The sequence below is a fragment of the Oryx dammah genome, unplaced genomic scaffold (genome assembly GCF_014754425.2).
Source record: "Oryx dammah isolate SB20612 unplaced genomic scaffold, SCBI_Odam_1.1 HiC_scaffold_25, whole genome shotgun sequence".
NCBI lineage: Eukaryota > Metazoa > Chordata > Mammalia > Artiodactyla > Bovidae > Oryx > Oryx dammah.
Window position 1 is genome coordinate 13,723,903 of NW_024070209.1, and position 132,304 is coordinate 13,856,206.

The 132,304-nt window shown below is 45.6% G+C and overlaps 1 protein-coding gene across 2 annotated transcripts; it reads left to right on the forward strand.

Moving 5' to 3' along the window:
- Nucleotides 1–9,568: 9,568 nt before the first annotated feature.
- On the forward strand, nucleotides 9,569–121,296 carry TGFA (transforming growth factor alpha). 2 transcript variants are annotated; one of them, XM_040224569.1, is made up of 6 exons: nucleotides 9,569–9,790; nucleotides 46,196–46,249; nucleotides 103,324–103,441; nucleotides 117,151–117,300; nucleotides 118,442–118,551; nucleotides 120,411–121,296. In XM_040224569.1, exons 1-6 carry the CDS (start codon nucleotides 9,751–9,753, stop codon nucleotides 120,416–120,418), a joined length of 480 nt encoding a protein of 159 aa, XP_040080503.1. In that variant the 5' UTR covers nucleotides 9,569–9,750; the 3' UTR covers nucleotides 120,419–121,296. The 2 variants fall into 2 exon arrangements, with proteins under 2 accessions (XP_040080503.1, XP_040080502.1); XM_040224568.1 differs by having other exon boundaries at nucleotides 9,592–9,790; nucleotides 103,321–103,441.
- The last annotated feature ends 11,008 nt before the right edge of the window (nucleotides 121,297–132,304 follow it).

Consider the following 132,304-nt stretch of genomic DNA (forward strand, 5'->3'; position numbering starts at 1 on the left):
CAAGAGCAAGTAGCAGGAAGTATGCGTTGTTAGTGACCATCAGTGTGACACTCTCCCACACAAAAGGATGACAATGTGTCTTTGCAGTTCTCCTTACGTTTCTAATAGTTTTGACCAAAATAATCTCGTTTATATATGAATTCATTGTTTTGCTACAAACTTTAGTTTTCTCATTACTATGTCACTAGTTTTCTTTTGGTTTGTATTTACAGTTTTTTATTTTATATCACTGATAGGTGAGTTTCTCAGCTCTAGTTGAATTTTATATTTTAAAATCCTAATTAAAACTATTCCTTTTAAACTGGAATATAGAGATTTGTGCCTATTTCTGCCATCTGATTGTTCTCTTTTCCTTCTGACTCAGTACCTCTCTCTCTGCTCCTGGTTTTCCTCTAGAAATTTGGATGTTAAACATTCTATTTTAATTCTATTACTAGTTATCTTTAAATTTTTGAAAGAATTTGTATATCTAAGAAAATAATTTTATAGTAGTTGTTAATTCTCTTTGATTAACAATAACAAAATAAGCACATTTTTACTTTCCCTTCTATGCCATCCTGTCCTCCCAGTTTCTATAACAATAATCTGGGCCTTTAAATATAGATTATTATAATTTAATCCCTATTCCTAATCCATGTCTATATGTTTTCTTTCAAGAATTACCTTCAGTAGTTTTATTAAATTTCCAACCATACCATTAGCTTTATCTGACAGTGGCTCAGAGGTTAAGGACATTCAGTTACACCATATAGAAAGGCAAGTGAATGGAGGCAGGTCTACGGTTGGTGCAGTAGCTCTAAAATCTCAAGGTGCTATGTGGGTATCTCTCAGGTTCTCTTGGTCATCTCCTCAGGGTCACAAAATGGATATCACACTCCAGATACTTTATCCTTAGACAACCATCTTCAAGACAAGAAGGAGGTCAGGCTATGCCACTGTCTGTCTTTATCAAAAAGCAAATTCCTAATAAACTTAACCAAGAAGGCAAAAGACCTATACTCTGAAAACTACAAAACACTGATGAAGGAAATTGAAGATGATACAAAGAAACCAAAAGATATCCCATCCTCTTGGACTGGAAAAGTTAATGTTAAAATGGCCATACTACCCAAAGCAGTCTATAGATTTACTATAATCTCTATCAAAATGACCAACCTAGACAGCATATTAAAGACCAGAGACACTACTTTACCGACAAAGGTCCGTATAGTCAAAGCTAGGCTTTTCCAGTATGGATGTGAGTTGGACCATAAAGAAAGCTGAGTGCTGAATAACTGATGGTTTTGAACTGTGGTGTTGGAGAAGACTCTTGAGAGTCCCTTGGACAGCAAGGAGATCAAACCAGTCAATCCTAAAGGAAATTAGTCCTGAGTATTCATTGGAAGGACTGATGCTGAAGCTGAAGCTCCAATACTTTGGCTACCTGATTTGAAGAATTGATTCCCTGGAAAAGACTCTCATGCTGGGAAAGATTGAAAGCAAGAGGAGAAGGGGATGACAGAGGATGAGATGGTTTTATGGGATCACCAACTCGATGGACATAAATTTGAGCAAGCTCCAGGAGTTGGTGAGGGACAGGAAGATCTCCTGGATTTATTTTATTATAAAATAAAAAAACTGGTGAGCTGCAGTCCATGGGGTCACAAAGAATCAGACATGACTGAGCAACTGAACTGAACTATCAAAATACCCATGACATTTTCCACAGAACTAGAATAAATAATCTTAAAATCCATACAGAAACACAAAAGGCCCCAAATTGCCAAAACAATCTTGAGATAAAAGAACAAAGTCTGGAGGTTATACCTTCCAGACTTCAGACTATACTAAAAAGCTACAGTAATAAAAAAAAGCATGGTACTGGCACAAAAACAGACACATAGATCAAGGGAACAGGCTAGAAAGCCCAGAAACAAACCCACATATCTATGGTCAATTAATCTATGATAAAGAAGGCAAGAATATACAATGGAGAAAAGAAAGTCTCTTCAACAAGTGGTGTTGGTAAAATTGGACAACCATGCATAAAACACTTCCTCACACCGTGTACAAAAATAAACTCAAAATGGTTCAAAGACCTAAAATGGAAACCATAAAACTCCTAGAAGAGAATACAGGCAGAATACTCTTTGACATAAACCATAGCAATATTTTGTTGAATTGGCCTCCTAAGGTAAAAGAAATAAAATAAACAAATGGGACCTAATCAAACTTAAAAAGTTTTTGCCCAGCAAAGGGAACCAAAAACAAAATGAAAAGAAAATCTATGGAATGGGAGAAAATATTTGCAAATGATGTGTCTGACAGAGGGTTAATATCCAAAATATACAGGAGCTCATACAATTCAATGCCAAAAAACAAACAACACAATCCAAAAAAATAGGCAGAAGACCTGAATAGATGTTTTTCCAAAGAAGACATGTAGATGGTCAATAGATACGTGAAAAGATGCACAACATCACTAATTATTAGAGAATTGCAACTCAAAACAACAATAATATATCACCTCACACCTGTTCCAATGGTTATCATTAAAATGACTGCAAATAACAAATGCTGGAGAGGATGCGGAAAAATGGGAACCCTCCTACACTATTGGTAGAAATGTAAATTGGTGCAGCCATGATGGAAAACAGCATGGAGGTTTCTCAGAAAACTAAAAATAGAACTACCATATGATCCAGCAATTCCACTCCTGAGTGTTTATCTGCAAAAAAACCTAAAACACTAGTTTGAAAAGATACCTGCTCCTCAGTGTTCAGATTGGATTAAGAAGTGGTGTACGTGTGTGTGTGTGTGGATAGATATATATGTTTTCCATAATGGCTGCACCAATTTACATTTCCACCAACAGTATAGAATGGTTTCCATGTATATATATATGCACACATACACATACATACCATATATTGTATATATTTATGTATTTGTGTACATATATATATATAAACACATACAATGGAATATTACTCATCTATAAAAAGAATGAAAGTTTGCCACTTGTAGCAATGAGGATGGACCTAGAGAATATTATGCTTAGTGAAATAAGTCAGAGAAAGAAAATACTGTGATATCACATATATGTAGAGTCTTAAAAAAATACAAATGAATGTATATGCAAAATAGAAACAAATTCATAGATACAGAAAATAAACTTGTGGTTACCAAAGAGGAAAGGGAAGAGGGGAAGGACAAATTAAGGGTATAGGATTAACAGATACAAACTCCTATGTGTAAAATAGATAAGGAACAAGAATATGCTACATCTGTGTGTGCTAAGTTGCTTCAGTCGAGTCCGACTCTTTGTGACCCTATGGACCTTAGCCTGCCAGACTTCTCTGTCCGTGGGATTCTCTAGGCAAGAATACAAAAGTGAGTTGCCATGCCCTCTCCAGGGGATCTTCCCAGCAATCAACCCCCCACCTCTTGTGTCTCCTGCATGGGTAGGTGGGTTCTTCACCACTAGCGCCTGGGAAGCCATAGCACAGGGAATCATAAACCACTATCTTCTAATAACCTATCATGGAGTATAATCTGCACAATTACTGAGTCACTAAGCTGCACACCTGAAACTAATATAATATTGTAAATCAACTATCTTCAATTAAACAGAAAAAGAAACAGCAGCAAATTTCTTCCCAAGAAGCCTAATAGGAGACTCTCCCTAACATTTTATTGGCCAGAACTTTGTTACATGCCCAGCCCTAAGGCAACCATCAACAGACAAGGAATTGTCTTGCTTCATCCTCTGGGTCATAGCCTATTGTCAATCACACAAAATTGGGATTCTGTTAGTAGGAAGAAAAGAAAAATGTTCATTCTATTGGGATCTAACAGTGGGTCCACAATATATTAAAAATCAGGAGTAAGTCTCGACAGTAAGTTTTGATACAGCTTTATCAGTCACTGCTTTACATTCTTTTATATTATTTCTTATACATAACTGAGTTTATTTGCTTGACTGAATATTTTCTGTACAGTCTATTTATTTTTTCCGTTAGGGTGGAACATGAATGGTTTACCTTTTTTTTTTTAATAGCTTCTTGTCTGAAATAGCTGGAGAAGAAAAAGAATTTTGTGTTACAATCATTCCCCGCCGCCAGTGTACTTTCCAGGCCAACTGCTTTGTTGATTTTGGCATTTATGTAGCAAACATGATGATGATATGATATGATGATGATATGTTTCCTTCAGTGGTTACCTGATTCTTCTGCCTGCATGGTTTCACAATGAAGAGAGTACTTAATTTGTCCATTGTTGAATCCTTAGTGCCTAACCCAGAGCTGGGAACATAACAGGCTTGTCATGGACATGTGTGGAATGAATGGGTGAAAGAAAAAAAGAACCAGTTGTCTGTGGACTCCTGAAAGAGCCCCTGCATTTCACCTGCACGTTGAAGAGTGTGTGTAACCACGTAACACTAGCTGGGAGCCTGTGAGGCTGCCCTAACCACTGCCCCCACTTGGCAACGTTCTCTCTGTGCCAGGCATCAAATGTGAGCCCCCATGGCATCCCTGCCCTGTGTGCACCCCAGTACCTGGACACTTCCTGGATGCTTCAAGAGGATGGAGATTTGCTCATCCTGACTTTCCTGTGATTCTTTTTTTCCTTTTTCTTTCAACAGCCTTTGTCGCAACCAACCTTGGAAGCATTGCTGGGTTCTAGCAGGGGTGCCTCCCTAGAGATGCCTTTCTTTTCTGTGAGGGGAATTGAAGGTTGTCAAAGCCTTCACTCAAACTGGTCTCATCTGCGCTGTCTTAGAGAAATTCCTTGAAATGTCTGGTATGTGGGTGGAATCCTTTTTCAGTTTTGAACAATGACAGATCTCCCCCATCATTATTTGCCTTTCCCCGTTTCAGTGGGGGTTTGGAAGACAGGCAGGCTGAGTTCAATGTGATGGTTCAAATGTATGTCACAGAATAGAACCCTGTCCTTGCTCTTCTTATTATCTCAAAATCTGTGCCCCTCCTTATAGATCTATGGGATGTATACCCCCTCCTCTTATCGCCGACCCCTCCTGTCTTGGGGCACAAGAACAGTTTCTCCTCTATCAGCAATATGCTCCCTTTTTAGGCTATTAAACATATTTTGGATATCCTGGCTTTGTCTTTCTCTACCTCATATCTTACCTCTCATATTTTTTTCCCTTTTCCTCTGAGTGTGGGGAGAATTTCTTGAGTTTATCAGGCAGATTGATGCATCACTAAAAATATTAAGCCCCCTCTGCAGTTCGCTTTGACTTTTTTTTCTTTAATTCTGCACATTTCTTTTTCCTGTCTCACTTTTGCATCTCTTGGTCATCACTATCCTTTCCCATCATCATTACTTTCACTTGCCTAAGGATTTCTGGTCATTTGATTTAGAACTTTCCCCCTGGCACTCCTGAGGATTTGGGGGCCAATCTTCCCAGTCTTTAGCATTCTCTGGCTATAAACGTGTAGCTTTTCTGCCTTCAACTGTGATTAATGGAATGGTTTGACATCAGCTGTGTTGATACTCTGGGTACCTCTCCTGAACACTGGTCAGCTAGGCAGCTTGTAAACTGTATGAGGAGATTATTTTAGTTGTAGCAGCCATCCAATAACTCTGAGTCTTAGATACTCTAACTAGTACCTTGACATCTTGGAGCTGCTTGGACCACCCATGGAAGCATCAACCTCCAGACTTCAATACTGGGTTTTAGAGCCATCCTGTGATATCCTTTGGGAAGGAAGGATTCATGCTGAATATACAACTTGAATGTGAATTCCCAAGGTAGATCTGAGAGCAGGGGAATGGAAGGTATTAAGCAGAAGGTCAGACCAATCTTTGGACAACACCAGCATGAAAACCCCTCAGGTAGTTGAGAACAAAGCAAACGTCTCTGATGGCTTATTACCTCCCCCATTACACTGGTGATGAAAACTGTAAAAATGGACTCAGCATAAGGTTTCCAGCTTTTTCTTTTGGCTGGAGATAAGGAATACACTAATAGCTGAGGTTTCACAGGGGACTGGTACTGGAACAATACTTTACTTTGGATTAGATTTCTTTTCCTAAATCCCTTAACACATTAAAATCTCATTCTGCCCAAACACAGCTCTCCAGAGTCCTTTATAAAACCTCTCTCTCTCTCATACACAGATGACATCAGATCTTTGACATCTTACTGAGTCAGGCACCCTTTCCCTTTCCCCTTTGAGTCCCCCTGTTCACTGCTGCCACCAAGGCAGCTCCTGCAGTCACCTGAAGCCGTCTCTGCTCACTGCTTTCTGAGGCTTGTCTGCAGGAACTGTAATTCCTTCAAGGCAGTGGCCCATGACTGTGCTTCCTCCCTGAGAATGTCTGGGCTGTTTACTCACTAATATCTGGGTAATTGCCAATCCGAACAGCGGGCTCTGCTGGCCTGAATCATTCAGAGAAGACTCTGGTGCTGGTGGCCCCACAATCACTTCCACAAATGAATCCGGAAGGAGGGGGAGGCTGATTACAGTGAAGAAGGAGGCTCTTTAAACATACTCTCTGTAATAAGCAGGTAGAAGAAAGGACAGGGGAAACTGACAGTGGGGTGGTACTAGCCTCTGAGTAGAACACACTGTGGTTCTCCTTTTGCACGGGGAGAGGCTGTGACTGGCTCATTACAGAGGGATCATCCTTGAGCCCAAGGCCAGCTGAATCAAGTGTTCAGAGGCAGCCCAGACATCATCCTAGCAGGAAGGCCACACACTGGTCAGGCTCCACACACACAGAAATGGGACCTTCAGTGGCCATGGGAGACAGCTATAGCGCCTGTAGGTAAAGGACCGCAGTGGCCTATCTACGAAGATTCCAGGGGATACTGCTGGAATTCCAATCAGCTTGGAGTGCCATGTATTCCATACTGCTAAAATGCAAAGACATCACAGCATTCTCTAGGAAAAATGACATCCTCCCTCTAAATCATATTCTATAATTTTTTTTCTCATTCCTCTCACGCCACAGGTTGAGAAACAAATTCATAGCTTCTGACTTATTTTGAAACTATCCTCTGTAGGAAGGTGTACATGTGCACCAGCAAAGGAACTGATATGGAAATGTTTTGTTTTGTTTTTTAAAAAAAGGTAATGGTAGAACATTGAGAGAGGGGAAAGTTATGTTCACTAAGAGTTTTTCTTTAAACAATAGTGATATTCATTGATATTAAATAATGTGCTAAGCATGCAAGTAAATTCTTCCATTTAGTCCTTGTATCACCCAGAGTTCAGTATTATCCTTGTTAAAAACATAGGAACTGAGGCAGCATAGCACACAGCCCAATACAGAGGCCCTGGAACCAGCTCAATTGTTTTCATATAAAAGGAGGATGGACTTTTACCTCATAGGGTTGTTGTAAAGATTAAATGAGATATATAAGATGCCCAAGTCAGAGTGTTAATATTTTAGTATATTGGGTTTCCTCCTAGCCCTATAAATGTTCAAAAATCATTTTTCAGTTTACAAAAAATGGTGTGGATATTTAGAAAAAAACTTCAACACTTGATTATCTGTTTGACTTGTCTGAGTTGGAAGGTTGATAAAACTACAGATATGAACTGGCTATTGGAAATACTGTTGATTTCCAAGCATTAGAATGTCCTTTGATTTGGGTCCTCTTTAGGCTGCAAGGTATCAAATTATCTCTTGATTTAAAAATTTTACTGTCACGAAGGGGACAAGCTCATTGTCTTGATTCTGCTGCTACTTCCCTCAAGCCATGACTTGATGTGCAGGCAGAGGGCAGAGGAGGGGAAACTGCTGAAGCTAACTCTGAACTTGAAGTGTGCGTCCCAGCAGGAAAGAAGGGGACAGGTCAATTCTCCAGCCCGAGCTGAGGGTCCTGAGGAACAGGAAAAGGATGTGGAGAACACTTGGTTTCTTTCCTCCTGTAGCCAAGGCAGGCTAGCCTAGGAAGGAGACGGAAGAGCCACAGGCACAGGTAAGAACAGTCTGAAGGGTGAAGACACAGATGCTGAAGGGAGTCAGGCACCGCTCACCAAAGGCAGTATGTGTGCCCTGTGCCTGCAGAGATGTACACTTAGGAAAAGATGGACCCCAGGACTTAAACCCTCACCACCAGTCACTGAGTTGAAAAAGCAGCAAAGCACCCTTCAACAAATGTATTACAAGGAATGGTTTCTCAAAGTAAATCTACACTGTTTCCCAAAATCCTTTTCTACACTGGTATTTCCTGCTCAAACGTCAAGGCCAGTGGCCTGCTGCTTCCTATTTGAAACTAGGCCCCTTATCTCCTATGCTACTGCTGCTACTAAGACACTTCAGTCTCGTCTGACTCTGTGCGACCCCATAGACGGCAGGCAGTCCACCAGGCTCCGCTGTCCCTGGGATTCTCCAGGCAAGAACACTGGAGTGGGTTGCCATTTCCTTCTCCAATGCATGAAAGTGAAAAGTAAAAGTGAAGTCACTCAGTTGTGTCGGACTCTTAATGACCCCATGGATTGCAGCACACCAGGCCTCCCTGTCCATCACCAACTCCCAGAGTTTACTCAAACTTATGTCCATTGAGTCGATGATGTCATCCAACCACCTCATCCTCTGTCTGTCCCCTTCTCCTCAGAGTCAGACATGACTGAGCAACTGAACTGAACTAATCCCTGAGCTGGGGGCATCTGGAGAATACACGGATCACTGCCTCTCTGGAGCACACTGTCGCCCATGAATGGTCCCCAGGGAACCTATGATTCTTTCTTTCTCTACCCAGAAAGTCTTCCCTCTGCCTCTCTAACTTCTCCAAATTCCAGCACCTGGGGCCAGCTAAAGGCCACAAATCCTTGAAAAAACCATTCAGGTAGCTCCAGCCCATTCAGCCCTCTCTCAGACACGTGGCTGCATGCTACCTTGTTCTTGGTCTCAGCTGACTGTGGCAGGATGGGGTGGGGTGGTCTAGGGTACTGGTGGTGATGGAATACCAGGTGACCCATCTTCATCATCAGCACCAGACCAGGTGTACGAAGGTCTACCGATCTTCACAACGTGTGGGCCTGAGAACTTGGGGGTTGCCGTGCTCCAGGCGGGAGGCATCCGGAGAATCCAGTGTTCTCTCGGATGGGGGCGCAGGTGGCGAATCTGGTTGAATTTGTTCGATTGTGGGGCGCACTTTCCCTGAGCCACGTCTTGGCAAGGGCAGGCGAAGCTCGCAGGTCCCCTTCCGGGCCGCGTCCCAGTTCCTTGCCCGGGAGAGCCCTCGGCAGCGGCCGTCGGCGCAAATGATAGACGCCGGGGCGGCTCCTCTCCTGCGCGGAGATCCTGGAAGCAGCCGCTGCGCCCGGCCGCTCGGGCTCGGATCTGAGCGGCTAGTCTGAGGGTGGTGTCTGAAATCGGGCGCTTCCTGCCTTTCCCTCGGCCTGGATGCCCGGCTGGCTCGGCGGGCTCCGAGATTCCCGCGCCGCCCCACCCCGCCGCCCGCGCCCCGCACGGTGCGCGCCGCGTCCCCGCCCCAGCCCCACCCCACCCCGTGCCCTCAGGGGGGCACCCCCACCGGGGCGGGAGGGTGGTCCGCCGCGCCCGGTCGCCCAGTGGCGGAGGTGACGGTAACCGCCTTCCCATTTCCGCCCGGCCGGCGGCGCGGCGGCGCGAGTGCCAGCAGAGGCGCGCGGTCCTCCCTCCGCCCGCCCGCGCCGGGGGCTGGCCCTGCCTCGCCGGCGCCTTTTTCCCCCGCACCGCGGCGCCGCTTCGCCACTCGGGCACCGCAGGTAGGGCAGGAGGCTGGAGCGCCTGCCGCCCGCCGCCCGTAAAATGGTCACCTCGGCTGGACAGCTCGCCCTCTTCGCGCTGGGTACGTACGCTGCCTGTGGCGCGCCCGGCGCCACCTGCCCTCCGGGACACCCTGCTTTCCCCTTGTCCCCTCCGTTTCTCTGTCTCGGGGGTGTTCTTCGCTCGCGTAGGAGAGGAGAGGGAGGCGAATGCTTTTCGAGGCTTGCAAGCTAGGAGGCAAGGGGAATCACTTGTGCCTACTAGGGATTTGGGGAGCCTGTTCCAAAGAGGGGCACGGTCGAGCGCTCAGCCGTACCCCGGGAAGTGGCCGGCGGGCCGTGCGTGAGAACGCCCGCCAGGGAAGGGGGAGCGGTGTGTGAACGCGCTTGAACTTTAATCCGCCGCGGCTCGTACACTTGCCAACACCTACCTGCTTACCTGGCTGCTTCCAAGCCAGTCTTCACCCGCGTATGAAGCGCGTAGAATTGGAGAGGGTGGCCGGGGTCGACCCTGCGGCCAGACCTTGGCTGCTTCCTTTTCGTACTCTGCCTACCCCTGAGCCCCAGCGACCCGCAGATGTTCAGCAGCAGCAGCGGCGCCTCGATCTTCTAACTTTGCGAGTTCTGGAGCTTTGGGGTGGGTTTTGGATTTTTGCGCGGATTAATTGTTCTTTTGATTAACTTCTCTGGGAGAAGTGGTTTAAGTGTCAGCCGAGGGCAGGAGTGAAACCCTAGACGGAGTGCTGCCAGTTTCCTTTGAGTTTGTTCTTGGAAGAGAACGAGGGATGGGGGAAGGGAGGGGAAAGCCCAGCAAACCTGGGCCGGGTCTGGGGAGCCGGTGAGTTTTTCAATGGTGAAGGTCACTGCCCGACCAGCTCTTGCCCCTTGCGGCGTCGGGTCTCTCTGGTGTTGAGAGAACAGATTAACAGCCCAGGTGTCCCGGTCATTGCCTAGCTTCCGTGAAGTGAATTGTTCAGTCACTGTCTCCTCTGTAAAGCAAGTTGCTTGCTACAAGATGATTTATTAGAGCTCGAGAAAAGCTATGGAACCCTTCCCCTTCCCACCCCTCACCCCTCCACCAAATGCCCAGAGTCTCAGCCCCACCCAGTTCCGTGTACACTTTCAGGGGGTTCACGGACCCGCCCGTAATGAAACGCTGATTAAGAAGTGGAGGCATCATCTAAGGGAAATACGCGGCAGCCGTGGAACCGGATTCCACAGCAGCTCCGAGGTGTACCCTCACCTGAAACTTACCAACAGGTGGCATGACTCCGAGTGGCTTTTTTTTTTTTCCCTTTTCGCAAGCCTTTTTATATTTTTGTATTGATAGTTCTAATTTTAGATTTTTTTAAAAAAGCAGTTAAACATTACCAATACAGTAGAAGTCTCCTGTATTCGGGTCCCTATTATGATGTTGTTTGCAAATGCTGAAAGTAATAATAATAACCTCACTATTTGAGCACCTACTCTGTGCCAGGCACTGTTCAGAGTAATGTATGTGTATCAGTTTAGTTAATTTCACACCAACCTGATGATGAAGAAGGTATTACCATCCCCAGTTTATGGACGGGGGAAGTGAAGCACATAGGCCCTCAGTAGGTAGCTGGGTCAGAATTATGAGTGTAGAAGGAATGTTGATATTAAAAGTCAACTTACTGTGGTTACTGTAGTCCCATCTCCTGGACTGGGGACTTTTTCACCAGTAGAGATGGATGAATACCCTGGAACTTGCGTTAAACAGGGTTTTCTTTCGGATTCACAGGATCTCAGGGCGGTCTCAGGTTATTCAGTGAACAATGAAATAAGAAACAATGAAAGTAAGCAAATTCGAGGAAGCTTTGTAAAGCTGCTCCTGCCCCCACAGCATAGGACTTGCCCATGAAGTGCGTTCATTCATCATGAAATTTTTCTCTTTTGCCCGAGTTCAACTTAATCTTTGTTTCTTTCCTTAACAAAAGAGTGTATAAACTTACAAAGATTGATCAACTGGCCTATACAGTTCCAAGCAATGAGCAAATGGAAAAAGTAGAGGAAAAAGAAGGCAAGAGTAATTTACACCAGTGAGGATTCCTTCATATATATATATATTTTAGCCATTAGTTCTGTGCATTGATTACAATTTCTGCCTCTCACCTCACTTCCCACTAGATTGCTGAATACCCATCAATGCCATATGCATCTTTATTCTGCACATTTCCTCCAGAGTTGCTTTCCTCTCTAATTTTTCTTAAATTAGTTGAAGGCAGTTCTAGGCCAATCAGCCAGTGTTCTATCGGTAATCAAGATCTAGAAAAATGAGGTCTTTCCCCTTCTTCCCCCATGTCCGTGGGGACAATCTAAGAAGGAACTGTTAGGATTCCCTGTTGATTCTTCTGATTACTTGATTGGTGTTTTGGTGGAGAGAGTGTGGAGACTGAATTCAGTGCAACATTGGGAACTTAATCTGGGTTCCTGAGGTGCCTGCCCTCTCATGTCAGGCTCTCCTCATTAGCTGGGCAAACTGCATAGGGTCTTGGTTCTTCCAATCCCAGGTCATCCTGCTGTCCTTAAGGGACCAAGATGTGTAATTTTGGGCAAGTTACTTAGCTTGTACCTTGTTTTCTTCATCTAGAGAACAGTGATATTAATAGGATCATTGAATATAATTAATGAACCTCAAACGGTGCCTGACACATAGTAAGCATTTAGTCAGTCATCATTGTTGGCACTTTGAACTTCATAGAATTCCAGATATCATTGCAGGTTATGTCCATTCCGTAACTGAGAGAGTCTTACTTATCTCCCAGTTCCTCACCCTTCCTAAGACAGAAAATACTACCTAAACTAAAAACCTTAGAGAGTTTAGCAAATCTCTTTTGGCAGATGACAAATTCAAGAAAGTTTGGGAGTTCTCTTGAACCTAGTGAATTCTTTTGTTTTTGATGCAAATATTTTATTTCCTCCTTACTGTTCAGTGGTCAGTTGTTTATTGAAGTCAGCACTAAGTTCTAGTTTCCTTATCTGTAAAGTGGAAACTCTACACACCTCTACACAGTGGGTTGTTATGAGAATCAAATGAAATGGTAAATATGGAAGCTAGTTATAAACTTTAAAAATAAAGGGCTACACACAAAATGACATTGATTTTGTAAGATATCTTATAATCCAGAAATAAACATTACTACTTTTATGACAGCTCTCAGAAGTAAGACTGGATGTAGACTAAAGAAGCATGTTCCTGGACACAAAATGCCATGAAGGATGGGGAGAGAGGAAGCGAGTCAGCTTCCCAGTGGATTTGGGGCAGAGGGACCAGCAGGGAGCATGAAGTAAGCTGGTTCTCTTCTCCATTACATAGAAATGATGTCTTTTAGAGCGAACAGTGGAGCTTTGCCCAGGACACATGTTTTCCTTATTGGACAGTCATAATTAGGGAAAGTTCACTTTGAACAAGGGCTGTAAAGGTGTACATGGAAGACTTAGAGGGCTGAGTTTCCTGTATTTACTTTTCCAAAATTTGGTTTCCTAGGATCAAGTGAAAATCTTTCTGCAAATACTCAGTGTCCCCTGCAAAGAGGACCTTTCTTATAGGAGTAAATGATGCTTCATGTTCCGTGGTAACATACGAAAAATAGATGGTTTTTCCATTAGACCTATCTCTAAAGACCTTTTGAAAGTATGCTTTGAACAGGGCCCTGCTCTTTGGGCTGCTGGCTAAAAGGGACAGGCAATGGGAAGTGGAGATTGGGTCAGCCAGATTGGAACTGGCTTAACGAACTGGGTGTCTTGTGCCTGCTTCTCCCTCAAAATCTCTGTAGTCTCTTCCACAGCAGTGCCCTCAAATCACAACTGCTTGGAGGACTTGGTACCCTGTTGGCTGGGTAGGAGGTGGGCAAGTGTGCCCGCCTAATGAGAGTCCTCCGTGTGGCTTGTGACTGCTGCTGGTGGGGAAGAGAGGGAAAGGACCCTTTGAGACCCATAGCTGTACAGTCAGTGCGGTTAGGGAAGCTTCTCACTTCACCAGTTGTGTTTTGTCTGAAGTATATTTGGTGTTATAAATGCTGCTGTGCGTTTATGAGCATTATTAAAGGCACTTCTGCCTGTCCTGTTGACCAGAGCAGAGTTAGAAGTCATGCTGAGAACTCTTAACCGTCCTACATGTTCTTGTACTTTACCTGTGGAAAATGTAATGATCAACTCAATATTAAACTCCAGCAGACCAACGCTAATCATGTCATGCTTTTTTTTTGGTTGATCACCAAAAATTGACCATTGTTTTCCTGCCATTTCAAATGTTTTTCATCGTCTCATTTAAAGTATAAACTTAATTCTGTGCTAAAGCTAGTATGTTTCAGATTGCTTCTAGATAGTGGATTGGGGCACTTGTATGGTGACTTTTGTTTTGCGATTTTTTAAATCTGTGAAATGTTAAATATAAAAATCCTTTTGTAGAATCAGGAAAGGAGCCAGAAATCTAGGCTACTAGAACCATTTCTTAGGAACTCTTCATTTCGAGCATAAATGTATGTTTCCCTTCAGACCAATTCTAAAAATGTGGGTAAATTCTTTTGAAGCATTATGAATTAGTTGGGTTAAATATGACTTAAATAGTTGTTATCTGGGCTTAGAAAAAGTTGGAATTTCATTGAAATCAAATTGTATGCATTTGCTAGTACTTTCTTTCTCTTAAGTCAGAGGAAACAAACTTTTTCTTCACTGGATTCCCTGATGGCTCAGGGAGTAAAGAGTACCTGCAATATGGGAGACTTGGGTTCAGTCCCTGGGTCAGGAAGATCCCTAGGAGATGGAAATGGCAATCCATTCCAGTATTCTTGCCTGGGAAATCTCATGGATGGAGGAGCCTGACAGGCTACAGTTCCTGGGGTTGCAAAGAGTCAGACACGACTGAGCAACTAACCCACTCTAGCCTGGTGTATTACATGCCCAGGACTTTTGGCTTTAATAGTTTGCTGTCCTCTTACCTTGAAAATCTTTCAGTTTTCCCCACTTACATTTGTGAAGTACTTGTAGCTGGTTAGGGCTTCCTCAAGGAGGGATTTGACTCATAACTCCTTTGTGTAACAAGCTTGTGTAACTTTGTGGAAATTGCCTCTCTTCTGTTGGTTTTAATTTTTGACCGTGTTGACTTTTCTGGCAGGGAACCTTGATACACCTCCATGTCCTGTCTTGAACTCATGTGGGTTGGTGCTTGTCCCCTTTTCCCTGCTGATTTGAGGGCTTCTGGAGGGCAGAACCCCTTGGTCTTCATCTTTGCACTTGGTACCCGGAGCACAGGCTGACCTTCCGGGGAGACCAGTGAGCATTTGATGACTCCTCGGGATGCCCTGTGCTGAATACTCCAAGTGGAAACTCAGTTGGCAAACACTTGGCTGGGCAGGTAACATTTATCCTGAAAAGCTCTTTATTGTGATCATCAAGGTTGGTTGCATATAAATGCTTGGATGCAACTTGTTTTCAGATAGTGTTTTGTTGTTTTTTAGTAGATGATGATTTGTTTTAGACTGCAAAACCATATTTTTTTCCTCTGGAACATAGAAAATTTAGGGAAGCATAAAAGAAAATGTATTTTAATGGCCTTTAATTCCACCACCCAAAGATAACTATGATTAACATTCTGTTGCACAGTCTGATGGATGAAAGTATGTGTGTGTGCATGCATGCTTACTTGTGTCTGACTCTGTGACCCCATGGACTGTAGCCCACCAGGCTCCTCTGTCCATGGGATTCTCCAGGCAAGAATACTGGAGTGGGTTGCCATTTCCTCCTCCAGGAGATCTTCCCCACCCAGGGATCGAACTGGCATCTCCTGTGTCTCCTTGCATTGGCTGGGAGATTTTTACCACTGGGCTACCTGAGAAGCCTTCAGATGAATGTATAGAGCAATAAATATTCTGTAAAAGCTTGTATGAATTCTGAGGGACTCACTTTGTTTAATTTATTTGCTTTTTAACTTAAAAATCTTTCATAATAAAGCTGTCATTAAATATGTCATTAAATATTCTCCCATAACATCATCCATAGTAGCTGGGAAAAATAATCCCTTGATTGTGTTTACTATAATTTTGAAATCCTTTGACCATATAGATTCTTCTTATTTCTCACTGTTATGAATAATCCACACACTGTTATTGGGAATATAAATTGATACAACTTTTCTTGGAAGTCAACATGGCAATTGCTATCAATTTTAAGTGGGTATAATTTGGGTCATTGATTTCACTTTTTGATATATATATTTATAGATATGCAGATGACACAACCCTTATGGCAGAAAGTGAAGAGGAACTAAAAAGCCTCTTGATGAAAGTGAAAGAGGAGAGTGAAAAAGTTGGCTTAAAGCTCAACATTCAGAAAACGAAGATCATGGCATCCAGTTCCATCACTTCATGGGAAATAGATGGGGAAACAGTGGAAACAGTGTCAGACTTTATTTTTTTGGGCTCCAAAATCACTGCAGATGGTGATTGCAGACATGAAATTAAAAGACGCTTATTCCTTGGAAGGAAAGTTATGACCAACCTAGATAGTATATTCAAAAGCAGAGACATTACTTTGCCGCCTAAGGTCCATCTAGTCAAGGCTATGGTTTTTCCTGTGGTCATGTATGGATGTGAGATTTGGACTGTGAAGAAGGCTGAGTGCCGAAGAATTGATGCTTTTGAAGTGTGGTGTTGGAGAAGACTCTTGACAGTCCCTTGGACTGCAAGGAGATCCAACCAGTCCATTCTGAAGGAGATTAACCCTGGGATTTCTTTGGAAGGAATGATGCTAAAGCTGTAACTCCAGTACTTTGGCCACCTCATGCGAAGAGTTGACTCATTGGAAAAGACTTTGATGCTGGGAGGGATTGGGGGCAGGAGAAGAAGGGGATGACAGAGGATGAGATGGCTGGATAGCATCACTGACTCGATGGACATGAGTCTGAGTGAATTCCAGGAGTTGATGATGGACAGGGAGGCCTGGCATGCTGGAATTCATGGGATTGCAGAGTTGGACACAACTGAGCGACTGAACTGAACTGAACTGACTATACTTATATAAATACTTACCTGAAAGTACAGAGAAAAATGTAAATTAAGGATGGTTGTTGACTTGTTTATAACAGTGACAAGTTGGCAGTACCACAGTTATAATTTTTTTAAGGAGATTCCTTACATAGGTTTTTTTATATATGAATATAATGATTTCCTATGTTCAGTTCAGTTCAGTCTCTCAGTCGTGTCTGACTCTTTGTGACCTCATGAACCGCAGCACACCAGGCCTCCCTGTCCATCACCAACTCCCGGAGTTTACCGAAACTCATGTCCATTGAGTTGGTGATGCCGTCCAACCATCTCATCCTCTGTCATCCCTTTCTCCTCCCGCTCTCAATCTTTCCCAGCATCAGGGTCTTTTCAAATGAGTCAGCTCTTCGCATCAGATAGCCAAAATATTGAAGTTGCAGCTTCAACATCAGTCCCTCCAATGAACACCCAGGACTGATCTCCTTTAGGATGGACTGGTTGGATCTCCCTGTAGTCCAAGGGACTCTCAAGAGTCTTCTCCAACACCACAATTCAAAAGCATCAGTTCTTCTGCACTCAGCTTTTATATTCCACTCTCACATCCATACATGACTACTGGAAAAACCATAGCCTTGACTAGACAGACCTTTGTTGACAAAGTAATATCACTGCTTTTCAATATGCTGTCTAGGTTGGCCATACCTTTCCTTCCAAGGAGTAGTGAGTGAGTGAAGTCGCTCAGTCGTGTCCGACTCTTTGCGACCCCATGGACTGTAGCCTACCAGGCTCCTCCCTCCATGGGATTCTCCAGGCAAGAGTACTGGAGTGGGTTGCCATTTCCTTTTCCAGGGGATCTTCCCGACCCAGGGATCGAACCCGGGTCTCCTGCATTCCAGGCAGATGCTTTAACCTCTGAGCCACCGGAGTAAGTGTCTTTTAATTTCATGGCTGCAATCACCATCCACAGTGATTTTGGAGCCCAGAAAAATAAAGTCAGCCACTGTTTCCCTGTTTCCCCATCTATCTGCCATGAAGTGATGGGACCGGATGCCATGATCTTAGTTTTCTGAATGTTGATATTTAAGCCAACTTTTTCACTCTCCTCTTTTCACTTTCATGAAGAGGCTCTTTAGTTCTTCTTCACTTTCTGCCTGTGTACCTATTTTCAAAAAATAAAGGTTTCTTCAAAATTTTAAATTCAAAAAGGCAGGTTCTAGAACTAGATGTATAGTATAGGGCTACAGTTTGAATTGATTAATTTTTTATAACAATTATATATTAAATTTGTAAGGCTAAAGTCAAGGAACATAAATGATACAACAGAAATTCTTGTACATAAATGTTTGGCTCATCTTTGATTATTTAGGGTAAGTTTCTAGAAATTACCCTTCTTTCCCACTAGCAGTGTGTGAATGCTCATTTTTGGGGCCCTTCTATAAGCAGACATTAGTTCTAACATTGGACAACTTGACGGGGGGGTGGGAATCTCAGCCCAATTTCATCTTTAATATTTGAGTAAGTTTGTAGGTCATCTTGTTATTTGCATCTTCATCTTTTCAAAATTTTTCCTATTGATGGATCATCCTTTTCTTAGAGCTTTATAACATACTTTATATAAAAAGGTTATTAATACTTGGTAAGTAGTCCCCATTTATTGTCCTTTACTGTTTTATGATATTTTTGACATGCCTATTGGTTTTGATTTTATGTAGCAGAAACTATAAATCTTTCCCCTTAAGCTTTCTACCTTTGCTTGTATAATTAGGAAAACCTTCCCTATCTTCTAATTCTTTTGTGGTCTCATTATGTTGAACTATTCTACCTATAATTTGTTCTAATGTGTAGTGTGAAGTCAGCTCATGTTTTACTTTTTTAAAACAGTCGACCAATTAATATTCTCAATTGTCATTTGTGGAATAATCTATTCCTTCCTACTGTGGTTTGAAATTCCATTTTTTATCACATGCTGAATCCTTCTCAGTACTTGAATTTGTTTGTGAAATTTCAGTTTGCTTCTCTTATTTTGTATTTTTGTCGTTATTCTGAACTTGCTCATTCATGTAGTCTACAAATTTTCATTGAGTACCTATTCTGCGCTGTAACTGCTTCTAGGTACTAGGAAATTGGCCAAGAATGATTTCCTGTTTTCATGGATCTAGTGGGTGAGACTTTCCCCCCTGATTTGGTTATTGATAATATCTAAAAGCGTTTTAGATATCTGTAAATTATATTTACAATTGATCCCTGAACAACACAAAGGTTAGGGGGCCAACACTCCAAAAATCTACCTTTAATTTATAGTTGGCCCTCACATCACAGGTTTCTCTATATCCAGGGTTCCCCACTGGCAGACTCAATCAACGCTGATCATGTAGTTACTCTTAGCGACCCCATGGACTGTAGCCCACCAGGCTCCTCCATCCATGGGATTTTCCAGGCAAGAGTACGGGAGTGGGGTGCCATAGCCTTCTCCGAGTTCTTTGGTAGTTGCTATCAAAAAGAATTCACACATGTAAATGGACCCACACAGTTCAAAGCTGTGTTATTCAAGGATCAAATGTAATTTGTAATAGGCTTTGTCAATTTTAATAGTCCGTCAGCTGATTCTCTGAGGTTCCTTGCATCATGTTATCTTCAATAGTGATAACTTTGCCTCTTTTCTTTTATATTTTCATCTCATTGCACATGTGAGTGCTCAGTCCATCCGACTCTTTGAAACCCCATGTACTGTAGCCTGCCAGGCTCCTCTGTCCATGGGAGGATACTAGAATGCTTTGCCATTTCTTCCTCCAGGGGATCTTCTCAACTCCTGCATTGACAGGCAGTTTCTTTACCACTGGGCCACCTGAGAAGCCCTTTCATCTCATTACTTTTTCTTATCATGCTGGCTAAAACTTTTAAGAACAACACTTTTTTTTTTTAAAGCAGTGGCTATCCTTGTAGTTTTCCTGACATACTGTAATGTTTATAGCTTTTAGCAATCAAATAACGGACTGATTTTTCAGTTATTTATATATAATATACATATGTATATCATGTATATTTTTCTATGTGTATACATACATATAAACTTTCATGTTAATAAAATATGCTTCTCTTCATAAGTTACTAAAAGATTTAGTATTTTGATTTGTTTTTTAAAGCAGGGGAGATAATGTGTTGGATTTTTTTTTTTTTCCTGAAATGTTTTGAGGATATTTGACTCAAATAAATTAAAGCCATTCTTTTAAATTCTTGGAATGAACCCTTCTTGGCCATATGTATTATTCTCTGTATCTACTGCTAGCTTTGATCTATTTGGACCCTTTTTTTCTTTTTTTAGGTTTTGATATCAGTGTTATGTCAGCTTTATAAAATAAATATTAAATTGTTCCATCTGTTTTATTCTCTGGAGTACATGAATTATCATGGAAATCAAATGTTGCTGTGAAGGCTTGAAAGAAATTGCTTATGAAACTTCTGAGTCTGGTCTGTTTTTAGTGGTCAATTCAAGTTTTCTACTGCTTGAAGCATTTTTGGTAATTATTTATTTTCCTGACAATCTATTCAATTCAGATTTTTAAAGCTTTAGCATAGATTAATAAATGATCTCCTTTTAATTAAAATTTTTCCTTTTGCACCTGCAACCTCAGTTAATGTGGCTTTACCAAATATGAAACAAAAATAAGCACTTTGGCCCCCAACATACATTGTTAATTTGTTTTTCTTGATAATTATAAAAACTTCATTTTAGTCATTAACCAAGTTCAAGTCAAAGTTTCATATCTGATAGTTTATTTGCATAAAGGCATGTCGAGTGTTGTTATAATGATGTCATTTCTGATTTGGATGATACATGGCCCGATAACTTCTAGCAGAGGCTGCTAACTAGCTTCCTGATGGTTTCTTAAGCTTTAAAAAGTTCTGTTGTTGTTGTTGTTGTTCAGTCGCTCAGCCATGTCCGACTCTTTGGGACCCCACAGACTGCAGCACGCCAGGCTTCCTTGTCCTTCACCATCTCCTGGAGCTTGCTCAAACTCATGTCCATTGAGTCGGTGATGCCATCCAACCATCTCATCCTCTGTCGTCCCCTTCTCCTCCTGCCTTCAGTCTTTCCCAGCATCAGGGTCTTTTCTAATGAGTCAACTCTTTGTATCAGGTGGCCAAAGTATTGGAGCTTCAGCTTCAGCATCAGTCCTTCCCGTGAATATTCAGGATTGATTTCCTTTAGGATTGACTGGTTGGATCTCCTTGCAGTCCAAGGGGCTCTCAAGAGTCTTCTCCAACACCACAGTTCAAAAGCATCAATTCTTTGGTGTTCAGCCTTCTTTGTGGTCCGATTCTCACATCCATACATGTCTCCTGGAAAAACCATAGATTTGACTATGTTTTTAAAAGTTTTAAAACCTCCAAAAACACTGTTGTGTTCACTAGATGCTATTGTAGTGTTTGGAACAAGATAGGAGATTTCTATTGCTTGCTCATTTGCTTTTTGTTGATTGATTGATTGATTGATTTGCTTTTAAGAGAAGTACTTCTAGTTGAAAAATGCTGTGTTCTTACAAAGAGACCATGTCTTCATCTTGGATTTTAGGTCTTTAATCTGAGTTTGAACGAGGTTAGTAAACAATTCTCCTGGGTACTTGGAGACTAGGTATACCTTGACGGCTCTTTCGTCATCTCTCTGCAGGGCTGAGGCCCTCTCTGTGTAATTATTATATTTCTAAGAGGCCTGGGAGATTAACTGGCTAAATGGCACACATACTGTGGTGACACAAAAGCAGCTGAAGCTGATAAACGAGAGGTTTGCAATTACACACTCTGTTTCCCTCTGCCAGGCCTTGGCAATGGGGAAGAGACAAACTTCGGATACTTTTCTTGGTTGAAAGAAACCACGTAAGACCTGTAACTTTCACCGAGGCCGTGGCTCTGAGGAATTGGCATGGGAGCTGTGGAGGAACGCCACCTGGTCACTTTGTCACTGAGCCCAGCCTAAAGCTCTGGGCTCAGGAATCTGTCACCTTGGGCGGGTTTCTGGGTTAGCACTGCTGCGTTGAAGGAGCACCTCAACAGGCTGGTTTGCATGCTGTACACACTCCCTGCCAGCACATTTGAACAATGACAGGTGGGTTTTTGCACAGAGCAGACCTTGGGTGTTATAATTAAGGTTTGGGGTGATGACTCATAGGTCCCTGAACTAGAATGTAAGCAAGCCCGGGACCTGAGCATTTCTTTTAGGGAGATGAGGTAAACTCACAGGTAGTGTAGGTGGGGAATCCTTCTGGATCTGAACACTCCCTAAACCTCATCAACCACTCCTGTGTCCCCCCTACAAAGAAAACCCCCCAAACAAACACACCTTTTGTGCTGACCCGAGCAAACCACTTATTGTTACCAGAACACGTACACCCTCTGGTTCCACCTCCCCATGTGAGCCACTCAGGATACCCTCCTTCTCCGTCAGCCTTGCTAAATCCTACTCATGCTTTTTCCACAGTGAAATAGAAAATCAGAATCTACAAACAAGAGTCTGAAAAACACCCTCACATTCAATTCACCAGAGACATTCTTTTTTGAGGCTTAACGGTCAGGGCTCTTACCATATCTCTTTCTGTGTGTGGTTACAGATTTATTTGTATATTCACTCTTTTTCCTTCAAAAATGGCACTGGGTATTTTAAAGTCTACTTTTCACTTACAGTATATAGGGAAAATGTTTTTGTTGCAAAGATACAAATATGTCTATCCATCTATTTTTAATGAGTAACACATTCCATTAAACAGCTCTGGCATTGTTATTTATTCACCCATTTTGATAGAGATATAGGGTGTTTCAACCTTTTAAATACTCAAACCTGAAATTAAAATGTTTACAGCTAAATTATTACCAGCATCTTTGAATTATTTACTATGATCAAATCCCCAGAAATGGATTACTAGGTCAAAAGGTACACACTTTTCCACCTCTTAATATGTTTTGACAATCTGCCTTTGAGAAAAGGCTGACAAATTCATACTTCTGTCCTGTGTATGAGTGCCTATTTATCAGCAAACTTGCCTATGATGAACATTATGATTTTCAAGACTTTGCGAATCATGTTGATTAAATGATATCTCATTTTAATTTGTATTTCTTTGGCTAAAACCAAAATTTGCTACAATTGCATGCTTTTTCATGTTGAGTATTTGAATTTATTTTCTTGAGACTTACCCATTTCTGTCCTTAGGTCATGTTTTGGGTAGGTGAGTTATTTTCTCATTGATTCATAAGCAGTTTTTTAAAAAAGGTATATGAAATATTTTCCTTGTTTTGTCATTTTGCTATTTAAATTTACATATGTGTATATTTGGGTTTACAGAAGTATGGTTCTGTTTTTGTTTTTAATTTTTAAGGACTTAAAATTGTTTCATTATTTCTTTGTGACGTCTACTTTTATGTTGGAGTAGGAAGAGATTTTCTATAACTCTCTGATCTCTCATTTCCTGTATACTTTCATGTTGTTGCTTTGGGGATTTAAATTTCACTTCTTTGGGAGTACATTTTGGTTTCAGATGTGAGATAGGAATCTAACTTGCCTTTTTGTCAAAATGATCTGGTTCCTCAAACACCATTTGTTGAATAATTTATTCTCTACTCACAGATTTCGAATTTTTGCCACTTGAGACTTTCTTAGGAGTACTTGAATCTGTTTTTAGAGTTTCTGTTCAGTTCCATTAATCTGAGACTTGTCCTGTAATGAACCATTCACTGGGGCTGGGAACGTGTGCTTGCCCTAGGAAGCTGGGGCAGAAAAATCATGAGAAGTAGACAGGCATCGGGTGGAACTTGGGTCTCACTATCCCGAAAGGTGTGGTGAGCTTGCCTCTGCCCTCCTATTCTTTCTGGAACTTTGTGCTTTGCAGGAATTTGGGGTCACGAGGCAGGCCTTTGGTCCTCCATGTGACATTCAGTCCTCCATGTGACATTCAGGTTAATAAAAACCATATATTTTCAGGTCCACTTCTCAAACAAGAGTACCGGGGAGTCTGCCGTGGCATACCTAGAGTCACGCACAAACCTGGCACATCTCCCAGGATATAGTAAAAGAAATAATTAAAGAATCAGAAAAGAGCTTCACTAGACAGGCGTAACATTATTTTCTATATTAAAACAAACTCAAATATATTAGTGAATAGAATGCAAGATTGAAATATCAAAATTAGTTCTCCAGGTATAAGTCTTCAGATAAATTGTGATTTTAAAATTTTGATTGTTTCAAGCTATATACTTGAATGCCCCTATACTCTAGAGGAACAGGTAAGAGTTCCTTCTCTTTGCCATTTTGGGGGTTTTAATGGAGAAATTTGAGAAGTACTGTCCCAAGGGGATGACCAATTTTCAGATACTTAGAGTAGGGCAGAATAGTAACTAAAATGAATGACTTCACCATTCTTCTGCTTCTGTTGGATATAATTTCCCTTTCTTTTTCTGAGTTTTCCTAAGGTAAAAACTTAATTATTGATTTTAGATCTTTCTTCTTTCCCAACATAGTCATTCAATGCTAAAAATTTCCCTGTAGACTCTGTTTTCACCTCATCCCACAAATTCTGATGAGTTGGTTGTGTTCCAATTTTTTTTACTTCAAGATACTTTTGACTTCTCTTGAGACTTCTTCTTTGACCCATGTTTTATTTAGAAATGTTGTTTACTCTCCGGTGTGTGGGGGTTTTCTGGCTATATTTCTGTTACCTAGTTTACCTTCTTTATTGTCTGAGAGCAGGCATGGTATGATTTCTATTCTTTTCAGTGTGCGCTCAGTCGTGTCTGACTCTTTATGACCCCATGGACTGTAGCCCTCCAGGCTCTTCTGTCTATTAGATTCTCCAGCCAAGAATACTGGAGTGGGTTACCATTACCTCCTCCAGGGGATCTTCCCGGCCCAGGGACTGAACCCTCCCTCTCCTACATTAGCAGGCGGATTCTTTACCACTGAGCCATCTAGGAAGCCCTTCAATGTATCCAGGTGTGTTTTATAGCCCAGGATGTAGTCCGTGTTGGTGAATGTTCATGTGAACTTGAGAAGAATGTGTATTCTGCTGTTGTGGAATGAAGTAGCTCATAGATGCCATTATATCCAGCTGGCTGATGGTGGTGGTGAGTTCAATTATGTCCTGACTTATTTTCTGCCTGCTGGATTTGTCCATTTCTGAAAGAAGGGTGTTGAAACCTCCAGCTATAATAGTGGATTCCTCTGTTTCTCCCTGCAGTTCTGTTCATTTTTGCCTCATGTCTTTTGGTATTTTATTGGTAGGTGCATACAGGTTCTATATTGTTACATAACTTCATCATTCATTAATGCTTTTTAAATGATTCAGGATCTCCCAAGAGCTAAAGATCTTCACTAGTAAACTCTTTCTTCCCATGTGGGGCCTATGGTGCAAAACTTGCCTTACTACCTGTGAAATGAGGAAAGTTTTCTTCCTGGCTTAGATATGCCGATCTCAATTTTAACTTTCCTTGTGGGGAGAAAAAAATATAAAAGGCATTACTCCAAGTTCCTGAACTAAGGCTCTGTTAGGATCAAGATAGTGGGACCTTCTTTCATTGAGGGCATCCTTTCAAATCAGTTCTTATTTTGAATGTAGGATGTAGAAGGTTTCCGTGAATTGCTTATGTCCCTTTGAGACATCCTTTGAGAGTTAGAAATTTACACATAGGAAAGTAGCATCATCTCACTATGTAATATGAGCTTATGCTCTTGTGAAATGCCCCTTTCCCTTACTGTGGAATAAAGGGGAAAATAAAAGCTCTTCTGACTCAATTGGATTTTTTTTGGATTTCAGATAAAAGGCAGAACACTTTCCTTTTAGCAGTGATAACAAGCAGTTGGAGTATCTCATCTGTCATCTCATGTAATACATCCAAGTGATCAAAGAGTTGTGATTTTTGTGAACTGGGCCTGACATAACGTTTATTCTTAATTCACCCAAGGAAGCTATTTTATTCACTTACAAAGCCAAAGGATGAGTAACAAAAATAAGATCTGACAGCTCAAAGTGAAGGATGCTGCGTGTTTGGTTAGGTTATATTATACTTGGATTGTTCACTTCAGCAAACATTTAACTGTGTATCAAACCTTGTGCTGAGTTTCGTGATATTAATTCAGAAGAAAGCCATGACTAGTCCTTGCCCCCAGCCCCTGCATTCTTTGTAGATTGCAGCAGAAGCAAATGCAGGTTTTCACAATATGACATGAGATACACAGTGAACACCTTTGGCTCAAGAGGAGAGCTCTTGAAGAAATTCCCTGGCTGACCAGTGGTTAGGTTTCTGCACTCTCATTGCCGAGGGCCTGAATTCAGTCCCTGGCCAGGGAACTAAAATCCCACAAGCTGTGCAGTGCAATCCCTGCCCACCCCTCACGCCCTTACCCCCGCCCCCCACCAAAGGAAAGTTCTTTGTATGACAGGGCATGGGAGTCTTCAAGAAGCTAATGGCCATCACTTAGAACAGTGATGGGTAATTTCTCTAAGTGCCTATTATACAGAGTCAGACACGACTGAAGCGACTTAGCAGCAGCAAGCAGCAGCATTATACAAATTCCTTTAACCCATCTAGCCATCCTATGAGATATTGTGATTATCTCCATTTTATAGATGAGAAAACTGATACACAAAAATGTTAAGTGAATTGCTGAGGCTCCTATAGCCAGCAAAGGGCAGAACAAGGATTTGAACCCAGGACCCTTGCCTGCTATCCTGGGCATTTCCCTGTTCTGCTTCTCTGTGTCATCTATGGAAGGCTGTGGCTCCTGAGGGACCTGGCTTCACTCCTGTGAGGGCACTGTTTTGTAGCAGACATTAGGTGTAATTAGACTTTTAGACAGCTACTCCTCTAAATATTTACCGTATTGACAGTTATTGCCATGAAGGCCAAAAAGAAATATTCTGCTTCCCAAAGCATGAAATAGAAACAAGTGTGGTAGTTGTTCTCCCCTTCTTTGATCAGAAGTTCAGTTGCTCAGAAGACAGATAATCACAGGAGGTGTGTGTGACACGTTTTGTTGCGACCACAGAGCCTCTAATAATAAATTCGCTAATAGAGGCCTGTTTGCATTTCTGCCACACATTTTTTCAAAAGTGTTTGTTTTAAAGGGCGATCTCTTTTGTTTATGCAGGCAGCCTGTCTCCAGTGGGTGGTGTGCCTGAAATTCACAGTGCCTGGGCACTGCAGCCTGAAGGCCTCTGCTGGGGGGCTGGCTTCACCCTCCTCACCCTCCTTTCACGCCTCCCCAGTTGACATTTCTCCCAAAGAAAGAGCAGAAGGTGAAAGAGTCTTTAACACTTTTACTTTACATTTTTAGTTCCTCTCAGTCCAACCAAAGATAGAATCTGTGTTAGCAGGTTTGCTAATAGCTGGCTCCACTTTCGGACTCTTCACCCCAACTGCAGTGATGACATCTACCCACAGACAACACAGGCATCTCCATGGACCTGATAGAATCTCAGATCAGGACGCAAAGAGCATTTACTGTTTCAGTTGTATAGGAACTTCCTTCATTCAGCTGGACTTCCCTGGTGGCTCAGACAGTAAAGCGTCTGTCTACAATGAGGGAGACCTGGGTTCGATCCCTGGGTCGGGAAGATTCTCTGGAGAAGGAAACGGCAACCCACTCCAGTACTCTTGCCTAGAAAATCCCATGGATGGAGGGACTTGGTGCAGGCTACTGTCCATGGGGTCGGGCATGACTGAGCCACTTCACTTCGTTCAGCTGGCAGCATTTTCAATGGCCTTTGTACCTCTGAATAGGTGGTTGAGTATCAGATGCTCAGGTGTGGACAGTCTACAAAGGTTGATTAAGGTGATTTTTTTTTTCCCCCATTAGGTAAAAGTAATGTGGTCAGATGCATTGGCAATCAGTTTATTACTAAGACACAAAGCAGCCAGTGAGACACACCACTTTTGCAGTGAGTGAGCTTCTGGAGAAAGATATATATATATCTATCTGTATCTTGTTTGAAGGACCTTATTTGATAATCTTTTTCTAGAACCATCTCTTCTTACTTGGTTTGTAAATCCAAAGTGTTCAAAGTAGGTTGCTTCTGCTCTGGTGGCACCCCTCAAAACAACATTGACTGCATGGGAATTGTGTAAAAGCCCAACCACGCTGGTCACGGGGGAGAAAAAGCTGAGTTTTAAACTGAATCAGGGAACTAAACTCTCTCCTGAGAGTTACCTGCATGGATAGTCACTCCTTATAAAACTCCTGCTGTTCTCAGAGCAGAAAGCCTGCTTAAATTTTCCATAGGTCTCCACACTCAGCTACAGACTTTCTTGATCTTTGTGTGTGTCATCTAATCTCTTAGTGACCCATCGTCTAACATTTCTTCCTCTGGTTGATGCTCTTTAGTTGTGACATTCAATAGAAAAGAAAAAAGATGTAACATTTTTGGAACAGAGCAATCCTTTAGGCACAAAATGCCTTCATCTTTTCAGCTTGCAGTTCAGAATCCAAGGAACCAAAATTGCACAGGGCTGGCGTGTGATAACAGGGCAAAGACTCTGGTGAAATAAGCCTAACTGTTTTCTAGCAGGAAGAAAATAAATCTGCCTCACCATTTACACATGTGCTTCACTGACTAATCAGGGAGCAACACTTGGTGGCCTGAAGCAGGGAGAGGGTTCTGCTCCAGTGGGTGACTGTTCATGGGCCAAGGATGGAGAAGCAGCCCCCACTGCTGGGAGCTTCCGCAAGCCCGCCCCGTGGATGGAGAGTTTATCTGAGCTCCCAGTCTTGAGAAGTGAAGCACTGGACTGTGCGGGGAGGCATGTTTTTAATCCCAGAAAAGAGGCTATGATATGCAGCTTTCCTTGCAAAACACATACTTCCTTAAACGAGGCAAGTACTGGCTGCCTTGCTGAATAGGGGAGAGGGTCAGGCTTAAGGAGAGACCACCCCGCGCCAACCAGGTCTCATTCCTGAACATGTTGTAACCCCAGAGGTTAGTCTTGGTTCAACCAAGTCTCCCCTGGGGGCTGTGATGTCATCTGACTCTGCTACAAGCAGAGCAGAAATGGGCAAATGGCCTCACTGTTTGGCCTTCAAGATAAAGTAGTCAACTTTTATGAATAAGCATGTTTTGATTCCCAGGAAGTGAATTAGGAAGTGTTAAATCTGCATTGTTCTAACTACCTAGCTCTGTGCTTTTCTTGTTTATCTCCACCTTAACCTCTTTTATGAATTGTTCAGTCACTGTTTTCACCTGGGATGTTTATCACCTGAGCTATTTTCAGAGGCTTTACAGGCGGAAATTTTCTGAAAATCTACAAAGGTCTGTTTAGTCAAAGCAGTGGTTTTTCCAGCAGTCATGTATGAATGTGAGAGTTGGACCATAAAGAAGGCTGAGGCTGAAGAATTGATACTTTGTTACTGTTGTGGTGGAGAAGACTCTTGAGTATCCCTTGGACAGCAAGGAGATCAAACTAGTCAATCCTAAAGGAAATCAAGCCTGAATATTTATTGGAGGACTGATGTGGAAGCTGACGTTCCAGTACTTTGGTCACCTGATGCAAAGAGCTGACTCTTTGGAAAAGACCCTGATGCTGGGAAACACTGAAAGCGTGAAGAGAAGGGGGCAACAGAGGATGAGCTGGTTGGATGACATCATCAACTCAATGAACATGAGTTTGAGCAAACTCCAGGAGATAGTGAAGGACAGGGAAGCCTGGCATGCTGCAGTCCATGGGGTTGCAAAGAGTCGGACACGACTGAGTGACTGAACAACAACAAAGGGCTTTGGTTTATATTAAAACGTTTTGCTTTGAGAAGCAATAAATTGGTATGGAGAAGGATAAATTGGTATGAATAGTTATTGATGTTCTCAGGTGCTGTCCCCTTATCCTGGGAGAGAAGGGATGAATCCACTTTCACCTGTCATCATACCAACAAATGGCAGCTTACTCCATCGACAATAATTGTGTGCAGGGGTGTGAGAATGTGTGCATGTGTTTCATCTAGAGGTTTCATTTCCTACTTTTTGAGCTTTTTTTTCCAGCTTTCCTCTTGCCCCATCCTCAGCTTCTGCAGTGCCTCACATAATCCTAACATTTAATGGTTGATCCTTATGTTTTTATTGATGACAATTTATGCCGAGTCTCTCTTCATTTCTCTTTTCTCTTCCTCCCTTCCCCTCTCCACCTGTCACTTTCAAAACATCATTGACAAAGCTACAGATATTTTTTGAGCTGAAGTGGGCAGTAGTTCCATCTTCTGGGCTAACCATGATCATTTGAAAGTGTCTGTTTCTAAGGATTTGGAGGTTGCATCTGAGTTCAGTTGGAAATAGTGCTGTGATCAATTAGTGATGTCTGCTGTGGGTCCAGGCTGGAGGTAGTCTGACATACGCAGGTATTTCCATTCCTGCTTGAGATGGTGGGTCATTTTTTCTTAAGAATGATAAAAAGGCATGCATCTCTAAGGAATTACTTGAAGATGTTCTTACTTCTGTTGCTTATATTTCCTGCCTTTTAAGTAAGTAATCATTTATTTTTGGCGGCATTGTGGTCTTTGTTGCTGTGAGCGGGCTTTCTTTCTCTAGCTGCAGTGAGCAGAGACTACACTTCTTTGTGGTGCATGGGCTTCTCATTGCAGTGGCTTCTCTCATTTCAGAGCATGGGCTCTAGGTGTTGGGACTTGTGGGCTCTAGAACGCAGGCTTAGTAGTTGTGGCGCATGGGCTAAGTTGCCCCACAACATGTGGGATCTTCCTGGACCAGGGATCGAACCCATGACTTCTGCATTGGCAGGCGGATTCTTAGCCATTAGACCACGAGGGCAGTCCCTTTCCTGCCTTTTAAAAAATACAGTACTCCAAGTTTTAAAAGGTGTTCCATAAACCTAATATCATAACCATGCAAAAGTACTGCTGAGTCCTGTTAGGCAGAATTAGCATCCAGCAAGGCAGAGAGCCTATGAACGTATGGGCTGGTACGTCCTCCAGACCATGGGGTTATTTGCCTTCCTTCAGAATAAGAAGCAGAAAACGATAGGTATCGCTGGACAGCAAAGCTCTGTGTTGATGTTCACATCTGCCCATCTTGGGTGCTTGTTGCATTATTAGCAGGAATGTTTTGGCTGCCTGCGAGTAAGAAGGGAACACTGACATCTCGCTTTCTTGGAACAAAGGATGCCTTTACCTAGACGGGTGTGTGTGTGTGTGTGTGTGTGTGCAGCCATCGGTATCCTTAGACCCACATCAGTGGGGACAGCCATCTCTGTTCAGTTGTCCCCCGCAGATAAGAAGGAAAGTAGAGAGAAGGATTTTGTTCACACTGGGCACAGAGGTTGTGGCAGAGGCAGGGTGTGTAGGCAGAGAAGACCAGAGAAGACAGCAGTCTCTGGGTCTGTAACTTTGCAGCTGGACATGCCCTGTCGCAGGTCAGCTTGAGCCTGTTCACTTTGCTCCTTGTGTGTCCTTCACTCCTGAGTCTGGGATGCTATAGGCCAGCCCACGGTGGCATCAGAGTGGTGTGTGGTGAGCAGGATTAGATGCTGCGTGAGCCTCTAGAAAGCCTACCTAGGGCACACTGTTGTTGTCTGCATGCTAACTTATCCTGGATGTTGAATGTGAATCTCACAGGAAAGCCATGGACTGGGATTCCTAGGCCCTCTCTGGGGATGAGCAGGGCCAGAACCTTCATGCCAGCCTGTAGCATCCTGGAGGATCTTTGGGGGTAGTGGGCAGACCCCAGGCAGGAACCGTTAATGAGCACCCTTTAGAGAAATGCGAGAACATCACGACCAAAATGAGACTGATTTGTGTGGTTTTGGTGCTTGTGAGCACTGAGCTTGCTAATGGGTTTCTTCAGACCTCTGTCCTTGTTGACTCATCGACTTGGTATTTTAATTTTGGGGCGGGGGGTGGGGTGGGGTTAGAGATGGGATACTCCATCTGAGGTGGTCAGGAAAGGTTTGTGAAGACACTGATGTCTGAGCTGGCCTTGAAGGTAAAGAAGGAAGGGAAATGGTGGAGGCAGAGATGGGGTGGGGAGAGGAGGTCCCATGCTCGGCCTTCCTGCGTTCCCAAGTCCTGCTGGCTGTTTCTGCTCTCCAGCTGACCACTCCTCACACCCTCTCCCACCAGGACTCTGCGGCAGCCTTGTCCCCACTCCACCAGCTTCCAGCCTTGCCTCTGTCAGTTCTTGCGTTCTCAGCACCCTGCGGGATGTCTCTAATCAGACGCTGTGGCTCCTCTTCTCAAAACCTTGCAGTGGCTGCCCAGCTTGGAGTAAAATTCAGGTTCCTGCGCTCCCCTGAGAGACAGCATCCCTCCAGCCTTGTTTCCCACCACTGTCTTCTTTTAGCCGCACCAGCCTTCTTGCCATTTCTTGAACATGCGAAGTTCAGTCCCGCCTCAGGACCTGTGCACTTGCCTTCCTTGACTTTGACTGGTCGTCTTCCACATACTTGCAGGACTGCTTCCCTCGTTTAATTCAGGTCTTTGTTAGAAGTCGCCTGTTCAGAAAGGGATCTGTGATGACTTATCCTTCTATGCACACACCCGTGATGAAGAAAATGCCCCAGTGTCTGCATCATTTCTTGGAGAACTGTCATCACAGCAAAGTTCTGATGGTGTCTTCTTATTCCGGAATGAAAGAACCTAGATTCCACAAAGTCCTTCAAAAGCGCTTCTGCTCAAATAGGGATTCGAGTCTCACCTTCTTTGGTTCACGATTGCCAGACATCTCCGTTGCACCGTCTCCCAGGTTTGGCTTAAAAAAGACCTGAGTTCATTCAGGAGGTTCAGAGCCGTCTACATGTCAGGCACTGTTCTAGGCACTTGAAATACAGTGAACCAAAAAAATCGTCTCTCGCCCACCCCAGCTTGGTGCCAAGAAGACAGAAAATAGGCAAACAAGCCTACAGGAGAATGTCAGGCTGTGGCGGTGGGGAGCTTCGTTACCTTGCAGGTTGTCGTCACAGAAGGATGCTGTCACGCTGTGGAAATGCCTCCATTTCTCTCTTATTCCTTTCCTGCCTGAAGTGTGAGAAAGGAAGTATGAGGAAGGGGAGGATGGACCAGCTCTCTGTGATGGTAGCTGCGTTTTGTTATGACAAAGGCTGTGCTTGGTACCCACGTGGGAACTCCCCTCTTGGATGTAGCTGGAGGGTCCAGAAGCAGAATTAAATCATCCTTCAACAACTCTTGAATTCTGGCCCCTCCATCTCGGAGCTGACTGCTGGCTGGCAACAGATTGAAAGCTGTATTCGTACTTGTCCTCATCTGAGGGAACATCTAGAATGTATCTGGTTTACGTCAGAAACCACAGAAGCAAGGCTGGCTGCTGGAAGCCGGGGCACTGGATTTCCTTGGTTGTTTCAAAAGCTGCTCAGATTCCTGGCAGTGCCTATCAGTCTCTCTATTGAAAGACTTCTCTGGAAGACTCTTCACCCATTGTTCCTCCCTTTCCTCCCCTCCAGGTTCCTATCTACCTTATCCATGGCCTATTTGCAGAGGGTTTTCCCCTGCTTCCTCCCATCCTGACATGCCCCTAGTCTGAGAGTGAGACTTGGGGTCCAGGTGGCTCAGCCTAGTCCGATCAGCCACTGATCAAAGCTGCTCCCTGGCAGCCACTATCAATACACAGTTGACTAACAGACTGTATATATTGTCTGTGCCAGGTCTTAGTTATGTTGCAGCATACAGGGTCTTTGACCTTCACTGTGGCGCGTGGGATATAGTTTCCTAACCAGGGGTCGAACCCAGGGCCCCTGCCTTGGGAGCATGGAGTCTTAGCCATTGGACCACCAGAGAAGTCCCTAGACTGTATTTTTTAGAGCAGTTTCAGGCTTGCAGAAAAGTTGAGCGTAAAGTACAAAGAGTTCTCGTCTACTTCCCCTGTTACTAACATCTTGCTTGAGTGTGGCACGTTGGTTATAATCAATGAGCTGATATTGGAACGTTATTTTTAATGAAAGTTAATGTTTTTTAACTAGAGCACAGACTGAAGTCCCTCATTTACAATAGGGTGTATTTTTTGTGTTATGCATTCTATGGATGGTGACAAATGTGTGATGATACGTATCCACCACTGTATCACACACAACAGTTTTCCTGCCCTCAGATCCTCTGTGCTCCCCCTCTTCCTCCCTGCCTCTCTCTCTCTCTCTCATCCCAAACCCCTGGCAACGAGTGATCTTTTCCCACTATCTCCATAGTTAGGTCTTTCCCGGAACGTCATGTAGTTGGAATCACACAGTCACAATACATAGTCCTTTCCGATTGGCTCATTTCACTTAGGAACATGCATTTAAGGTTACTTCATGTCTTCTTCCAGTTTGAGAGTTCATTTCTTTCATTGTTGCATGATATTCCATTGTCTGAATATACCATAGTTTATCCATTTGCCTGCTGAAGGATATTTTGGTTACTTCCATGATTGAGTAATTGTGAATAAAGCTGCTATAAATATTTGTGTGTGCAGCTTTCTGTTTGTGTGTGTGTACACATAAATTTTCAATCATTTGGGTAAATACCAAGGAGTTTGATTGTCAAACCAAATGGTAAGACTGTGTCTGGTTTTGCAGGAAACCACCTAGCTGTCCTCCAGAGTGGCTATACCATTCTATCAGCTGCTTCTGGTTCCTGTCCCACTTCCACTTGGACGAGTCTGATTTTTCTGCGCAGTGCTTCGGAAGCACACTGAATATTCCAGGGATGTTGTCCACGTTCTTCCTGTCATTTTCCTCTTCTTGCTAGAGCTAAACCATCTGAGCAGAAAACTTCCTCTTCCCTCCCTCTTTTCTTTTGCTTCACATCTCTACCGTCCCCCCACCCCAAAGTTAACAAGGTAGATGGGGACGGGCAGGAGCAGGCTTGGTAGGTGAAAGCTACCATGCTTCCCCAGGGTGTATTTTTTTCTTTCTTTAAAATGATTTAAGTTGACACCACTGAGAGGTACATGATGCTCTCCAGCCCGAAACTGTGGGGTCAGGCGTGCCTTGTTCCTCACTGATGTGTCTCCAATCAGTAAAAGAAACTCTTCCTATATGACTAAGTGCACTGGGGGCATTCAGCGAACAGCTTTGTATTATGTGGCCGAAAGAACATCCATTGGCCGGAGGGAGATACTTCAGGGGCTCTGAAGTCAGGCAGTGGACCAAGAGACAGTTGCCCTCCTCGCCACGCCTCCCCTCCTCCCCTCCCCAGGCCCCCAGGAGTCTGTCTGGAGCCCTGAGACTATAAATCACTGGGTGCAGATTTGTTGGCAGCTTGTTGGTCTTGTTACTTTATAGGCTGGCTTCCTGTTGTGCAACCCAGATGCTCTGGGTTACTATAGAGAAGCATAGAGATGAACGCAGAATGGAGGGAATTACTGAATGTCAGGGAAGGAAGCAGCCCAGTTACCTGAAGGCAGGCTGATCCTGCAGTCTGCTGCGAGCTCCCCCAGGCTGCTGGCAAGGCTTTCCTGAGCCGCCCTGTCCGTTCATGCCGGCTTATTCTGTCTCCCTTGAGTTTGGGTGCTTCTGCCCACGTGCAGTTGGAGGCTGAATGACCTATAGTTGAGAGACTTTCCATGCCTGGGTCCGTAATTTCTCAAACAGGGTGCACTGTTAGCCTCTTAGGAGGACAAACTCCTGTGCATCACAGCAATTTAGCATCCCTGCTCTTACCCACTAAATACCAAGAGAGCACCCATGTCATTGTGACAGTCAAAACCTACCCCACCAGTTACCGGCTGCCCCCAGGACACACTGCCAGTGGGCAGAAGCCCTGGGCTAGGGGTGGGCTGGTCAGGGTCTCCTAGTGAAAGAGGGTTCTCTGAGTGCCTCTTGCCCTCTTCTCATCCGGGCCCTTCTCACAGCTGGCACCTGCTCTTCTCCTCCGTGCCCTTCTTCATCTCCCCTCTTCTCTTCCTCCTCCTCCTCTCCCTCACTTTCAGGGGAGGAGAACTTAGACCTCTTCCCAGCCTGCTTGTGATGCAGGGTTCCAAGAACTTCAGGGTGTTTCCCCTTTAATTCTTGAAAATCCATCTTCTGGGGATTTGTGTCCTCTTTTGAGCTCTGCTTCTCAATCAGCGGTCTTTATGCAGTCAGGTGAGTTCTCCTAAGGGGTGTTCTGGAGTCAGCCCTGAGAACCTAGAACACGACGGAGGCCTGCTGGTGGCAGTGAGCATTCGTGCAGGGCTGTCCCCTCTGTCCAGGCCTCCGCCAGCCCCCAAGGCCAACACTGCACTGATCTGAAATGCGGCCAAGTCCCACTGGTGTTTATCTTGGCTCAAACCCCAGCCTCGCGTGCCTCTTGCAGGGTGGTTCTGGGGTGTCCAAGCCGAGTGGTGGGAAGGATGAGTTTGTCATCATCACGTGGAGGAAGTAGGGCAGAGTTCGAGGATTGCTTGTGTTTTCACCTCCTGCCCTCTCGTAGCCTACTTCTAAGCCCCTGGTGGTGAGTGGTGTGCATTCGTGGTCTTGACAGAGCTGAGGGATGGGTCTGCCTTTGTTGGGGCTGCCAACAGGCTACCTCCGCTGGGCTGAGGTCTGCACAGGCCATTTGGGTGCCACCACAAGGCCAGGGGAAGCTGGGACAGGGCCAGCGGGCCTCCATGGAGGGGGTGGGGCTTGGTGTTTGATTCCTGAATTCCTGCTGGCAGTTGTGGGACCCTGGCCCTGCAGGGAGTGTCACTGCGTCTCCCACTGGATCTCCCAGCCCTGTCTGGTCCACTCTCCTACCCCTTCTTTCCTCAGGGACTCTGGGAAAGTCGAGCATGGCCCTCTGCACTGACACCTTGATGCCTCACATGAGGGTCAGTCAGCTGGAACAGGGTGTGAGCACCTCAGCTTGTCACAGCTTCCTGCAGCCTTGGAGCTCGGCACTGGGAGAGTGTGTTGGTGATTCAGCAGCCAGGAAACTCCAGGAGAGCTCATTCATACTTGCCTAGCTGCTCTGCAGTCCCCGTCGAGGCCCGTGGCCCGCCAGGACAGGAACAGGGCCTGTGCAAGACGAACTTTGCCTCAGTCCCCAGCCCTGGTCCAGGATCATTGATGAACCTTCAACTGCTTCCTCCTAACAAGAAAGAGCGGAGCATGGATGAGAGTGGGCACAGGGCCTGTTTCACCCAGAGGAGATGCTTGGTGCATCCTGGTTAACAGTTTTACAGAGATATTTTGCTCCTGTGTGCTGTCTGCTTTGCGGGGTGTGGGGGTGAGGGTCCTCTCAGACCACCATATTAGCAGGTAGCACTGTGCTGTAAGGCTTTGACGTGGGTGAGGGTTGGGGGCAGCAGAGAGGAAGGTGTGTGTGTAGCAGTGTGAGGCATTTCATCACACCTACCGGGCCTTAAGAAACAAAGGTTTCTCAACAATGCAGCACCCACCTATTCCTGCCATGGTCTCTACAGCTTTCTTGTTTAGTCATTTCTTTTTCTTTTTAATTTATTTATCCTTAATTGAAGGATAATTATAATATTGTGTTGGTTTCTGCTATACATCAACATGAATCAGCCATAGGTATACATATGTCCCCTCCGTCTTGAGCCTCCCTTCCACCTTTTAGCCCATCCCACCCATCTCAGTTCAGTTCAATCACTCAGTAGTGTCTGACTCTTTGTGACCCCATGGACTGCAGCACCCCAGGCTTCCCTGTCCATTACCAGAGCTTGCTCAGACTGATGTCCATCAGGTTGGTGATGCTGTCCAACCATCTCATCCTGTGTCATCCCCTTCTCCTCCTGCCTTCAATCTTTCCCAGCAGCAGGGTCTTTTCTAATGAGTCAGTTCTTTGCATCAGGTGGCCAAAGTATGGGAGCTTCAGCTTCAGTCCTTCTAATGAATATTCAGGGTGGATTCCTTTAGGATTGACTGGTTTGATCTCCTTGCAGTCCAAGGGGCTCTCAAGAGTCTTCTCCAGCATCACAGTTCAAAAGCATCAGTTCTTCAGTACTCAGCCTTCTTTATGGTCCAACTCTCACATCCATACACAATTACTGGAAAAACTATAGCTTTGACTAGATGGACCTTTGTCAGCAAAGTGATGTCTCTGCTTTCTATTACACTGTCTAGGTTTGTCATAGCGTTTCTTCCAAGGATCAAGAGTCTTTTAATTTCATGGCTGCAGTGACTGTTTACTGTGATTCTGGAGCCCAAGAAAATAAAGTCAGCCACTGTTTCCACTGTTTCCCCATCTGTCTGCCATGAAGTGATGGGACAGGATGTCATGATCTTAGTTTTTTGAATGTTGAGTTTTAAGCTAGCTTTTTCACTCTCCTCTTTCATCCTCATCAGAAGCCACCCCATGTATACTACCTGTTTATCCTGAGTCTCTGCAGTCAGTCTTTACAATAATCCCGTGTGGGAGATGGATATCTTTATCTCTTTTTCATAGCGAAGGAGACCAAGATGCTGGCAACAGGCCAAGGTTGCATAACTGCCAGGACTCAAGTTAGGACCCTGCTGCTGCTAAGTCGCTTCAGTCGTGTCCGACTCTGTGCGACCCCATAGACGGCAGCCAACCAGGCTCCCCCGTCCCTGGGATTCTCCAGGCAAGAACACTGGAGTGGGTTGCCATTTCCTTCTCCAAAGTTAGGACCCTAGTGGCGTGAATCCGAGACACTGAGCTGAGTGAGGACAGGTCGTGTGCAGGGAAGGTGGCTGGTGCCTGCCAGGAATGGGTGGGAGGAGCCAAGTAGAAATGGGGTTTAGGACCAGGTTATGCGCCTATAGTCTCTGGGCAGGACTTCAGATGGGCCTCTATGAGCAGAGTTTAGACGGAAGGGGTCTGGTGGTCCAAGTGTTCTAGAAGCTCACTGGCAGCAAGAGCAGAGGTGAAAATGCTTTGGTCAGAAAAACCAGTCAGGCGACTATTGTGAAGACCCAGAAGAGATGATGAGGCCTGAGTTTTGGCAATGGCAGTAGGGATGTAGAGGGATGGATAAGATGGGTGAGGTGGAGGCAAGACTTGTGGGAGGTTATGTGGCTTGGTGATGGGGTAAAGGAGAGGGAGGGGCCAATGATGGTATCTGGTCTTCAGCCCCACCTAGAACCAGGGAGGAGGAGTGGAGAAGGTCAGGAGACACAAGGTCTGAGGTCCAAGCCTTTGGAGATCAGGGTTGGAAACAGTGCTTGGGGCCTGGAAGTGGGAAAGTGTCAATGGGAATGTGGGATTGTATGCTGGCTTTAGCAGCCCATTCTCATCTGCCTTCCATGTAGCATGGAAAGTCCATTTTCCTCTGACTTTGCATGCTTTATTTCATTTTATTTAATCCTTGCAATAGTCATGCAAGGAAGTGTTGTCCTTGTTCATGGATGAGGACACAGAGGCAGAGTGAGGTTAGATAACACAGCTAAGGTCTCACAGTTAAGGAGCAGCAGAGCTAGGGTTCGAACCCAGTCCTGACAGCAGGGCTCCTTTTTTCTCTGCCATAATAGACCCTGAGTTGGGATTAGAAAGTGGTACAAAGTTGCAGTGCAGACACCTGTCTGCCTGTCTCTTCCACCTCTCTGATCCTGAAGGTTCAGTCTGAACACTTTGGGTTTTCCCACCCACAGATATACAAACACAGACATGGAAAATACCATGAGCATTCAAGTAACACTGGCTTATTTTCTAGGAGGTCGTAGTCATAAGGTATTGCCTTAGACTCATCAAGTTGGACTTTGTTGCTTCTGGCCACCCACGAGTCATTAGGAAGGGCAGCTGAGGGTCCCAAGCTCACTGACCCAAGAACATTCATCCTGGACTGTAAGCTTCGAATATATCTTCAAGCCCATGTCAAGACTGCATTGAAAATGTAGAAACGGAAAGTGCCCTTTTAGGTTCTAGTTTCGGATCTCTCCCATCTTCTGATATTCGATGGACATGCTAAATCGAAAGACAAAATTACAACAAACTGCGCACACTCACTGAGGCAAGCACACACAGCCTTTCGGCTGATCCTGGTTCAAGGCAAGGGGCGCACACTCACTGAGGCAAGCACGCACAGCCTTTCGGCTGATCCTGGTTCAAGGCAAGGGATCCACCTGCACACAGAGCATCAGAATGAGGCCAAGTATGTCCATGCCCCTCTTCCCCAGAGGGATGGTTTAGAAAGATGCCAGCCCCATATCATCCCAGAAGTTAGGGACAGGGCTGACGCAACTCTGTCATTTAAACATAGAGAACCTGAGATTGAGTGGTGAAGGGGCTTGCTAAAGGTGACGCCACTCACGGATGACCCTAGTCTCTGGACTCCCTGGTTATCTCCGTGTCACAGCACATCTGGCTTAGATCCAGGAGAAGACTCTTCTAGAGTGTCTGTGTCCTTTGGCTGTGCTCCGCAGGACAGGGGGAAGCAGAGGGTGGCTGGCTGGGCCCTGTAACCTGAGCTGGCATATCTGTCACTTACAAGCTGGGTGGACCTTGGACAAGCGACTTAATCTCCTGTATCTGGACTTTCTCATCTCCAAACTGGGAGCTTGAACAGTACCTGCTTCCTAGGACTGGCTTTGCGTACTGAATGAGACGATGCAGGGCATGTCGTAAGTGCTGAAATGTTGCTGCTATTACCGTTAATAACGCTCTCCACCACAATGATAATTATGGCTGAATGATGCGAGGAGGGAGCTCGGGACACTAGTCAGGCACCCGTGGTCTTCCTGCCCACTGCTGGCATACAGGTGTGTTCCTGGTTCACGTGTCTGTGGAGCTGTTTGGGTGCAGGGTCAGAACCCCACTTGGATGGGTTTGTCACAAGAGCTACCCACGTCCCTGCAGAGTTACCACCTGAAACCCAACACTAACCATTTCAAGTAGTTTCTCGATAAGACTCTCCTGGGGTAGCAAAGTTTAATCTGTGTTTTGAAGGCAGAGTTCCAGATGCTGGGATGGGGAGAGAAAGAGCCCTCTGTCCCGTGAGCTGTTTGGCCCAAAGTGATTCATTCTGTGTCACATATTTCTAAACCCTCCTCGCCTTCCCCTGAGCTCTCCTGATCCCGTCCGGCCAGTTACTCCACACATTCCTCTGCTGCTTTGCCTGCCATCCTCTGAAGCCAGTGTCACCAGCGTCTCTGTAAGCAGGGGCATTTGTGAACTGTCACCTCTTCCTTGGGGAGAAACTGCACTGGGGTGATGAGGATGTCGCGTGGCTGCTTTCGATGTGACATTTATGGCTGTTCTCGCAGGAGGGTCAGGCACGGGTCTCCTGGTCTTACTGGTCCTGCCAGCTTCCCTCCTTGCCCCTCCTGCTGTGTGTTTCCTTTTTCTTCCTGATCACTTCTGACCCTGAAGCTAGCATCTGTACCTGGCTATCAAACCTCTTGCGTTGAAAAATACTAAGTCACACAATATTGTGGGTTTTGCAGTTAGAAATCCTGCCCTGTTTGCAGATGAATTTCAGGTGTTGGAATATAATTCATAAGAGAAGATACCCTAGAACCTGGTACCAGAAGTTACCTTAGTACCAGCAGACCCTGGGTTCCCTATGACCCATTTCCACAAATTTTTGTCCCCTACGTGGCTGTTCATGGGTGTCACCTGAAGAGCTCGAGCTGTAGGTACCATCCTCACTTCCTGAGCTTCTGCTCTGAGCCTCATGACCCCGCAGCCCCAAGCATGGTGGGAGAGGACGTGAGATCCTGGCTGCCCTCCACACGGCCATACTCGCTTCTGCCTGTCTCTCCGTTGGTTCCTGCCCCTCCACCTGCGTCATTCCCCGCGGGCCTTTCCTCACCAGCTCCTCTAAACCTAAGACATCTTTCATCCAAAAGGCCCTGCTGCAACCTCTCTCCACCCTCCCCACATCTCCCTGATGCCAAAACCTCATGCTCACTCCTTTGCTCAGGAAGCCTGGCTTAGGGGATTTGAAAGTGGATGAGCTGTGGAGCCTTGATTTTTTAGGGCAAGCAGCTGATCTACACAGTGGAGTAGGTGGGAGCCTGGAAGGAAATACCAACTGTAGTGGAGGTGAGAGCAGGGCATGGTCCCCTCTGCTGGGGTGGCCGGGGGCCTGACGATGCCTCTTCCAGGTCGGGGCCTTAGAGCTGAGTGTCTGCAGAGGAGGGGAAGCGGTCACCAGGCCGACAGGTGGAAGAGGATGGAGGGTGTCCCATGCTCAAGGGAGAGTCAGGTCCCAACCCCGTGCATGCACGCAGGGCCGCATGGACGAGGCATCCTGCTCTGTGGTCAGGGGGAGATGGGTGTCCAGCATCCATCGGCAACATTTCCCCTTGGCCCTGACCTGTGAGATCCCAGGTAAGTAGGCTGTCCTCTCTCTGGCCATTCTTCCTGTTGGAAGCAGCCATCTGCATCCCAAAAGCTGAAGCGAAAGCTCTGCGGCCCTTATCCTTCCTGGAGGGCCACGTGGGTTCCCTCTGCCTCGAGGCTGGGGTCTGTCTTTCACAGGTTTTTCTTCCATTGCGTGTAGATTTTCCCCTTGCCACCACCCTGCTTTACTAAGTTCACAATCCTGAGATTCCCCTTGTTGGAGCTATTTAAACAAAATGGGATGCTGGCAGGAGCAGCCCAGAAGGGATTCCTGCCTGGAGGGAGGCAGGCTGGCTGGCTGGCTTCGGGGCAGGCAAGGCCCGGCTTTGAACCTCAGGCGAGAGGCACCTGTAGCCTCTGAGTCTCCGTCTGAACTGTGCGCTGTCTCCCCAGGGCCACTGGCGGCGGCCATGCCTACGTCTGAACCCACGCAGGTGCTCCAGGGAGGATTCCTGTGCTCCTGTTGAGTCTCGGAGCCTGCCAAGGCCACGTGTTTCTGGCCTTCACACAGTCCAGCTGTTCCAAGCAAAGCCCAGGGGGAGTCTGGGCAGCTGGGCTTATGGAGGTTATGCTGTGGGGATTCTGGATGTTCATACCCTTGCTTCTTCTTGGTAGACCTTGCTTATAGTGGCGGGATTGGAGGCAGTGGAAATATCACAAGAGGCAACAGATGGAGCCTCTGGAAGAGATGGATCAACCTGGTGCCTAGGCCCACTGAATCTGCTGTCTGGACTCTTTTGGGGGTCATAGCTGGTACTTCCACAGCCCATGGTCAGGACTGGTGTGTGGGGTGGTCATTAAACACTGTCTCAGGCATAGGAGTTGGATAGACTTGAGTCTGAATTGGGCTGCAGGAACTTGGGCAGATTTCTCAACCTGTCTAAGCCTCAGTTTCCTCATCTGTAAAATGGGGTGTTTCCATAGACTGGACCAGAAGGCAGGGAGGCTGGGAGGAGCCCTGTGTCATGGGTATGGTGCTGCTGCTGCTGCTGCTAAGTCACTTCAGTCGTGTCCGACTGTGTGACCCCATAGTCTGTAGCCCACCACGCCCCCCCATCCCTGGGACTCTCTAGGCAAGAATACTGGAGTGGGTTGCCATTTCCTTCTCCAATGCATGAAAGTGAAAAGTCAAAGTGAAGTCGCTCAGTTGTGTCTGACTCTTAGTGACCCCATGGACTGCAGCCTACCAGGCTCCTCCGTCCATGGGATTTTCCAGGCAAGAATACTGGAGTGGGGTGCCATTGCCTTCTCCGGGGTATGGTGAGGACTAAATAAGATAAAGCATGTAAAAGCCACGTGGTGGGCCTGGGACTGCCACCTGCCCAGTAAGTGGCACCTGTGCCGCCGTGAGACGTGACAGGGGTCAGACCCTCTCTTTTGGATCTGGAACTCTCCTAGGGAGCCCACCACGTGGTGAAGGAGAAGCAGAGGCCTCATCTCCCATCACAGGGCCCCTGCTGCAGTTGTGTCTAAACAGAAACTGCAGAGAGAGCCCAGGGCACCAAAGAGTTTTTCCATGGGACTGTCGGGAGTAACAGAAAGGAACTGTTCTTGTACTGCTCAACTTATGATTAAAAACCCAGTGTCCTTCCTCTGTGGAACATGGTGGTTTTGTAACCCCTAATTAGTTCCTGAAGCATCTTTGCAAGTTCAGCAGCTGACAGCTCCCAGGTAAGGAACCCAGGGGGTGGGATGGCAAAGGGACTCGCCCCAAGGCTGAGGGAGCACCCCTCCACACGCCCTGGATGCTGGGGAGCACCTCCGCTCTCTCCTGGCTGAGGGTGGACAGTGTTTGCTGTCTAGTCCAGGCTTTGCTTAAGCAGAGGTCAGCGTGGAGCCCAGGAACTGTACTGACTGCTGGACGGACAGAGGGATACGGGGCTGGGACGGAGAGGGGAAGGAGATGCATTTGTTCATAGGCTGTTTGTGACAGGCCAGTGGCACTTCCTCTCAAGAGGTATACAGAGCATCTGTGAGCCTTTCCTTTCGGTTCCGCAAGTCACGGGCCACCTTTGGCCCAGAGTGGTTTGTGGTGATGCCAGTAAAATCAGCTTGTGACAGGTCCCCAGCTGACTGGGAGAGCCCTCTGAGACTTTGTCTTGCTTTGGTAGGAAACCCTCACTGTAATGCTTGGTGTGTCGATTACACACTCGCCCTTTTAGATAATGCCCAGGGAGGTCCTGAGACCTTGCTTCCAAAGGTACTGCCTGTTGAGCAGCAAGAAGGAATTTCACAGGCCAACGTGTGATTTCACTAACTCTCTCCCCGTCCCCGTCTGCCACCGCCTCCTGGTCTCCCCTGACCCAACTCCAGCAGCCAGTGTCACGGTTGGCACTCCGAAGGAGTATTTGGGAAATTCATGCCAGGCCAGCAGTGAGAGCAGCCTGAAGCTTTTAGGTATTTCTCAGGTCAAAGGCTTAAAGGGAATTTCTGAGCAGATCGCCTCATCTGTTCCAAGCGTGTTTCTCCCTTGAGAGTCAAGGGCTGGCGTGTCTACATCCTGAGTGATGGGGGAAAGGAGCTCTCACAGCCTGCGTGGCAAGGGGTGTTCCCGAGCCTCGGGCTGGGGGTCACAGCACAGAGGTTTGCCTCTTTTCTGTTCTGCCTCTGGGCTAGCCTGCAGGTGGCCCGGCCTCATTGCGTGACCATCACGGCATGTTTTTGCAGTTCAGTTTTAGGAAATCATTCTTAGTTCATGCTGGTTGCATAACCCCTAGAGGTTCCTTCTTCGACAGAATTGTGCTGCTGTGCTTCCTCCGGGGCTGTAACGTGCAGGTGCAGAAGGTCATCTGCTGGCCGGGGTAGCTTTGGAAGTAAGCGACCCCTGTGGTCCCAGAGCCTCCTGCTCAGGTGGGCCCTGGGCTTGGGGGCTCATGCCCACGCAGTCGCAGTCTGGACATACTTAATGCTTTTCCTTTCACATTATAAATGTGAAAGGCAAATGAAGGTTAATGGGACAGTGGGGTGTGTGCAGGGCCCTGGGGCCTTGGCTCCTGTGATCCCACCTACTGACACCTCCCTGCCTCCCCTGGGTGGGTTCTCGCTACTTCCGCCTGGGACCTGGACTCCAGAAAGGCTGGAGTGAGGTGTGTGCCCCTCCTGGGCAGGGCATGGTGGCAGCTGCCCCATTGAGGCTGGTAGCCCAGCTGTGTCTCTGCAGAAGACGGATATGGGCAAGCCTCTCCTCTCCTCTAATCCACATACCCCGGGTAGATGTTGCGACGCCCCCAAGGTCACCTGCCCACTGTGGGTTGGGGCGACTGGTTTCTGGGAAGAAGAAACCTCTGACTGGCTCCCCTGCCCCCAGCTGGGTCGCTCACATCCGCACATCCATCCCCCTGCTGGCGGACCCAGCTGTCCGGGATCCCGTGTGCGCTTGGGTACTGTTACTGGGGCCCAGGGTGTCTCTGGGGAGCTGGGCTGACCCTGCAAGTCTCCTCACACCCCAGAGAGAGCAAGACCAGAAAGAGCACGTAACAAATATTGTGACAGCCTCAACAGCATGTACCTACTTAAAGCCACCGAACTGTGCGCTTAAAGAGTGAAGATAGTAACTCCTATGTATATTTTATCAGAATAAAATATATCTATAAGGTGTTTTGCGATTCCCTGGTGGCCCAGACATGGTAAAACGTCTGCCTGCAATGTGGGAGACCCGGGTTCGATCCCTGGGTTGGGAAGATCCCCTGGAGAAGGAAATGGTAACCCATTCCAGTATTCTTGCCTGGAGAATCCCATGGATGGAGGAGCCTGGTGGGCTATAGTCCCTGGGGTCACAAAGAGTCGGACACGACTGAGCGACGATGATAAAGTGTTTTAAAACAAGAAACATCATGACAAGTGGAGAGAGAGAGACTAGGAAAGAAAAAGCTTGAGATTTTAGTAATGCTAATAGGCACTTTTTTCCTGCTTTTTGCACAAAGGGTCCCAACTATTCATTTTGTACTGAGCTTCCCCGGTGGCTCACGATGGTGAAGAATCTGCCTGCAATGTGGGAGACCAGGGTTTTATCCCTGGGTCAGGAAGATCCCCCGGAGAAGGGAATGGCAACCCACTTGCCTGGAGAATCCTCATGGACAGAGGAGCCTGGCGGTCTACAATCCATAGGGTCGCAGAGTTGAACACAATTGAGTGACTAAACCACCACCACTCTGTACTATGTTGCTATGACTGCCTGTTGGTCACTTTGTAAAACTATCAACTCTTGCCCTTTGAGAAGGACCTGTTCTTGAAGCCTGAGAAGTTGGCTGCTGGGCAGACTCTCACCTGTCTTCTTTCCTCCCTCTTCACAGGTATTTTCTTGGCCGTGTGCCAGGCCCTGGAGAACAGCACATCCGCCCTGAGTGGTGAGTCCCGCCCCGTCCCCTCCATGTGGGGTGGTGTATGGAGAACGGATGGGAGCAGCCCCTGGCTGCTTTGTGGAGCCTCTGCTACAAGCGTCCCCCGGGGCTCCTGCCTGCTGAGCTCCCATGCGTCTGCCTCCTGCACGTTGTCCCAGGGCCTGGGGAGTGCTCCTGGGAGGTCTTAAGCGCCGATGCACAGCGACCGTCCCTGCTCATCGAGGGTGCGCCCTCTCCCAGCTCTGATCCCAGCACAGTCCCTGTGGGCAAGGGTGCTGGCAAGCTGAGCCTCATAATTCATCTAAAGAAGAACCCAGATTCCTAAACCCTCTTGTCTCCTTCTGCCTGGGAATCTTTGTTTAGTTATTAATATTTTCCAGTTTCTCCTTGGACATTTGTAATCGCATTTCCTTTGTTGCATTTGTGAGATCCTGGGTCAACAGATTGGAAAGTTGGGAAACGTTGGCAGCAAACTGCTCGTGGGCAGAAGCTCACAAAAGCGTCCCCTGTAATGTTTGCGCACGGCTTTTAGCATTTGTCTTTGTGCGCTAATATTTTTATACAGTTAGTCGTGGTGAGGAAGTGATTTGGGTGCCTGCTTTTTAAGTTCAGGGTTTGGAGTTGTGCTTTTTTCTCTGTGGCTAGAATGTTTTGAAATGTATCCTTTTAAAATATCATAATGTTTCATTCAAGTGGACACGTGTTACAGTTAGGCTTTTCCCATGGGATATTTTTGTTTTCAGTTTAAATTATAATGCTCCCTCTTGATGCCTAGAAACTGTTTTCTTCTTTTGGATTCTTTCCTTGGGCCATAGCTCTAGGAGCAAGAGTATTTATTTATGACCCTTGTAACAAATTGCTAAGTAGCTTTCCAAATGAATTGAGCAGGTTTTTATGTCAGCAGTGTACCAGCCTGCCAGTTTCTCTGTTCGCTCCTTGACATAATGTTCCCCTCTGTTACTGCAGTGGCCCCAGCTGTGTCTCCCGAGCTGTTTCAGGGAGGTGCCAGGGCAGGAGGTAGTCCTCTGTATTCATACATCCTCAAACCACCACACACTGTTCCTGGTACTTAGCTCTTCTCCAAAGCTTTCCATCCAAACATGGTAGATGCCGCTGCTGCTCCCACTGGATACCAGTGCTTCTGTACCCCACCCAGTCTCCGCCTGCAGCTGTTATCCTTGATGCACTTGAACCCTTAAGGTGTCTGAGCCACTTGGTGACCCGTGAGGCCACAGAAGAAATTGCCTCTTGTCCTACTGGGGGTGGAAGCGCCCGTCCATTCCAAAGCAGTGCTTTGGCAGTCCAGGGTCTACTCGAGTTTCCATGAAGTAGTTCTTTCACTTTTTAACTACTTCCCCCATCACAAAGGGCTCAGATGTGCATATACAGGGAGGAGGGGATAGCTTTGTGACCATGCTATTTTCACAATTGACCCAGCCGTCATCCTGGGATGCATTTACCCTCCGGGTGCACCCCCAGCCCATCGTGGTCCTCACTGTAGGACCTGGTGGGCCAACAGCCGCTTCTCCTCTGAGTCACTCGTAGGTGACGGTTTGTGGTGATGGCAGAGGCTGATGCTACCCCCAGGGAGACAGTTATGTTACCCCCTACTCCCATTCCATCCATTCACACAGGAAAGGCCTAGGGGATGTTGTACCTGAGCCAGTCCCCTTAGGGGCCTGGCATGGCTCCTGCTGAGGCCCTTTGGGGTTTCCCAGGCTCTTCTGGGGAGACATGGGAAACCTGTGATATTTATCCAGAAAATAACTATGCTTGCTGCGGTCATGATCGACCTCTGTTCCATGTTTCTTTTCTGGGCTTGCTTCTATGAGACGGTCTCAGGTTGATATCGGACATACTCTCCCCATGACGACTTAGGTTCAGAAAATAGTAGGTATGGCCTGCCCTTTTGCACTTGACCCTGTAACTGGCTCAGTGCTGCTCTGTGGCCCAATGTGGTGGGTGAGAGCTGGGGTAGGGCCACACCTTCTAGTGTCCAGGGGCATTGAGATCTTGGTGTTGGTTGGTGACATGTTGGAGTGGGGAGGGGAGCCGCCAGTCTGGCCTCTTGCACTGGTCTCTGATGGGTTACTTAGCTGTGGTGCTTGTGCCCCTGAGAGGTTAATGGAATAGTTCTTTCCATGTTTGCTTGCTCTCTGCCCTGGCCCGCTGGACCAAGGTATGAATCCAGAGAGGGCTGGGCTAGTTAGCAGACAAGTCCACGTGGTGATGACCGTGTCAGAGCCACTTGTCCAGGACCTAGGGCCTTGTGACTAAATCAGGCTTGTTTGCTCAACTTTCTTTCCCTTTAGGGTGACCTTCCCATCTCCTGGAAGACTTCCCAGGTCCTTGTAGGCCTTGCCCACCCCACCCCAACTCTGTCCTCTCCGGACATGGCTGAAATCTTGTTGTGGGTACAGCTCAAACTGGAGACCCCACCAGCCACACTCACTACTGCTGCTGCTGCTGCTGCTAAGTCGCTTCAGTCGTGTCCAACTCTGTGCGACCCCATGGACGGCAGCCCACTAGGCTCCCCCGTCCCTGGGATTCTCCAGGCAAGAACACTGGAGTGGGTTGCCATTTCCTTCTCCAATGCGTGAAAGTGAAAAGTCAAAGTGAAGTCGCTCAGTCGTGTCTGACCCTCAGCAACCCCATGGACTGCAGCCCACCAGGCTCCTCCATCCATGGGATTTTCCAGGCAAGAGAACTGGAGTGGAGTGCCACTGCCTTCTCCACACTACTAGCATTGAAATATATGTGTGTTTAACTTTTGGCTAATTCAGCAAGCAAAACTGTTTGTTAATGGTTATAATAGAAATCTTCATACATAGAAAAGGAAAAATAATAGCAACATCAATCCCCATGTTATCCATCACCCAACTTCAACAACTAGCATCTCTCTGCCATTTTTCTTTCATCTATTTTCTCACCTTTTTGAGTTTGCTCTTTGTTGGTATAGTTTAAAACATAATCCATTTCTCTTGTGACTATTACTTGTATCTAACAGATAAGAACTTTTACAGTGAAACCATAGTTCAGTTATACCAACAAAAGCAATAGTAATTCTTTTTTATTAGATTCTTAAATATGGAGGGTAGATGACACTGAATTCAAATTTGTGTCATTTTATTTAATTCACATTGCCTTTGATGTTTTCATATTTTACTTTCTAGTTATATTTCCTTTCAGGTCAACACTGCTTTTATAAAATGTGCTCATTTATATACTGCGTGACTGACTTTCACATCTGAGTCCCTCCTAACCCTTATGCTCTGGAGGTTGGTGGGCTCATTTACTGAAACTATGTAGGTGTGAAGATGGGTAATTTTAGGATAGAAGCTACGAGAGCTTCACCCATGGTTTAAAATGCAGATCTTCACTCTGAGAGTTAATTGCAATGAGCAATAGTAATGAACACAAGAAGGTTTTGGTATATTCCTGATTGATGGTGTTGGAACAAAGGACTGCAGACTTACTCAGAATTAAGCTCTAACATTTTGATGAAGCAGCATAGACAGAAAATTGCAAACTCCACGTGCCAATCAAAAGTGGAATATGAGCTTGAAGGAACAGGGGCTGATCCCATGTGGCATTCTTGTGCTTTCCCCCCAAAAAAGTTTCGTGGCCTCATGGCTTCATAGTTGCCCTTGGCCTTTTTGTTTGAGGTTTCATTTGTTTCTTTCAATCCTCCTTTTTATAAACCCACAAATATGGAGGGTAGATGATGCCAGAGGCATGGAAACTGGCATTATTATCATCAGAAATGCTTCTCAGACATTTGCTTCTGGTGGAGCATTGGAGGGATACATGCCTTAGGCTGGAGGTTGGGAGCCCTGTGTGTTAGACCGATCTGGTCTCAGTTCTGCTGTGTCCTCAGGCAAGTTATTCATCTGGTTCCTGTTTGGATGTTGGCCTTGACTTAGGAATAACCTGTGAAGTTTTTCACATGACCACTGTGATGGATTGATGGAGACTGCTTAGAAAGCTTTGATGAGGATTTCGAAGGCAGCCTTCAAATTATCAGTTCAGTTCAGTTGCTCAGTCGTGTCCAATTCTTTGTGACCCCATGGACTGCAGCACACAAGGCTTCCCTATCCGTCACCAACTCCTGGAGCTTACTCAAACTCATGTCCATCAAGTCGGTGATCCTGTCCAACCATCTCATCCTCTGTTGTCCCCTTCTCCTCCTGCCTTCAGTCTTTCTCAGCATCAGGGTCTTTTCCAATGAGTCAGTTCTTTGCATCAGGTGGCCAGAGTATTGCAGTTTCAGCTTCAGTATCTGTCCTTCCAAAGAATATTCAGGACTGATCTCCTTTAGAATGGACTGGTTGGATCTCCTTGCAGTCCAAGGGACTCTCAAGAGTCTTCTCCAACACCACAGTTCAAAAGCATCAATTCTTCGGTGCTCAGCTTTCTTCACAGTCCCAACTCTCACATCCATACATGACTACTGGAAAAACCATAGCTTTGACTAGACAGACCTTTGTTGGCAAAGTAATGTTAGGAATGTATGGCAGTGGTCAAACCTGCCATGATCCTCAGATACACTGGTGGTAGTGTGAGTGCCCTGTGTCTCGTTCTCTCGGAGCCAGATGCTATTTTACATGCAGGTTCTAACATTATGGGCTTTTCAGGTGGTGCAGTGGTAAAAAACAATCCACCTGCCAATGCAGGAGACACAAGAAACTTGTGTTCAGTCCCTGGATTGGGAAGATCCTCTGGAGTAGGAAATAGCAACCTACTACTCACCTGGAAGATTCCACGGACAGAGGAGTCTGGTGAGCCTCAGTCCATGGGGTTGCAAAGAGTCACACGTGACTGAATAACTGAGTGTGTGTGCATGCACACACACACACACACACACACACACACACACAGAGGCTACATTGTAGTTGCTGGACAACTTCTCTGTCCTTGTCTCCACCACAAAGGTGACCCCACGATGAGAGCCTCGCAGTGACAGACGGCAACCACAGCTGACTGCTTAGTGTGATTTAGAAAATCATTGCTCAAAGAAGTCAGTAGTCTGCAGGCCAGGAAAGAAAATTTGTATCTGGTTGGTTGTCAGTTTGTAAAGCTTGCAGAGAAACATTAGCTGGAGGTGAGGTGAGGATGGCAGCACCTGCAGCTTAGAACCTCACACCCTTCGTGAGGAAAGAGTCACGGCCTATCTTCAAAGGCACCTTTTAATGCCCCTGACTGGGGACAGAATGCACCCTGGTTAAGTTGTTGGGTGGCTGCTTGCTTAACCCTGTTAATGTTGCCTCGTTCCCAGGCTGCCCATCTGGTTCTCATATTTTCATGAGACTCATTCTAATGATTCAGGGGTGTGGTGAGGGCCTTGCTCAGACACCTGGGAGCCAAGCTCCTCCTGTTCTTTGCCTAATTCCTGGGTGATTCAGGGTGGTTCTTTAAACCTCTGAATTTCTACTCCTTCCTCTAGCCTGTGTCTATTGACACCCACTTGGAGCCAGGCAGTGTTGGAAACCTTACTTAATTTAGCACCTGGGAGACTTTTCAAAGGCGATGATGAAAGACCATGGAACATTCATGGTGGTGTCATTCAGAGGGATGGTCCCTCTTAGCTTGCATGGGGAGACGGTGGTCAGATTTGGTGGGGGCTCTGGGTTTAACAGTTAAGAAGGGCAAGTTTGGGCTGGGGGTGTGGAGGGAGGACAAATCAGATTATAGGGAGCAGTCTTTGAAGACAGTACTTTGTTTGGAAAACAGGTAGAATACGGATCAGCCAGCAAGCCAGGGATCTGGTTATTGCTCACCTTGCCTAACAAAAGCTTTTCAGAACTGCAACCTGCTTCCCCGTTCCATTGTCTGGAGTTTTCCCACGTGGGGCTGAAGTCATTCTAAAATTAGAACGCTCACGTGTTCTACCCAGGTACAAGGTTCACGGTTCCAAATATGTGTCTGTAGCACAAGAGACTTGGTATGACTTCGTTAGGGGCTAAAAACACAGACAGTCGGTGCGGGGACTAGCTCGCTGTGGAGGACGCTTAGAGGAGCAAGGAGCCTCAGGAAAGAAGGAGGGCATGTTTCTCCTTTCCTTTCTAGGATTTCTGCTTGTCACACAATTCCTCATTTTACCTTCTACTTTTTGCAGAGGAAACTGTGCTGGGTCAGAAGGTAGGTTGCTCAGAGTAGTAGATACACCACAGAATGTGGAATCTAGGATCATAATTCTTACTCACTAGCTGGGTGACATCTGTAGTGCTCTTAACCCCAGATCCCCCCTGGATAAAGTTAAGGACTTGGATTAAGGCAGTGTCTTTTCAAACCGTGAGTCACAAAATCACTCTAGTGGGTCACAACCAGCATTTAAAACAAATGAGATTGAAGAACTTAGACTAGAGAATTTCAGAGTGCATTACATGAAGGAAAGTCAGATAATGTCTCATAATACTCTTGGTTAGTCATGGATTTATATATTGGCATTCTGCATTTGTTTACTGGTGTAAGCTGTACCCACATTGCATCCTTTGTAATTTCCATATTTAGTTTCTTCAGTGTAAGAATTCAGACACTTGCAGAGTAAGTGCCTTAAAACTTGGCAGACCTCTACATTCCCCTCCACACCTAGTCTTTCATAGCTATCTTGTTCACCCCTAAATTGACAGCAATACTTTTCACCTTTATCAAGTGTTTCCAAAACACTGCACTTGTAATAAAAACAACAGCTCTTTCCTTATGCATAGATATTTCATTAGTATATGTAATATGTAGTTATGTAAATACAGTAATGAGTGTGATTGACATGAGCAGGTTTGGGAACAAACACTTGTGTCATCTTGGTAAATAAATATCTTCACTGTTAAAAACAGAAATGGGTGGTAAACTAGTGTAGCCAACTGATTGAGCTTTTGCGTGCTGAGGACATTGGTATAGATGTTTTAACAAAGGAATGGAGAGGATGGATTGGGTAAATCAAGGCCATGGTTTAAGTTGAGCCATCTACCAGCTTTGAAAAACCAAAGTGAGTGACACAACTCCTGGATTTCTAAAAATCAAGGCCTGTAGAAGCCTACTGCTCTCCTCCTTTTTAGCTCTTGACTTTTACTTAGCACCCACTTATTAAGTACTACCTTCTACCAGGCATTGTGCTAGGCCCTGGAGATATACATGAGAAGTCAATATGATGAGCCCTGCCATCAGGCCGGTGATATTGATGATTTTTACATCTCAAAGAAAATCATAAACACAGAGCAGGTGATCCACCATATGGGTTTCTTTGAAGAAAACACCTGCCTCTACTATGTTCAGACTTCCCATTTTTAAACAAAGTACCAAACTGGGTACTTTTTATTTTCTTTAATAAGTTGCTTCTTACTGAGTTTGGCTTGTGATGCCTAGCTGGTTTTCCATCTGATTGATCACTCTTCGGGGCTATGGTTGTCATCTATGAAGCCGCTCCTGCTACATAAGGTGCCTGCCAGAAGATAAAGGGCATCTTCTGGCAGGCACCTTACATAGCAGGAGCAGAATCTAACCACACATCAGCCAAAAAAGTCAGCCTGGAGAGAACCACAGCAGTAGTATAGTAGTCAGGCCCCGTGGACTGTGGCCATTTACTCTGTACCTACAATGAAGATCATCCTAATGGCAGCTCGTTCCATCTCTGTACCTCTTAGCTCAGAGTCTCAAGAGAGAGAATGGGACCGGTGTGTCTTCTTTGGTCCGAGTGGTCGCCCAGCAGCTGTGGCAGGATTGGGGGTGGGGGTAAGGCTGCAGGTAACAAGATGCCAAAGAGCAGGGTAGGCCTGGAGGGGGCAAAGACCAGCATTCCTGGTCCAGACCAATTCTTTGAATCGTTCATTCAATCAGCAAAGATTTATTGAGCACTTACTATGTGCCAGACCTTGATGAAAACAAAATCTCTGTTCTCAAGAACCTTTTACTCTACTGGGAAAGATAGACATACTGGGAAAGATATTTTAATCTACCAGATTGGCATATTTTTCAGCATGGCAACTCTGAGTGCTGGTGTGTGTGAGCTATGTATATTGCTTATGGGTATGCCTGTTGGCTTTCTGGGAAAGAGTTTAATATTAATTGGGAACTTGATTCCTTAGTATTTGTAAGAACCTTATAATTGTCCATGCTGTGTGATCCAACAATTACACTTTTAGCCATCTGTTTAACAGAAATAACCAGGGATGTTAGGTTATCCACTATAGTAAAATACAGCCAGTTTAAATGTCAGCAAGAGGGAAATAGTTATGGGACAGGTGATTAGATTTTAAATAAAAGCCCTTTAAAATCATGCTGATTAAGAATATTTAATGATATGGGAGGAAAATGTTCTGTATAAAATTGAATATAACATCTCAATTTTATACACTGTACACACAGATGCAGAAATAAAAGTCAAGCATCATATAGTATTAACATTAATTATCTCTGATGCCCCTTGATGAAAGTGAAAGAGGAGAGTGAAAAAACTGGCTTAAAACTCAACATTCAGAAAATGAAGATCATGGCATCTGGTCCCATCACTTCATGGCAGATAGATGGGGAAGCAAAGGAAACAGTGACAGACTTTATTTTCTTGGGCTCCAAAATCACTGCACATGGTGACTGCAGCCATGAAATTAAAAGACGCTTGCTCCTTGGAAGAAAAGCTATGACCAACCTAGACAGCATATTAAAAAGCAGAGACATTATTTTGCCAACAAAGGTCCGTCTAGTCAAAGCTATGTTTTTTCCAGTAGTCATGTATGGATGTGAGAGTTGGACTATAAAGAAAGCTGAGCGCCGAAGAATTGTGCTTTTGAACTGTGAGCGGTTTTGAACTGTGGTGTTGGAGAAGACTCTTGAGAGTCCTTTGGACTGCAAGGAGATCTAACCCATCCATTCTAAAGGAGATCAGTCCTGGCTGTTCATTGCAAGGACTGATGCTGAAGCTGAAACTGCAATATTTTGGTCACTTGATGTGAAGAACTAACTCATTGGAAAAGACCCCGGATGCTGGGAAAAATTGAGGGTAGGAGGAGGGGACAACAGAGGATGAGATGGTTGGGTGGCATCACTGACTCGATGGACATGAGTTTGAGCAAGCTCTAGGAGTTGGTGATATAAAGAGAAGCCTGACATGCTGCGGTCCATGGGGTCGCAGAGTCGGATACGACTGAGCAGCTGAACTGAACTGAATGGGAATATAGCTGATTGTAATTTCCTTTATACTTTCCTATTTTTTCCTATCTTGTCTACAGTGAGCATTTTTAATACTATAGTCAGAAATAAAAGGAACTACCTTTTTAGAAAGACAGAAAAGGCCATGGCTGACTCCTGCCCTGCAGGTCTGTTGGCCTGTGTGAGCTGACTGCAGGCTGTCGGCCTGTGTGAGCTGACTGCAGGCTGTCACGAGGCGCAGGCAGTGCCGCTGTTTGTGGAGCAGAGGGACCTGCCACTCTGGCCTGCATGCTTGGCGCCCACCTCCAGGGACCTCGCTGTCTGCAGAGGTTGACCCCAACAGAATACTTGCCAATTCACTCCCAAGTTCTGGGGATACTCTTCCAAACTCTCCTTTGGTGGCCCTTTGGCTTCTAAATGCTGATCCATTCCTTTTTTTTCAGCTGTTTATTTTGTTTATTTTTACTTTTTTATCTTTAATTGAAGTATAATTGCTTTACAATGTTGTGTTGGTTTCTACTGTACAACAATGTGAATCGGCTATAAGTATACATATATCACCTCCCTCTTGAGCCTCCGTCTCATGCCCCCCTCTAGGTCATCACAGAGCCCTGAGCTGAGCTCCCTGTGCTAAACAGCAGCTTCCGGCTAGCTCTGTGTTTTACACATGATAATTTATATACGTCAGTGCTGCTCTTGCAATTCCATTCACTTTTGTCTCTGGGTTTCAGTGGAGAGGTTGGGCTTTTCTGGGCCCCCGGCTCTAGAGTCAGTCTCTAGATAGAATGTGAGCACTCTGAATTGGACAGGGTTCAGACTCTCCCCCTGCCACTTACTAGCTGTGAGGCCTTAAGCAAATTACCTAACCTCTGTGTACCTCAGCTTCCTTATCTATGAAACAGGAATAATGATGGCACCTGCTCTTAGGGTTGTTGTGAGCATTAGAGATGACATGCAGCTGTGTGCACACACACTTGGGTCCTCGGCTGCTGCTCCTCTTACTGCATTATTGGTGATGCATGGATCGTGACGCATGTCTGCGTCTTCATTGTGCTTTTATCACCAGCATTCTAGTTGTAAGGCAGTGGTTCTCATGTTCCAGTGAGTAGAAGAGTCATCCTGCTGATTGTTAAAATGCAGATTCCTGGACCCTCATCAGCCTGTGGCCCAGAAATTGGCACTTCTGATTCTCAGCAAAATGTGGTTAAGGCCCAAGGGAAAGAAGCTAAGTGGTAGATACATGCCCTTGTAGGCCGAGAGGCTTTCTTCTTAAGGCAACAACCTCATCCCATCCCTGGAATTCTGGCTTCCCATTGCTGGACAGAGCCAGTTTATGGGAGTCTGTGAAATGTTTGTGTTCCTGGACTGACTTTCTAGCATCCACCCAGAAGCTTGGTAAAGACGATCCAACACCTCAGAACTTGGGCCACCACCTCAAAGCATCCTCTTTCTCTTTATCCTTGCTGTGATGAAATGATGAACACAGCGGCTTGGGGGTAAGGCAGCAGCTTTGTTTTCTGAGAGCCTGACCGAAACTGCCCGCTTCTGCGTTTGGGGAACAGCCTTGAGTGTCTGGTTATTTACTAATGGAGGACCTTTAGCTGTTTTGATGGAGCCGGTTCAGATGTCTTCCTTAGCAGTGCAGTAACTGTTCGTTCTGAACCTCTTTTCTCTCTAGAAGTCTGTATAACAGAAGGTGATTTCACATGTCTGACCATTGTATTGTTAGGCTGCATTGACTAAAGTGTTTCTTAAATACCAAAACATGCTAGTACGAATCAAGGGGGAAAATGGATAAAACAAAATAGAATGGGGGGGGGGCTCAGTTTTACTCACACTGATGTCATGGAGCTGAGGTTCAAAGGGGGATGCTTTTCTTCCCAGTTGTCATTTAGCAGGCCTTTTTTGTCCCAACTGCTGGGGGCTTGGGGCTTCCCTGGGAGCTCAACCGGTAAAGAATCCACCTGCAATGCAGGAAACCCCAGGTCGATTCCTGATTCGGAAAGTTCCCCTGGAGAAGGGATAGGCTACCCTCTCCAGTATTCTTGGACTTCCCTGGTCATTCAGACGGTAAAGAATCCCCCTGCCGTGCGGGAGACCTGGGTTCAATCCCTGGAGGAGACAGTTCACTCCAGTATTCTTGCCTGAAGAATCCCCATGGACAGAGGAGCCTGAATGTGTGGCAGTCCCTGGGGTTGCAAAGAGTCGGACACGCCTGAGTGACTAAGCATGCACTGGGGGCTTGGGATATAATAAACATCTCTCCCTGCCTTACACGGTAGACCTAGAAAGGCACTTTTGGAATCTTAAAAGTGAAAAATGTTAGATCTTACTCAGAAATCTGCCACTAATGAGTCTCTCAGGTGCTCTGGGGCATGACAAATGGAAGGATAATCATGAATCACATAACCGTCCTCAGGAGCCTCTATAACAATCTGGATGTAGCAGGCTGTCCACCTAATATTCCATTAAATAACCACAGCCCAGCACAGTGAGAGGCTCTGGAAATCTAGATGTACATCTAACCAGAAGATAACCACATCACCATTGTCATTATAGGCAATTTCCTAAGGATTTAACCCTAGGTTGGAGCTTCACAGCCTTTTTCAGAATGAAGATCCAATTTGAACATCAAAAATATGTGATGCACCACAGACAGTAGTTGTTCCTTTAATATTAAATTCATATATACAGGTTGCTATGAGAACTCAGAAACTCTTTAAATTTGTATTTTATTGATCACAATAGAATTCACATAGTAACATGACCTGACCTAGCACTTTCAGAATTCTCACCATATGCTGGATACTGTTCTACCTATCCTCATTTAATACCTACAACTCTAGGAAAAAACGTACTACTATTAGTCCCATTTTACAGTTGGCAAAACTGAGGCAGAGAGAAGTAACTTGCCCGAGGTCACACAGAATGTGGCAGAGCTGAGCTTTGAATCCAGGAAAGGAAGGGGAGAGGGAACCCCAGCATGCTCTTTGGGAGGCATCAGGGAAGGCTTCTCACAAGAAGTGATTTTTGAACTGAGTTTTGAAGGAAGAGATGGAATTAGGCAGGCAGACTTTGGGGGTGAGGACGTGCTTGCAGGCGTGTGGAGGTGAGGCTGGGAGAAAGTGGTAGCTAGTTGAGCAAAACCGCACGTGGACTTTGTTCTTGGGTGTATAGATTATTAGCACCGTCAATGTTTCGCCTGGATCTAATCACAGAGAGGTGCTTCCTAAAGGAAGCTTTATGGATTTACCTAAGATGGCTGTCAGTAGGCTTTTGCAACACAAAGGATTAAATCTATAGGGCTCCAAGGTCACAAAGTCCCTGGGGATAATAACACAGCCCTCCCACCCTTCAGCTTTAGCAAGTGCGGTGGCCCTGTCTGCTCGCTGCCTTGGGTGTATATGCAGTGGGGGTGGTTTCTAGGCTAGACATTCTCAGTTATTCTTGGAGCTTCAGTTTTACTTGATTTCAGCTTCTCATTTGCAGGTGAGAGAATTATGCCTTTTCACCTGTTTAAGTGTGGCTTGATACAAAGGTGCCTAAAAATAAAGATCATAAGGCTGATAACACAGTAATTACAGTAGTCTCGAGAGTCAGCCTGGGTTCAAGACTGGACTGTGTCCCTTGGGAACTCTGACCTTAGGCAAGTTAATTGCTCTGTGCCTCAGTTTCCCCATCTGTAAAGGAGAGTTACCACAGCAGAGTGTCCTTCATAAGGTCATTGTGAGGATTAAAGAGTTGGCATGTAACATGTTCAAACAATACATGGTAAGGCTCATGTATAGGTCACATAGATCTTTTCAAAAACATTGAGAAAGCAGTGATACACATGTGAGAAATGATACCTGAAACACCAAGATGGCCTTAGCCAGTTGGTAGCCAGGATGTGCGGAGAAGGCAATGGCACCCCACTCTAGTACTCTTGCCTGGAAAATCCCATGGATGGAGGAGCCTGGTGGGCTGCAGTCCAGTGGGGTTGCTAAGAGTTGGACACAACTGAGCGACTTCACTTTCACTTTTCACTTTCATGCATTGGAGAAGGAAATGGCAACCCACTCCAGTGTTCTTGCCTGGAGAATCCCAGGGAGGAGGGAGCCTGGTGGGCTGCCGTCTCTGGGGTCACACAGAGTCAGACACGACTGAAGTGACTTAGCAGCAGCAGCAACCAGGATGTGAATTGAGTTTAAAGTTGTAAAGGACCACGCTGGGGATAAGCCATATAATTCCACGTCCAGGAGCTTGCCCTTGAAACTCAGAGGACAGGTCAGAGGAAGCCCCCCCTTGGCTTGTTGGGAAGTGGTGCATAGAACCTGCCACTAGAGGATGGCCCACAGTGAAGTTCTCCTTTTAGAATTGTGGTACCCAACGCAGAGGAAACACAGCCTGACCCTTCAGTGGCAGTGATGGGAGGTGTGGGATGTTGTGCTCTATCCTGAGCCATGAGATTTAGGAGGGACGTAGAGAAGCTCAAGAAACTGAACCACCACAAGAAGTTGAGGCACAAGAGGGCTGAAAAGTGAGGTGAAATTCTCAGCTCCCTGTTTGGGGTGCCTGGCACAGACCCCAGGAGCACAGAGGTGGAAACGCTCAGTCACATGCTTGAGGGATTCACGTGGACAGCCTTTGACACTGTTGTTTAAAATAAAGTGAGAATGGGCTGCCCTCCCTTCTTGTGAAGGCCTCATGGAGAGGCTGGTGATCCTATGTGGGGGCTGTTTGTAGTGATTTTAAGAGAAGCATTCACTCCTTTTTTCTTTTTTTTTTTGAAGCATTCACTCCTAATTCCTCTTTAGATTCTAATGATTTCAGAATCTGAGTGGAAGCCCAGGTTAGAAATGTATAAAAATGGAGAAATAATTAGATGGTTAAACAGAGAGCATACCTAATTAAGGAACAAGAGCTACTGGGATTAAATGACTTTGAGGATTAACCATCTAGGTAACAACATGGAAGAAAATAATATTTCAAAATTTAAAAAAAAGTTCTTTGGTACCCTTGAGAAAGAGGATATGATACTAACAGGATCTTTAGCCCAATTTGAGTTGACTTTATTTCTTTTATTAGTTTTTAAAAATTCTTGATTCCATTATTTATTGTTTTTGGCTGTTCTGGGTCTTTGTTGCTGACGAGGTTTTCTCTAGTGGTGAGCGGGGGCCACTCTCTAGTTGTGGTGTGTGGACTTCCCATTGCAATGGCTTCTCTTGTTGCGGAGTACAGGCTTCAGTAGCTGCATCTCCCAGGCGTTAGAGCACAGGCTCAAGAGTTGTAGCCACAGGCTTAGTTGCACCACGGCATATGGGATCTTCCCAGACCAGGGGTCGAACCAATGTCTCCTGCATTGGCAAGTGGATTCTTCACCACTGAGCCACGAGGGAAGCCCCCTGTTATTTTTTTTAAAAGATATTCTTATGATTGACTATGAGGGTTTACTACCTCACATCTCAGACAGCTGTGCTGAGCATCAGAGATGGGCAAGGGATAGTCCCTGCCCTCCGGGCCCTTTAACTGGGAAAAGTGAGGAGTAAAGCTTCAAATCTTCTTTGAGTTAAATGACTTTGCCCACCAGAATTATAAATAAACCCGTGTCAGGAAGGGCCAGGTGCAGACTGCCCTCTGCCTCAGGGACTGAAGAAGGTGCCTTAAAGGAGTGAATGCCATGGACAGCCTTCTCAGCTTAGAATCAGCTTCAGTTACAACAGGAGGCTTGAGAAGGTGTGTCTGGAGGATCCTGAGAGGTCCTGAGTCCAGAATCTCTTGTCTGTGAACCATGGAAAGGGATACGGCCTCCGGACCATTTTTCAGCAAATGCAATGCATTATTTGTTAGGAATTCTGAAATAAGGTGCAGTCTAGGCCTTCTGTTCCCGAGTGCACCATGGTGTACCTTGTGCTGGTCACGCCGCCATTGGCTCCTTTAGAAATGTGAGGGGCACCTTCAATTCGTACACAGTGGAGGAGTCATACGCAGCCTGCCTTCACTGTGCATGAGGAAGGAGGTCAGCTGAGCTGGCCTTGTTTCCTTCTGGTCAATTTCTATTTAAAATGATCAACCTTGGGAAAGAGTGTTGATGTGCTGTGTGCTTAGTCGTGTCCAGCTCTTTGCGACCCTCTGGCCTGACCACCAGGCTCCTCTGTCCATGGGATTTTTCAGGCAGGAATACTGGAATGGGTTGCCATGCCCTCCTCCAGAGGATCTTCCCAACCCAGGGATCGAACCCGTTTCTCCTGCATTGCAGGCAGACTTTTTTACCTACTGAGCCATCAGAGAAGCCCAAAGAGTGTTGGTACTACAGAGCTATCCAAATCGTCACTCTCGTAAAAACTCACATTGGCTGATTAAGTCAAAGGAATTCTTCAAAGGTATGTTTTTACCACTAATGCTGCAGAAAGTTGACTTTTCTTAAAATTGGCTTAAGTAGTATAACTTTGTGAGTAAATATACTCCCCTGAGCCAGGATGTTGTTTGGGGAGAGGCTTTGAGAATGTCAGTATTTTTAAATATCAGTGTATTTGTATTGGTCTTCAAAGGCTTATGTAATCAAAACTCTGGCTTATGGAGCATGCTCAGTTCATGGTTCACCTTTAAGTGGATGAGTGATCAATGCTCAGTGTATCCCCCTTGAAGAGAGGATGTCTTTAGAAGCCTCTGGCAGTTATTGAGAACTTCACTGTCCAATGCAATAGCCACCAGTGGCTATGGACCCAAGTTGAGATGTGTTAAAATATACAGTAAACACCAGATTTTGAAGACTTCTTATTCTTTTTATGTACTATCTTATAACTGCATGTTAATACTTGTCATTTATTGAAATGACACTATTTTGATTGTATTGGGTAAAATAAAATATTCAAATCAATTTCACTTTTTTTTTTTTTTCCCAAAAGGTGATTTTTTTTTTTTTTTCAGTTGAGTCACTCAGTCGTGTCTGACTCTTTGCAACCCCACGGACTGCAGCACACCAGGCCTCCCTGTCCATCACCAACTCCCAGAGCTTACTCAAACTCATGTCCATCAAGTCGGCGATTCCATCCAACCATCTCATCCTCTGTCATCCCCTTCTCCTCCTGCCTTCACCCTTTCCCAGCATCAGGGTCTTTTCCAACGAGTCAGTTCTTTGCATCATGTGGCCAAAGTATTGCAGTTTCAGCTTCAGCATTAGTCCTTCCAATGAATATTCAGGGCCGATTTCCTTTAGGATGGACTGGTTGGATCTCCTTGCAGTCCAAGGGACTCTCCAGAGTCTTCTCCAACACCACAATTCAAAAGCATCAATTATTCAGTGCTCAGCTTCCTTTATAGTCCAACTCTCACATCCATACATGACTACTGGAAAAAACATAGCCTTGACTAGACGGACCTTTGTTGGCAAAGTAATGTCTCTGCTTTTTAATACGCTGTCTAGGTTGATCATAGCTTTTCTTCCAAGGAGCAAGTGTCTTTTAGTTTCATAGCTGCAGTCAGCATGTGCAGTGATTTTGGAGCCCCCCAAAATAAAGTCTCTCACTGTTTCCATTGTTTCTCCATCCATTTGCCATGAAGTGGCAATGAAGATTTTTTTTCTTTTTAGAAAATGTCAAATCACCTCATTGGCTCACCATACTTGCTACTGGACAGCACGCCCCCCAGGGCCTTACAGCACATTTGTTCCTGCTCACATCACTTCCTTCCCATCCTGGATCTTCCCCTAAAAGCCAGCCCCTTAGAACATCTCTCATCAACCTCATCCCAAGATGTTGCTCCAGCCCACATGCCTAGTGCTTTCTCATGTACCTGAACCTGTGACAGTGATCTGCTTAGGGAACGGTGACTTGTCCTTTAAGTTCTAGGTCTAACATCTCTTCCTTTAGAGCTCCCCTACCATCTCTGAACAAAATTAATTTGTCCTTCCTATGTCCCATTCCTTTGTTTTGAAATATTTGGGGTTTGGGGGAAAATATTTGTTTTTTTCCCCCTGCTGCCTCCTCTCTTCTGGTAGTTCCTTGAGGACAAGGGACTGTGTATTTTTTTAAAACTTCTTATGTTATATCAGAGTGTAGCCAACTAAGAATTTATAGTAGTTTCAGGTGAACAGAGAAGGGACTCAGTCATACATGTATCCATTCTCCCCCAAGCTCCCCTCCCATCGAGGCTGCCACAGAACATTGAACAGAGTTAAGGGACTGTGTCTTGTTCGTCTCTGTGTAAGAGGAATGCTTTATTCCATGCCCGACACAACAGGAGCACAGTAAATGTTGAATGAGTAATGAACACTAGCTCTCTAGAACACCAGTGTCTCTATAAAGACAGGAAACACAGAAAATTAAAATAGCATTGTGTTCACTTCTAAAAGTGGAGGCTACAGGCTGCTAACATAAGAATCAACCAGATGCTTATAAAAATTAATATTCCCAGGCTTCACTCTTAACTAGCAGGTTCAGTCAGGAGAAGTTAAGTCATGCTGCAGTAACAAAATTTCATTACCTTCATAGAAAAATTCTCTTATGAATTTGAAGTCCACTGTGGGCCCTTGGATGACTGTCTTGGGTGGTTCAGGTTAAACCTCCTGTGGGATGTGAGGTCTGTTGCCTCCAGTTGAATGTTCTCACTCACATATGGGTCAATTTTCAGTGCTTCCATTTCATTGCCTGAACTTATTCGTATGGCTGTACCTTATACAAGAGTGCGGGCAGACCAAGCCTGTGTGCCCAGAATGTGTGCGCCAGGTAATCCACATTTTTAGCTCCTTGCTGGTCTGTATTCACATTAGGGGGCCATTGGGTAGTACAGAACTTTTTAACTTTGGCTGCACATTAAAATTACCTGGGGAGTTTCAAAAACACTAGTGCTCTGGCCCTACCCTCAGAGATCCTAATTCGCCGAGGCTGGGGGAGAGGTCCAAGCATTAGTATTTGTCTAGTTTTCCCGGGGGATTCTCCTATGGGGCTAGAGTAGAAAACCACAGGTGCAAGAAAAAGAGCAAGGGCCTTGGGATCCTGACTCTAGCACAGACTGAACCTTGGTTTGCATACCTGTCGGCAGCAGTCAAGATCAAACAAATGTGAAAGTATTTGTCAGCTGCAGTATTGAACAAATATCAGCTATATTTATTCACTGGCAGGTGTGGACTTTTTATAAGCTGGAGTCGTGCACATTCTTACATGCACACGTGGTTTCTGTCCCTCCTCGTCCCCTGCCCCCAGCACCCCCAAAGCCAAGAGGAGAAGGAAAGCATCCTCCACACCTTTGCCTCTGCCAACTTTTCAGTCAGTAACCTGGAGGTGGCAAGGTCCCTTCTGCTTATCTTCATGATAAAAGGAAGAGAAGGAGGGGGGAAATGCTTCCCCATTTCTAATTTCCTCTCCCTCTCTGTTCCAGAACCCTTAGCCTAGACGAATTGTGCCTTCGCCTTTCCCAGGCCCCTCCCTCCACTGACCCTTCACTCTGTACCTTATGCCTCTAATCTCCTACAACCCTATCTCCAACTTCTCCCTAAAGCTCTTCCCTCTGACACCCCAGTCCCATGTCAGGGCATGCAGCAAGCACCCTGGCTCTGGGGAGGCCCCTTTCCTGCCTTCTGATGAGTTGAGTAGCATTAGACATCTATACTCTCAGAATATTCAAATCCAAGGCATTGACCCATAGCCGTATCGTTAGGACTGGCTGACTCAGCCGCACTCTGAGAGATGAGATGTGCTATGGTTAGGCCAACAGGTCTAGCACTCTCACCCACTCTTTAGAATATCTTGTTTCCTGTGGTTTAATATTTTGATTCACGTTAGATCCTGAGTTTGCAAACCACCTCTTGTAATGCTACTGTTCTGTAACCTGGGATTGGCCTCCAAAGTCAGTTTTCTTTAGTTTCAAAAGTACCACACTGGCTTTCTTCCACTGACAAGAGTTGAGTGTTTAGGCTGGAATAAGCTGTTTTTAATTATTTTTCCTCTCATGTCTAACAACTTCCAAAGCAGAACAATGCCAAGAGTACCTTTGGTTGTTGTTCAGTTGCCAAGTCATGTCCGACTCTTTGCAACCTCATGGACTGCAGCCCACCAGCCTTCCTTGTCCCTCACCATCTCCTGGAGTTTGCCCAAGTTCATGTCCATTGAATCAGTGATGCCATCCAGCCATCTCATCCTCTCTTGCCCTCTTCTCCTTCTGCCCTCAATCTTTCCCAGCATCAGGCTCTTTTCCAGTGAGTCCACGCTTTGCATCAGGTGGCCAAAGTACTGGAGCTTCAGCTTCAGCATCAGTCCTTCCAATGAATATTCAGGATTGATTTCTTTTATAATTGACTGATTTGATCTCCTTACTGTCTAAGAGACTCGCAAGAGTCTTCTCCAGTACCACAGTTTGAAAGCATCAATTCTTCGGAGTACCTTACGGGAAATAAGTGCCATACTACGTATGAAAATATAGACCTGTGCTTTTATATGAATTGTTGGGTTTGTAGAAGGATTGAAAGCATCCATCACCCTAGACAACTGTGAGCAGATCCTTTGAAATGATTCTTACTGGTCCAGCAAATACAGATGAGGAACTTGGCAATGGAGGTTTTATGTCAGGCATCAGATTGTAGGCCACCCCAACCTTCCCAAAAGTTGGAGCCCACTTCTGTCCTGCTTATCCACTAGAATGTTCTCCTCACCTTAGTTCTTTCTGAGGTCAGCCGGGCTGGAGTGAGACATGCCCAAAGGGAAAGAGCTCCAGGGCTCATCTTCTTGACGGCAGGGACCGTGCGTGCAGCTTCTCCTTATTTCCAGTGTCTCCCATGTGGTAGGTGCAGTTGGTATTTTTCCTTGATTTGTACATGGTGTTAGGTCTCCTATAGACATCAGAGATTCACTGAATTAAACAGAAACGCTTAGCAAACTGAAGATGAGCCTCCTTCGGTCAGATCTCCTTGGTATGCGATCTTGCAAATGAAGATAGTTGAATAACTATTTGAGCTCTGGTTTGAACTGCAACCCAATGCAGCATCTCCCATGTCACCATCAGCTGCAAGAACAGGAGCCACAGTAGCAGCAGCAATAGACCAGATCACTCCTGCCCTGTGAGGCCCTGCTGCACAAATCCAGGGGGGCAGTCCCCCACCTCCCTCTCCAGCTGCAGATCATACCCCTTTCCTCCTTAATCTCTGTGCTTCACGTCTCTGGCCTCCTTTCATTTTCTTAGATGTGTTGGACCCTTCTTCATTGCTAGGCTTGGCACTTGCTCTTCCTTTTGCCTGCAGTGCTCTTTCCACAGTTTTCCCGTAACTATTATCTCTGTCCTTTGGGTCTCAAATCTTCTTCCCCTTCTCCACGCACTCTTCCCTGGACGGTGACCTCCAACGGCAGCTCTCCATCACACCTCTGTTCCTTTCCTTCGTAGCACTCACCGCTGCCGGTGATGATTTCATGTTTTTATTTACTTATCCTTTGCCTGCCTCCCCCAGTCTCCCTAAGTTCCCTGAGGGCAGGGATCTTGTCTGGCTAGTTCAGTAATGGTTCCCCGTGCCCAGCACGATGCTTGGCACATTCGTTGTTGTTTAGTCGCCAAGCTGTGTCTGACTCTTTTGCGACCCCATGGACTGTGGCCTGCCAGGCTCCTATGTCCACGGGATTTTTCAGGCAAGAACAGTGGAGTGGGTAGCCATACCCTTCTCCAGGGGATCTTCCCAATCCAGGGTTGGAACCCGCATCTCTTGCGTCTCCTGCATTGGCAGGTTGATTCTTTATGACAGATCCACCAGGGAAACCTGCTTGGCACATAAAAGGCACTTGATATTTATATGAGTGAGCGAATGAAGAAATGAATGAGTCTGCCCTTTACCTCACCACTGCACCTTTACAACGCTCATTACTGATGCATGGGGAACCTCAGGCTCAGAGTCTCCAGAGTGTTTCTGGGACTTGCTCAAGGTCAGAATTAGTAACAAAGAGCTGAGATTTGTTCTCAGTTTGCCTGCCTGCTGACGTTATGGTTCAATTTTTTGCCTTATTCTCTTCTTTCATGGGTTTATGAATAGGAAGTATTTTGTTTATTCCTGTGGCTCAGAACTTCTTGTCCATGGTCCTTGAAATAGATCATTTCCCATCATTTTGTGCAAAAGAACCTGGTGGCAACAAGGAAGTGTTGCAGCAGAAGCATATTTTGGAGGGAGTTATAGACATTTGCCTGAGCCTGAGGATTATGGGTGAGTCTTTTTTGAGACGTAATGCACATCTTAAAGGCTAGTTTTTAGAAATAAGAAAATAATCAGAGGTTTTCCCAGTGGCTCAGTGGTCAAGAATCTGCTTGCAATACAGGAGACGCAGGAGACTCGGGTTTGATTCCTGGATTAGGAAGATCCACCTGAGGAGGGCCTGGGAACCCACTCCAGTATTCTTTCTGGAGAATCCCACGGACAGAGGAGCCTGGAGGGCTACAGTCCACGGGGTAGCAAATAATCGGACATGACTAAAGTGACTGAGCACAGCATGCAGCTCTGCAACGAAATAATCAGTGGTTTCCTAATATCCACTTAAAAGTGTGTACTGAGGAAGTTACAAAACATAAACTATAGACTGTATAGGAATAAACTCTAAAAGATGTGCTCTGAATCTGAAGAATACTGCAAAGCTTTCATTTTGAGGTCGTTGATTCGACTAAAGAGAACCGTGTCTCCATAGCAAAACACAATGATACGAACTGAAAGTTCTGCTCATTATTACTCTATAAACCCAAGCAGCGCTAGTTAGTCTTTTTTTTTTTTTTTTTTTCTTTTTTGGCTATGCTGGGTTTTCGTTGCTGCTCACTGGCTTTCTCTAGTTGCAGCAAGCAGGAGCTACTCTAGTCATGGCGCATGGGCTTCTCATTGCTGTGGCTTCTCTTGCTGCAGAGCAAGGGCTCTAGAGAGCGTGGGCTCAGTAGTTGTGGCACATGGGCTTAGCTGCCTAAAGGCATGTGGCTGTTTCCTGGAGCAGGGATCGAACCTGTGTCCTCTGCATTGGCAGATTCGTATCCTCTGGGCCACCAGGGGGAAGGCCCTACTTAGTCTTTACACGGGATCAGAATGGGGAATGGGGAATTTGAGTAAATGATTCTAAAGTTTAGCTTTAAGAATAAAGCATGAGAAAATGTTGATTTAAAAGGTGGAGGGATTTGTACCATCAAATGTTAACAATTAATATAAAGCTACACTAATTAAAATGTTATGATCCTGGCCCAAGAATAGATACATTCATGAGCTGGCCTGGAAAGCTTCAGAAGAGAGCCAATTACATGTAACAGGTTGATGTGATGCAAAGTGGCATTTCATAGCCCTAAGGAAAGAGAGGATGATGTCACAAATGATTCTGGGATCTTAGGCTAAACATTGAAAAAGAAACAAAGTTGGATATGAAAACTTAATGATATTCTAAAGTAAGTTCTAGCTGATTGGAATATTTTTAAATGGAAACAGTTTATCTAAAAATATTAATAAAGGTGAATATATAATTTATATAAAAGGAAAACTAATCAGAACATTGAGGACTGAAACCATAAAGTAAAATAGTTATATTAAAATTGTAATTTTCTGAATATCGTAGAAAGAACATTATAAAGAAAAGTCATAGATATTTACCAATATTTGAATCCTAAAAAGAATTCATGTCTTTAATACATAAAGCACTCTTACAAAATTAACAGAAATTTTAATATACCAGTAAGAACACAAGCAAATTATTTGAATAGAGAAGTCACAAAATAATCAGTACCTATGGCCAATAAACATAGAAAAGATATCCAGCCTTGCTAGTAATCAAAGAAATGCAGATTAACTCAAGATAGCATTTTCATTGATCAAATTAGCTAAGATAAAAATAAGTATTGTGTACAAACTAGAGAAGGTTGGAGGCTTGTACTGTTGGGTGTGTAAATTCTCTCACTTGCACAAGAATAGTTTGGAAATACTTATCGTAAAATTTTTAAATGGCCTGCTTACTCATTGATCCAGAAATACCACTTCTAAAAATTTATCCTAAGGAAATAAGCATGAGTTGATTTGTGTGACCTAGCTATGATGATGTTCACTGCAGCAAGATATTTATCAGGAGAACTCCAAATGTCGAGATGGTAAGAGGTGCTGGGGAAGGTTTCAGGTTGTTGAAATGGATGGGCAGAGCCTGGGTCTGTATTGCTGGACCATATGGAACAGTTAGTGCTTAGGTCACCATCTGAGGGGCCAACGAAGCGTACAGGTAATGGCAGTGATACATTTGATGGCCTATGTTTAGAGTTTTATTTTTCTGTTTTGATGGAAGTTTTTCAGGCTTTTATCTTTCAGATTACTATGAATTAGGGTCCAAATTTCTCATTTACAGTTTTGAACTGTTGAACACTTGCTTACATTAGTTCAGTGCATGTGGACATAGTCATTTGATTGAATTTCTAACTGTGTTGGCTCTCAGATTATGATTGTAAAAACAAAAAGTATAGGTTTCCCTTTCCTCCTGCTCTACCCATTTTTACATTTTAAAAGGGCCATCAGACTTGCAGATATTTTTCTGCAGACAGTAGATTACTGGGAAGATAGAACCTTTTGTCAGGTGTGGTAGGCTGAATAATGGTCCCCCAAGGATGTCCACATCCTGAACCTCAGAACTTGTGCACATTCAACCTTGCATGGAAAAAGGGACTTTGCAGAGTAACTAAATTAAGGGCCTTGAAATCTTGGATTACCTGGGTAAACCCAGTGTCATCAAAAGAGCCCCTGTAAGAGGAAGGTATGGGCCCCAAGTTAGAGCAGGAGAGAGATGAAGGAACCAAACATTGAAGTGATGCTGTCTCCAGTCAAAGACTGGTTCTGGCTGGCTCTCGAAGCTGGGAAAGACAAGGAAACGGATCTCCTTAGAGTCTTTACGAGGAACCAGTCCTAGTGACACCTGGATTGTAGCTCCATAGGACTAATTGCAGACTTCTGACCCACAAAACAATAAAATGATAAATTTGTGTTGTTTTAAGAGCCACGTGGTTTTGTGGTAATTTGGCATAGCAGCAGTAGAAAAAAAATACATTTAGAAAAGGAGGAAATATCAAAGTTTTACTTGAGCATAGTTATACATTAGCTATACTATGTTATGCATTAGTTATGCTACGGGTGAGTTCAGAGATGTAGATTCTGGTCATGAACTTGGGAAGTCACCTCTCTAGGTCTCTGGTTCTTCATCCTTAAGGTTCACTTCTCACTCTAAAGTTCTGGTCCTCCTTCAGCATTTGTTTACCATCATTCGGTAACAAATGTGTTGACACTGACAAGTTGGGTGAGGCTAGTGAGTAGATTTCAGTTGATTTGTTTTGGAAGCTGGCTACACTGTTGTTAGCATTGTGCTTTTTGGGGTGTGTGCCTGGGTGTGTGGTACGTCCTCAAATGCAGATCTTGGAATATCACAGTGAGTGCTGAGGAGTCAAGTGGGTCAGAGGCCATTAGAACTACAACAAACGGATTGCAAAATGTCAAAGATTGGGCATGCAGGCCTGATGGACTCTCCTATGATGATCTGAGATCATTCTAGAAGGATTTTCTGTATCTCTCCTACTCAGACCCCCTATTCCAAATTGCTGCAAAGTTTTGCACATACAGAATGAGAAGTTTGAGATTATAATGTCACATCAAGGCCCTGCCATAGAGCAGCCCAAGTGTCCACAGTTACTTGTCCAGCAGACCCATGGGACCTGCCCAGGAGGGAGAGTGGGTCTGCATTCTGGCTCCCAGAAGGTGCACAGTAAATGTTGCTGAAGACAACAGTTCAAAACTTTAGCAGTGATAATTGTCACTTGATACCGCAGAGTGTATGCATGTTTAATAATGTGGTCCATGGGCCTTTGGCACTTCCCTGGGGGCTCAGATGGTAAAGAATCTGCCTGCAATGCAGGAGACCTGGGTTCCATCCCTGGGTCAGGAAGATCCCCTGGAGAAGGGAAGGGCTACCTACTTCACTATTCTTGCCTGGAGAATTCCAAGGACAGAGGAGCTTGACAGGCTACAGTCCATGGGGTCACAAAGAGTCAGACACGACTGAGTGACTAACACCACCACCACCATCATCACATGGGTATTTTGGGGTTTTATCATATACATTATTTCCTCTGCATATAAGCACAAGAACCACAAGCAATCACTATTAATATTTGAGTTTGACTATGTTAAAGATAAATATATACATATAGTTTTCAAGTTGAAGTTTGTGCCTATAAGAAATCAGTGCTACATTTAAAAATGGGAATGAATTCATCTTATCGCCATTGGGCACATTCACACCAAAAGTAAAGTGTTTATCAGGGAATCACATGAAAGACACCCTTGTTTTTCAGAGCACGTTGGAAGCACAATTGGTGATTGAGAGGCATGCCAGGGGGTCATCGTTATAACTTGTTATCCTAACGTGTGGAAACATTGTGAAATGGAGCTGAGGTTTTGAAGTTAAACATGGGGATATGGAAAACCCCTACTTTACACAGAGTCAGTTCGATAATCAAAAGGGATATCAGTGAACACCAAGGTGAACAAACAGCCTTGCATAGTGAGAAAGGAAGGAAAAATTCAGGGCTTGATTAACCAGTCATGGTCTGGTGCCAACCAGCAGAGCAACCTTGGGCGAGTCACTTAACCTCTTGGGTCTGTTTCCTTGTCTATTAAATGGGGGAAAATACCTGCTTGTCTGGTGGGGAGTGAGAAGTAGGGATGATGGCTTACACATGCACCCACTCACCTTATTTGCGCCTGACCTCAGCAGATGTACAGTTCAGCTAAGATGATGCCAGAGCCATGTTCAGCTGACCACAATGCAAGATGGAGCTCATTAATTCCTGCTCTAGAGTCCTCTCCCCTTAGCCCTACCTTGGCCAGGTGTGGAGAAGGAAGTGCCACATTTGAGTACCTGTCAAGGCCCAAGGTGGCTGTGGAAGGCTCCATCAGTATGAGAGAACCTCTGGCGCTCGTCTTGCCTTTCTTCTATCCCTTACTGAGTTGAGGCCCAGGCTTTTTCTGTATGCTTTCTTCCTTTCAGCCCTCTAGACACCTTTGTTTTTGTTTCCTTTGTATCAGCACAAATTGGGAGTGAGGGTGGTAACCTCACCCGAGCATAAGATCCTTGAAAGTAGGCCAGGTTTTTCTCTTCTTTAGTAAGTTTTCTGCATGGATCAATAGCTCAGTTAATTTTTTTTTTTTTTTAATTGTAGAATTGGAGGTGTCACCTCCAGGACACTGGAGATATACCTTTGTGCAACTCATTTCCTGGGCTGTGTAAGCTCTTATGTGGATTGGTGCCCCACGAGTCCCTAAGCGTAGGATACAGACAGAGTCGTGGTATCTTCCACATGGCAAGGAAGCTAAATATGAACCTTTTCTCAGGGGACATTGTTGTTGTTCATTCGCTCAATCATGTCCAACTCTTTGTGATCCCATGGACTGCAGCACAACCGGCTTCCCTGTCCTCCACTATATCATGGAGTTTGCTCAGATTCATGTTCATTGGGTTGGTGATGCCATCCAACCATCTCATCTTCTGTCACCCCCTTCTCTGCCCTCAATCTTTCCCAGCATCAGGGTCTTTTCCAGTGAGTCAGTTCTTCGCATCAGGTGGCCAAAGTATTAGAGCTTCAGCTTCAGCATCAGTCCTTCCAATGAATATTCAGGACTGATTTCCTGTAGGATTGACTGGTTTTGATCTTCTTGCAGTCCAAGGGACTCTCAAGAGTCTTCTCCAACACCACAGTTCAAGAGCATCAGTTCTTCAGCACTCAGCCTTCTTTATGGTCCCACTCAGGGGACAAGAGGGGAGCAAAGAAAGCCTTTCACTTGTCAGAGTAGAGCCCTTCTGGGAAGGGACAGTCCTGTGCATAAACGCTGTTAGGCCACCGTCTCCAGGAAGGAGGCCTGGCTGGCTGGGGCCTGGTGAAAGGGAGACATCAGAGTATACACGTGTTCCTTATGAACTCTCAAGATGATGAAGGAAATGAATGTCTTTAAAAACCAGCTGTCTTATAGGTTGTTCCGCAGGCCAGGGAGACTCACGGAAGTGCAGGTGGGCCCTCTGGAGTAGAGCAGGGTTCCTCTGCATGGTGGCGTGACTTCTGGACTGTGCCACGCTGGAAAGTCCGATTTGGTCTGGAAGGTGGTTGGCTCCCCCACATACCGTAAGCCACTGCTCCTGACCAACCTGCCGACACCTCATTGTTCCCTGCCTCAACATGGGTGTGTCCTGGGGTCCCCGTTGCAGCACCAGTGCTAACGCTGCACACTTGGGGCTGAACAGCCCGGGAGAAGCACCATCCAGCAGCTCCGGCCCTTGTCCTCAGCCCAGCTCTCAGAGAACATGCTGGGTTTCTGATGGGGCGTGGGAGCCAACAGTACCTTCTTTAGGAGTTAAATTTAAGGTGGGTGGGTAGGTGGTGAACTCTGTGTTGCCCCTGGGCTTGACATACTGAATACCGGCCGTTTTTTCCACTGTCGGTTCCCACTGAGTATGGTCATGTCATATGTCAAACCTGACATGATTGGAGAAACCCGAGCCAGGAGTCACTTTTTATTTTCCTGAGTCACTTTTATGAATGGCTTGAATTGAAGGGAAAGGCACTCACTGGTACACAGATATGTCTGCACCGTGTTGTGTTGGCTCCTGGGCCAGGTAAATGTGTGAAGTGCAGGAAGCCCTGTAAGCCGAGACTTGGCTTTGAGGCTGATGTCCTGCCTAGGTGGCTGGAACGCAAGGGCAGATGTCTTTTCATAGCTCACCTATGAGTTTAAAGCAAAATAAGGCAGGAAGTCAGAGAGAGACCAATTCATCCCCCCTTGATTATTTACCCAACATGATGCTGAAAGACATTTGTGTTTTTTGGAAGTTCTGTTCCCTGGCAATGAAATAAAACCTCCTTTCTAGGCTAGAAAGATTGATGTCCAACTACATTAAAGGAGTATGTGAGTAAAAGGAAACTCTGTATTCTGCAAGTGAACACAAGAACTTCCACTGTGCTTATGGGACCGAAGTGCACAGCGCATTATCAGACCCAAAATTTGTGACACAGAAGTAAAATTGTTTTAATAAGGCTGGAGCACAGAAATAGTCCCACTCCCCATGGTTTGAAAATTGTTATATGAAGAGGTTTGCTTTTATTAGGAGATGAGAGAGAGGCAAAGAGTAGGATTCAACTTTGTTTTTATTTTTCTCTGCTTAAGGACATCACTGATTGGCACCATATAGCAGGGCACATCACATCAGTGGCTGTATGTCCAGTTTCTTTTCAGTGAATTTTATTTAGTTGTTTGCAAAGATTTCTATGGTTCTGTTTATAGTCCAGGAATTCCAAAAGGAATTTCTTAATTTTTTTATATATATGAGACCAGTGGTTCTAAACCTTTGCTGCATATTAGAACCACTCAGTTCAGTTCAGTTCAGTCGCTCAGTCATGTCCGACTCTTTGCAACCTCATGAAATGCAGCACGCCAGGCCTCCCTGTCCATCACCAACTCCCGGAGTTCACTCAGACTCCTGTCCATCAAGTCAGTGATGCCATCCAGCCATCTCATCCTCGGTCGTCCCCTTCTCCTCCTGCCCCCAAGCCCTCCCAGCATCAGAGTCTTTTCCAGTGAGTCAACTCTTCACATGAGGTGGCCAAAGTACCGGAGTTTCAGCTTCAGCATCATTCCTTCCAAAGAAATCCCAGGACTGATCTCCTTCAGAATGGACTGGTTGGATCTCCTTGCAGTCCAAGGGACTCAAAAGCATCAATTCTTCAGCACTCAGCCTTCTTCACAGTCCAACTCTCACATCCACACATGACTACTGGCAAAACCATAGCCTTGACTAGACGGACCTTAGTCGGCAAAGTAATGTCTCTGCTTTTGAATATGCTGTCTAGGTTGGTCATAACTTTTCTTCCAAGGAGTAAGCGTCTTTTAATTTCATGGCTGCAGTCACCATCTGCAGTGATTAGAGCCACTAGGAGAGTCTAAAAAATCCCGTGGTCCCAGCAGCACCCAAGAACAATTAAATGGTCATCTCTGGGGGTGGACCCAGGCATAGGTACTTTTGCAAGGTGATTCCAGTGTGTGGCCAAGATTGAGAAGTACTGGTCCAGAGCAGCACTTAGCAAACTGCAGTGTGTATACAACCCTCTCTCCATGGGGGATGTAGGGGAGTGGGGAGTCTGGTTAAAATGCATGTTCTGTTTCAGCAGCTCCAGGTGGGACCGACACTGCATTCTAACAAGCTCCTGGGCAGTGCCAATGCTGCTGCTCTGCAGACCACACTGAACAGTGAGGTCCCAGACTATAGAAGAGACCCTACACCTAGATGCCAGGTGGCAGACAGTCATGATAACATGCTGCCCAGGTTCTCGCTGGTCCCCTGACTGCTGTCCCCTGCCATGTAAACAAACAGCAAAGCTACCAGAACCCATCTTCCTTTTCCTCTGAGGTTTTTAAATTATTATTTGCAAACCCCAAAGGAAAAGCCCTTCTTTCTCAGACCTTGCTTGACGGTTTATCCATGAGAACATGAGTCACTCCAAGGGGAAGATTGGGGTCCATCTCCCCTGAGTGGGTGGCCGAGGGTCTCTGTTGACAGGGTGGCGACCTGTGTCTGCACTCTGGCGGCCCGCCTGGCTGTGGGAACACGCAGCCCCGGGAACCCTGGTCTCGTGCTTCGTCTGTGGGGAGGAGAGATCTTGGTAAACACTGTGTGGGAAGAGGAATGAAACAGGCTGAGATTGAGGCTAAGGGATGGGTGTGTGACACGCCAGGTTGAGTGAGGCCGGGGTGCCTCGGAGCAGCATTCCAACGCCCACCTCCCCAGCAGCTGGTGGGAGAAGACGCTCACCTGCCCGGGGAGGCAGGCAGTGTGAAGCAGGGTGCTGTGGGGCCCCAGCTGAGCTCTGCAGGATGGCCTGTCTGCACCTCGCTCTGGGGCCCAGCTGTGGGCTAGATGGGCAGCTCCTGCCCTGGCCTCCGTGCTGGGGACCCCACCAACGGTCTCCAGGCCCTGTCCTGTCTCCTACAAAAGGTCATCTTGTTCTGTGTTCCCCATGCCCTCTCAGTGCCTAGAAAGGTCTGATTCAAGACCAAGAGCCCTAAATTAATTTACCTGGATGTTTTGGCCATCTTTGGACCAAGGAAATCTTAGGAACGGACTGGAATTTCTGGCCTAGGCCTTATCTGTAGAGTAGGTGAGTTCTTTCGAACAGCTGCTCAAGACTGAGCTAAAAGTAACAGACGTGTGAAAACTCAGTCCACTGTGGTTCCCACTTTCTGGTCACAGCAGTTCGGTGCAGTTCAGTCACTCAGTCGTGTCCAGCTCTTTGTGACCCCATGAGCTGCAGCACGCCAGGCCTCCCTGTCCATCACCAACTCCCGGAGTCCTCCCAAACCTATGTCCATTGTGTCGGTGATGCCATCCAACCATCTCATCCTCTGTCGTCCCCTTCTCCTGCCTCCAATCCTTCCCAGCATCAGGGTCTTTTCCAATGAGTCAACTCTTTGCATGAGGTGGCCAAAGTACTGGAGTTTCAGCTTCAACATCAGTCCTTCCAATGAACACCCAGGACTGATCTCCTTTAGGATGGCCTGGTTGGATCTCCTTGCAGTCCAAGGGACTCTCAAGAGTTTCTCCAATACCACAGTTCAAAAGCATCAATTCTTCTGCACTCAGCTTTCTTTATAGTCCAACTCTCACATCCATACCTGACTACTGGAAAAACCATAGCCTTGACTAGATGGACCTTTGTTGGCAAAGTAATATCTCTGTTTTTTCATCTTCTGTCTAGGTTGGTCATAACTTTCCTTCCAAGGAGCAAGTGTCTTTTAATTTCAGGGCTGCAATCACCATCTGCAGTGATTTTGGAGCCCCCAAAAATAAAGTCAGCCACTGTTTCCACTGTTTCCCCATCTATTTGCCATGAAGTGATGGTCACATCAGATCAAGTCAACTCTGTCTCTCCCGCCTGCTTCCCTGACCTCTTGCTTCTGCACTTTTGCACATCTGCCCCACACTGGGGGACTGGTTGCACATATTTGCTGTGCCCTTATGGAGATCCTGTGTTTAAGCTCACTTTTCTCCAACAAGCTTTCTCAGATTAAACTAGCTGCATTTTAAGATAATCATTCTTTATTTGTTACTCCTTCAGCACCTAAGCTTACCATTAATAACAGACATTTCTATGAGAGTCCATGCTCCTCAAAGGGCTCCCTCATCTACCATCTCACTTTTGATAGAATCAGAATTTTAATATGAAAGGAACCTTGGAAATCAATTTTACAGAGTGATAAACTGAGAGCCGTGAGCCTCCCAAGTGGTGCTAGTGGTAAAGAACTTGCCTGCCAATGCAGGAGATGCAAGAGATGTGGTTTCAATCCTAGGTCAGAAAGACCCCCTGGAGGAGGGCATGGCAGCCCACTCCAGTATTCTTGCCATGGACAGAGGAGCCTGACAGGCTACAGTCCATAGGGCTGCACCGAGTTGGACACAACTGAAGTGACTTAGCACGCACACAGGGAAGGGAGTGACTTGGCCAAAGTCGAGTGAGTGTCCTAGTCACCACTGGGACCCAGACTGCCAACTCAGTGTTTTGTGTTGCCCTCCTTCCAGCCTTGTTGCATCCTTCCAGCCTCTTGTGCACAGTGCTGCTGCAGGCCAGTGAGGCTGGAGGCTTTTGCAGGTCGTATCAGGGATGGTTCACACCAAGCCAAGGGCATTACACACCAGCGATGGTTGTTGAGTGCAGAGTTCCTTGGAACTTGATTGCAGGATGCACGAAGGAGATTTGAATAAATGGAAAATCACAGCATGTTTGTGACCAGGAAATTTTCATATTTAAATGGGCCAGTTATCTCTAATTTTTAATGTCAGTCTCTAAAAGATTTGGATATTTTAGGAAGAGAACTTGTCAATGATTCTAAAGTTCAACTGGAATAAATAAACAGATGAAAATATCTGTTTTTTAAAAATGAGTCATGGGGGCAACAGAGAGTGGTAAATTTGTACTATCACATATTAAACCATATTACACCGTTACAATAAGTAAAGTGATTTGGTACTGATATAGAAATGGAATTTCAGTGGAACTAAACAGAAAGACCAAAAAATAAGTATAGCTATGATAAAGATAACATTTCAGATCAATAGGGAAATTATGAACTATTCAATAAATGGCATTGGGAAAATTGTTTAGAAAATAATAAAGTACACACTATAAAATAAATGATTGTTTAAAGAATTAAATATAGACAATGAATTTAGGTAGATATTTTTATAATCTTAAGAAAGGGAAGGCATCTAATCACAATACTGAGGTTATTTCTGTATTAACAAGATGAAGACACAAAACACAGATTATTGGCAATCTGTGTATATAACAGGATACTGAGTTATTATTCCTATTATTTTAAGTAACTTTTATAAATAAACAGGAAAGAACATATCAGCACAAAAATGGATGAAAGATAAAAGCAGCTTATTCACCAAAGTTGAAATACAAATGCTACTAATCATATGAGAAAAACATTCAGCATCCTCAGTAATCAAGAAAATGCAAATTTTTATAAGAGATTCCAATATGCCCCCATGAAATTGACAAAGAGGGAAAGGGAAAATAATATTCAGTGTTGGGAAGGAATAGAAATATTCATCGCCTTCTTAAGGAGCCTAAGTTGTTACAAATGTCCTGGAATGCAGCTTGACAGTATGTCTCAAGTCTTAGAAATGAGAACTCCTTTGTCATGCTAATTTTGCTCCCAGGAAAATAATCATAAGTGTGCATAAACAAAGATCTATGTAGAAGAATATTCAGTTCTGTATCATTTACAAGACTGAGTTACTAGGAAGCTCTCAGAATGTCCAACAAGAGGAGATTGGTTAAAGAAAATTTGTCAAAGAATTCAGCCATTAAAGATTACCCTCTACAATAATATTACTGGGTTGGACTGCTATGTTCAAAATGGATAACCAACAAGAACCAATTGAATAGCACATGGAACTCTACCCAATATTATGTGCCAGCCTAGATAGGAGGAGGGTTTCAGGGATAGTGGATAATGGATAAGTGTATGGCTGAGTCCCTTCACTGTTCAGCTGAAACTACCACAACATTGTTAATTGGCTATTCCCCAATACAAAATAAAAAGTTTAAAGATTGAAATAAAATATTACTGGGTTGGAGAAATGTTCATGACAGCATTGTTTTATTCCTGTTGGGGACAGAATGAAGACAAAGGATATCCTCCAAAGTGCTGATACGGGTTATCCCTGAGTGATGGGCTAGTGGTGGTTATTTATGAGTGATGGGCTTACAGGTGACTTGGTTTTTTCCTTTCTTTGTGCTTTTTATATTCTCTCAAGTTTTCTGCCTTGAACATATGTTGCTTTTAGAAATTTCAAAAGTTATCACAGCAAGGGAAAAAAGAAGGGCAGGAGGTACAGTTGTAAGAATCTGGGTGGGCTTTGCTCAGCTGTCTTTGAGAGACCATGTAAGTGGCTTATAGTGCACTGGGAGGAGTACTCCCTAGAGCTGTCCAAACCAGGATCAGGGGAGGTAAAATGTCCTGCCCTTGTTTCCCAGGCCCTCCTTCCCATAAGGGCCACTGTGGAATAGATCAGGATGTTCGTGGTTTCACCGTCTAGGTCTACAGAAGGCATTTCTGCTGTGTTGCCCAGAGGAAACATAGACCTTCCCCATTCACAAAGAGGGTCTTGCAAGTGGCTGCATGCAGGACACCTGCACTCCAGTGGGCAGTAGAAAGCAATGACTTCTTGACTTGGAAGCTGAGGAAAAATATATTCAGGACAGGTTGATGGAGACTTATGTGAGTTTTTGTCTTTTGAATACCAACCATCACCTCGACACCTAGAAGAGTAGAAGACCCTGAGAGTCCTCAATTCTAGGAAAGGTGGTACAGATGTGGAATGTTACTTCCTGTTGAAGAGTGCAGTATTGACCCTCGTGTAGCTAATTGGTAGGTCTCTGGTCTTTCTTGACTATCCATCTGAGACATGATAGAGAAGGGCCAACACAACCACCAAAATGAGATCATTGCCTGTATAGACTTTATATATGACCACTCAGTTCAGTTCAGTTCAGTCCAGTCGCTCAGTCGTGTCCGACTCTTTGCGACCCCATCAATCGCAGCACGCCAGGCCTCCCTGTGCCTCTCCAACTCCTGGAGTTCACTCAGACTCAAGTCCATCGAGTCAGTGATGCCATCCAGCCATCTATATGACCATATATGACCATAGCCCATAAAGATTTGTCAAGAGATGGACTGTGGCATGTATAAACAGGGAAATAAGCAAGTGTTTGGGAAAAGAGGCCCCCAGCTAATCAGTATGTCCTTAAACAGAAATTTTGGGGTAAGAAAGATGAAGATTCAAATAAAAATATAACGCCAGATGCTATGGAGAGGGTGGCAGGTATAGTTTGAAAATTAAGCTGCACTAAGCCCCTTTACTCCTTGGAAGAAAAGTTATGAGCAACCTAGATAGTATATTCAAAAGCAGATACATTACTTTGCCAACTAAGGTCCATCTAGTCAATGCTATGGTTTTTCCAGTAGTCATGTATAGATGTGAGAGTTGGACTGTGAAGAAGGCTGAGCACTGAAGAATTGATGCTTTTGAACTGTGGTGTTGGAGAAGACTCTTGAGAGTCCCTTGGACTGCAAGGAGATCCAACCAGTCCATTCTGAAGGAGATCAGCCCTGGGATTTCTTTGGAAGGAATGATGCTAAAGCTGAAACTCCAGTACTTTGGCCACCTCACGTGAAGAGTTGACTCATTGGAAAAGACTTTGATGCTGGGAGGGCTTGGGGGCAGGAGAAGAAGGGGATGACCGAGGATGAGATGGCTGGATGGCATCACTGACTCGATGGACAGGAGTCTGAGTGAACTCTGGGAGTTGGTGATGGACAGGGAGGCCTGGCGTGCTGCAGTTCATGGGGTCGCAAAGAGTAGGACACGACTGAGCAACTGAACTAACTAACTAAGCCCTTTGAGTTGATTCTCAGTTCTCAGTTATATTGTATTTATTTTTAAATTTCTCAACACATTAAAGGAGCCCATGAAGTTATATTTATCAGTTTAGAAAGGGAAAGCTTAACAAAGGACAGGAATAATGCAGAACACAGCACTACATAAATAATACCTAAAATCTTGGGTAACTATAATCTTAGAGTTTGCTTTGGGGGCAGTGAATAAATTAAACTTCACATTTTAATCCAGTTTATGTCATTTGGGCTCATTAGGGAAATGTTTCTGAAACACAGATAGATGAATGAGTCCAGTGAATTGAATGGGTGATTCCAAGATGCTGTGGGCATTAGAGACTGGGTGGAAGAAACATCATTGGAATAAGTCATTGGAGAATATGCCTTGTCCTGGAGTATATCAACTAGGGTTTTTTGGTTGCAGCGATCAGTTCTGGCTACCATAAACAAATGCAACCTTGTTGGAAGGCTGTTAAGCCCACAAAGACTAGAGAATCATACTCGGAAATAGATGCCTCCAGGAAGCCAGGCATCTCAGGACAGAACTGTGTTCAACACACTGCAGTTGTGTTACATGAACTCTACCTGCATTATCTCTGTGTCTTCTCAAGATGCAAATTCCATAAGGGAGGGTAGGTGCCTGGCTGTTTCCATAAACCTGTATAAACCCATCATGGAAAAGAAAGTCTGGGTGCTGCCTGAAAGTGGAGAAATATTTGTCAGTCAGCCCTAAATTGTTGACCATAAGCTTAACAGAGGCATGGATGTTTGATTCATCTGTGTTTTTTTTTAAAGGAATATCAAGAGTAATATCATCATGGATCAATTCTACAGATAGATGGTTTATCCAAATAATTAATACTGCATAGATCCTGATTACCAAGTAGTCATAGGAATAGAATGTGGTTTGACAGCAAATGTCAGATTGGTGCATTTTCTGGAAATCTCAGTTTGGCACAAATGGAACACCCGAAAGATTCTTTGCATACCTGTTGGATTACTCAGAAGCTGGAGAAGACAGAAACACCTACTTCTTTGAATGCAGCCTTGACCAGAAAGCATAATAGGCTAGCGTGTCTCTGTGTCAATTCAAAGTTTCCAACAGGGAAGAAGGAAACATTAGGTATAGTTCAGCCTCAGAAAAGCAGAGTCTCCAAAAATTCAGAGAAAAACCAAAAGTGATCCAATGACTAGGATTCTAAAGGGGAATGTGGCCTGGGGAGGCTGGAAGGCTAGTGATAATTCTGAGTTCATAGTCAGAGGGTACATGAGAAAGACAAGGAATAAACATTTAAAGAAGACCTGAGTGTGTCTGCCAAGGGTGAGCTCTGTAATAAGTTGTGCAGAGAAGATAAAAAGAAAGACGTGTCCCAAGAGATATGACAAAGAGAGTACTGAAAGGCACTTTGTGAGGGAAGGAGCACATTGGTGCCTCCTGGGTGGCAGGTGTTACCCTGGGTGCTGGCCAGTGACTACAAGAATGTCAGGAAAACTGAAAGACGTGAGGAATAGAGGCCTGCCCACATGGCTGTTGGCCACATGAAAAAAGGGATTTTAAAGCTCTATTTGGGAGCAGACAGGTAAAAAAAGGAAGGAATAGATCCATTCCTTGGGTCAGATGGAATGAGATTAGTGCAGAACCAAGAAAATACTACAGACTGTAATTCTGTTTTCCTCTTTTCTGTCAAGGAGAGAGCTCTTCAAACTAGAGAAGATAAAACAAACTTCGCAAATAAGAAATAGTTTAGAGAGGATCCTAGTAAAAGACCACCTAGTGCCGTAAATGAATTTATGTTCAGGGTTACAAATGAATTACACCTCAGTATAGAAGGAAATGGCAACCCCCTCCAGTATTCTTGCCTGGAGAATCCCATGGATGGAGGAGCTTGGTGGACTATAGTCCATGGGTCACAAAGAGTCGGACACGACTGAGCGACTTCACTTTCACTTTCATACTAAGGAAACTTGTAGAAAAATCATTCCATCCCTGGTAGGAATTTTTAAGTAGTAGACTTTTAAGAAGTAGTTACCATTGTTGTTCAGTCACTAAGTCATGTCCAGCTCTTTGTGACCCCATGGACTACATCATACCAGGCTTCCCTGTCCTCCACTATCTCCTGGATTTTGCTCAGACTCATATCTACTGATTCAGTGATACTATCCAACCATCTCATTTTCTGTCGCCCCCTTCTCTTACCCTCAATCTTTTCCAGCATCAGAGTCTTTTCCAATGAGTCCGCTCTGTATCAGGGGGCCAAAATATTGGAACTTTAGCATCAGTCCTTCCTGTGAATATTCAGAGTTGATTTCCTTTAGGACTGACTGGTTTGATCTCCTCACTGTCCAAGGGACTCTCAAGAATTTTCTCCAACACCACAGTTCAAAAGCATCAATTTTTTGGTGCTCAGCCTTCTTTATGGTCCAACTCTCACATCCATACATGGCTATAGTCAAACCGTAGCTTTCACTATACGAACATTTGTTGGCAAAGCGATGTATCTGCTTTTTAATACGCTGTCTATGTTTGTCATAGCTTTTCTTCCAAGGAGCAAGCATCTTTTCATTTCATGGCTGCAGTTACCATTCACAGTGATTTTGGAGCCCAATAAAATAAAATCTGCCACTGTTTCCATATTCCCCCCATCTGTTTGTCATAAAGTGGTGGGACTGGATGCCATGATCTTAGTTTTCTGAATGTTGAGTTTTAAGGCAGCTTTTTCACTTTTCTCTTTCACTTTCCTCAAAAGGCTCCTTAGTTCCTCTTTGGTTTCTGCCTTTAGGGTGCTATCATCTGCATATCTGAGGTTATTGATATTTTTTCTGGAAATCTTGATTCCAGATTATAATTCATCCAGCCCAGCATTTCGCATGATGTACTCTGCGTATAAGTTAAATAAGCAGGTGACAGTATACAGCCTTGATGTACTCCTTTGCCAATTTTAAACCAGTCCATTGTTCCATGTCCAGTTCTAATTGTTGCTTCTTGACTTGCATACAAGTTTCACAGGAGGCAGGGTAAGGTGGTCTGGGTATTCTCATCTCTTGAAAAATTTTGCAGTTTGTTGTGATCCACACAGTCAGAGGCTTTAGTGTAGTCAATGAGGAAGTTTTTCTGGAATTCCCTTAGTTTCTCTACGATCCATTGGCTGTTGGAAATTTGATCTCTGGTTCCTCTATCTTTTCTAAATCCAGTTTGTACTTCTGGAAGTTCTCATTTCATGTACTGTTGAAGCCTAACTTGAAGGATTTTGAGCATTACCTTGCTACATGTGAAATGAGTGCAACAGTATAGTAGTTTGAACATTCTGTGGCATTGCCTTTCTTTGGGATTGGAATGAAAACTGACCTTTTCCAGGCCTGTGGCCTCTGCTGAGTCTAAATGGTTAGAGTCATAGAACTATGTCCCAGGGCTTTTGTAAGAATTAACTCAGATGATGCATGGAAACCTAAAGCATCTGGTAAAGTGGTTTTTGTAATAGTTGTTTTTGTTGTTATCATGCAGGACTGTTTTAAGAAGGGCACTAAAAAAAGTCAGGATCTGTCCTGAGGTAAAAAGTTTACAGACTTTCCCACTTAAAGAACATTTATAGGAATTGGAGTGATTAGTTATATATTGCTGTGTAACAAATTACCCCAAAGTTTAGCAGCTTAATCAGTAAACATTTATCCCATACAGATTCCGAGACTCAGGAATTATGAAGCAGCTTAGCTGAGAGGTTTTGGCTCAGGATCTCTTACAGAGGATGCTTTCAAGATGTCAACTGGGGCTGAACTGTCATCTGGCAGCTTGACTGGGGGCTGAATAATGGCTCCTTCACATAACTCTTGGGTGAAGACTTCAGTTTCTTGCCACGTGGACCTCTCCATTGAGTGTCCTAATGACCTGGCAACTAGCTTCCCCCAAGGTAAATATCAGAGAGAAAGCAAGGCAGAAGTTACGGTGCCTTTTGTGACCTAGCCTCTGAAGTCACATACCATCCATATTCTATTGGCCACCCCTGACATAGTATGGGAGGCAGATTCACAAGGCCATGGATACCAGGAGCTGGGGATCACTGGGACCCATCTTGAAGGCCAGCTTTGCTGGGACTTATCACCACAGAGTCTCAGACATTTGGAAGCTGACTGCAAATACATGAAAGGACTGTTTTCTGGAAGAGGGAGATATTTTGTGTGGCTTCCAAGGACAGAGTCAAACTGATAATCAGAGAGTTTTCAGGGAGGCATAAGTCAACTTGGTTTGAGGCAGAACCTCGTTGCATAAACTGACCCAAGTAGAAGGAGTTGCCTTAGAGGGTAGTGAGCACCTGTGTATAAGAAGAGTCAAGCACAGCTGGATGCCCCCCTCAGGGACGCCATATGGAGGGATGGGCTCTGGGCTAGCCATATCTTTAGATATGAGCACCTCCATCTCTGTAATATTTCATTTCTGGGTTAGGGGAGAATTGGGAACATGGGACCCTTTACACAGCCTTATTTCTATTATTTTGCTTTTGGTGGAAAAGAACTGTTTCATCAAAATCTTTGTTTCTCAACCAGTGTGGCTTAGAAAAACTATTAACAGGTAAAATGACCTTGGTGTTTCTAGAATCCCCTAACATGTCTCCTTTTAAGAACAGAGTTCTGATGTGGTTGGTTTACACTTAGTCTGTGGTGTTGAGAAGACTCTTGAGAGTCCGTTGGACTGCAAGGAGATCAAGCCAGTCAATCCTAAAGGAAATGAGTCCTAAATATTCATTGGAAGGACTGATGCTGAAGCTGAAGCTCCAATACTTTGGCCCCCTGATGTGAAGAACTGACTCATTGGAAAAGACCCTGATGCTGGAAAAGATTGAAGGCAGGAGGAGAAGGGGAAGACAGAGGATGAGATGGTTGGGTGGCATCACCAGCCTAATGGGCATGAGTTTGAGCAAGCTCCGGGAGTTGGTGATGGACAGGGAAGCCTGGCGTGCTGCAGTCCATGGGGTTGCAAAGAGTCAGACATGACTGAGCGAATGAACTGAACTGTGGGGTTTAAACCAGGAATTCTCAACTTTTTATGAGACAAAGGCTTTAGATCTTGGAAGAAGCAGGACTGAGTTTTTCTCTTTGGGAATCCCAGCAGACCTTGGAGAGAGGAGTGAAGATACAGTTCTGGGGGTACTGGCTGGTTCAGACATCTACCAGGGGGAAACCAATCTGCTCTGAGCCTGTGGAAAGTACTCGCTGACACTTGACTGGGGATTCCATAGGGAGAACTGAGAATGCACTCATGGTAAAAATAGCTTCCTGGAAAAACTTAAGTAGTTGATGGGGGTGGTGAGGCAGTGTTACACTGGTCACCCTGTGTGCACATAATGTAGGAAATGTCATTTCCTACAGGAAGGGAGACTTGAGCATACCACTTTCATTCCTTCTTCCTCCATCTGCCCTTGGATGCTCATTGAAATGAGTGATCAATGGAACATGAAATTATTTCTAAACTTTCAGCAGTACTAGAAGCTCTGAAAATTTTCTGCCAGTGAATGTACAGATGGGATCCCTCCTGCCCCAGAGCAGCACCTCCCCCGCTCCAGGAGGTGAGGGGATTAACAGGAGCAGAATCAGCACCTTGGAAGACCCGGGTATGTGGGTGAGAGCTGGCCATGTGGCAGTGGGGTGAGGGGAGGTCAGTCTGTCTGGATCCTCTCTAAACCTCAAGAAAGGACACTAGTCAGGGCCTCTCTGATGAGCTTGGTCAGCTCTTACTCTTGCCATGGCATGGGTGCCTAGCAACCAAGAGAAGAAAAACTTCTGGCGCAAAGATAAAACCCTCTGCTGTACTTGCTCTGCCTCCTACTGAACAGATTCCTCAGATATTTAATACCAGTACTTAAACTTGGCCCTTTCTATCTTTATCTGGGCCCAAAGTGTTGAACAGGGCCATGCAGTCTCTGATGGAACCTATCTTAACTCTCCATCATACTCTACAAGGTAGGTCTTTGTCTGTAAAGATGATGATGCAAAACTTTACTGGCCATGTGAAAAGATTTATTATATGAGAAGAATATTCTTGAGGAATTTCAGTAAGTGTCTCTATGCTAGGGCTACGCTAAGTCACTTCAGTCGTGTCTGACTCTGTTACCCTGTGGACTGTAGCCTGCCAGGATCCTCTGTCCATGGGATTCTCCAGGCAGGAATACTGGAGTGGGTTGCCTTTCCCTTTTCCAGGGAATCTTCCCGACCCAGGGATCGAACCTGCAGGAGATTCTTTATCATGGAGAAGATGTTGAATTACCTCTAATTTGTGTCTTTGAGACTGCAGCTGACATTGCATCTATGAAACCACAGCAGGGAGCTATTAGAAAAAAAAAAAAACAAACCACACACACACACACAGAACTGCAAGGAGATGAAAAAACATGGCAACCAATTTTGAATCCACAGTGGACCAATGAACAACAGGTTGGATATGACTATAAATCAAATCAGTGGATTTTTTTTTTTTTAATGACCTGAGAAATAGCACTAGGGGCTCAGGGACACAAAGATAAAATTACTGAGGAGAGAAATGTGAAAAACAGAACTAAGTGATCCAATATACAGATAATAATGTTTCCAAATGAAGAAAGAAAAGAGCAAACTAAGGTTGACACAGTCGTGGATGAATTGATTAAAGAGAACTTTTCCCCTCATAGCTTAGTTGGTAAAGAATCCGCTTGCAATTCAGGAGACCCCGGTTTGATTCCTGGGTTGGAAGGATCCCCTGGAGAAGGGATAGGCTACCCACTCCAGTATTCTTGGGCTTCCCTTGTGGCTCAGCTGGTAAAGAATCCTCCTGCAATCGGGAGACCTGGGTTTGATCCCTGGGTTGGGAAGATCCCCTGGAGAAGGAAAAGGCTACCCACTCCAGTATTCTGGCCTGGAGAATTCCATGGACTGTATAGTCCATGGGGTCGCAAAGAGTTGGACACGACTGAGCAACTTTCACTCACTCAAGCTGAAAAAGATGTGTTCTTAAGAATGAGAGCATTCAATGTAACTTGACAAGTTTTTGTTACAAAGGAAAAAAATCTCATAAGCATCCAGGTGAAAACAAAAAACAGGTTTGTTAGAAAGAATACTACAATGAAGCCAGCTTCAAGGCCCCTCGTCAACTACAAGCCACAAGTCAGTGGTAGGTGGCCTCACAGGGTCTACAGATTGTGACCCAAGTGTCATTCACATACAAAGCCATAAACATGGGTGAGTAAACAGAAAGATGTTCTCTGACACATAATATTTCATGATGTAGACATACCCTCACAGGCTCTTCCTGCAAAACGTTCAGATATCCTCTACAGCTAGATAGCATGTGTATCAGGATTAAAAGCCCCCAAACGAGGATGATGTGGTGTAGAAAAAGCAGTGATGGTGTGTGTCCAAGTAATGGTTGTTGATTTAGTTACCCTACTACAGATGTCAAAATTAATTCTTAAAGTTACATATGGCAATAATTAAAAGGGACATGAAATCAGACTGTAGTAACTAGGGGCAAGACAAAGCGGGAAGGAAAAGTATACTACATTTCTTATCTAAAAGAATGTCTAGTTTCATTCTTAATCTGGATAATTAGGGAAAATAAATATTTTAAATTTAAAGATGACCACCAATAGATTAAAAGAGAATATGTATATTCTAGATCATTAAAAGAGAAAAGTCAAAGAAACATAGTTCTTGATGCAAAAGGATAGCTGCTGCTGCTGCTGCTAAGTCGCTTCAGTCATGTCTGACTCTGTGCGACCCCATAGACGGCAGCACATCAGGCTCCCCCGTCCCTGGGATTCTCCAGGCAAGAACACTGGAGTGGGTTGCCATCTCCTTCTCCAATGCATGAAAGTGAAAAGTGAAAGTGAAGTCGCTCAGTCGTGTCCAACTCATAGCGACCCCATGGACTGCAGCCTACCAGGCTCCTCCGTCCATGGGATTTTCCAGGCGAGAGTACTGGAGTGGGGTGCCATTGCCTTCTCTGAAAAGAACAGCAACAACAGAAAAAAGAAAACTACTAGAAAAAATAAGCATTTGTAAAATATTTTAGAAAGTAGTGGTTATTTCTCAGCAATGGCAATTCATTTTCTTAGCACTTTTAGATTTTCTAAAATTTCTACAATGAACATGTTTTACTTTTTAAATAACAAATTATAAAGCTCTTTCTGGCACTGTTATAAAAGTTGTTTTATAATAACACACTACCAGTAAAACTAAAGGCTGTGTGGAAAGGCCCCAGTGATATTGATATTATCGAGATACTTTGATGTAGATGGTCATGTTTTTTTTTTCTGGTGATTTAAGATTTTATGACTGGTGAGATACAAGATGTAGCAATTTGGAGAAATTGTAGGGTACCACCTTCTGTATCAGGAGGACTGAAGATGTGGTAGACACGATGCTATCCTGCCTTGGTGATTTTTTTGTTCAGAAAGATTTGATAGCCTAGTAATGACACATATCATTTGTGTCATTTCAGTCAAAACAGCTGGACCTTGCCTGCTGTAAAATTGTGGCAGCAGTGCTTTATATTTTGTCGTGTTCTCGGACTTCCACTTGAAGAAGTAGCCTTTGCTCAGTTACAAATGCTGGTCTCATAAACATTCTGCAAGGACAGGTCCCTGAAACACTATTACCAAAAAAAAAAAAAAAGACTATTACCAACCCTGCAAAGGGGTGTAAGCATTGATCTGACCCTTGTAGGTTGGAGAGGGGATAGAACATACCTTAAGGTGTGGAGCAAAGGGTTCAAACTGGAGGCTTCTAATAAGAGTGAGGTGGACTTAGATTCTAAGTGTAAGATATGTTGGTATTTGGATGAGGTTCCCAGAAAGGACTATGGGAAAAAAGGAGAAAAGGAAGTGATTTATTAAGAGGATCTTTCCCTCATCAGAAATTCACTAACTAACCCCCAAACACTTCAGGCTTAGCACTTGAGTTACACTCCCTGCTGCAACAGACAAGCCCTGAATACTGTTTGCTACTGCTGCTAAGTCGCTTCAGTCGTGACCGACTCTGTGCAACCCCATAGACGGCAGCCCACCAGGCTCCTCCATCCTTGGGATTCTCCAGGCTGTTTACTTCCTGCTTATTTCAAAGTCTGTGCAGGTGTTCCTGGCCCTTCAAACTTATTCCCTTGCAGTTATCGACCCAGGCTCTGTGCCCCTGGAAGGACATCTACCAGCAGCTGGAAAAAGAAAAAGGGAGATCTCCCTGCTTCTATGGACCAAAGTGGTGCATATAACCTCTGCTCACATCCACTGGCCATAATGTGGGCACACTTACTGCAAGGGAGTCTGAGAAGTGTAGTCTATGTGTCTAGGAAGGAAAGTAACACAGGTTTGGAGGAACTCATGGGAGTTTCTGCCGCAGATTTTTTCCTTCTCATTCCCTGCCTCCACAGAATGGTTTCCTTACTGTCCTCTTTCAATTAAAAAAAAAAAAAAAGACATGAGTGTAGGAGTTGGAAGTGGAGTAGACAGTGGAAGCATGTGAAGTTTACGTGCCTAAGAGGCCAAGCCCAAGGTCAACTTTTATTAAATGTCTTTCATCTGAGCATCATCTGTCTTCTCTAAACATTTATTTTGTGTCTCCCTCCTCCTTTTTCTTTATAATGATAAAACACAAGGCAGTAACATGACTTATGCTATGCAGATTCAAATCTAAATTTCTAAAGGTTGGTCTTCTATATAAAAATTGTTTAAACTTTACCTTTTTAACATTGTGCAGTTTATTTTTTTAATTATTTTTTAAGTGTTCATTTTATTTAATTTATTTATTTTTAAAATATTTTTTTATTTTACTTTATAATACTGTATTGGTTTCAAACTCTAAATGTTCACTTTGTAAAATTTGAAAAATTATTTTTAAAAAATGATTGCCCATCATCCCACCACTCTCTCAACATCTCATGGTTTTCCTTCTGGAATATAATCTTGATTAAAGGACTCTTATCTAAGGGCAACCAAAAACCATCAATATAACATCCAGGTTGAAAAGGACAAGTAATGTATTTGTCATGGGACAAAATCCCAGCCATGAAAATCACATCTGTGTTTTTAAAGCTGTTGAGCTTTGCCTTAAATTTATCTCTGGATACCTCTATTTCCTCACTTTACAATGAGGAGTGTCGTCCATCTACCCAGACTGCATCTGCAGACTGTAAAAGAAAAAGGCATCTGTCAAAAGTTCTGAGGGCATAGAATGTTCTAGAAAAACAGTCATCCCAATAGTGCTTACATATACTCTATGTGGAGGGTTTGAAGGGATTATGGTTCAAAGACTCAACAAGAGGAAGCATTTTTTCCTAAGGGGGAATTGAGGGTTTCCTGCCAACCTCTTCACCTAACAATTTTGATATTAATAAAGAGGAGAACAGAAACACACAGAGATTGCAAACCCAGGTAGCCCCAGGCTCCAACGGGGCTGCTCCTTCAACAAAGTCAAAAGAGAATTCCCCGTCTAGCAGGGCTCAGCTGTGGTTCCCAGAGCCGTTCACATCTGGATTCAGAGCTGGCTGATGAGAGCCAAAGGTGGATATCGTTGTTTACTTTGTAAACGGAAGTTTGAAATGAAATCTTTTCAAAATGCTGGTTGACACCCAAGAGGATGTAATTAGAACAAGGGGCTTTCTGGTTTGAAGATTTAGAAGAAAGAAATGATCTCTTTGAAATCAAATTATTAAATTGTAACAGAGATGGGAGGTTTGACTTTCAGTCTTCAAAGCAAAGTCAGGACTGGCAATTTTCTTGGTTTGGTTTTTTGCTTTAATTCATGAAGGCCAAGGTAGAGAAGAAACAATCAAGGGGCTGGAGAACAGGGTCTGGAGGAGAGAGAAATGCTGATTGGGGATGGGGTCTTCCATGTCCTGTGTATTTCCTTTCTTTTTCCAACTCATGGACTTAAAATGCAGTTTGGGGGCTACTTGGGGGCATCTCACGCATGCCTCTCTCTCCCTTCCCCATGAACTTTAGGGGAGGAGATGGTATCACTGGTCGAAGCTGGACACACGTAGAGGCCAAGTGGAAATTCATAATGCTGCGCATCTTTAGATGAGTAGCCCACACTTCACATGATGTCACTGAAATTTTATTTTAGATTCCTAAAGCCTCTTTGCTAATTAAAACCATTTTGCCTTGGGACTTTTAGCTCTTTTAATTCTAAAATAGCCCCGAGAAATTCATGGTAATTCCTGATTAGTTTACTCTTCAAATCAAAGAGTTGTCTTAACTGCAGAAGGTGCCCTTGAGGATTTAACCCTCACCTCACTCTTTGGCTCTTTCTCCCTCTCCCCAACCCCTTCTCTCTGTCTCTCCCTCTTTCTTCTCCCTTTCTCTCTCTCTCTCTCACACACACACCCTCTCTGAAGTGACACACCCTCAGGAGCTTTAGATTCTGCCAACCCAGGAGTTCTGATTTTAGCTCTACCATTTGCTAACTTAGCAACATTGAACATCCTTAAACTTCCCTTGGCTTTACTTTCCTCATCTGTAGGCTGGAGTAGTAAGGAGCACCTCATAGGACTTTGGTGGAGATTAAACAGAATTCTCTGTATAAAATGCTGGATATTGTGCTTGCATTTGGTAGACAGTGTGTTACTGGTATTGTTCAGTCACTCAGTCGTGTCTAACTCTGCAGCCCCATGGACTGCAGCACACCAGGCTTCCCTGTCCTTCACTATCTCCTGAAGCTTGCTCAAACTCATGTCCATCGAGTCGGTGATGCCACCCGACCATCTCATCCTCTGTTGTCTCCTTCTCCTGCCTTCAATCTTTCCCAGCATCAGGGTCTTTTCCGGTGAGTTGGCTCGTCACATCAGGTGGCCAAAGTGTTAGAGCTTCAGCTTCAGCATCAGTCCTTCCAATGAATATTCAGGGTTGATTTCCTTTAGGATTGACTAGTTTGATTTCTTTGCTGTCCGAGGGACAACTACTACTACTATTATTAATAATAACAGTAATCATCATTATTAGCATCACCACAGTCCAACTTCAGAAAACCCATATTGGGTTAAAAAATTTAAGCCCAGGTACTTTGTTTTTTAGGAATGGAATGGTGCTTTAATTTTAAGGAGAGTATTGGTCAAAAAAAAATTGCTGCAAACACCAAACTTACTGGGAAACATTAGATGAACTTGCTTCCTATTTCACTCAGAAAAGTTAAGCCATCAGAAGAGAACTCCTCCAGACTCTTACAACTCTACCAATTTGCCAGCACCCATTCAATTATATGCTACCTTTCTCTTGACTCTTATAAATACATTATCTGGGCTTCTCTCCTAAGGCAACCAACCTCATATACACTGGACCTCATCTCTTTATATTTTATGTAAGTACAGTGGTCAAAAATCTTTTTCATCTGCATGTCCCTTTTTTGGAATCATTTTACATCATAAACCCAGGTACTTTAGATCAGTGGTCCCCAACCTTTTTGGCACCGGGGACCAGTTTTGTGGAAGACAGCTTTTCCACAGACTGGGATTGGTTGGGGGAGGGGGGGGGTGCAGGGGGCAGGGGAGTGGTTTGGGGATGATTCAAGGTGTTACATTTATTGTTTATCTCTATTATTATTATACCAGCTCATTAGATGAGCTGAGGTTAGATGCTGGAGGTTGGGGAGCCCTGCCTTAGATGGGACATGAACCTGTCAAATTGTTTTTATATTCATGTTATCTGATTCTCTTCTGTTGAATTAGAAAAAGGTACCAAAAGTAATGCAAATTCTGCCTTTGCCTTGGAAATTACCACAAGCAGAATGAACCCCATTGGTGTCAAATACCACCAGTGAGTGGTTTTCTGTCTGAATATGTATCTGTTTTCTTTTCTGTCTCTCCTCTCCCCTACCCCACCATCACATGCACACAGGTGTTGTGTTATTTAAAGCCAATATCTTTGTAGGAAATATGTTGTCTGTGTTGTCTGTTTCTTCACCGATACCTCTCTTTAAATTTGGTTCCATCACATCTGATTCCCCTTGAGTCTAATCCTAAAGAGAGACGTGCTCAGAGGGGATTAAATTAGCTCAGATGCTCCCTTAGGTTCCCCTCCCACCCCCACCCAGCATCTTGTTTAAAGCTGCAAAAGCAGAGTCCAGTTTAGCCCTGCTCTGAGCCAGAAGCTCCCGATTTCTTGGACATGAGCATCACGTAGCCCAGAGGTTGGGCTCTGGGCAGGGCAGGCTTTGTGAAGCCCTTGGTACTATCCTGTGGGCCAGCCCCCACCCTCTTTGCAACTACTCCTCAATTAACCATCATCTGTGGACAGAAATCTCTGTTTCATCTATGTTTTGCAGTCACTGCTCCCTCATGGGAATAATAAGTTTCACATGTACCATCCCCCACTCCTCCCCCAGATAAAGTAATACTTCCTCTTGCTTCTCGTAAAAGTGCCCCTTTCTGATTACTAGAAAGTCATCTAGTTTCCTAACTGCCTAAGAAGCTAAGTATTCCCCTTCCTCACAGCCACGTGACTTGCAGAGTCTGATTGAGTTTGATTATGTGCCTTCTCAGCATCTGTCTTCCTGGACTGAATAGTGTTCTAATCTTCTATAGCCCTTTACTCTCTTAAAATCAAAGAGAACTGAGATTTCTAGTACTTTCTAGCTGCATTGGCAAGGTTACCTAAGCTTTAGTTCTGTTTCCTCATCTGAAAAATAGAGAATAGTGATGTTGACTCCACAGGTGGTTTGAGGTCTAAGGAGATAACCTGGTCTCCATGCTCTTAAGTGGGGGTGGAGCAGTGGGCAGGGTCTAAAAGTCAGGTTAAGACCAGGGGAAGGTGAAGATCAACTAGGTTCAAAATTAGCCAGTGTTGGAAAAAAACTGGTTAAAACTGAGTAAATCTGTATTCGGGGATTATGTAATCGGAAAAGTATACTATCTTTGAGAGTCTTAGGGTAGGGGTGGTAGTGAAAAAACAGTGACATCAGTGGGATGGCAGGAGATGGCAGAGCTTCTTAGAGTTACTTTCCTCTCATTGCTTAACAGTAACTAAGGATCATCCCCCCTTAAAAGATGGTCCTGTGAACCCAAACTACTTTCAGATTGCTTTACATCTGACCTTTTTAAAGTGTTCGCTGCCCTTGGTTTGTGAATTAGTTGAGTGATTATATCACACCACCACCCCACACATCCCAAATTCAGCAGAATGGAGCTCCCCTCGATTGACTAGTAGCCCTTAGGAATGAGATGTATCTTCCTACTCCTGTGAATGTAACTGAGATTACTCTCCTGTACTCTGCTGACTCCCACTGTTCACTTGAAGCCACGCCCTGGTCATCTGCCCCTCACACTGGCACAGGAAATGCCCTCATTGATTGCCTTCCTCTCTGTGGTAAAGGTCAGAAGCGTTAGCACACTCGGGGCTGACAGTGCTCTTCCTCGTCAGGATCACTTCTAAAATTTGTGATAGTTTTTTCTCACTCCCCTAATGCCCAGGGGAACCAGGGTCCCTGCTCACCAGCCTCTATCTGGGGAGGTGCCTGTGCCCTGCACCACCCCTTTCTCTAAGCCCTGGCTTAGCACTTCTGCCGCCCAGGTGTAAGCCTCTGTACCAGCCTTCCCCTCACACGCTGCCTAATTCTGCAGGTTCATGGGTTGGCTCATGTAAGCCTGGAGTTCCATCCCTGTAAATTGGGCTCACTGGGAGCCTAAAGTGAGCCTTCTCCACCCCAGAACCGAGCCCAGAGGAGTTTGTGCCTCTGGCCTTGGCCCTGGGAGCACCAGCTAGCTGAGCTCAGATGCAGTCAGCTCCATCCGCTCCCCTAACTTCACAGGGGCTGCTGACCAGCTCCCATCTTCATAAAATTCATCTGTTGCCTTTTCTCCTAGACATTCCAGAAGGATTAGTTGGCTTTAGACACTTTAGTGTCTGAAGAGAAAATACTGAACCCCCAGTGAAAAACCTGTTTGAAAGTTCCTACTAAAAAAACAGGTGTCATTCTTAAACTGTCAGAAAGTTAGTCATATTTGAGGAAGTAATGAAATGGCCATAAATGATGTAAGCTTCACAACAGGCAAACGTGTTTGCAACTGCTGATGTCTGGAGAAGAGAGTTGAGGAGTCGGCTCTGAGGGACCAGCCCTGCAGAAAGTCCAATTAGGGCTGCTTTTCAAGGGGGTGATTGTCCTCAGTGGTGTGGACGCCCTCCCCCACACCCCTGGGGGAGCAGGGGTGTTAGAAGGCAGTGTTCAGACGGCTGCCTCCGACCCTTCTGACTGCAGAGACCCCTGCTTGAGTTGAATCTGTGGTTTCCACACCCCCTAGATTGCTATTCCAGACTTTCTTCCTGTGAGTGGGGCAGGGGTTCCAGGCTCTATTAGTGGGTCTGTGGTCTCTAGGCAAAGCTTTCATAGCTTCATGAGAGAACAGTGGTGTCTGCGAGATATGGCTTTGGTTAACAAGCTGGGGAGGCCTCTCATAAATTTCAGAGCAACAGGAACTGAAGGGCTTCAAAACTCCAACTGCAGATGTGCTTGGTATGAGGTCTGTTCCGCAAACCAGAGCATTTGATTTTCCAGTCCGCCCACGTGCGCATCAGACCCAGTGGCTGGAGGAGAGGAGGACAGGGTCTGGAGCCTGAGGGAGGGGCAGCCTACTCACTCCTCCCTGCCTGGACCCCCCAGGGCCTCCTTGGAGTTTCTGTTGGCCTCACCTTTCTTTTCCAAGTGAGGTGGGTTTTTCTGTTTTAAGTGTCTAGCCCTTTCCTTCCTTCACTTTGATATTTCCTTGAGTTTCCAGAAAGAAGAGAAAGAAAAACTAAGAGGGAGAAAGTAGAGGAGGGTAGAGCAAAAATAAGGAGAGAGAAGAGGGGAAGGGAAACAGAGAGACAGAGGCAGGCGGGAAGACTCTTTCTCTGGGAAGATGCTGGGAGTCGGGGTGTTTCCTTGTATCCTCATAGTTATGTATGTAAATGAAAGCTGCTCAGTCGTGTCCGACTCTTTGTGACCCCATGGGCCATGGAATTCTCCAGGCCAGAATACTGGAGCAGATAGCCGTTCCCTTCTCCAGGGGATCTTCCCAACCCAGGGATCAAACCCAGGTCTCCCACATTGCAGGTGGATTCTTTACCAGCTGAGCCACAAGGGAAGCCCAAGAATACTGGAGTGGGTAACCTATCCCTTCTCCAGGGGATCTTCCTGACCCAGAAATCAAACCGGGGTCTCCTGCATTGCAGGCAGATTCTTTACCAACTGAGCTACCAGGGAAGCCCCTCATAGTTATGTCAGTTACCAGCAAATCTTCCACCTGATGTGACCGCCCACCCTGCCTGGCTATAAGGCCAGCAACCAGCATGTAAGGCACACTCAGAAAGCGAAGCCATCTTCTCCCCTCCCAGCCATGCCCAGAGCCCCTTTTCTCCAGAGCATCCCTGGAGCTTGTGTTAGCATCGGTAGGACAGGTCTTGTCTGTGAGCATACCGTGCGGCAGTGTTGGGGTTTTCACTGCAGATTCTAGTGGTATGTGAGGCAAATACCTATAAAAGCCCCAAAACAGGAATAAAATCTCCCCCTGACCTATAGGGAACTTCGCATGCTGCGCAGGGCTTTTAGGTTTCTCAGCCCAGGAGGCTTAGCCAGGCTTCCCCCTGAGGTTGCTGCAAGTGCAGAGGGCCAGGAGGTGGCCCAGCCTCGGACCATGTCTGGTCCCCTCCTCCCCATCCATTTCCCCAGCACAGGTCACACACCCCCAGAGCCATTGGATGGGAAACAGGAACCACCCTCACTGCACACACTGAGCTGCTCACGGTTAAGCACCAGGATGGCACCCAGTGTAGACCTTGAGCTAAATGCTCACTCTTGAAATGTTTGGGATGGCACATGAGGTCAAGCTTATGTGACAGAATAGAAATAAAAAGTTTTCATGAGTATGTCTTTGTGTGTGTGTGCGTGCATGCGCACAGGCAATGTGGGACTGTAGCCCACCAGGCTCCTCTGTCCATGGAATTCTCCAAGCAAGAATACTGGAGTGGATTGTCATTTCCTTCTCCAGGGAATCTTCCCGACCCAGGGATCAAACCAGGGACTTCTGCATTGTAGGCAGATTCTTTAATAACTACGCCACCAGGCAAGCCCAGTTCTCCCAAATGGTGGACTAAGGATGAGTTTTATTCTCAAAAATGTTTTACATTGGCACTTACAAAAGGTTTCTACAGTGATGTATCACTTTTGTAATCAGGAAAAAGGGGGTTTAAAATAAACAATATTTTAGTGATCATGATCATCACCTAGCATCTCTTGGTCCCCTCAGCACTGGGGGTTGAGTCAGGACAGTGGGATTGTGGAAGACCAGGAGGCTACCTTCTAAGCATCAGACTCCTTACTTCATCCTGCTCTCTGACTGCAGGGAGCAAACCAGCAGGTGTTCGCCTTCATCACTGTGACGAGGGCAGGGCGTTTCCCCATCGCCTGGGCTCTTTGGCTCTTAGCTGTTGAACAGCAGATGGTGACATTGGCAAGTGTCTGCGCTGCCTTCCTGGAAGATGTCGTTCCCCATAACACTTGAAGTCCCCTTCGAAAGCAGCTGTAGAAGTTGCCCTCCGACCATAGACTCGGGCAAAGCTGAGCCTGCCCTGCATATGCAAAATGGGTGCTGCTGCTGCTGCTGCTGCTAAGTCACTTCAGTCACGTCCAACTGTGCGACCCCATAACCGGCAGCCCACAGGCTCCTCTGTCCTCGGGATTCTCCAGGCAAGAGTACTGGAGTGGGTTGCCATTTCCTTCTCCATTGCATGAAAGTGAAGTGAAAGTGAAGTTACTCAGTCGTGTCCTACTCTTCGAGATCCCATGGACTGTAGCCTACCAGGCTCCTCCATCCATGGGATTCTCCAGGCAAGATTACTGGAGTGGGGTGCCATTTCCTTCTCCAGCAAAATGGGTGCATTTCTATCTAATGGACTGTGTGCATCCTTGCATAGATGGCCTGGAGGCGTGGAACATCAGCACATGCTCAGGACTCTGATGTGTCTTCATGTGTAACTTGATGCCTGACTTCTTGGTTCGTTTAGACCCCTGCCCTTGTGTTCCTTTGCTCTGCCCTTCCATTCTCACTGCCTGTCTCTGTCGGTCTCTTTCTGTTTCTTCCTCTTTCCCCCACTTCCCTCCTCTGCTCCCTCTCTCCACCTCTGTCTCTCCTTCCCTCTGTCCTTTCTGTGTATCTTCTCTCCTTCCCCCCACCCACCCAACAGTCCCTCCCTCCCTCTCCATCTCTCTCTCTCTTCCCCTCACACACACACACACACCTTTCCCACTTACATCTCCTTTCTGTGGTACCTATTTTTATAAAGCCTCAAGTCATTTATGAGATGAGGCAAAATATCCATAGATAGAAGTTAAACAAGATCGTGACAGTGAGTCTCCTCCTGCCCCACCAGCTCTGGGGAGTAGTGTTCCCACAGACAGATTTCCAGTGTTCCTTTTAATATGTTTCTGTTGACCTGACACTTCACCACCAAGACCGTCAGCGGATTCTAGGCTTTAGTATCACAGGGGAGCTTGGAGAGCTGGAAGATAATCGGCTCCAACAAGGGTCCCTTTCAGGAACCCTGTTGTTTTACTCTTCTGAGAGGCCTCTTGTCTCTCTGTTGTTTCCTGTGATACTAGCTTCGTTCCATGAGTGCCCATCAGAATCACCTGGAGGGCAAAAGGTACTGTATGTCAATTCTGTCTCAATAAACCTGACTTAAAAAAAAAAAATCACTTGGGCTGGGCAGCTTGTCACACAAATTCCTAGGCCCCACCCCTAGGATCCTAATCCCTTAGTCTAGGGTGGGGCCCAGGAACTTGGCTTTCTGACAAGCTGCAGGGATGTGAAGCTGTTGGCTCACAGATCACACGTGAAGGAGCCTGGCTGTGAGCCCTGACAAGGGAGTTGCAATAGCCACTTGGAGGCGGTTGTCTAAAAGGCCTTTTGTAGAGCTTATCAAAAGCCTTTTTCGACATCTAATCAAATTAGATCCACTGGTCTCCAGTCCCTTCATCTCTCCATATTTGCCCCTTGACGAGTTTAGTGAGCACAGAAATGCTGGTTATGTGCCCTACAGCAGACCCTTTCAGCCTCGACTTATCATCCCAGTGTCTGCTGTCAGCAAGTGACCAAGCCACTCATGAACCACTTGGGACCAGGACTCGCAGGTGACTGTAATCAGCCCCCATCTCCTGGAGGTGACTGCTGGGCAGGAATGTGCTGCAGGCAGGAGCAGGGCTGGCCACCTGTCCTGGGTTGCCCCCTTCACCTGGCTTTGGGCTTCTCTGCTGGTCTTCACATGTGAAAGTCACTATCTTCAGTGACTGAAAGGCACCCCTGGACTTTTAGTTGCACTGCAGTGAACTTATCAAGATTGCCAGGAGAAATATCAATAACCTCGGATATGCAGATGACACCACCCTTATGGTAGAAAGTGAAGAGGAACTAAAAAGCCTCTTGATGAAAGTGAAAGAGGAGAGTGAAAAAGTTGGCTTAAAGCTCAACATTCAGAAAATGAAGATCGTGGCATCTGGTCCCATCACTTCATGGCAAATAGATGGGGAAACAGTGGAAACAGTGTCAGACTTTATTTTCTTGGGCTCCAAAATCACTGCAGATGGTGACTGCAGCCATGAAATTAAAAGACACTTACTCCTTGGAAGGAAAGTTATGACCAACCTAGATAGCATATTCAAAAGCAGAGACATTACTTTGCCAACAAAGGTCCGTCTAGTCAAGGCTATGTTTTTTCCTGTGGTCATGTATGGATGTGAGAGTTGGACTGTGAAGAAGACTGAGCACCGAAGAATTGATGCGTTTGAACTGTGGTGTTGGAGAAGACTCTTGAGAGTCCCTTGGATTGCAAGGAGATCCAACCAGTCCATTCTGAAGGAGATCAGCCCTGGGATTTCTTTGGAAGGAATGATGCTAAAGCTGAAGCTCCAGTACTTTGGCCACCTCATGCGAAGAGTTGACTCATTGGAAAAGACTCTGATGCTGGGAGGGATTGGGGGCAGGAGGTAAAGGGGACGACCGAGGATGAGATGGCTGGATGGCATCACTAACTCGATGGACGTGAGTTTGAGTGAACTCCGGGAGTTGGTGATGGACAAGGAGGCCTGGCGTGCTGCAATTCATGGGGTCACAAAGAGTCGGACACCACTGAACGACTGAACTGAACTGAACTGAATTGAACTGAACTTATGGGGAGAGGAGGAGATTATATATTAGAGTGGTCTGGTCACATGTGGGGATTCATTAGCATCATGGGATTGTGGGTGCTGATAACAGAAGAGCTAACAGTGAGCATAGTACTTAATACATTTGGCCTCGCTCAACCTCAGAGCCACCACGAGGCAGAGGACTCGCCGTCTCACAGAGGTGGAAGCTCAGAACAGCATCCAGGCAGCAGAGGCAGGACCCTAATCCATGTCTTTCTGCCTCCTCAGCCCAACGTCATGACCTCTAAGGCCTCTGCATCAAGGATTCTGCTGTTTTTTTTGTTGTAGTTGTTCAGTTGCTAAGTCATGTCCAACTCTTTGTGACCCCATGGACTGCAGCACGCCAGGTGTACCTGTCCTTCACTATCTCCTGGAGTTTGCTCAATTTCATGTCCATTGTGTTGGTGATGCTATCTAACCATCGCATCTTCTGCCTCCCCATTCTCCTTTTTCCTTTCATCTTTCCCAGCATCAGGCTCTTTTCCATTGAATCAGCTCTAAATATCAGGTGGCCAAGGTATTGGAGCTTCAGCATCAGTCCTTCCCATGAATATTCAGGGTTCATTTTCTTTAGGATTGACTGGTTTATTCTCCTTGTAGTCCAAGAGATTCTCAAGAGTCTCCTTCAGCACCATAATTTGAAAGCATCAAAGCTGTGCTCTTTAGGCTCTGTTTTTCCCATGAGAATTATGAGTTTTCCACAATTGTGATACTTCTAGAAGCAAGTCATAGATAGATAGTAACATGAGTTTACTATTTCATGATGGTTGAAAATCTTACAATATGAAATTGGAGTTTAATTCACTCAAAAACACAAGAGCTCCATGCACATATATTCCGCCCCCCCCCAAAAAAATAGAATGAGCTACTCCCTAAATGCCCATATAAGAGAACCGTTTGAAAGATGCAACAAAAACATCTGTCATGCCATCTTGAAATAGCTACCTACTGTGTCTGAAGGGTTATTTGGACAAAACAGGGCTATTGGAGTCTAATAAATCCCTTTGGGCTGGTCAGTAGGTGACGTGTGGTTCCTTACAGTGCTTCTGAGCAGCCTGAGAGGTCTAATGATGCCCCAAGCTCCTGAGAGTCACAGAGCTCCGAGTGGACCTGACTCTGTTACCTCTCCCCACCGCCACCCTGGCTTTCCCAGTCCTGCCTGTGCCTCTCCTAGGTGGACTTGTATGCATTAAGTCCTCTTCACGGCATGATCACAACCTGTCCTACCACCCCAGAGAGACCCTGCCGCCATGTTTCTGTAATCCCTCCCAGACTTCTTCAGGTCTAAATTTCTGTGTGTTTGCATAGAATCATACTATACAGACCACACTGGAAATGCACTACTTCTCTTATAGTTATATATCATGAACATCTTTTTGCATCATAATTCTTCCTCAGCATCAACTGAATGGTTAAATAGTACTCTTTTGTAACTTTCTTCAGTTTCCTGCCTTTAAAACAGATTTTTATGGAGGCTGTCTTTTAAAAAAATGATCTCTATCATTTTTCAAAAGTAAAATTAGGTTGTTCTTGGGGAATAGGCTTTAAATAGTAAAATTGCTGTGATATCTCTGAATTACACTGAGGCTTTTGGGGAGGCTGTTTTGTTCCTTACAAAGCTAAGTAAGTAAAGCCCCCCTGGAAAGCTCACAAGCAGGTTCTGGACTGGCCGTTAGATAATTTATGAGAGCTGAGGAGGAGATGCTGGTAGGGACTAGACACCCCAGCCATCCGGGCTCCTTCTCCAGGGGGGTGGGGACTGGTGGGATGTCTTGCTGTGTCTTGAATCTGAGCCAAATGTCTTCTCTCTCCCCAGCAGACCCGCCCGTGGCTGCAGCTGTGGTGTCCCATTTTAATGACTGCCCAGCTTCCCACAGTCAGTTCTGCTTCCATGGAACCTGCAGGTTTTTGGTGCAGGAGGAGAAGCCAGCGTGTGTGTAAGTGTCCCTTGCGGTCTGCAGTGCTGGGGCTGCAGGCATCCCAGCACCACTTAAAACAGCATTGACCTCCACAAGCCGTGCCAGAGCCGCCTGAGAGCCCTGGAGCCAAACCTAATGGAGAATCAGAACAGTGGGCCGAGGGACAGCTTGCTTCAGCCCTGCTGGTCCCGGCCCAGAGGCACTGAGGCTGGATTCCTAGGACGTGGAGCCTGGGTGTCTGCATTTTTAACAAGCATCTCAGGTGGCTCCTGGGTTCAACAAAGTATGAAACTTCCTGGATTCAAGTGAGGTTTTTCCTTTTTTTTTTTAAATTGAAATATAGTTGATTTGGGCTTCCCAGGTGGCTCAGTGGTAAAGAACCTGCCTGCTAATGCAGGAGACACCAGAGGTGAGGGTTCCATTTCTGGGTGGGGAAAATCCCCTGAAGGAGGAAACGGCAACCCGTTTCTCGCCTGAAAAATCCTATGGACAAAGGAGCCTGGTGGGCTACAGTCTGTGGGGTTGCAGAAGAGTCGGGTGTGACTCAGCCACCTGCGTAGTTGATTCACAGTCTTGTGTTACTGTCAGGTGTGTGGCAAAGCGATTCAGTCGTGTATTTATATATAGAATACATGCATTCTTCTTGAGATTCTTTTCCATGATAGGTTATTATAAAATATTGAATATTGTTCCCTGTGCTATACAGTAGGTCCCTATTATTTACCCATTTTATATATGGTAGTATATATCTGTTAATCCCAAACTCCTAATCTTGGATTCAAGTTTAATTCACTACTTAGAATTTTTGGAGAGCAAGACACTGGGTTGGATCCCTTTGAGTGGCCAGTATCTCTGAGATAAGGTCTGTGCCCTCCGGCATCTTTACCACACAGCTAATAAAATAAGCCAGAAAGGCACACAAAGGGTTGGTGTGCCTGATTGGCAACAGAACAGAACAACTTGGGAACGAAGATGGGCGTAGCAGGCCCAGCATGAGGCGGGGCAGGGGTGGGGGGTAGGGGCAGGGTGCAGGGAGGGTTGCTTCTTAAAATATAGCTGAGCCCACCCACACCCACTGAATCAGAAATCTCTAGGAATGGGACCCAGGAGTCACATTAGTTAAAAGCCACTAGTAATTGCAATGGTCAGCCCGACTGGGCAAGAAAGGCACATAAGTAAAGCCTTCTAGAGCAGCTGTTGGACTTGGGCTGATGGGGAAAGCAGAGAAGTTACTCCAGGCCTGGGCACTCATGCATCCCAACCCTTTGCATGCACTTCCAGCTTATTTTATTAGCTGTACTATACTGTTATGGGTCAGTGCGGCCATAGCAGGGAGGAGACAAACCTGCAGGTGAATTGGAGGCCAGGGCCTGTTGGAAGTGAGCCTTTATTCTCTAGCCAGTGGGAGCCATCAGTTTGGGAAAGGGATGTTTTAAGAAAGTTAACCTGTGCATGGTGGAATACTGTAAGTTGGCCCTGTACTCAGCCTTGGCACTGTGGACATTTGGGGCTGGGTAACCCTTTGTTGTGTGGGCACGCCTGTGTGGCTGAAGGATGTTAGCATCCCTGGCCTCTACCCACCAGGTGCCAGTACCACTTCCCCCCAACAGTCGTGGCAATCAAAAATGTCTCCAGCCGTTGCCAAATGTACCCTGGGGTGGGGGGCTTTGTGGAGGAGGCAAAATTGTCCTCCACTCCCTTTAAGAACCATCCATCTCTACGAAAATGCCATTTTTATAGGTGGAAAATGGAAGTCAGCAATTTCATATGATCCAACCTAATAGTACCAGTGTGTGTGTGTGCGAAGTCACTTTAGTCATGTCCAACTCTTTGTGACCCTATGGACCATGGCCTGCCAGCCTCCTCTGTCCATGGGGATTCTCCAGGCAAGAATACTGGAGTAGCTTGCCATACCCTCCTCCGGGGGATCTTCCCAACCAGGGGGATCGAACACACGTCTCTGGCATTGGCAGGTGGGGTCTTTACCACCAGCGCCACCTGGGAAGTCACTGGTACTGGTAAATAATACTAAATGTTAATAACAAGCCAGCGTTTATTGAGCTTTGCTTCATGCCAGTCACTGTTCTAAACTCATGTAATCCTCATGATGACCCCAGGGCATGGAGAGGTTGTGCCCTTATCACAGAGGAGAGTGCACATTCAGACCTGGCTGGTCTGGCTTCTAAAGCTGCTTTCTTATCCACGATGCTGAAGGTATCAGAAGACTAGCCGAGGGGACTGGGAGAGCCTGCCACAGTAAGTGGTGGTGGGTGGGACTCTCCTTTTCCTGAGGTACAGCTGTGTGAGACTGTGCAGTGGCCCCTTGGGGTACCTCTGGGCCTCACTTGGAGGGGCACACTGGCCACCTTCCTCCAGGAGAACTAGATAAGGCCCCAGGTCACATCTGCAGAGCCAAGAGCCCTCCTGCCCACCCCATAAATACAAAGCATGCTGATGGCAAGAGTCATTGTCATTCATGATTACCACTCTTATGAAAATACACATGGGAGCCTTGGGGACTGATGGGGCTGTTTTTGTTACTTGCCTGATCATTGTGGAAAAACACTGGCCCTGAAGGAAGTGTGACTTTTTAGCCCAGATCTCAGGAAGTCTCCAGTGCAGCAGGTGGAGGGTCTTCTCCCTTCCAGTCATCTCTAGTGCCAAGACCTCAGGCTACCCCCGGCTATGCGATGAGAGGGTCTTCTTTGGAGAGAGAGGACAGTTCTGGCCAAAATTGTGTCAGAAGGTTAGTGTTTCCACCAGATCAGGGGCTGTTCTAAATGTTGAGAGCTGGCAGCCTTGAGCCTGGGTCAGCAGAGACCCAGAGCGATAACCCTACCTGTGGCTGAGCCCCATTGGCTCGTGGAAGCCTTCTGAGAGTGGGACACGGGGGGGCGCTCTTGTTCTCCTCAGCCTGGGTGCCAAGCTCTGCTTTTGGTTCAAGGAGATCATTGCCCATCACATTTACACGCCATTAATGTTGGTTTTCTGGACAGCTGGCCATCTCTCTCCCCACTCACACTGTAACTATTACTATAAATAATAATAGTAGGCTCTGGGTAAAAACTGTAAGCCCCAGCTCCGCATACAGTGACTCATGCCGTTCTCTCATCCTTCCTCTCAAGTAGAGATTCTTGCCCTTATTGTGTAAATCAGAAGACTTAAGCTCAGAGAAGTTAGGCAACTTGCCTGGGGGCCCAGAGCCCATATACTGTGGAGCTGGGATTCAGTCCCATCAGTTCCAGCCCCCAAACCCATGTTCTGTTTTGCTGCCCTGGAGGACACTCCTTCTGCCTCAGCCTCACAGAGTTCACCTCAAAAAGCTAAGCTTTTGTTTCCAGGAAAGGTATTGACACTGTCCCTTTGCAGGCAAAGCTTCCTCCAGGGGAATGTCAGGGTCATTCCCAACCTTGTTGCCCTGTGCACAGACTCTCAAGGATTCCTTCCTCTGGGTCAAGGGCAGAGTCTATAGAATCCCCTTTTGCAGTATGGGGAAGCTGACCGTCTCTGGGGAGGCACGGCCATGCGAGACTTTACCTCGTCTTTACCTCAGTTTCCCCATTGGGTCTTGGCAGCCTAGGGGCGGTATTCAGCGCACAGACGTGTTTCGTGTAGCAGTAGATGAATCTGAATTATTCTTTGGTGGTGTTAATTAATTGCTTGCATTTTGGAAGTCAGGTTTACAACTCCAAGCAGACACCCAGCTTCTCTGGAGCACAGCCTGCCCTCTCCAGTTCCTCAGTTTCTACCTCTGCCCACTGCTCCCTGACACCGAAGCTGCTGCCAGTCCATCATCCTGTCGCCTTTCTTTTCTGCTCACAACAGCCAGCTTTGATCATTTCTGTCAAGCTTGCCGAGGGCAGGACCATACCTTATACCTTTTTGTAGTTTCAGTACTTAGAAGAGTGTTCTAATTCATTCATTGCCACTAGATCAGAAATTCTGAGTCTATGCAGAGAAAGCAAAGCCTGCTGTTCCTGCCCTTAAGAACCGCCCTAGCTCTGGGGTAACTGACACACTCATCCTAGTCAGTAAAACTCAGAAACCTTGAGGTTAAGGGCATGTCAGTCATGGATTTACAAGGAAAACCCACAGGGGCCAAAGATTATAGTCTGAAAAGAGGGAGTTCTTTCTAAAATACTGTAGGCTCTTAAGCTTTGTTTTCCATAAGAACAATAGTCTTTGGGTCTCCAGAGTTAAAATGACATCTCACACTAAAATACGAAATTAAGAAAAAAGTTAAAACAAATAGCTAGTCAGAAATTGCCAAAGGTAGTGAACATCATCCTGAAATATTTATGCTCCACATGAACTCTAGATTGTATTTTTTGGTCTCTCTTTAATAAATCCCTGCTAGGTCCAGCGTTGGGGGAGCCTGGTGGGCTGCCGTCTGTGGGGTTGCACAGAGTCAGACACAACTGAAGCGACTTAGCAGCAGCAGCAGCAGCAGGCACCGACCACTTTAGAAAACAAATAGGCGAAGAACTTCCAAAGGCAGTTAGTAAAACCAGAGAAATGCAAGGTTAGGACTCAAGCACCATTTTTTCCCCTGAGGCAAATTCTGCAAAGCGTTGGTCTGCTGTTTGCAGGAACCTTCAAACAAAGGAAAACAGTTGAAGGAAGCCACCCAGGGGACAGGTTTTCAGGGTTCCAGTGTTGGCAGCCAGTGGCAATTCGCTGAAGTGTCTCACAGTCCAAAATGCCCCTCGGTGACTGAACTCCCTGACTTTCCCACTGCAAAGTGTGAAAGCACATTGCTGTCGGCCAAGGAAAATATTCCACCTGGCTCTGGCCACAGAGCCATCCACTGGGATCTGAACAGTCGAACACCCAGGGCGGGGTGACCGCCTTCAGTAAGCCCACAGACTGCCTGCGCAGCCGAGAACATGCCTCCCAAGAGACCAGGGCTGGGGGCGGTTTTCCTGCTGGTGCTTAAGCCACTTCACATAGATCTATCCTCTCAACAGCCAGCAGGTAGTGGGGTTAGGGGGAGAAGTTAGGACACCGCCCAACCACAGACCTTGAGGAAGTGCACGCCTTCTCTCTGCCCTCACCGGAAGCAGATCCTGGGGGTCACACACCAGGCAGGATCACACAGCAGTTAAAGGCCTAAGTTTCAAGGTCAGACAGACCCAAGGGACTTAGCACCATTAAGCCTCAGTTTCTTTGTGTATAAGATGGGGAGATGAGTATTTCTCAGGATTGTAAGGAGGCCCCAGTGACCATAACGCATGTAGAGCTTTTCCTGTCCAAGACAGGAGCCACTCCCTCTGTGAGGCTATTTAACTTATTTATTAAAATTTCATTTTTCAGTCTCGCTAGCCACTTTTCAGGTACTTACTACCTCTGGGCTGTGAGTGGCTACTGTATTAGATGCCACATATACAGACACTATTTGCATCATCACAGAAAGTTATTTTTAGATTTATTATTTATTGAAGTTGAGTTGACTTATAGTATTGTGTTAATTTCTGCTGTACAGCAGAGTAACAGTTATATACATGTATATATTCTTTTCCATTATGGTTTATCCCAGGATATTGAGTAGACCTCCCCGTGCTATTCAGTAGGACTTGTTTGTCTATTCTTTGTGTAATAGTTTGCGTCTGCTGCTGCTGCTGCTAAGTCGCTTCAGTCGTGTCCGACCCTGTGCGACCCCATAGATGGCAGCCAACCAGACTCCCCCGTCCCTGGATTCTCCAGGCAAGAACACTGGAATGGGTTGCCATTTCCTTCTCCAATGCATGATAATGAAAAGTGAAAGTGAAGTCGCTCAGTCATGTCCGACCCTCAGCGACCCCATGGACTGCAGCCTGCCAGGCTCCTCTGTCCATGGGATTTTCCAGGCAAGAGTACTGGAAGAGTGGGGTGCCATTGCCTTCTCCGACAGCTACTAACCCCAAACTCCCAGTCCATCCCTCTCCCACCCACTGATCCTTGGCAACAGACAAGTCTGTTCTGTCTCTGAGTCTGTTTCTGTTTCGTAGATAAATTCATTTGTGTTGTATTTTAGATTCCACATATAAGGGATATCGTGTGGTATTTGCCTTTTCTCCTTCTGACCTACTTCACTTAGTGTGATAATCTCTAGTTGTATCCATGTTCCTGCAAATGACTGACTGACTTCTTTGTTATGGCTGAGTAGTATTCTGTTGTATCAATGTGCCACATCTTCATCCATTCATCTATTGAATTACTACAGAAGGTGCTGTTAGAGCATTGGGGAACATTCAAGCCCAGTTCCCAGCAGAGTATAAGAGCAGCCTTCATCAGCACCGTCACCATGGTGATCAGTACATTGTTAACTATGACCACAGCTGAAGGATTCAGGTCCTGCTGAAGGAGCAGTGAAAGTCAGTAGACCATGAACCATGAGGAAGCCCCTACCCCTCCAGTACACTCCTCCCCAAGTGCCCCAGGCAGAGAGGTTATCAGTTTCAGTTTAGTCCCTCAGTCGTGTCCGACTCTTTGCGACCCCATGAATCGCAGCACACCAGGCCTCCCTGTCCATCACCAACTCCTGGAGTTCACTCAGACTCACGTCCATCAAGTCAGTGATGCCATCCAGCCATCTCATCCTTGGTCATTCCCTTCTCCTCCTGCCCCCAATCCCTCCCAGCATCAGAGTCTTTTCCAGTGAGTCAACTCTTTGCATGAGGTGGCCAAAGTACTAGAGTTTCAGCTTTAGCATCATTCCTTCCAAAGAACACCCAGGACTGATCTCCTTCAGAATGGACTGGTTAGATCTCCTTGCAGTCCAAGGGACTCTCAAGAGTCTTCTCCAACACCACAGTTCAAAAGCATCGGTCATGGCAAATCTTGTTCTTGAGGCCAAGAATGTGTGCTTAGTCACTCAGTCGTGTCCAACTGTTTGTGACCCCTTGGGCTGTAGCCCACTAGGCTCCTCTTTCTATGGGGATTCTCTAGGCAAGAACACTGGAGTGGGTTGCCATGCCCTCCCCCAGGGGATCTTCCCTACCCAGGGATGGAACCCAGGTCTCCCACATTGCAGGTGGATTCTTTCCCATCTGAGACACCAGGGAAGCCCATGAATACTGGAGTGGGTACCTATCCCTTCTCCAGGGGATCTTCCCAACCCAATAATCAAACCAAAGTCTCCTGCATTGCAGGAGGATTCTTTACCAGCTGGGCTTCTGGGGAAACCCCAAGGCCAAGAATGGGTAAACCCAATACAAATGTCCTGTGGCTCAATGTCCCCACTCCTACCACAACCCTGTGGATTTTCTCCATGGTTAAGGCAAGTTGGTATAAATATTTTTCTAAAACCTTAGTCCCTAACTTTGGTCAATTTGGTCCTTGGCCCCCATATTAAAGACTTTATCTTAGGGTCCCTGCCAAAAGCCTTGACTAAAATTCAGAACACTAGCCTCCAGCCAGAGAGTACATCATTGTTTATGAAGACAGTGTCTCTCAAGAGCCTTTAAAATGCTCTCATTCTTTTATTTACATTTTTAGCACTCATACAGCCCTTCCTTAGTGTCAGGCACTTCACAAGATGTTAACTCATTTAATGCTCATAACTCTATGAGGTAAGTTTTGTTACTCTGTGTTTTACTGACACAGAATCAGTGGCACAGAGAGGTTAAGTAACTTGCTCAAGGTCACACAGGCATTAAGTGGGGAATGGGATTCAAACCCATGACAATTTGGCTCCAAGCCTAAACCATGCCTACAATGCAGGAGACCTGGGTTCAGTCCCTGGGTTGGAAAGCTCTCCTGGAAAAGGAAATGGCAACCCACTCCAGTATTCTTGCCTGGAAAATCCCATGGACGGAGGAACCTGGTTAGGCTACAGTCCATGGGGTCGCAGAGAGTCGGACACGACTGAGCGACTTAACTCACTCACTCACTATACCATGCTGTGCCCACTTATGGGATCCTATCCTGAGGAAGTAATCTCAAATGCAAGCAAAGTGTGTACACAAAGATAATCCATTAGCATTATTTATGAAATCAAAATTGGATGCAGTCTAAATGGTAAGGGTTCAGTGAAGCAAACTCTGTATAAATTACTTTACAACCATTCCAAACAACTCCTGCATGTTTCTAATGACATAGTGAAATGGTGAGATGTCAAACGAAAAATTGATACAAAATAATATTTTTTTAAAATCTTAACTATGTTAAGAAAACTATATAGAAGAAGTACTTACTTGTCAGACTTTGAGGTGGTCAGATGTGCAGTAATGTGGACTTTCTTTTTCTCTCCAATCTCTTATAATTTATGTACTTTCCAATTTGCTTAGAACCATTATTTTTCTGATTAGAGGATATTTTCCTTAAGAGGGAAAAAAATTGTAAGAGCACAGCTTATATGCATTATCACCATTTCTTTAAAATTTTAAAAGGCACTGTGAACCAGGTGCAAAGGGAACTTAGGGGGAAAAACTGGGCAACTGGACAGGGCTAGAAGGTCTGAAAGCCCTGAGCAGAGGAGAAAGAGAGGCATGTTGTTCATCATTTAATTATTGTCGTTTGCTCCCAAGAAAGCACCAAAGCCACCTCCAGACTGAATCAGCACCCAGCAGAGACGGTCCCAGGGCCCTCTTGGCTGGAGCACATTGCCCCTCGCCCTCAGCCACCATGGCTTCTCAGCTCAGACAGGATCCGTGCCCTTCCTGTGCTGCACTTTGCCCTGTCTCTTTTTGGGCACCACTTTCTTTTCGGTTCTTATTTTGGGAAAACAGCCTGTATATGATTCCAGAGGCTCATTTTCAAAATTATTCGGGTTTCTCCTGCACCTGAATGAGAAGACCCATTGTACAGCTCCCACCTGGGGAAATGCCCAGAGAGAGATAGGAAGAGGGGAGAGAGGGGAGAGGGGCAGACTTTGGAGTGTTGCTCTCGAGTCTATAGCTTAAATGACCGTTCTGCCTCAGTGGTTCTCAGGCCTGGCCACACATTAGAGTCACTTGGGTGCCCAGACCAATTGGTCAGGGGCATTTCCAAGGGTGTGGCCATGGCCTTGGCATTTTCCAAAGCTTCCCAGGTGATTCTGATGTGCAGCCAGGTGGGATCTGGTGCCTACCTGAGGTCAAGACAGCAGCTGAGTCAAGCGTGAGTCATTTGTGACCAGGTGAGGTGATGCTTCCCCTCACTGTGTGATTTATGCTACAATAATTGGCATAATTAAGTATAATATTAGTAGAAGCTTAGGAAATTTTTAAAAAATGTTTGTTACCAAACCTTTTCTTGCCCACCCCACCCCTCCCCGCCCAGTAAAGAGCAACTGAGAAGCCTGCCTATATTACAGATGAGTGGTCAGGAAAAAAAAGGACCTCTGTCCATCCCCAAACCAGCAAGTCTAAATTGCCTTAGAAAGTCTAACCCTGGCTGCCCGTTGGAATCATCTGGGAGCTTTAAAAATACTGATGTCAGTCCTTACTCCAGTCCTTACTCTGACTTAGTTGGTCTGGGATGTGGTCTGGACATCAAGATTTATTTTTTTTCAAGCTCCCCAGGCCATTCCAATGTGCAGCTAGAGTTGATTTCACTGGCAGCCTTCATGTGGCTTTCAACTTTGGCTTCATCAGAATACCTTCAGCCTTTTCTTTAAGACACCCAGGCCCCATTTTCAGAGAGGCTTTGATCTGGGAGGTCCTGGGGAAAGCTCGAGTATCTACAGGCTATTCTGCCTCCCAGTGCAGTTGGGCTGGTTGGCGCTAAGACTCACTACTCTAAGAGCTCACCTAGGCTGTGACCTAGAGTCTCATGTATTGGGTTGGCCAAAAGGTCTTACAGAAAAATCCAAATGAACTTTTTCACCAACCCAATATTTGGCAACAACTCATGTAACTCTCTTGCCTCCCCAGGGAAGGTTTCATTCAGAAACATGCTGAGTACCCTATTGCAATGAGACTGGGGTTTGAATGTTTGCAGCTGTGACCCTACGGGGACAAAGAGGCATTCTTTTTGGCATGAAGACATACGTAATGAGCTCGGACCTCCACTGGAGCAGTTCTGAGGCAAGGCTGGTTGTGAAGGGCCCAGCACTCACATGTTAGAAAGAACAAGAAAGTCAGCAAAGTGTGACTCAGTCTGGGGGCTATCTTTCCTGGTGAGTTAAGATGGCATTGTTTGGGGGCATCTTTGCAATTTGCTATACCCACTGCAGAAAGACTTCTTTACAGGGCAGTCAGCAGCCCATCTTCCCTTTTGCTATGTGGTTTGTGAGTCTGCCATTGAATCAATATCCCAGAGTATCTTCCAAATCAATTTGCATTACACTGGAAAGGCCTCCTTCACAGTTAAGATCTTTAGTTTTTAAACTCTAGAATCCACTCCCCACCCTCTTTCCCCATCTGTAAAACAAGGTAAATAGCAGCCCAGACCTCACATGCAGTTGTTATTGTTGGGATTAACAGAGATGATTCATGTAGGAGTTTAGCATAGCCTTCAATAAGCTAATGTTGTAATTAGCACTAGGCTCTCACTCTTTTATTTAAATAGGATTTCTTGGAGTCCCCAGCATTGATTTGTTAGTTCATAGGGTTTCCAGAACCAAGCAGTTGAGACAGTTGAGGAGATGTTTGAATCCTCCTCTCCCAGAGCCTGTGGGTTAGAGGAGTTTAAGCTGGGTGAAATTGCATCTCCTATGGCCTGGACCTTTCATAAATGGCTGTGCAAATCGTCATCACACTCCCCTCCCTAGGAGGAAGCAACACCAACACCCAACTACAGAGAAGTCTCATTGACTTGGCCACAATTCCTGGTTAGACATCTAACAAAGCCCAGGCTCCCCAACCCTCTTCTGTTCAGTGGTTCACCAGAAATTTTGTAGAGCTCGGTCTTGCCTGGAGGAGCCTAGAGGCTAGCCTCCAGTGAAGCTGGCAGGAAGAGCAGTCACAGAGGTGGGCATAGTCCTAAGGGCCTTTAGGGAAAGACAGGCTATAGAGATCCATGGAAAGAGCTTTGGAAAATGGATGGATGGACGAATGAATGAGTGAGTCTTCAAATTATATCTTCTTGGAGAATGTGGTCTTTGAGATGGAGTTTGAGGAAGGAAGTGAGGAATAGTGTCACAGGCAGAGAAGGTAGCAGGAGCTGAGACGGACAAGGGGAAGGTAATCATTCATTCACAAACAGGTGTGTCCTGAGTGTCTGTGAGCTGCTGGCCCTAGTTTAGTTGGCACTGGGGGGCGGGGGACTGATGGGTTGGCTGAAATCTAAGTGACAGAAGATAAAGTAGAGGGGGTAGATTAGGGTCCTGCAGATATGGGGTGTTGGATGCTAAATGAAAGGAGGAGGAAGCCCACCACCCAGGTGAGAGCCATCAGGGTGCAGAGTGAAAACGCAGAATGGCTGGAGGGGGCACCCTTTGCCGCATTCTCTGTAGACACTCACAGCTTCATTTGTGCGTCATCTGTGCCTGCTGTTTATCGCCTCTCAGTCTCAAGTTCAGTCTACGCTTTAGCTTTCTCCTGGTGGGAAGGGACCAGTGCCTCTGTCTTCTCCCCCGCCTACAGGGTGAGCTGTTTCCTGACTTTGGCCTTCACGTGATCCTGTTATTAAAACCAACAACAAAAAAAAAACTTGTCCCTGTTTCATAACCCCCCCGCCCCCAGTCATCTCCCTCCTAGCCTGAGGCTGTGAGAGCCTGGGCTCTTATTCACACTTCCGTGGTCCAGATCCTTTTTCAAGCAAAGTCTTCTTGCCAGAGCTCCCGCATCTTCCTCCTCCCCAGAGCCTGCTCTCTCCTTAGGTCTGTGGAGAACCCTGCATTGTTGGACCTAGAACCTCAAATCTCCTTTACTGTTTCAAGATCAAGAGCTTAATCCGCAGTGTTTTTATCCCAATCCCGGATAGTATACTGGGGCAGCAGCCTGCTGAGTGAGCCGGAACCCAGACCCTGGGGTCCACAGATCTGGGAATGTGTTTCTGTCTCTTCCTTGGCAGAGTCTGGCTCTTTGCAACCCTATGCAGCCCACTAGGTTCCTCTGTCCAAGGAATTCTCCAGGCAAGAATACTGGAGTGAGTGGCCATTCCCTTCTCCAGGAGATCTTCTCTTTGACCCAGGGATTGAACCAGGGTCTCCCACATTGCAGGCAGATTCTTTACCTCCTGAGCCTCTTTGGCATGGTTCAGTTCAGTTCAGTTCAGTTCAGTTGCTCAGTCGTGTCCGACTCTTTGCGACCCCATGAATTGCAGCACACCAGGCCTCCCTGTCCATCACCAACTCCCGGAGTTCACTCAAACTTATGTCCATCAAGTCGGTGATGCCATCCAGCCATCTCATCCTCTGACATCCCCTTCTCCTCCTGCCCCCAATCCCTCCCAGCATCAGAGTCTTTTCCAGTGAGTCAACTCTTCTCATGAGTTGGCCAAAGTATTGGAGTTTCAGCTTCAGCATCAGTCCTTCCAATGAACACCCAGGACTGATCTCCTTTAGGGTGGACTGGTTGGACCTCCTTGCAGTCCAAGGGACTCTCAAGAGTCTTCTCCAACACCACACTTCAAAAGCATCAATTCTTTGGCTCTCAGCCTTCTTCATAGTCCAACTCTCACATCCATACGTGAGCACAGGAAAAACCATAGCCTTGACTAGACGGACCTTAGTCGGCAAAGTAATGTCTCTGCTTTTGAATATGCTATCTAGGTTGGTCATAACTTTTCTTCCAAGGAGTAAGCGTCTTTTAATTTCATGGCTGCAGTCGCCATCTGCAGTGATTTTGGAGCCCCAAAAATAAAGTGTGACACTGTTTCCACTGTTTCCCCATCTATTCAAGCAAATGACTTGACTTTTCTGTGCGAAGACTAAATGAGAAAACATGGGTCAAATGTAAATTAATCTTTAACTGAAAGCAAGTACCTGAATTCAAACTAAAAATGCCTTTAAATGAGGTACATAACGATTGAGCTTTGGAATAAAGAGCACCAGTGGGAAATTTTTCCACTAAGCAGCCTTAGAGACCGAAGCTGTGTGCTCCAGTATCCCAGGCTGTGGTCTTAAGCAGCCATTTTTGCAACATCTCCTGTTTGCCTTAAACCCATACAATACCTGTTCTTTTTACATTAAAATGATTAAAATTTTGTTAACGTTGAGCAAAAGCTATGCTCCAGGAAATACCCTGTATTTGTCCTGTGACTCCTGGCATCTGGGGTCTGGAAGCCCAGGTTTAAGGGAATCACAAATGTAAGCCCCCCGGGGCTTTTCAGGTCCTACAGTTAGGGGACAGTGCTGCTGATTCTACTCCAGTACGTGCCCCTGTGCGCTGGATCACCTGGTAAATACTTGCAGGACTAATTAGTCCTGACAAAGAAGATAAAAATCAAGCCACAGTCTTTGTCTCCTGCTGGTTTAGTGTATTTTCTTTCTCTCATCACTGGGAATTCTGAATACACACATTTAGTTTAAAAATAACCTGGTTTTTTATGAACTGCCAAAATGAGCTTCATGTCCTAGACACATTTGCTGCCTTCCTCACTCCCCCAGGATCTGGCATAGTAACCATGATAACAAAGTGCTTCAGCAGCACCTTGCCTCCGCAGATGATAAGCTGATGAGTTACCTCGTTCTCCAAGCAAGAGAAGCCTATGCAGGGGAGTCGGAGCGATTTTACCGACACCTTTGCCTCCAATAGCCAGGGCTGGAGGGGCCCCTTAGGGCTTTTTTGTAGGGCTTGAGTCTCTCCAGTCCAGTCCTCCTGGGGAGTGGGGCGAATGAGACCTCTGCCCAGAGCATGTGCTGATGTCCCTGTCTTCCTCAGCTGCCACTCTGGGTACGTCGGTGCACGCTGTGAACACGCGGACCTCCTGGCCGTGGTGGCTGCCAGCCAGAAGAAGCAGGCCATCACCGCCTTGGTGGTGGTCTCCATCGTGGCCCTGGCTGTCCTCATCATCACATGTGTGCTGATACAGTAAGTCTACACTGCCCCTGAGGCCGGGTCCCCCACCTGCCTGCCTTCCCGGGGCCATCTGCAGCGCTCCCAGATAGCAGGGCCACGTCGGCAGTTTACTGCTGTGATGTCTGATTAGTGTTAGCAAAGTGAAGAGGGATTTTGGTGAAAGCTGAGCAGTATGAAGGGCACATAGCCCGGGAGATCTCCAGCAAATGGGCCTTGACTGGAAGCAGAGCCATCTTGGAGCCTTCACCATTGTGATGGGGTTGTGCAGGGGGTCCAGAGGGAATTGGAAAAGGCTCCAAGCCTCCTGTGTACAGTTAACAGCCACACTTCCTCTCTGCAAATCCTAAAGCCACTGTTGCTGTTACTCCCTCTGCTCTTCCTCCAGACCTCAGCTGCTGCCTGGCATCTTCCAGAAAGCCTTCCTGAGCCCCTTTTCGGGTGTTCTTAGCCTCATTTGCTTGCCTATATATTCCGATTGGGTTGCTCTGCAAAGGCACAGACCCGAGGGTTGTATTTCCAGTATTGGGCCAGAACACTGGCCCGATGTTCCCTGGAAATACGGGTAGCAGGTGCACTGAGAGGATGAGTTTGCCACGACCAGAGAGTGTTAGTCTTCGGAAAAGGATCTGAAGCCATGGAGTTGCTTGGCTCGTTCTTTCATTCCTTCCGTGGGTCCATACAGTCTACATACAGTCCCTGCTTTACTGCTTACTGGCTGCTCCTGGATGGATGACCCCGTCCCAAGCCCACACAGGCCTGCCAACCTGAAGTGGCTGTTTTGGCCCAGTCCTGACAGTGGTTCTAAGTGACCCAACTGCTGCTTTATGGAGCAAACAGCTGGGCCACCGGGGTGGGGGTGGGGGGTGGGGAGTGACTGGTCCCCACTGCCAACTGAGCCTATTTGGCCAACCCAGAGAGGAGCGGCCACATAGAGCTGGTCTTTTTGGGTGGCCAACAGATCCTTCCGTAAGTGGCCCCAAAGGCCACCTCCTTGCAAAGCCCTCAGCCCTGTGCTGTGATTGTCCCTCTGGACGCTCCAAGGGAAGGATAGGTAGAGCCCGGAGCTGCCCAGCAGGCCCCTCTGGCAGACACTGCACCAGCTGGGCGCTCCTGCCAGGCTCCTACCCAGCCCGTGTTCTCTGCACCTTTGCAGCTGCTGTGAGGTCCGAAAACACTGTGAGTGGTGCCGGGCGCTTATCTGCCGGCATGAGAAGCCCAGCGCCCTCCTGAAGGGAAGGACTGCTTGCTGCCACTCAGAAACAGGTAAGGAGGCTGCCTCAAGGGAGGACTTTTCGCTCGGGAGACACTGTTGGGTAGAGAAAAGGACCACCTGCTCCAAGTCAGGGCAGAAGTTCTTGGAGGGTGAAGCAGAAAGAAGGGAGAAAAAGAAGAGGACACTTATCCTACCAAGTCAGATTCAGTTTATTCCAATGTGCCTTTTCCTCAGAAGGTGGCTCTGTTATCCTTACCTGTGACCATGTGGCCTTTAACAAATAACATCTCTGAGCCTTGGTTTTCTCATTAAAAAGATGTCGTGCAAATTAAATAAGTACTGAGATAAAGAACCTGGTTTATCACAGACTGGAGACACACAACAGACATTCTTTCTCTTTCTCTTGAGAAATCATCTTCCCTTTCCCAGCAGTGAAATGAGAGATGCGGCTTCCAGAAGGTCTTGAAGGACTCTGAGCTCTTAGAATCCTGTGATCTTCGTTCACTTTACCATTGTTCCATGAATATTTTCTCCAACGTCTGTGAAAAAGATTGGACATCTGGCTAGGATGCCAGACTCCCATCTCCAGAGCCTTCTCCGAGCATCCCTAGCTCCAGGCTCCTGGAGTCAAATAGCAAATTAATCCAGACAGGCTCTGAAAAGTCACACGTGAATGAGTTTCTGGAATGCTTGTTTGACCAGAAAGACTGTCATAAACTTAGTGTTCCTTTTTAGGAAGTGGTTCGTCAAGAGACAATCACCCCAGCCTCATCCACCTGAGGGTGGCTTCTCTACTAAATAGTCAGCTCAAGGTTGTGTGGAGAGGGTGGGGAGAAAGTGCCTGCTGCGCTCCTTAGGCCTCCTGGTGGTCTGACCTGGAGGGGACTGAAGGCAAGGGGCCTCCGTTACTTGATCTTCATTTCAAGAGCCATAGTAATTGTGCGTGAGCAGTTCTTTTGATTTAGGAATGTGCTGATTCATTGATCCTTGCAGTAGTCTTGAGGAGGGTGTGGGTAAACTGAGTCTGCCAAAGACCTCTGTGGAAGGTCTGAGTCCCTGGGGGAGCTAGGATGAGACCCAGGGCCTCTGAAGTCCCTACTCCCATTTCCTCCACTACCTCAGGGGACCATGCATTGAGCTAATGAAGATAAACATTTTTGTTTGGTCTTTTAACACCAATAGAAAAAAATTGTGTATGGCTTTTTGAGAAAGTTGATAGTATTTTTGTACCCTCAGTCTGCACCTTAGCAGAGTCATTTAGGGTGGAGTAAATTTCTTGTTAATGTCACTTCTTCTCTACCTACATTTTGAGAGAATGTTGGCTTTGAACCCAGCAATGGGTCTGACCTTGCAGAGATGGCCACCAAGGCTAAAGCCCCTCTTCTTAAGATGATGGGTATGCTCCACCTCCAGGGAACCCGGGAGAGACCAGTGCAGGAAGATGTCCAGGCTGGACTGGACTCAGGAGCTGCTGGGAACTGGGTGCACCCTGCTTCCCTGTGACAGGCACAGAGGGTACCCTCAGGGCCTACCCATTGAGAAATAAAGGGGTCTGTTCTTCAGTGGCCTTAGAGGAAGCCATTCTGCTGCCAAAGCCCTTGACTAGCTCATGAGCTGCCCACTAAGCCATTGCTGCTGAGGGAACTGGCTGCAGACGGGGCTGAATCACCTCCAGTTGAATGAAGGCCTTCAACAGTGTGTGTCCCCGTTTCCTTCTTTCCTTTGGTGCTGAAAGCACAGATTCAGGAGCTACTGCCCCTGTGGTCAAACCAGCAGAATGTGGACTTGACTGCCCAAGAGAACCCAGTGACTTGGGCTGGTGCATCCCTAGGTTTCTGTCCCATGCCAGTTTTCCCAGCCTGGCTGGAGTGTGGCCTGCAAAGCTTAACCTGTTTTTCCTTCCTTCCAGTAGTCTGAAGAGCCCAGAGGAGGAGTTCTGCCAGGTGGCCTGCAGCAGCCAGAGGGAAAAAGGACTTCTTGAGTTCGGCGCAGCAAGGGCTGCCAGGCATGGGCCAGCAGGCCTTTCCTTCTCTGCCTGCCGTCACCCGTACAGGCTTTTTGTCTTATGTGGGCCTTCCTTCAAAATTCTGTCCAGAACTCTGTCTGCTTGGGGTTATCCAATGTGACCTGGAGAAGAAATCGGTGGACCACAGTTGAAAGACTGGTCAGAAATGAATGGCACGGGGTGGACCTCCTATTTACCTAAGGACCTGTGTGCTTCGTCATCTGCATCCAGGTGTGTGTAGGTGTGTCTTGTCAGTTACGGATACCAGACCCATCTCCCCAGAATAGTCTCCATCGTGCCCGACACTGGAGTTCCTATAATTGTTACAGTTTTTTTTTTTTTTTTCCTATCTGCTTATTGGGGAAAATGGTGAAAAAAAGCATCACTGCTTTTTGCTACATGAAGACGCCAGTGGAGGAGGAGGAGCCTTACCAGTCCTCTGTCATGAAACCCTCAACCAGCCCAGTGTCTTCCATGGACAAATGATGTTGAAGACCTTCCTGAGCTGTCACCATCCTCGGAGATAATTTCTTATTTATTAGGTGGATGATGATTTTATTTTAATCTCTTAAGTCAGTGTAAAAAGCGTAAAAGCCTTTCAGACATCTACATCAATGATCCATGTATTGCTGGCCAAAAAACTAGACTGATTAGAAATGTCTGGTCTCTTTGGGACAGCTAAAACTTGGGGGGGCGGGGTGGGGAAGCACCAGGATGGGTGGAGATGGAAGCAGAGGCGGAGTTACTGATGGGAGCAAAGATTGGGGTTCAGAGATCATGCCATTTAATACACAAAACTGGTAAATGCCCTACAATACATTCTTGCTGAAAAGTTAGCAGATCTTACAGTGCAGACCTGGCACCTTATTGAGGAAGAGGAAGAGAGTCTGTGTGCGTATCTACAAGGAGGAAACACAACAGTGACTACACCGCTCTTATTAAACATATTAACCTTCTGGTGGGCCGTCCGAGAATCTGTTTAGACAAAGAGCTTTAGCAGAGAGCAATAGGCATTTGGGGTTGCACCCATGAAAGGGGACCAGTCACTTATTTTCCATGTTGCTACTTGGTTGATTTGTTGCTTTATTTTGAAAAGGACAAATTGAACTTTTCCTATTTATTTTTAAACATTAGGAGAAATATTCCAGTGATTTTATTTTTCTTTTCCATTCAGGATGCTAGGTTTTTCTTTTTTGTTTTAAAACAAAAACTCTTAATAAGCTGCCTCCATCACGTGGGTCTTGCCTTTCCCTCAGAGAAGGAGAAATTGTTCTCCTGGGTACTCTCCAATCCAGTGGGCCTGCTTGTGGGAACCCCTGGTTCACTCCAGCTTCATGGTGGAGCTCATCCCTAGGAATTGTTATTAAAACTTGCAAAGAGGGAAACAATGAAATAATTTGTAAACTCCTTGTGTGAGGGAACTCTTCTTCACTAATATTTGAAAAATGAGGGAGCTCTACCTATTAACCCTTCAGTGCCTCTAGCTCTTCACTTCATGAAAGGGACTTTTAAAATATGTCAAGTGAGCTTGAAATTCCTACCAGGTCATTTTGTCCTCCTGGAATTCTTCTGCCCAGTACGTCTATTTCAATGCATTTTCTCTGAGTTTCTTACAGTTGAGAAAATTATATGACCTGTGTCGCAATTCTGGCACTTGTATTGAATGATGCTGCGCCCAAAGCACCGAGATTAGAAATGGAATCTGTTCGCCAGCAGTGTAACTGACATAGCATCTGGGATCTAGTCGTGAGAGAACCTATGCTTAAGTTTGCATTCCTTACACAGGTCCTACAGCAGCGGATCTGTGGGCTGGGGCTTCACCCCCAGAGACCCGTGCAGTTGACACTGGTTTGTGGACCCCAGTTTGCCCTCCCTTTTTTCAGCGGGCCCTCCTGAAAGTCTGATTCCAGTATAGAGAGACTAGTGGAAGTGGAGTGGCATCATTGGTTTTTAACTTGAAATCACATATTTACTTTAGAACAATCTTTCCTCAGTCTTTTAGAGACTGTTTGAGGTCTGGTTGCCTTTAAAGAGCAAGAACTGGTATTGAGAATGTCTTGTGGGGTTTTCTCCACCTGCTGGATGGAAGGATCCGTGTCCAGTCTGTAGGCACCTAAGAGCCTTTGCAGAAGGGTGAGGAGGTGAGAACCAAGAACCTTCTTGATTTCCTGTGGGGACTTCATACTTAGTGTCTGTGAATGCTCCAATGACAGCTGCTGGTTCCCTCCTCCTTCCAGTGCTGATACAGCTGTGCAGCACACAGGCTCAAATGTGTGCCACCCTGGGAGAGTTGAAGGCAGAGGCTGGGATCAAGGCGGACCTTTGTCCATGTCCAGGTTATGAGAACCTTGCTTCTTTAGTGATTTCTCTCTTAGAAATCAGAATGGCCACTAAGCATTGGATTCCTATGCCATTTGTGGCATTGGTACTTCTTTGGTTAGATATAAAAATGCCCCCTTTTCAGGTAAAAAATCATCTTCTAATCCAACTCTGTAGGTTCCCTGGGTTTCCTTGCTTTTTACAAAGCCAAGTTCATTATGATTAGGGACTGGTTCCCAAGATCTGACCTGGTGAGCAGCTGCACACCAGGGGATGGGGAACGCAGCTGTTTCCAATATCTGTCTCAGGAGAAATGCAAAACCCCCATTTAAAAGGGGCAGGGGAAGGGAGAGACTGCTTCCAAATCTTCAGTGGAGCCTGAATTTTCCCACTGCTGTACAGGCTGTGACTTCTTTAAGCATGCTGGCAGGAAACGTCTTCTTCTAGATGGAAGGATATACAGCAGCCAATCCTGATCTGGAAGACACATCTGAACACATGTGGTAAACAAGCAAGACTTGAGCTTTCCGTTGTGTGCCAGCAGAGGAGAGGGGCAGAATGTCCCCGGAGTCTATTTTCCCATGAGAGGAGACGGTAGAATTGACATTACCCCCACCTGCATTGGTGAGGGAGGAGGTGCACCTCCAGAGCTTTTGGGGAGCCTGGTCTATGCAGGTGGAGCACGTGTCTGCATCTTCAGGTTTCCCGGGTCCAGGCTGCTTCGGTGCACCTGGACCGCTGCCTGCTCTTCCAGGCCATCTTGACAGGAACAGTTCAAAGAGGCTCCAACACTGCTCGGGAGATCCTGGTCCCATAGTGGGATCTGGGCTTTGATTTCTCCCAAACTGCTCAGCTGAGGAGGGGAGCAGGGGGATGATTCAAAAGCCCAGGACCAAGGAGGACATCACAAAAACAAGAGAACACATATGTTTGTTCTTAGTGTTCCAATAGCAGACCTGTTCTCTAGCCACTGATTTTATCAGGCTTTCTAAAAGGTCTCATGGTAAACACACACACAGTACTGAACACAACGCCTCTTCCTAGTGTAATAATACTGAAGTGTTCAACTTTTCATTATCTTATTAAAACAAACCCAATGCTTTTTTTTTTTAAGAACTTGTTACTCTGACTTCTGTATATGTTGCACTGAAAAGGTTAATATTTAATGTTTTAATTTATTTTGTGTGGTAAGTTAATTTTGATTTCTGTAATGCATTAATGTGATTCACAGTTCTTTTCTTTAGTATCTGAATTATACTTATTTAAAGGGTAGTGAGCAATATAAAATGCAGTTGTGTTTTTCAGTAATGTGTATTGCTGTCAGTCGTTCTGTACCTTGTTTGGAAGGATGAAGGAATGAACTCTTTTTTTTTTTTTTTTTTTGCTAAATCAAGACTGAAGCTTTTCTTTCATGAGGTTGGGAGATGGCTGAAGTACATTAAGATTTTTCTCTGCAAATGTGAATGGTGTGGAAAAAAAATAGATACTCTTTTGCAAAATGTAGGAATCCTAAAATTAACTTTAGTGGATCCCCATATGCTTATAAAAACCAAATTCTCTGAAGTTCTTCTCAATAGATATTTCATTTACTGTATGTCCAACAATACGCTAACTAGTGTGGAAGATGAAACAGACAATCCCTGCCCCAAGGAATCAGAATTTGCCTGAGATCAATTGACGTGCAGAAAATAATTCCAGACTCATTCCAGACAAAATACAAATAAAGCCTGAAATTGTAATGTAGAGGAGTGTGTGTGTTAATAGGTGTAATTCTCCACATGTGGTCCCCAGACCAGCACCATCGCATCACCTGAGAGCTTTTAAGAAAGGCAAATTTTCAGGACCCACCCCAGACCTCAAGATGGCATGCCCTCTCTACCTTCCAGATGATTCTGATATGCACTCGAGTTTGAGAACCATGGTGCTATAGGATTCCAGGAAGGGCAAATTCATGTGGACCTAGAATTTTTAGGAAAGGTTTTTTAGAGGATATTCAGGGGAAGTGAAACTTAACACAATTTACCCCTTGAACACTAAGTTCAAGGTTAACGGCCATCAGGTAGTACAGTCTTGAGGTAAGGCTTGCATTTATTTGGATCTTCTCAGCCTAGTTGAAAAAAACAGGCTTGTCCATCTCCTTCCACACCACTGCTCACACCCACCCCCAACTCCCCTCTGCTCAATTTCTAACTGTAAGGACTTGTTCTAAAACTGTCAACCCAGTTCTTACAAGCCTCACTGCACTTAAATTCCCATACAAGCCTCTGCCCTTCTAACCCATGCGTGGGCCGCTGGTGTGCAAGGTGAAGCAGAGGAGAGCGAAACCGTCGCTGTGAGAAGCGAGGGCTAGGTCGCAAGGCAAATCCAGCTCTTTCTAGTGAAGGAGCTGCCTGTGGAGCCCGTTGTCCAGGCCTCAAAGGTCTTAGCATTGGCCTCACAGGAAGACAGCCACCCAGGCAACTCCTTGTTCTGAGTGCCCTGTCTGGTATCTGTGCCTCAGCAGAGCCTTTACCCACCTCTGAGGAGAGGGAGGGACAGACCTCCACCTGAACTCGGCGTCACCCTCATGACCCTAATCAGTCTTCAGGCACATCTCCAGGCCCGCTTTCTAAACCACTGGATTTTTTAGTTGACCCCTTTCTTCTCCCTAGTTTCCAAGCCTTCCTGCCAAGTCTCCCTCTTTCGTTTCTGGTGTCTGGTGCCCTGGACTACCTAGAGTGGTGGGGAAGGACCTATCCCAGGAAAAAAGCTCCCTTGAATTTGGAGTCAACCACACCTTCCCTCATTTATCCAGGTGATGTGTGGATGCCCACTTGCATCCGTGCTCTGGATAGTTGGGGCCTGGTCTTTGTGCATGCCGTTAGCCCACACTTCAGACCCCTGCTTTGCCTGGTTGCTCTGTGCCCTGACTCCTGCCTGGCCAGTTCCGGGTGCTGGAGTGTGGCCTAGCCTTGCCCTCCACTCTAGCTTGGAGCTCCCTGCCCAGCAGCAGCTTGGAGTTCTAACCCCAACTCTCTTTCCCCGTCTCCTGAAATTCCATCTTCCAATTTGCTCTCCCCAGGACTAGCTTCCCAGGTCTTGAGCCTTATGCCTCTGCCTTTTATCCTCAGAAATAGGAATGACATGCCCATGGTCACACAACCTTGGGTCTAGCAATGCCTATTCTACTAGGCTAGCATCTCTCTCTCCAGATCAATTGAATCCTAGAATCGGTTGGGGTGGAGCTTGAGTATCTGAAAATCTCTCCCCATGATTCTAATCCTATCCCTACTGACTTCTGGAATACACCAAGCCCCAGGAAGCCTTCAGCATAAGAGAAGATTGATGCCCAGAGCTGAGATATCCTCCCAGGGCTTGCCACCCTAGTCCATGCTTAAGAATCCCTTAATACCCAGCAGATGTTAGCCCTGGGGAAACATGGAGACTGGGCCCTCCTTTCAAGGGAGACAGTCTAAAGCAAGCATGGGAGAGAACACCTGTGGGAACAGGGGCCGCTGAGGATTACTACAGGGTACTTGAGGTTATGCAAGCCTGGACAATGGCTTTTCAGGAGCCAGATTTCAGATGTGAGAGTCAAATGTGGTGACATTTATCCTGAAAAGAAAAAGGAGATTGGGGAGAAGAAAAAAACAAAACAAACCAAACCTCTCTCCAGGCACATTTACTCAATGGAAGCTTCAGGCCCCGAGGTACAGCAGCACAAAGTGCCCCAGGTGGGGGCCCCCGCTGCCATGAAGTCCTCTAGGGCAAGTCCAAGCCCGCCATTGGAGCCCCTCTCAGGGTCAGGGGAGTGGGGTTGAGAACTGGGCAGGAGAAGAGCTCCACTCCTGGGCTTAACTGCCCTGCATATTCCAGGGAAGGACTCTCCCCAAGTCTAGAAATGTGACATCCCAGAAGGACTGTGCTGTGACAAGCTGGCATCATTTAAACTTTGTCCCATCAGAACAGAGCAAACAGTGGTGCCCCAGCCCTGCAGCGTGGTCTCCCCCTGCCTTTGTACAAAAAGCTCCCCAGACAGAGCCCAGGGGCTCTGGGTCCCTGTGGTGGAAGGAGGCCTGGAGCTGCAAACCTGGGCGTGGTTGCAGCCCCATTTCTGGGCTGTGTCACCTGGGGTGGTGTTGAGTCTTTCTGAGCCTCCAGTCCCTGCCTGTTTAGCTCAGGGAGCTGTTGAGAGAAAACATAAACACCCACTTGCTCAGCCTGATTCTTGAAATAAAACTAATGCCATTGATAAACTGTCAAGCTCAAGGAAGGCCTCCTCCATTCTCTAGTGACATTCAATTCAAGGTAAAAGCAGGCCTGGGGGAAGGGGAGTTTAGGAGAAATATTTCCAGAGAGCTGATGGCGAAAGGGGCCACATTCAGAGGGTTGTGGTCCCAGGACACCACCTTGAGAGGTGGTTAAGGACCCAGAGGAGAGAGGAAGACTGCCCTTGGACGTAGGAAGGTATTCAGTGTGCCCTCAAGTTGCCGGGCCAGGGGCAGAGGTTGACTTCAGCTCAGCAGTGGGTCTTTCTCGTGGTCAGAGCCATCCCCTGGACTACTGTGCTCCCTAACACCTAAGTGATCAAGCAGAGACCGGGTGACCAGCAGGGACATAGTGGGTGCCCTGGTGAGCTACAACGTGAGACAGAAGACCTCTGGGGGCCATCTTCCTCCAGTATCCTGACCACCACCTCCAACCCAAGAGTCCCTGTGTTATCCCAGCACTCCAAAACTTCACCTACCACAGCACCCTTCTAGAATAGTCTTTGGGAACCCAGACCTAAGCCTCTGTCTTCCCCCTGTTTTGCTGTGGGTCTTGTAGCCTCCTGGACCTTCTTGGTGATGGAGGGGCATCTCAGGCCCTGTCCAGCCCCCTTCCCTTCCACCTGCTGGCTTCAGAGTCTGTGGCTTAACCATATTCAGGTGGGCCCCTATGCAGGGATCACAAGAGAAGGCCTTTCCTGGCTCTTCTCCATCCCCACGTGCCTGAATATACTGGTGCCTTCCCAGAGCCACTCTCCACCCCTCTCTCCCTGTGCCTGGCTGTGGACAGCCTCTGTAGGGTTCTCTTGCCCTCTGGCTTCCAGCTCAGCTTGTGGGAGGCTCTGAAGGAGAGATCAAGGTTATTTGTTTGTTTCTATGGTGAAATTCTTATGTGTTATTAAATTTGCCTATTGTTGATTTACAACATTATACTAGTTTTAGGAGTACAGCACAGTGATTTAATATTTTTATAGATCATATTCCATTTAATCTAGATAGCATATTAAAAAGCAGTGACATTATTTTGCCAACAAAGGTCCATCTAGTCAAAGCTATGGTTTTTCCAGTGGTCTTGTACGGATGTGAGAGTTGGACTATAAAGAAAGCTGAGCACCAAAGAATTGATGCTTTTGAACTGTGGTGTGAAGACTCTTGAGAGTTCCTTGGACTGCAAGGAGATCAAACCAGTCCATCCTAAAGGAAATCAGTCCTGAACATTCATTGGAAGGACTGATGCCGAAGCTGAAACTCTAATACTTTGGCCACTTGATGTGAACAACTGACTCTTGGAAAAGACCCTGATGCTGGGAAAGATTGAAGGCGGGAGGAGAAGGGGACAACAGAGGATGATGGTTGGATGGCATCACCAACTTGATGGACATGAGTTTGAGCAAGCTCCAGGAGTTGGGGATGGCCAGGGAAACCTGGCGTGCTCTGTAGTCCATGGGGTTGCAAAGAGTTGGACACGACTGAGCAACTGAACTGAATATCAGGGACCTCCTCAGTGGTCCAGTGGTTGAGACTTCACCTTTCAACACAGAGGGGTATGGGTTTAATCCCTGCTCAGGGAGCTAAGATCCCACAGGCCTCACAGAAAAAAAAAACAAAAAACTGAAACAATATTGTAACAAATTCAATAAAGCATTTAAAAGGTACACATTAAAAAAAAACTTATAAAAAATTCCTACAAAATAATGGCCATATTTCCTTGTGCTGTATAGTATATTCTTATTGCTTATCTGAGACTGAGGTATTTTATCGCCACTCCCTTCCAGGATTTTCCTGGTGGCTCAGTTGGTAAAGAATCTGCATGCAATCCAGGAGACCCAGTTTTAATCCCTGGGTTGGGAAGATCCCCTGGTGAAGGAAATGGCAACCCACTCTAGTATTCTTGCCTGGGAAATCCTATGGACAGAGGAGCCTGTGGATTACAGTCCATGGGGTCACAAAGAGTCGGACATGAGTGTCTAAACCCTCACCCTTCCAGTTCCAATGCTATGTTTCCAATAATTACACCCCAAGCCCTGGGCTTCCAGGGCCTTTCCTCCTCCCAGCTCTCATCACGCTTCATTTACACAACGTCCTCCCCTTGTCCCTTCGGCTTTGAGTGGTAATGGCTCCTCACAGTTCCTAGTTTTACTTCTGCCAGTCTTGGTACCCTCAACCTCCACCTTGCTCTGTAATTTCTACCAGTGCTTAACGAGAGGCTAAAAATTCAAATGCCACCAGGAGTGATGTTGTTGATCTGAATTAGGGCAACTGCTAGGTGGCAGCATAAATGCCCATGAGTTGATTGAACCTGGCATGGGAGGTGGACATTGGGATAAACTGGGGTGCACAGGCCTCTTCTGAAGTGGGTGATCATGTCACAGTTCGAGCCCATGATGAGTATCCAGCAAAGTGGTCTGGTTTTCTATTTTTTTCAAAAGAAGCAGAAAATCTGGACTTTTGCATGAAATATTTCCATTTCTAAATATGGCTCAAATTCATAACCACCCTGGGGCCCCAACGAAATCTGTCTGCAGGTCACCATCGGTGAGCAGCCTTCACTCTCAAGCTGTTCGCTTGTCTGCCAGGCCCCTTTGCACCTCTCTTCATTCGTGGTTCTCTTTGCTAGCAATGAATTTTTCTGCTTCTTGGCCTGAGCAAACTTGTGGTCCTTCAAGAACAAGCTCACACCTCACTTTCTCTCTGGGGCCTTCTTGAAGACCCCATACAGTGCCTTCCCTATGTACCCAGAATACTTTGTACATGTTAATATTCATGTTAAGACAGTCATCTCACTTTGCTGCCACTGTTTGTTAGAAAATTCTCCACAATTTGTCCTGTGCCCAGGATCATCTTGTGTCCCAGGTCATGAGCTTCTCAAGGTCAACAACCTCTTTCCTATACATCTTTGTAGTCTGAGCATTTAGCCTGATGGCTGAAGCAAGGTGATGCAATAACTTTTTGTTAAGAAAGATCCTCAGCTCTACAGGGCTTTAGTTGGACCAATGTTTGTCTCTGGAGGCAGGAGACCAACGTCATGTGGGCTCACTGGGTCCTGTGGGGTTAGGTTATCCAGACCTGGTATTGGATGCTATGCTACCATTAGATATCTCAGATAGGTCTTTAGGATTCTCCCTGGTTTCCTATCTATCGTAAGAGCTTTGATTCTAGGCAAAAAAAATACATTTTCTGACCAGTATCTTACTATGAACTTTGTCACAATCTGGGTGAATTTGACAGAAATATTTCCCCCCCAGGTTTATAAAGATATTGTATAAGTTTAAGGTGTACAGTGCAATGATTTGATACACGTATCTATTGCAAAATGATTACCACAGTAGAGAAATTAACAATTCCACTCCCTCACATGGATACCATTTTTGTGTGTGCAGTGAAGACATTCAATATCTAATCTCTTAGCAGATTTCAAGTATATAATACAGTATTTTTAACTATAGTCACAATGCTGTACATTGTATCCCCAGAACTCGTTCATCTTACAACTATGAGTTTGTATCCTTTGACAAACACTTCTCCCCCTTCTCCTCCCAATCCACCCCAAGCCCTAGGCAGCCCTACTCTGCTCTGTTTCTCTGAATTTAACTTTTTTAGATTCCACATGTAAGTGAGAGCATACAGTATTTATCTTTCTCTGACTTATTTCACTTAGCATAATGCTCTCAAGACTCATCCATCTTGTCACAAATGGCAGGATTCCCTTCTTTCTCATGGCTGAACAATATTCCATTGTGTGTACAGGGTACATCTTTATTCATTTATTCATCGATGGACACTTGGGTTTCTCCATAGCTTGGCTATTGTGAATATAGCTGCAATGCACAGGAAAGAGAACCAGATTTCATTTTCTTTAGTTATATACCAAGAAGTGGGATTGCTAAAATAAATGACTGTTCTGCTTTAAATTTTTTTAGAAAAAAAATTTTTTTTATTTGCATTTCCCTGGTGATTAGGGATGCTGAGTGTTTTTTTTTTGTGTACCTATTGGCTGTTTGCATGTCTTCTTTGGAAAAAATATCTATTCAAATCACCTGCCCATTTTTGAATCTGATCGCATTGCATGGCATCAGTTCCTTATGTGTTTTGGGCATCTACCCCTTATCTGATAGATGGTCTGCAGATATTTTCTCCTGTTCCATGGGTTGCCTTTTCATTTTATTCTTCTTTTACTGTGCAGAAGCGTTTTAGTTTAATATAGTCCCACTTATTTATTTTTGGTTTTGTTGCTTCGCTTTCAGGTCATATCCAAAAAAATTATTGCCAAAAGCAATTCAAAGACCTTTCTCCCTAAGGTTTCTTCTGAAAGTTTTACAGTCTTAGATCTTACATTTAAGCTGTTAATCCATTTCAAGTTAATTTTTTGTGAGTGTAATAAGATAGGGGTCCAATTTCCATCTTCCATATGTTTTTATCCAGTTTTCTCAAACACATTTATTGAAGAAACTATCCTTTCTCCATTGAATATTCATGGTTCCCTTATGAAATATTCGTTGACTGTATAGGCAAGACTTTAGTTCTGAGCTCTAAATTCTGTTCCATTGTTCTATGTTTCTACTTCAATGTGACAGGAATTTTTTAATCCTTTACCATTCTACTCTCTAGGTTAGTCCCATACAAAAGAGTAGAGCCTTTGGAGAATGTTCACTCTCTCCATGGCTCCATTTATTTTCTCACTGATAGTCTGTATCCAATAAACTTCCTTTCAGTTCAGTTCAGTTCAGTTCAGTCGCTCAGTCGTGTCCGACTCTTTGCGACCCCATGAATCGCAGCACACCAGGCCTCCCTGTCCATCACCATCTCCCGGAGTTCACTCAAACTCACGTCCATCGAGTCTGTGATGCCATCCAGCCATCTCATCCTCGGTCATCCCCTTCTCCTCTTGCCCCCAATCTCTCCCAGCATCAGAGTCTTTTCCAACGAGTCAACTCTTCACATGAGGTGGCCAAAGTACTGGAGTTTCAGCTTTAGCATCAGTCCTTCCAAAGAAATCCCAGGGCTGATCTGCTTCAGAATGGACTGGTTAGATCTCCTTGCAGTCCAAGGGACTCTCAAGAGTCTTCTCCAACACCACAGTTCAAAAGCATCAATTCTTCGGCACTCAGCCTTCTTCACAGTCCAACTCTCACATCCACACATGAACACTGGAAAAACCATAGCCTTGACTAGATGGACCTTAGTCGGCAAAGTAATGTCTCTGCTTTTGAATATGCTATCTAGGTTGGTCAT

Excerpts from the sequence above, each read along its gene's own strand:
- TGFA (XM_040224568.1), top strand. The coding sequence starts at position 9,751 with ATGGTCACCTCGGCTGGACAGCTCGCCCTCTTCGCGCTGG. Across the intron at positions 46,250-103,320 it reads CAGCACATCCGCCCTGAGTG|CAGACCCGCCCGTGGCTGCA; the intron begins GTGAGTCCCGCC and ends CTCTCTCCCCAG. Across the intron at positions 103,442-117,150 it reads GAGGAGAAGCCAGCGTGTGT|CTGCCACTCTGGGTACGTCG; the intron begins GTAAGTGTCCCT and ends TGTCTTCCTCAG.